The sequence below is a fragment of the Mastacembelus armatus genome, unplaced genomic scaffold (genome assembly GCF_900324485.2).
Source record: "Mastacembelus armatus unplaced genomic scaffold, fMasArm1.2, whole genome shotgun sequence".
Classification (NCBI taxonomy): domain Eukaryota; kingdom Metazoa; phylum Chordata; class Actinopteri; order Synbranchiformes; family Mastacembelidae; genus Mastacembelus; species Mastacembelus armatus.
Window position 1 is genome coordinate 1552372 of NW_022872941.1, and position 126986 is coordinate 1679357.

General features: G+C 42.5%; 1 protein-coding gene across 3 annotated transcripts; it reads right to left on the reverse strand.

Moving 5' to 3' along the window:
* Positions 1-33054: 33054 nt before the first annotated feature.
* On the reverse strand, positions 33055-113739 carry mamdc2a (MAM domain containing 2a). Of its 3 annotated transcripts, XM_026311915.1 has the most exons (14): positions 113484-113739; positions 113159-113284; positions 104338-104588; positions 100023-100107; positions 99750-99887; positions 92871-93127; positions 82482-82575; positions 80569-80715; positions 68667-68932; positions 68418-68514; positions 48034-48180; positions 47538-47797; positions 43922-44006; positions 33055-33459 (listed from the first exon to the last, which is right to left on the reverse strand). In XM_026311915.1, the coding sequence occupies exons 1-14, from the start codon at positions 113512-113514 to the stop codon at positions 33398-33400; spliced, it is 2046 nt and encodes a 681-aa protein (XP_026167700.1). In that variant the 5' UTR covers positions 113515-113739; the 3' UTR covers positions 33055-33397. The 3 variants fall into 3 exon arrangements, with proteins under 3 accessions (XP_026167700.1, XP_026167718.1, XP_026167709.1); XM_026311933.1 differs by lacking the exons at positions 68418-68514; positions 68667-68932; XM_026311924.1 differs by lacking the exons at positions 33055-33459; positions 43922-44006 and having other exon boundaries at positions 47591-47797; positions 48038-48180.
* Between the last annotated feature and the right edge of the window lie 13247 nt (positions 113740-126986).

Below are 126986 nucleotides of genomic sequence, written 5' to 3' on the forward strand. Positions count from 1 at the left end.
ATTTGGTAGCTTATCTGTGCCAAGAAATCTACCTCTGTTGATGTTTGCACTTATAGTTTATACAGCAGCAGATCCCAGTTATCTGTTGTACTGTGACGTTTATTGTGAAATAATTATGCTTGCTTAATTTTTGTTTACAAATAAGAGACTTGATCTCTTGGTTTTATGAAGTTTCTTTCTTTTTTTTTTCTTTTTTTTCAGTTTCATTTCCAGTGTGGCAACTATAAAGTCATTTTATTTCTTGGAAAGCAGGCCACAAATTAAACACTTTAAAACACCCGTTTTCCTGTTATCTTGTTGATGTACATTTTATGTTCTTTATATATATACCATAGTCCCATAGATGTTAAAAATGGCAAATTATTTATTTCCTGTTTCAAGAAATCAGGACACAAGTTTTAATATTAAGCACTTTAAGACACAGTTGTTTTGTTAATGTTAATTTTAGAATTTGACTAATAATTAAAAAATGTGAATGTGAATATGGTGTCTGTTTTTTGTTCATAAGGTAAAAGCAACTTAAATGAAAAACAAGCTTTGATTTTAGCACAAATATATTTTTGAGTCTTAATTTTTATTCAATTTAAGTACTGATCAATATAAATAATTATTAAGTAAATAAAAATGTTAAGTAGAAGTAAATATTTTAAATACAGTTTACTTAAATTTAAAAAAACATTAAATGTTAACTTTTAAAGTATTACTTACTTAAAAAAGATGGCTAGTTGACTTGAATATTTTGGGGTAATCAGTTTCCACATAAGTTATGAGTACTGTGAACTTGTTCGGGTTTACAGTGCAGAATATTACCATCCCATAAAAATAAATGGATTAAATAAATAAATCTTTTTCCATTATTAGAGTTTTGCCTTTAATTTAACATGCAATCTTGAGTATTTAATAGTTGTTAATGTTATTGTTGCTGTTCTTTTCTCTCTCCTCTATCCACTCACCCCAACCGCAACGGGTCGAGGCAGATGGCCACCCAAACTGAGCCTGGTTCTGCTGGAGGTTTTTCTTCCGTTAAAGGGAGTTTTTCCTCTCCACTGTCACCAAGTTCTTGCTTATAAGGGATTTGTTGGGTTTTTTGTTTTTGTAAAGTACCTTGAGATGATTTGTATTGTGATTTGGCACTATACAAATAAAATTGAATTGAATTAATGGTAAAACTGACAAACTATAAAAACCATAGATATATGATATATAAGGTTATATTAATAATAATTTCCAGACTACATATGAAATAATATCCTATTGTTTATTGTATTGTTTTCATTGTCACAATAGCTTTCAGACAGTGCACTTGAATCCCTAGCCTTGTTATTCTCCAAGGTCAGTCATGTTTTAATCCCTTCATAAAGTTGTGAACTATTGGTAATTTGAGAAGCAGTAGCGCTTGAGACAAATTCTCAGTGTTGCAGATGAAGGATCATCGACCAACCCTGTACACCTTGAGCCATGGAGTGGCTAACCCCCCTCCATCCTGTCACTGATTAACCTCCAGGGATTGTCGACCCAACAATCAATTGTTTCAGAACTGTCACATACTGACCACTCACTAATAATGACAAGCTAATTAGTTGCTTTTCACCGCTAGGACATCTGAATGTTTCCTATTGTTTACAAGACTTTATCTAGGATACTCTCTTTGTAATTGTCATACTGTTTCTGCCCCACTCTATTCCAGCAAACAGAACAGCTGAATCTGAATTCATCTCAGATTTACAAATCATCTTCAGTAAATCATCAGTAATAACAGATCAGTGTTTCAGTGTTTTGTTCTTGTCTATTAATTATTCACCTGTTAATCTCACAACTGCTCCTCTAAGACAAGAGTAACACAAAAAACAACAAAAACAAGTAAAACAACTGTATATAATAAGATACCATGGTCTGTGAGAATAACATGCACACACATTTTTAGCTACACAAGACCAATTTCATTTTTCACCTTGTTCAAAAAAATTCCAGTTTGATCTTTGTAGCTAGGATAAACATAACTGACTTATGATATAACTGCTGTTCTGACTGGCCTCAATTATTCCAAGGTCACACATTACATTTGTAATAAACCATGTAAACCTTACATGAATGACTTTTTCTTTCCATAAATGTAGTCTTCGACTGACTGTATGTTTGCTTACTGCTATTAATGTGGAAAGACTGAGCTTCTAACCTTCAATATGACCAAAATGTATCCAGTCCACTGGGACATAAGGGCACACGTTTTGCAGTCTATATTCACCAGCTTCATTTGATTTTGCCAGCTAGGCATGTATGTGTATCATGTATGTTCAGAGATGATGTTTGGGGCACAAACAATATGAACAGAACATGATTGCTTATGGATTTTAACATTTTCTGCTACTTCATACTATTTTATAACTTTAGCTACTAGTTACTTTTTGGAATCATATATATATAGAAAATACAGTATAATTTTAAACCTTTATTGATCCACAGTCAGAAATTCACAAGCTACCCTTCACTACTTTCGTTGACATTACTCTCCATCTTTACCAGCTGCACCATTAAATTGCGAAACACAATAATGCATCAATAAATATGATTCCATTTGAATGTGGTCTTTTCCTTCAAGAGTTTCATTGCACTGTAGTATTTATAATTTAACTTCTCAGTACTTCTTCCATCAGTGCATATGTTGACTCAAACATCCTTGGAAACTATGTTCTTTGCTCTAGCAAGCAAAATTAAAAATCTTTATTATGTTAGACATGACATGTTCTCGCTGTGCTTGCGTGGGTTTACTCCGGGTACTCCGGTTTCCTCCCAGAGTCCAAAAACATGCATGTTAGGTTGATTGGTGACTCTAAAAATTGCCCGTAGGAGTGAGTGTGAGTGTGTGAGGTTGTCTGTCTTTGTGTGTCTATATGTGGCCCTGTGATGGACTGGTGACCTGTCCAGGGTGTACCCCTGCCTTCCACCCGAGAGAGAGCTGGGATAGGCTCCAGCAGATCCCCGTGACCCTAAGCTAGGAAAAGCGGGTATAGAAAATGGATGGATGGATGGATGTTAGACATGAGGCTAATTTTTTAATTTGCAACTGTAGTGGTGAAATGTGAGATATATGAGTTATTCTCAAAATCATCTGCTAAATTTGAGTGTGCACATTACATAGGCCAAGATACCTAGGATATAACTTGCCCACTCATGGATGGCTTACTGAACAGGCCTTTACACAGGCTTAGAGACCCAAGGTATTGGGATCCTTGGAAAGTCTCTGTATGAAGTGATAAACAATTACAAATAGGCACAAAATGAGTATCTGCAAAATAAACATAAATATGTCATTATATGTCTGTGTCCAGGTGCCCATTGTCTCAAAATCTGTCCATGAGCCTAGTATAACTACTGCTTCTAACTACTGTATGTCAGTGGGACTGTAGTCATAGACTGCCCTCTAGTGGCCTTTGTTTTATATATACAAAATTTTCCCTTTTCACCCCTATGGGTGGTGTGTGTGTGTCTTCCTCAATCTCGGGTCCTCTACCAGAGGCCTGGGAGTTTGAGGGTTCTTCGCAGTATCTTAGCTGTTCCTAGCACTGCGCTTTTCTGGACTGAGATCTCTGATGTTGTTCCTGGGATCTGTTAGAGCCACTCTCCCAGTTTGGGGGTCACAGCCCCAAGGGTGCCGATTACCACGGGGATCACTGTTGCCTTCACCTTCCACATCTTTTCTAGCTCTTCTTTAAGCCCTTGGTATTTCTCCAGCTTCTCATGTTCCTTCTTTCTGATGTTGCTGTCACTTGGGATCGCTACATCTACCACTACGGCTATATATATATATATATATATATATATATAATTATAAATTTGAATAGCATGAAAAAGTTGATTTCAGTAATTCAATTCAAAAAGTGAAACTCATATATAGATTCATTACACACAGTCTGATATATTTCAAGTGTTTATTTATTTTAATTTTGATTATTATAATTTACAGCTAATGAAAACCCAAAATTCACTTTCTCAGAAAATTAGATTATTACTTTGGATTAATAAAAAAAGGATTTTTAACAGAGAAATGTTGGACTACTGAAAAGTATTAACATGTACTACTACTACTACTTGGTCGAGGCTCCTTTTGCATGAACTACTGCAGCAATGTGGCATGGAGGCTGTAATATCGTCAGAGCCTAAGAAAGATGCCGGGAAGGTTTATCTTCATTCAACTGCTTTATTTCAAAGGCATAGTCTCACCTCGTAACTCCGGAGTGTGACAACAACAGGGATGATTACCTCAACAGTTTTTCCAGGTGCTGGTGTCTTTCCTGGCATATCTGAGTACATACACTAGAGAGCCCTCTAGTGACTACAACCAGCAACAGCACGTAACCAATACACTATATAACAGAGGCGATCAGTCTGTGGCACTGATTGCATCTTCCTCTTCACAATACCTCATAGATTCTCTGTGGAGTTTAGTCAGGTGAGTTTGCACAGGGATACCATAGTCCTTAAACCAGGTACTTTTGGCAGTGTGGGCAGGTGCCAATTCCTGCAAGAAGTTATTCAGCTTGTTCAGCAGGGAGGTGGTGCTGTCACAGGTCTGCAGTGGGGCCTTGTAGTCTGTAATGGCCTGTATTCCCTGCCACAGGCTCTGGGTGTCTGATAACGCTGAAACGACGGGCTATCATCCTTGACTACTGCCTCTTAGCCTCTGTCTCTCTTTTTTTTTTTTTTTTTCAAAAAATGCACCATTGTGAATGGCAGCAAGTCCGAGTAGCTCCTGTGTTTTTTTGAAGTTTTTTCATATGTTTTTTTCTTACAATGTGTACTGGCTCAAGTAGTAAGGGACACTAGAAAGGAACTGTTGGCCCTGTCGAAGATTGGACAGGAAGTAACTCACCCAATCCTGACTATGTTGAGGAGACAGTTTCGTGGATGTAGAGCCAGGGCTAAGCTAAAGCCTAAGAGGAACAACAGAAGGTGGTGATACAAGCCTTTTCTGCCCTCTGTGCTCATGGGGAATGTTAACTCACTGCATAACAAGTGTGACGAGCTGGAGGCACTTGTGAAGAACCAGCGGCTGTACAAGGAGTGCAGTTTAATATGTATTTCTGAGTCCTGGCTGAATGACAACATACCGGACTCGTGTAGATATACCTGGCATCACAGCTGTACAAGAGACAGAGACAGAGACCTAAGGACGAAAGGTGGGGGAGTTATCCTATTTTTCAGTCAGAAATGGGTTAACCCCCGAAATGTGACTGTGAAAGAGAAGGTCTGCTGTCCGGACATTGAACTGGTCTCAGCTGGTTTCCGCCCATACTATGTGCCAAGGGAGTTTACATACATAATCACCATTGTTGTTTACATTCCACCGAAGGCGGCACCTGCAACTACGTGTGACGTCATACATGATGCCGTTGCTAGGATACAAGACCCAGCACTCTCATGCATTCATTGCAATTACAGGGGATTTCAATCGTGTCTCTCTGTCCTCCTGCCTGACTGACTTTGTACAGTATGTAGACTGTCCAACACGTGGAGAAAGGACGTTAGATCTGTTCTATGCTAACGTCAAAGAAGCCTACAGGGCTGTACCTCTTCCACCACTAGGTAGATCTGAACACAGCATGGTCTATCTTCAGCCTACATATAGACCTTGTGTGCAGAAGCTTCCTGTTACCAGGTCTTTCAAGAAATGATCAATAGAGGCAAGGGATTCATTGAGAGACTGTTTTGAGTGCACAAATTGGGATGTACTGATGAAGGAGCAGGAAATGGACAATGAATTGGACAGGAGAGTCATCATCACTGACTACATTAATTTCTGTAGAGACACAGTACTCCCAGTTAGTACAGTATGGTGCTATCCTAACAATAAACCATGAATCACCAGTGACATTAAAGACCTCCTGAACTAGAAAAAGAGGGCTTTCCTGGACAGGGATAAGGAGAAACTGAGAAGTATACAACGGGAGCTCAAAAAGACACTGAGGCGAGCTAAGGTGGAGTACAAGAAAAGGTTGGAAAAACAGCTGGAGAACAATAATATCAGGCAGGTGTGGAGAGGGGTAAGGACCATCACTGGCTACAAACTGAACAACTCCCAGCCTTTAGTTGTTAATGTGGATAGAGCGAATACCTTCAACCAGTATTACATCAGATTTGACAATGTGGCTATTTCCACCTACATCTCTACAGCTACTCGCTCCACCATCACCCCAGCGGTTGCTCTCTCCACCTCTGAAGACCCTCACTACACCTCATTGTCTATGTCTGCTCCCTCCAGCTCCACCTTCACCTCTGCTGCTGCTTCCTGTACCTCCATGTCTAAAGCTGTTCCCTACACCATTACCTCTACGGCTGTTCCTTCCACCATTTCCTCTGAGGCTGCCCTCTCCACATATTCAGCTGTCTCCTCCACCTCTGTGGCTGCTCCCTCCCCCTCCAATGTGGCAGATGCTCCTGCCACCTCCACCCCCACCTCTGCAGCTCCTTTACAATACCACATACTCTATGGCTGCTCCCTCTTCTTCCACCATCCCTCTGTTACAATCTGAACAGCTGCTTATATCTCTAACAACGGAAGAGATTGGAGCTGAGCTCAGGAGACTTCGGCCAGGGAAGGCAGCTGGACCAGATGGAGTATGTCCAAGGCTTTTGAAGGACTGTGCAGGACAACTAGCTGTTCCTCTTCAGAGGCTCTTTAATATGAGTCTTCGGCTGTGGAAGACTGTCTCATACCAATGCCCAAAATACGGCGGCCGGTGGAGCTAAACGACTATAGACTGGTGGCAAGTAGACCGGTGACTATAAACATCCCATATCATGAAGACCTTGGAGCGGCTCCTTGTCCGTCGCGTGAGGCTGCAGGTTGAGGAGGATCTTGATCCCCTTCAGTTTGCCTATCAGAAGCACTTGGGAGTGGAAGATGCAGTGCTTTACATGCTGCACCGTGCATATGCCTATCTGGATGTGCCTGGTTCATATGTGAGGATTATGTTCTTCGACTTCTCCAGTGCTTTCAATACTATCCGGCCTCCCATACTGAGAGACAAGCTCTATGTATGGGGGTGACGTCATGGATTATGGACTATTTGACAAGTTGAGATGTGTTTCTGGGACACTGGAATGCAGAACTGGGGCTGTTCTTGCTCCTTTGGTCTACACTTCGGACTTAAGTATAACTCAGAGTCTTGCCACATTCAGAAGTATTCTGATGACACGGCTGTTGAGGCATTTGTCCGTGATGGACGGGAGGGGGAGTACAGGGACCTAGTGGAGGCCTTCACTGACTGGAGCAAAAAGAACTATCTTCTCCTGAACACCACCAAGACTAAGGAACTGGTGGTGGATTTTAGGAGAACAAAAGTACCATGCCAGTCAGTTTTATTGATGGACAGGAGATAGAGACTGTACAGAAAAGGGCAGACCCGCCTCTTCTTCTTGAGACAGCTTGGTTCGTACAGTGTCTGCATTGACATGCTATGCATGTTCTACCACACTGTCATGGCAAGTACACCGTTCTATGCGGCTGTCTGTTGGGGGAGTGGCATTACAGACAGAGACTCTAGGCACCTGGACAAACTGGTGAAAAAGGCCAGTTCTGTGCTAGGCAGGGGGTTGGACCCTCTCAGAACTTTGATGGAGCAGCAGATGTGGCGGAAGCTGCTTTCTGTATTAAACAATACTAAACACCCCCTCCACCACATACTGACTAAACAGTGTAGCAGCTGCAGTAGGAGGCTCATCTCACTGTGCTGCAGAACTGATAGGTTGAGAAGCTCCTTTGTCCCCACAGCCATTAGACTGTTTAATAGTAATTGTTATTATTAGTAATTATTATTATTATTAGTAGTAGTAGTAGTAGTAAATGATATGTAATTGTAATTGTTGATAGTAATTGATCCCTTATTATTAGTAATTGATATGTTATTTTGTTATTTATGCTATATGCTATATGTTATTTATCCGTGCCTTTATCCGATAATTATATTTCATATTTTATTTTATATTTTATAGTGGAATCTCTGTTAAAGTTATTTTAAGAGCTACAGCACAATCTGAATTTCTCCTGTCTTCAGGATTACTTCGTCTCCAGCTCTGAAGGCAGCATTACTGGCCTTCAGGAGTCTGTAGACCTCCCCCATCAGCCATGGCTTTTGGTTGGCCTGAACACTGGTGGTCTTGGTGTCCGTTACATCATCAATGCAGTTGGAGATGTAGGCAGTGATGGTCTCTGTGTACTCCTGAAGGTCTGTGGTGTTGTAGGTGGCAGCCTGTTTAAACATGCTCCAGTCTGTGATGTTAAAACAGTCCTGAAGTGCTTCTGAAGACCCTTCCGGCCACACTCGTACCTGCCTCTGAACTAGTTTGATGACTCTAACCAGTGGTCTGTATGGTGGCATTAGCATAACAGTGGTGTGGTCCGAGGCGCTGGGGTGGAAGAGGTCGAGGGCCTTGTAAGCTCCTCACTGGGTGGTGTAAAGAAGGTCCAGTGTGTTGTTTTCCTGTGATGGAAAGTCTATGTTGATGTAACATAACATCAACATTAACACACTCTTCAGGTCTGCGTGGTTGAAATCCCCAGCCAAGATGAGAAAAGCATCTGGGTGGGCTGTCTGCTACTCACTGATGTGCTGGTACAGTTCATTCAGTGGCTCACTCCTGTTGTTGCTGTTGGAGCTGGGGGGATAGACAGCAATGAGCAGTATGGCTGTGTATTGCCTAGGCAGATAGAATCGCTGGCACTTGATAGCCATAAACTCCACCAGAGGTCAGCAGTGTTTGCAGACTACAACAGTGTCACAGCACCAGGCATCGTTGGCGTAAACACAGAGGTCGCCGCAGGTCTTTCCTCCCTCGAAGAGTGCTTGGTCCGGTCTGTAGCATGTTAGCTGAATAGCTCCAACTGGGACGTTGTCGCTGACCCTTGTTTTGGTGAACACGAAAACACAGCACTCTTTCACAGTCCTCTGAGTTGAGTATAGTCCAGTTTATTGTTCAAATAGCGTACGATGGCTAGTACGCCTGCTTATGTGAGATAGCTGCTATCCTAGCCTGGATACCTACGCTTTTACCTATTTTCTGCTTCCTCTCATGTCGCTTGTGGTGCCTCCACTGTGGATGAGATACAAGTGTGGGGGTCGGTGATGGTGTGGACTTCCGGAGCAGACCGCAGTCACATAGCTCTTCGGTGAGTGTGGAGTTTAACTCTGTGAATGTGGTTCTGCCACCAAGCAGAAACTCACATGTGCTTAGGGACATCTAGACGTGACAAAGATGTACAGAAAAACTATGGCTAACAGGACAAAAAATACTGTTGTGTCGGGAGAGAGAGAAGCAGCGGCCATCTTGAAAACACTGATAAAAAAGTCGACCAACACCAGCAGATGACATGGCTCCCCAAACCACCACTGACTGTGGAAACTTTACACTGGACCTCAAGCAACTTGGATTCTGTGCCTCTCCTCTCTTCCTCCATACTCTGGTACCTTGTTTTCCAAATGAAATGCAAAATTTACTTTCATCTGAAAAGAGGACATTGGACCACCACTCTTTCAGTCTTCCCCATGATTGTGTGGCCTACTGAACCACACTGAGAGTTCACTGTGTTTTACTGCCAGGTGTGTTGCTCTCCCGGTAAGTGAATCACTTTCTCTTGCAAGCCTGTCGTGTTGTATAGTTCGTCTACAGATTAGCAACAGACTAGCTATAGTCTAATACACCTAAAAAACAACTAAACTCTAAACAATTGATTAACAGCTACATTCCAGTACTAGTCAAGTACCTTTCTATTTTGACCGGTATTTATTGCTATTTCCTGACTTACCACTCGTTAGCCTACCGGTTAGCTTAGCTAGCTAGTTAGCTTAGCTAACATGGCCTCTCCCTCTCTCTCTCTTTCTTGCTCGGTGTGCCACATGTTTAGTTATTCCTCTGCCTCCTTTAGCGATAATGAAACCTGTAATAAGTGTAAGGTTCTGTTAGCCTTGGAGACGAGGATCACTGATCTGGAAGCGCGGCTCCGCACCATCGAACAAAAGCCAGCTAGCCTAGCCCCGTTAGCTGGTGTGGAGCCACCGAGCTCAGGGTCTGTTAGCGGTCCAAGAGCAGCTCCGGAGCAGCCCGGAGAATTAGCCTGGGTGACGGTCCAACAGAAACGTACTCCTAAGCAGAAGCCCACGGCTCATCACCTCCCTGTTCACGTTTCTAATAGATTTTCCCCGCTCAGCGACACACCACCTGAAAAACCGACTGATAATTGGCGATTCAATAGTCAGAAACGTGAAAATAGAGACGCCAGCGACCACAGTCAAATATATTCCTGGGGCCAGAGCGGGCGACATTGAGTCAAATCTGAAGCTGCTGGCTAAGGCTAATCGTAAATATGGAAAAATTGTTATTCACGTCGGCAGCAATGACACCCGATCACGCCAATCGGAGGTCACTAAAATTAATGTTGAGTCTGTTGAAAAGTCAGACCTTGACACCTTCACCCGAGTTCATTAATGGAGGGATAAAAGAGGACGGAGTGGAAGTTAGGAATCGGCACACCGGTTTATTATAAAAGTACAGAGACGTCTCCGGAGATCATCTCACACAAGCAGGCAGAGAGATCTGAATCTATAGGTGAAAACTATACACTATTATAGCAGTTGCCCACCCTACCATACCAGTAGTTTTCCACCAAAAGGAATTTATTGTATTACCATATATGGAGTTGTTATTCCCTTTTGTCTTTTATGTGTTCTGGGCGGTGGTCACTGAGCAAGCTAAGGCCAGTTACTTCCTTTATCTTATATGAAGTCCCCATGGGTGCATCTGCATTCCACAAGTCGGTGTGTAACTTTGCTAAATTAATGTCGGACTCCATAGTTTTCTCTAGACCCCTCCCCAATCTGACCAGCAATGACATGTTTAGCCGCATGTCGTCGTTCCGTTGCTGGCTGTCTAGGTGGTGTCCAGCAAACGATGTGGGCTTCATAGACACTTGGGCCACTTTCTGGGGAAAACCCGGTCTGGTAGCGAGAGACGGCATCCATCCCACTTTGAATGGTGCAGCTCTCATCTCTAGAAATTTGGCCAAGTTTATTAGCCAACCTAAAGCCTGACAATCCAGAGTGGGGACTGGGACGCAGAGACTCATTCTAAAACGCCTCCCTGCAGTTTCCTTAGAGCCGCCGCCCCCCTCAAACCACATAGAGATTGTGTCTGCCCCTCGAACATATAAATCAAATAAATCAGAAGTTAACAGAAGAGGAGTTATTCATAAAAACTTAATAAAAATTAAGACCACTCCTCTTATTGAACAGAAAAATAGAACTGTCAAATGTGGATTATTAAATATCAGGTCTCTTTCATCTAAATCTATCTGTTAGTAAATGACTTGATAACTGATCACCAAATTGACCTACTTTATCTTACTGAAACCTGGTTACAGCAGGATGAATATGTCAGTCTAAATGAATCAAACCCCCTCAGTCATAAAAATTATGTTCCTCGAAGCACAGGTCGAGGTGGAGGAGTAGCTGCAATCTTCAATCAACCTTCATCCTCAGAACAATTATAACTCATTTGAGAGCCTCACTCTTAGTCTCTCGCATCCAAACTGGAAAACACAAAAACCAGTTCTACTTGTCACTGTGTACCGTCCATCTGTCCCTTACTCAGAGTTTTTAACTGAATTCCCTGACTTCCTGTCTGATTTAGTGCTTAGTTCAGATAAAGTCATTATAGTGGGAGATTTTAACATTCATGTAGATGTTGAAAATAACAGCCTCAGCATTGCATTTAATTCTATATTAGATTCAATTGGTTTCACTCAAAATGTTAATAAACCCACCCACTGTTTCAATCACACCCTTGATCTTGTCCTGACCTATGGCATCGAAATTGAACATTTAATAGTTTTTCCCCAAAATCCTCTTTTGTCAGATCATTCTTTAATTACTTTTGAATTTAAGATGATGGATCATGCAGCGTTTGGAAGAAAATTCCACTACAGCAGATGTTTATCCGACAACGCTGTTAATAAATTTAAGAAAATGATTCCATCTTTATTTACATCTATGCCAAGTCTAAACATAGTGGAGGGGAGCGGCTTCAATTCCACTCCCTACCAAATTGATCATATTGTTGACAGTGCTGTAGCCTCACTGTGTGAAACGCTTGATTCTGTGGACCCTCTGAAAAAGAAGTTAGTGAATCAGAGAAGACTAGCCCCATGGTATAATTTACATATTCTTACCTTAAAGCAGGCATCACAAAGGCTGGAAAGGAAGTGGCGTTCCACAAATTTAGAGGAAATTTTTCTAGCCTGGAAAAACAGTCTACTAACATATAAAAAAGCTCTCCGTAAAGCCAGAACTGCATACTATTCATCATTAATAGAGGAAAATAAGAACAATCCCAGGTTTCTTTTCAGCACTGTAGCCAGGCTGACAAAAAGTCACAGCTCTGTTGAGCCCAGTGTTCCGTTAGCTCTCAGCAGTAATGAATTTATGAGTTTCTTTACAAACAAAATCACAAGTATTAGAGATAAAACCACAGGCCTTTAAGACTGCAGTAATCAAACCCTTACTCAAAAAGCCTAGTCTTGATCCAGGAGTCTTGGCTAATTATAGACCAATATCCAACCTGCCATTTATTTCTAAAATCCTAGAAAAAGCTGTTGCTAAGCAGCTATCAGACTACTTACACAGGAATTAACTATTTGAAGATTTTCAATCAGGATTTAGAGCACATCATAGTACAGAAACAGCACTGTTGGAAGTTACCAACGATCTTCTCTTAGCCTCAGATAATGGACTTGTTTCTATACTTGTCCTCCTACACTGCATTCGACACTATTGACCACATCTTATTACAGAGACTGGAGCATGTGACTGGTATCAGAGGAACAGCGTTAAGATGGTTCCAATCCTATTTATCTGACAGATTGTTCATGTCCATGATGAACCTTCCACACGACCGATTCAGTTCACCCTGTACATGCTTCCTTTAGGCTATGTCATTAGGAAGCACTCTATTAATTACCACAGCTATTCAGATGACACTCAGTTGTATCTATCTATTAAACCTGTTAAGCAGACTTCAAGCCTGTCTAACTGACATAAAGGCCTGGATGACCAGTAACTTTTTACTTTTAAACTCAGAGAAAACAAAAGTCATTGTATTTGGTCCAAAAAATCTCAGAAATAACTTTTCTAAATTTATAGCTACTTTAGATGGCATAGCCCTGGCCTCCAGCACTACTGTAAAAAACCTTGGAGTTATTTTTGACCAGGACATGTCCTTTAACTCACACATAAAACAAATCTCTAGAACTGCATTCTTTCACCTTTTCCAACATTGCCAAAATTAGGAACATCCTGTGTCAAAATGATGCAGAAAAACTAGTCCATGTATTTGTTACCTCAAGGCTAGATTACTGTAACTCATTACTATCTGGATGTCCCAGTATCTCCATAAAAAGCCTCCAGTTAATCCAGAATGCCGCAGCCAGAGTCCTGACAGGAACTAACAAGAGAGATCATATTTCTTCTATATTGGCTTCTCTTCATTGGCTCCCTGTAAAATATAGAATAGAATTTAAAATCCTTCTTCTCACATACAAATCCCTTCATAATCAAGCTCCTTCATACCTTAAAGACCTCATAGTACCATATTATCCCAATAGACCGCTTCGCTCTCAGAGTGCAGGTCTACTTGTGGTTCCCAGAGTTTCCAAAACCAGAATGGCAGGCAGAGCCTTTAGCTATCAAGCTCCTCTCTGCTGTGGAACCAGCTCCCAGCCTGGGTTCAGGAGGCAGACACTGTACTTTTAAGGCTAGACTTAAAACCTTCCTCTTTAACAAAGCTTATAGTCAGGGCAGGCTTCTGGTAACCCTGAACCATCCCTTAGTTATGCTGCTATAGGCCTAGACTGCCCGAGGACCATCGGTACACCGAGCTCCCCCCCCCCCCGTCCTTTCCCTTGTGGTAGAAATTTCTTTAAGTTTGAGAGTTGCTAATTCTCAGAAAACAACCACAAGTGTGATGAATCATCTCAGGTTTAATCACGGGCCCGGAGAGGACGTCCTTGCAGAAGTCCTCTGCCGTTTGGGTTAAAAGACCAGTTTATATACATTTTGACAAGAAAGGGGTGGACTAATCTTGAACAGACTCCACATGTTTGTTCAGGTACTATCTTCAGTCTTCTTACCATCAAAGAAACAAATTGTTGGCAGTTATTTACAACCTTCTACCCTAAAACACTAAAACAATAAAACAGACAGAACCACATACCATGAAAGGGTCAAGCAAACATTCAACCCCCACATTGGTTTAAGTCAGTGACCATTTGCTCTGTCGTAAAATCCCACATTCCCCCCTTTTGACACAAAGTGTCAACACATTCAAGACAAGACATTAACAAAATGTTACATCATTAGTCAGGGTTTTTCTATATCTAGATCACTGTCAGTGTATGGGTTTCCCGGGGCCCAATCATTTAACTGTATTTCAGCAGTATTTGTCGATTCAGTTGGTAAGCTAACATAAAGTGAAGTGTATTCTCCTCCAAGTACTCCTCCTAACCATTTATACATCAGGGCCCGCATGCAAGTGAGTGCACATGTACAAAAACACAGGAGCATACTAAACATAATAACTACAGGGATTAAAATTTGCACAATTCCAGCACCCCAAGGACCAAACTTATCTGATAACCAATTTCTAAAACTGAAACCCGAAGATTCGGATGGCCCAAAAGCATCCCGAATCCGTTGTAATGTTGCTATAACATTTGTCATATTATCAGAATTGTCAGGAATGAGAGTAATGCAAGCATCTCCTGTCAAATTTAAAGTTAAACACGGGCCTCCAGTTTTGGCTAAAAGATAGTCTAGAGCCATTTCATGTTTTAATAATGTTAGTCTATGAGATTTGTCATTTGCTTGAAGTAAATAAAACCCTTTTATAGTCTCATTGGCAAATGCAGACATTGAATAGGTAATATTGTCAATGTGATCGGCTAAGAATGTTAGAATACGGTCCGTAAAGGTTGTTTTTATGCCACTGAATGTAGGAATACCAACTATTAACATGAACAGCGGGTTGAGATAACACTTCCTCTGCGTCAAACCCCCAAGGTTTCCACTCGGACTGTTCGAACAACTGTCTTTTGCGTCTTATTAAGAGTTCTTTGTTTTCCTGTAAGATGTCATCTTCTGGGAGTCTGGATGACATGTCTTTGGTTCTTCCTTTCGTGGTTTCGTCTGTTCTGAATGCAGTCTGAATTATGGCTGCAGTGGTGATCACTCCAGTGATGACAACTGCTAACAGCACCCACAGTCCGTGCATCTTCTCAGCTCCTCGTCGTCGTCTCATCGGTGGCACCCTGTGGGAAGGGTTTACAGTGGGATGCATGAATCCACGTATCCTTCTCTGCAATCCGGATAGCCGTTGGGGTCGTCAGTAGCACCTGGTATGGTCCTGTCCAACGGGGCTGGTTCCAATGCTTCCTCCTAAGGTCTTTAACCACTATCCAGTCTCCTGGCTGGATGGCATGGAGTTGTCCTACCACAGGCTCAGGAAGGGCAGCTTTTACCTTAGGGAAAATGAGCTTGAGAGTCTGGTTAAGTGCACAACAGTATTGTAACATCTCATCATCCATTCCTGTTAAAGTTAACTTATTCTGGGGAAAAGGCGTATTTGTCATTCGCATGGGTCGTCCAGTGAGTATCTCATAAGGAGAGAGCCCAGTTGTTTTATGTGGGCGGCCTCTCATAAACATTAGCGCTAAAGGTAAGACTTTTACCCATGACAATTGTGTTTCAGCCATTAATTTTGTAAGTTTGGTTTTCAGTGTCTGATTAGCTCTCTCAACTGCACCACCACTAGATGGATGGTATGCACAGTGTGTCTTCAAATTAATCTGAAGACTTACTGACAGACTCTGTATCACATTATTTACAAAATGTGACCCATTATCACTACTTAGTTTGGAAGGGAGTCCCCATCGTGGAATGATTTCTTTCAGTAATGCCTTTGCCACTGAAACAGCAGTAGCATTTCTGCATGGAAAACACTCAATCCATTTTTGTTAGAATAAGGGCATTGTAAATTGCTAACTGTGTTATGAGAATTGTCATTTTGTAGACAGATTTATGTAAAGGGTGTAACCAGGCATGTCATAGTTGAGGAAACCCAGGTTTTCTGTGCAAATCACCAAGACATGTAAATGTATGGATGTGAACTCTGTATGAACTCTGAAGTTAACCTATGTTTCAACTTTCCCCTGTTGTGTAAAGTGAGACGGTGCCTGGAACCCATGTAACCACCTCCAGATATAAATTAAAGTGTTCTGAGCGGGCTCGGGGCTGCAGCCGGGGATAGCACCAAGTGTGCATCTCCTAAAAGTCACGAGCTCAACCTAGAAAAGAAAGTCTCTGTGTAGATGTTTGATTAGAACCAACATTTATTGGTGTTTCCGCCCGGTTTCCAATACAGCATCAACGGTGAAGAGGAGGACGAGGACGCTGGAAAACTGTGCACAGTCGGTCCCATAGGGGACCGAGGAAAATCCACCCTCGTGAATTCGACGGGAGGTCGGTGTCTACTCGCCTGAAAAGATCCTCTTCACTTCTGCTGCTTGACGGAGGCCGGACAAGAGACGTATCTGCAGAAATAGGTGAGCTGCGTTGACTTCTATGTCTGGGACATAGCAGTGTCAGGGACACTAGAAAGCAGCTGTAAGTTCGTCAGGGACGAAACCTATGTCAGGGACATAGCAGTGTCAGGGACACTAGAAAGCAGCTGTAAGTTCGTCAGGGACGAAACCTATGTCAGGGACATAGTAGTGTCAGGGACACTTGAAAAGTAAAAGCGCTATTCGTCAGGGACGAAAAGAAAGTATCAGGGATACTGAAACACGTGTGAGTGAATGAGAACGTGTGATTGATGGTAGTTGACGGACTATTGTCGGCTGAATAGAGCAGCGTCACTACCTATTAAAACTGTGTGTTATTTGTTGGGCACAAGTAAAAATTGAAAAGTTGAGTGTGGTGGACGGCTGTATCCGCAGGTAATTAGTACCTGTAGAAGCTTGATACAGTGGACGATCCCCATGCTGTTGTGACTGATCGTTTGCTTGTGCCAAAGTTGCAACTATGGGAAAGGGGAACAGTAAACCCCAATTAATGGGGGATCCTAAATTTATGAACACTTATTCTCCTGGATCAGCGAGATATTTAAGAGAATGGAGGGAAAAAGAATGAGTTTCCTGGAAAATTGGAAACCTGCGCATGCGATAAATTGGTAACTCAGTTAAAAGCAGAAATGGCCATAGTAGAACCTAGGAAAATTGATAAATTTAAACTTCAGCTCATTGAGGCAGTAAAGTGGCAAGAGCAAGCTGAGAAGAGAAGAGAAGAGATAAAAAGTCCCTCATAGCAGCCCTCCAAGAGGAGCCAGCTGATTTTGTAGGGCGCCCACAAGCGTTAATTCAACAAGAAGAAGCAGCGGCTGCTGCACCTGTGACGGGGGCAGCGAAGGCAGCCGCGACCCCGCCTCCTACGGCTGGACCTGCTCTAATCAGTCCTAGCCGCACTAGATCAGGAAATCTGTATGGTCCTTTAATTGATGAGGTCCAGGGACTGGCAGAGGCTATGTCAAAATTAAGTCCGTTTAGGGACTTCCAGGGCGATGGGTTAAGGATGGGGCCCCGTCCTGATCCGCCGCCCTGGCCACCATTGATTGACCCAGCCAGCATCTTTCCAGCCATAGAAGTGCCTAACCCTCATTTTGGAGTAGGGAATGACAACAGGCCCCTTCTCCTGGTAAGGAGCTGGAGGATGCAGTAAAAGGGCTAGGGGACCCCTTCGTTAATGTTCGTCAATGGATTGAAAATCTGCAACAACTTAGACAAACTTACAATTTGGACGGGCAGGAGATTGACTCAGTGTGCAGGAAAGCTTTAGGACACAGATATGGAGGAGTGAGGGGAGGATATACAGGGCGGACTCCGGCGGGGGAGGTTTTGGCCCCCGGAGACCCAGTCTTAGACAACCAAGTTACATTACTGACAGATAGAGTAAAAAATGCATTTGTTAAACCTCCTGATTACCAAGCTATTGCCCAATGTAAACAGAAAGAAGGTGAGGATGTGCAGGACTATAGAGGACGGCTAGAGGAAGTGTTTAAGACAAACAGTGGTTTGGATCCCTCTGACACTGTCGCTTCCCCCTATCAGCAACAACTGAAACAGGCCTTGCTGAGTGGGTTTCTTCCGTCCATCACCCACCACATCCGAAAGCTAAATATTAATACACCCACAGTGGAGTGACTCGAATAATGAATTATGCACAGCATGCCCAAGACTTACAGAAACATAAATCAGAACAACAATCAAAAGCTGCAGTGTTTGCACTACTGGATGTCATGAGTGGCAGAGGTAGAGGGAGCTCAGGAAGAGGCTTTGGAAATAGGAAATGGAAGGATGATGTATACTATAATTGTGGTAGACCAGGACACTTTGCCCGTGATTGTGATGAGCAGAACCAGAGCTCAGGGAGAGATGAAGGTAGATGATCAGAAGAGTATAGGAGACCTGGACCCTTTAACCCCCAAGCATGACTAGGCCCTACTGTAGATGAAATGCTGGACCTTGAAGAAATTGTAGACACTTATTATAGTGCAGAAGGGAATAAGGTAATGCCCATTAGAATGTTAAAAATTAATGGAGTGAAAATAGAGTTCTTGTGTGACACAGGAGCAGACAGAACAGTCCTGAGGGATAAAATTCCTGGAGTGACAAAAGGTGATAAAAATATTTTTGTAAAATCAGCGAATGGACAGGTCACCCCTTGCAGTTTCTCCCAAAGTTTTATGATTGAGGATGAGGCATCTGGCTTTCAGGTAAAGGTAATGGCAGTTTTGTGTCCTAACTGTCCTGTGAACTTATTGGGCAGAGATTTGTTGAGTAAGTTAAAAATATCTCTAGTACCTACTACTAACGGGATGGCAGCCATAGGCCCGGGGGAGGAGATCCCCTCTTATGTAGTGCTGAAACAAGGGGCACCACATTACTGGTGGTCCCTAGATCTGCCCATGCCTGACCCTGGACGCACAGGAGAGCAGCTCCTGCGCCTGCTGCCTGATCCTCAACCACCACACTCAGAAAGCCTCTCCCCAGAGCAGATGCATGTCACCCTCTATTATAAACACACCCCAGGTCCAGATTTTGACTATGTATGGAAGTTTGAGAAGTTAGGGCCACAGAGAATAACGCTTAAGACCCTTTATACTGATAGGAAAGGAAAGGCAGTCTGCTCTGTTAGTCTTCCTCCAGAAGCTAAGCGCCTCTTGATGGGATGGTCACCTAATCCTCATTTGTCAGTGTCTAAGACGAATGACATGCATTGGGAGGAGTTAAAGCAGTTTTTGAATAAAGCTGAGAATATTTGTGATTGGCATGAAGAAGAAGGAGGCTGGTTTAGTAATAGTGTGGGAAGCTGTTTTTACAAAAACTTAAATTGGGTTGTAACGGCCACTCCCCGTGCTCACATGGGGGAGGATGACCGAGAATGAGTGTTACTTCTGGAGGAGTTAGATCCGTGTTTGGCTGAGGTGCCTGACAGTTTCTGGTCTCGTAGCAAAACTGATGTAGGCCTAATGACTACAGCTCCAGAAGTTATTATTAAACCTAAATCTGACTATAGACCTAGGATAAAGCAGTATCCCCTTAAACCAGACGCGCTTCAGGGAATCAGGCCGGTAGTACAAGAGATGCTTGATGCAGGAATCCTGGTGAGAGCACCAGAGGCTCAGTGTAACACCCCTATATTTCCAGTGAAAAAGGCTGATGGGAGGAGTTGGAGGATGATTCAAGACTTAAGGGAAGTAAATAAAGCAGTTGAAAGTAGGGCCCCGTGTGTCCCAGATCCTCACACTTTGCTGAACCATATAAAACCTGAAATGAAGTGGTTCACGGTTGTGGATCTCAGTAATGCTTTTTTCTCTATCCCAGTACATCCAGACTCACAGGGATGGTTTGGGTTCACCTTTGAGGGAAAGAAACTCACCTACACCAGGTTGCCACAGGGTTATGTTGATAGCCCCACTATATTTGTATCAGAATTGGAAAATTGCCTATCTACATTCCATGTGCCTTCACATAGCCGAATTTTGACCTATGTGGATGATATCTTAATTACATCAGACACTCAGTAGCATAACAAAGACACGGCGATAGCACTGTTCAAACATTTAGAAAGAACAGGTAACAAAGCATCTCCAAAAAAGCTACAGTGGGCTACTTCTGAAGTTGTATTCCTGGGTCATAAATTAACACCAGAAGGCAGAGCCCTGACTGAATCCAGGAAAGCAGCGGCGCAGGGACAGTTTGGGAAATGTAACCTATACCTCATGGAAGAAGTGAAACAGCCTATAGATCATGAAGTACTTTCAGACATGCAGAAAAGAGCCCCACCGGCTGAACAGCAACTCTGGCTCAAAGAAGGAGCCATAATTGAGCAAGACCTTTTTAAGATTAAAGACAAACTTTGTCTGCCTAGAAGTCTCTATCATACGGCAGCTATTTTGACGCATGGGCCTTGCCATGTGTCAACAGGAGGGATGGTATATGCAGTGGAAAAGTATTTTCATGCACCAGGTTTTAATAACTACTCAAAAAATTTTTGTAAATCCTGTTTGACTTGCTGTAAGCATAACCCACAGGGAAATCTCAGACCAAAGAGAGGGAGATTCCCCAATCCGGACTATCCATTCCAAGTTATTCACATGGATTTCATAGAGTTGTCACAATGTCAGACATACAAGTATTGTCTTGTTCTGATAGATGCATACTCTAAGTGGGTTGAGATTGTGCCTAGCAAAAGTGCTGATGCGCTGACAGTAGCCAAAGCGCTATGCAAAAGTATAATCCCAGATCATGGGATCCCACAGCGAGTCTACAGTGATAATGGTCCACATTTTGTAAATGAAGTAGTTACGCAGATGTCTAAATATCTGTGGGTTTTGAGTTGAAGAACCACTGTTCATACCATCCCCAAAGTGCAGGCCTGGTAGAAAGAACTAATGGCACTATAAAGATGAGACTGAGGAAAACTATGGAGCAAACGGGAAGGACATGGGTGGAATGTCTCCCCCTGGTAAAAATGTATATGAGGGTCACGCCAACAGACAGAGGCCTGACCCCATTTGAAATCCTTTATGGAAGACCTTTTACACTTCCCATTTGTGAAAATGTGTGTGAAAAACCTCAAGGAGAAACTACTCTAGCTGAATGGATGAGCAAGATGTTGCAAACTAGAGAAGTCATGAGTGCAAATAATCTGCCAAGAGATGTTTTGTCTCCACAGGTGCAGAGAGTCAAGCCTGGTGACCAAGTCCTGATAAAGGTCATCAAGAGGAAGACCTGGTCCACTCCCAAGTGGGAGGGGCCCTATACAGTGATCCTGACCACTCCCACTGCAGTGAAGATTCAGGAGAGACCTACGTGGATTCATCAGAGCCACTGCAAGATACTACAGCCACTAGGAGCCGAGTAAGGTGGAAGTCGGCCGGTATCAAAACCCTTGGCTGCTGAAGAGACCATCTGATCCTTACTCCCAGCTATGGCTCTCCATCGGCTGATTCTGTGTCTAGGGACACTAAGTATTGTCTGTTATGCAAGCACAAACTGTAAATATTTACAAGACTGTAAATACCACTTGCTCCCAACAAAGGGGTTTCCAATTTGGCATACAGCTACAAAAACTACGGATCAGGACCTACCAAGTATCCTCTTGCAGACATGCTACAGTTTGTGTAAATACTGATTATGTGTAACTGATTGTGCTCTGACAGAGGACCAGAGGTGGTCGCCCAGGAGCCTGGGGGCCAGTTGGGAATTTTTCCTTTACAGAAGGTTTTCGCCCAACCCCTCACAGAGCCTTGCTTCTCCAAATCTTGTTTGGTCATAATGACGAGTTTCCAGAAAATCCTACAAGGAAGATGGAAAACTCTGATACTATGTTGAAAATGACAAACAGGAGGGAAATGTTAGAATAAGGGCATTGTAAATTGCTAACTGTGTTATGAGAATTGTCATTTTGTAGACAGATTTATGTAAAGGGTGTAACCAGGCATGTCATAGTTGAGGAAACCCAGGTTTTCTGTGCAAATCACCAAGACATGTAAATGTATGGATGTGAACTCTGTATGAACTCTGAAGTTAACCTATGTTTCAACTTTCCCCTGTTGTGTAAAGTGAGACGGTGCCTGGAACCCATGTAACCACCTCCAGATATAAATTAAAGTGTTCTGAGCGGGCTCGGGGCTGCAGCCGGGGATAGCACCAAGTGTGCATCTCCTAAAAGTCACGAGCTCAACCTAGAAAAGAAAGTCTCTGTGTAGATGTTTGATTAGAACCAACAATTTTGAAAACATATCCAATATTACTAAGCAATATTTATAGCCATTGCATGGAGTGAGTTCAATAAAATCCATCATTAAGTGTTCAAATGGGCCTTCTGGTTTTGGATGCGCAGACATAGTTACTTCTAAACTTTTACCTATATTGTTAGTAGCACAAATCACACATTTTTTACAAAAATTTTCAGCAAACACTGAAAATCCTGCTGCATACCAAAATCTATTTACAATATCCACCATCCCCCCTTTTGACGCATGGTCAGGCCCATGAGTCAATTTTGCCAAGAAGGGAAATATGGATCTAGGGAGCACCGGGAGCCCAGTAGGGCTAACCCAGATACCCGAGGGAAGTTGTGTGCACCCTTTTCTTTTCCAGGCAGTTTGCTCACCCACATCAGCTCCTGTCTGTAATAAGGAGACATCATCAAGGGAAAAAACATTTTCCTGAATAGACAGGGGCATCTGTAGAATTGGGGAGACAGGTGAATGTGCTGCTGCCTTAGCTGCTCCATCCGCAGTTGCATTCCCCTGCGAGATGTGATCAGTAGCACCAGTGTGGGCCTGGCATTTACACACTGCTACTGAAGTAGGGAGCAATAAGGCATTCAGAAGATTAATAATGAGAATTCTGTGAGCAATAGGTTTACCCGTTGAGGTGAGGAAACCTCTGTTCTTCCACAAAGCATGGAAGTTGTGACAAACATTAAATGCATATTGAGAGTCAGTGTAGACTGTGATGCGTTTTCCGGTACCCAAAATGAAAGCTCTGGTTAGGGCAAACAACTCTGCAGCCTGAGCTGATAGGTGAGAAGGCAATCTAGCACTTTCAATTATATCATATTCAGTACAGACTGCATAAGCCACACATGGTGCCCCATTTGATGGGTTCCTCATTGAAGACCCATCAACAAAGAATACAGCTTCAGCATTAACCAAAGGTGTGTCAAATAAATCATCACGTGGATTAGCTGTAGCTTCTACAAGCTCTAAGCATGAATGAGGCTCTCCGTCTTCAGCTGTAGGGAGCAAGGTTGAAGGGTTAAGAACAGTGCAGCGTTTGAGAGTAACATGTGACATTGTTAATAAAATATTCTGCCAGTGCATCTGTCTAGCTGGTGTAAGATGAGCTGTTTTCGCTTGCAGAATGAGAGAGTGGACTGCATGGGGGACATGTACTGTAAGAGGACTCATGGCAACAATATCAGTTGTAGCTAAGACAGCTTCAGTAGTAGCTGCTACTGCTCTCAAACATGGTACCATACCTCTCTCTGTTATAGAAAGATATTTTGAATAATAACCTATGGGTCGTTGTTTGTCACCATGTTGCTGGGTGAGGACAGCAGACATGAAGCCATTTCGTTCAGATACAAATAAATTAAATGGTTTAGTGTGGTCTGGAAGTCCTAGACAGGGTGTGCTTGACAGGGCCTGTTTTAGTTCTGTGAAAGCAGTCTCTGCAGTCAAAGTCCAAGTCAAATCGTCAGTCATGGCCAAATGTTTTCCCCCATGTGTGATGTCATTAAGGGGTTGGGAGATCTCCGCATAGTTACGAATCCATGGACGGCAATAGCCTGCTAATCCTAAAAATGACATCATTTGTTTTTTATTTCGCGGTTTTGGTACATCCAGAATTGCTTGGATGCGTTCAGGACCCAATTTGCGACCCTCCGGAGTTAAAATATGGCCAAGATAGCGCACAGATTGTGAGACAAGTTGTAATTTGTCTTTTGAAACCTTGTGGCCGTTTTCTGCCAGAAAACTTAGTAGAGACACTGTGTCTGTTTGGCATGCTAGCTTTGTTGGGGAACATATTAACAAATCATCAACATACTGAACTAGTGTGCTACCACATGGACTCTCCCAATGTGAGAGGTTTTCAGCCACTGCCACTGTGAACAGAGTAGGACTTGAAGAAAACCCTTGGGGCATGCGAGTCCATGTGTAACGTTTACCATTGAAAGTGAATGCGAACCAGAACTGTGAGTCAGGATGAACAGGAATGCTAAAATATGCATTTGCTAAATCAATAACAGAATACCAACGAGTATCCCCCGGAATTTGAGACACTAGTGTTATTACGTTTGGAACTGTAGGAGCCACTTGGTGAACAGCTGCATTCACGGCTCTGAGGTCCTGAACCGGCCTCCAACTACCATTTGGTTTCTTTACAGGCAAGATTGGGGTGTTGCAGGGTGACTGAGGACATTCCACAATAGCACCTTTATCTATCAGTGACTGAATGACAGGAGCAATGCCTTCAACAGCTTCAGGACTCAGTGTATACTGTTTTTTACAAGGCCTAAAATTAGACTTTGGCTGTACAACAACAGGAGTTGCACCTTTTATTTCCCCAAAATCAAACTTACTTGTAGCCCACAATTTGCTAGGTACTGTTGAAAGTAATGCTTCCTCATCAGCCGTCAGAGGCATAAGGAGTAACGGTTCTTTATGCTGTGAATACAACCTATGAATAGATCGTATAACTGGTACTAGGATATGTAAGGAGCAGGATGTAATGTTCAATGATTTGCAATGTAATCTACCATCACACTCTGGCTGCCAGTCTGTAGCCTCTAGGGCTGTTTTAACCCACAAACCTATATCTTCCCAGGACTGATATGGTTGCTTTGTCAATGCAATGTGTGGGACAAAACCCCTTTCTGTAAACACAGCTAATTGTGACTTAGAGAGGCTTACTACAGCTGCTGCACAGTTGTGTCCAATTAATACTGAGGTTATTTCCAGTGTGTCTTTGTCAGTTGTAGTCCAAGCTTCTTCATATGTGATATCTCTGTTTTCTGCCGAAACATGAGAAATACATTGTAGGATTGCAGGTGCCTGTGTTATCTGTGGCACCATTGAATATAATTCATCTATGTCAGGGAACTGTATGAGATCCCATGAGTAATAACAGGCAGGTTGTGACAAAGAGAAGGGATAGAGACCGGCTGTTGCACAAGTTATGTTAATGCCTGTGGGCTCACATTTAACATCAACCTTTAGTGCACACATGAGGTCTCTGCCCATTAAATTTACAGGACATACATCTGACAAAAGGAACACATGGTCGCCTCTGTAATCACCAAAACATACTGTAAGTGGCTCTGATAGTGGTTCAAGACCAGGAATGCCTGATGCTCCTATTGTCTTAAGGTATTGTGTTGTTTTCTGTGCATTTGGGAGCAATTTAGATTGAATGACAGAAATCTCTGCTCCTGAATCTACTAAGAATGTTACATTCACTCCTTGTATCTTAAGAGTTAATCTAGGTGGTGTTTTTGAGTCTGATGTTAGTTGTATGTATTGATGGTATGTAACAACTGGTCTATTAGTGTGTGGTTGTAGAACTGTATGTGTGTCTCCGTGTAGTGCGATGTTCTGACCTGCCTCCCCTGCCTCCTATGCTTGGGGAGCCTGGAACCCTGGTGAATGCACAGCAAGTCCCTGGGGCGGAGCATGTGGCCAGGGTTTCTCTTGCACTTGTGTGTCCTGTGAAGTCCTCCTCCTGTCTGTAGGACAGTTACGGGATATGTGTCCATATCCATCACAAGTGTAACACCGTACTTCTGTGTTAGGCTGTCCTCTTTGACGCTGATCCTGCAGAAATTTTCGGCCTTTTGGAGTGTAGTGTCGTGGCCTCAGGCCCCTTCTGAGGGTTTGCGTTCCCTGTTGGTAATACATCAACTGAGCAGTTTGGAGAGTCTTTACCTGGTTCATGTGAGCCTCCACTCGGTTCCTTTCTGCGTGTAAGACATGTGTCCATACATTTGGCAAAGTCTCTGTTTCCCAGCCTACACATGATGTCATCACGCAGCTCCTTAAGCCAGGATAAAGACCATTTACTAATGCAGTTTTCAACAGGTGGGTGTATGCCGCATTACCTGGGTCGATTCCTGAATGCGCAGCGAATACCGTTTCCATGCGGGTGCGATAATCAGCTGCTGACTCCCCCTCTTTTTGTCTGGTATTGTGAATCTCAGGCCAGCAGACTCTCAAAGGAAACGCAGTTCGTACAGCATCATACAGGGTGTCCATCATGGTGGTGAACTGTTGGGACCCCACTGTTGCCGTGGTTGACCATGTTGTGGGTCTGATGTTTGCCCACCGGAGTTTGAAAAACCTGCGACACACAGCTTCTACTTCCTGTAACGTAGGGTTATACATAGTGAGTAATTGCTGCATTGCTGTTACCCATTTCTCACCGCCAGTTTTTTGGGGGTCCGGTAGTTCATCCGCAACCTCCTTCAGTTCATCTGGCTGCCATGGTCTGTAGACGAGCACTTCTGGATTCCAGTTGGCCTGTGCCTGTGCGTCTTGTGGCATAGGCTGAGGGTTAGGGAACGTCATCATGGGCATCTGGTGTATTTCCCCTTTGTTGGTCTGGCTCCTCAGCCAGTAGTCAAACGTAGCTGCTAGGGGAGACTTTGTTCTGCTCAAAGGATCAGGTGAAATTTGAGTTTTTTTCTCAGTCTGGGTTTTCGCTGGTTGAGGGGTTATGTAAAGAGAAGACAGGTCAGGATAGAGTTGCTCAGATTCACTTTCTTGTCCTTCGTCTGAACTTCCCTGTGACTGGGCACTTGCTGCTGCAGCCACCTGGGCTCTGATAGGCTGTGCTGCTGCTGGACCCCCCACGGGCATAGCGACAGCATATGGAGGAGGCAGGTTACCCTTTCTTACTCTACGTTTCTGTTTTCCCTTTTTAACTTCCTCACCATCAGACTTTGCTAAGTTTACCATCAACCCTGCAGTGGATTTCTTTTCTTTCACCTCTGCCTCCCTTTCCCATTTCTGGAAAGAGTGCCAATTTATTTTCTTCCCTTTTCTTTTCTTTGTCACTTCCGCTTCTCTTTCTTCCAACAATATTCTACACCGCTTCAAACAGTCTGTGCTAAGTGTGCCTTGCAATGGAAACACCCCTTCAGTAATGGCATGCCATAGTGGAATCTCCTCAACTGCACATTTACCCCATTTCTCTGTCATTATTTTAGCAGGGCCTGTCAGAGGGTCAGGTAGGATTTCTAATTTCCCCGGATTATTCCCCATGTTCCTAGACTCACTGGGACTGGTGCTTACACTTTCATTGGGCTTATAACATACACACACAATAAATTCTCATTCACTCTGATCTTCCCATCTCATCGTATGGTCGGATCTTATCAGACAAACACTAACTTTGGGTAACTTTCTTCAGCCAGGTAGTTTGTATGACACTTTCGTTCCGAGCAACGTACCCTTACTGTACACACATTGTGCATACACGACACTGAAGGAGTCACCACAAAGCTTATAAAATTATCACCACATTCACACGCCCAATTTATTTTATGGGATGATTTCTAAGAATAATAGACAATAATACCCTCACTCCTCAGAAACAATAATAGCTTACTCCTCATTACTTACTTCTCAGTAACAACATTAACAATAACAGCTTACTTTTCATAAACAACAATATCGTTTTCCATTAACAATCATAGCTTACTTCGTCAGTACTGTCTTAATTTTTTCATGTTTGCCACGTACGGGTCGTTTTCCTTAATAAACCATATGGCTTCCCGAAGGAAGACTTCCGTTTGTAATCCTCAGCCAGTGGGGTTTTCTCGTTGTTTCTTGTTTTTTTATTCTTTTTTGGTTTTTGTTTTTTAGGATTATTTTTTCATCATCTGGCGTCTGTCCCGCAGACACACTGGTCTCATTACCAGGAGGGATTACAACGATCACGTGATTACCAAACACACACCTAGGGTTTTTCTTTAACGCAGACCAAAAACATACCAAAAAACATACAGAAGAAATGATTCATAACACTGTACTCACTCAGTAAATGAATGGAGCATCCACTGTCCGCCACCCGTTCTGACCTCAGGCGGGATCCAGTTCCTCCGTTTGTCGGAGCGGAATTTTCCCTGTGTTTTTAACTTTTACCACCGGTGGTTTCCTTCGGTCTAGAACAGGCAACAGTCAGTGGCATGTCCATCCCATCCTCGTCGCCAAATTGTGGTAGAAATTTCTTTAAGTTTGAGAGTTGCTAATTCTCAGAAAACAACCACAAGTGTGATGAATCATCTCAGGTTTAATCACGGGCCCGGGAGAGGACTTTCTGCAAGGACGTCCTCTCCGGGCCCGTGATTAAACCTGAGATGATTCATCACACTTGTGGTTGTTTTCTGAGAATTAGCAACTCTCAAACTTAAAGAAATTTCTACCACACCCTTCCCCTTCCCCTATCTTCCTCTCCTCACCCTTCACATGTATTTTCCACCATTGAATGTCACTAACCTTGTGCTCTCTCTCTCCCCTAGTTTGTGCTCTCTCCCTCTCTCTCTGTTCTCTCTCTGTACCTTCTGCAGGTGTCCCTGGTACTTGGAGCTGTATATCGCTGATGTGCAATTACTGGCCCGACGAACCTGCAGTGTCTATTTGTGTATTTGTTGTTTATTGTTGCTGTTCTTTTCTCTCTGCTCTATCCACTCACCTCAACCGGTCGAAGCAGATGGCCGCCCAAACTGAGCCCGGTTCTGCTGGAGGTTTTTTCTTCCGTTAAAGGGAGTTTTTCCTCTCCACTGTCGCCAAGTGCTTGCTCATAAGGGAATTGTTGGGTTTTTAGTTTTAGTTTTTGTAAAGTGCCTTGAGATGATTTGTATTGTGATTTGGCGCTATACAAATAAAATTGAATTGAATTGAATTGAATTGAGAGACCATTTAAAGGCTCAGGAAACCTTTGTGGGTGTTTTGAGTTAATTAACTGATTAGAGGGTGACACCATGAGTCGTGGGTTCGCCATGTTGAACTTTTTCACAATATTCAAATTTTCTGAGATACTGAATTTTTCGTTTTCATTAGCTGTAAGTTATATTTAAAATTAAAAGAAACACTTGTATAGTGCTATAGTGCTAGATGAAAATACAATCATCAGAAGGAACTTGTATGTATGTATGTATGTATGTATATATATATATATATATATATTTATAAAATACATGTAAATAAATAAACTAATGAACAGACTAGATGCAAATACAATCATCAGAAGGAAATTGTGTATATATATATATATATATATATATATATATATATATATAAAATACATGTAAATAAATTAACTAATTAATAATAATAAATACTAACTTGCAAATAAATACATACACAATATTTCAATATAAACTTGTATTTGTTTTTTTAAATACAAGTTGTTTCATCAAGACAAGATACTGAAATCATGTAGAAGTAGAATATGACATATAACATAACATAATGTAATGAACCTGGAGGTTTTGGGCTCCCTGTGGTCTGGTACCATGGCACAGATGCCTGGTCACTGATTGGTGAGTCAGCCTTTATTAACATCAATGGAGTTCCAAACCCTTTTCCACCTTAAATTTTTAAGACAGCAAAAACTTTGTGCACTAAGGTTGATTCTGTGCCTGTCAGGTTCAGGGCTGTTTAGACCATTAGAGGGTACTCTTACTGTACCTAACAGACAGGAGAGAGGACTAAATTCTATTACAGCTTTAATTGTGGACAGAATCACTGATCAAATAGAGTACAGATGATCATAGGTGCTATCTTGTCTACCTTTTGTATTTATATACTGTATATAACATGCATGTAACAAATGTCCTGATAAAAATAACAAGAAAGAAATATGAAAAGAGAATACACTTCAAAACAGAATCTGCTGAAACAATTCAATCATGTATTACAGGCACCATCTCCAATGTACTGGAACAGCAGTTGTGTTTCTGGAATATAACAACATAAAAAATAGACAGGATAAAGAGATCAGTGAGTTTGATAATTCCAATTTAAGTCTTTCATGATAGATTATCAAAAAGATGTTACAGACAGTGACAGTATTCTTCTCCTCAACCATTTCTCAGGCCAGACAAAATATATACAGTTATACAGTCAGTTGTTCAATAATGGCTAGGGTTTGTATTTGCCTCAGTGGCAGAGAACCAGGGTTTTATTTCAAATTGATCAGAAGTAAGGCAGAGACAAAACAACTAGAATTAATTAGACTATTAAAAAATAAAATTCGGTTACACAATATAAACTTTTACTGGGGTGTGTGTAACATGACTCATTTATTTGTTCTTGCTGGCCATGTGCTGCTATTATTTCACTCAATTGTTATAGACCAGCTTTTAGAAGAGAATTTGCAGTACTTCTTTCCAGCTAATTGTACAAACAGGGAGGTATACTGGTGGACCCTCTCAATGGGCTCCTGTCAGTGTGAAGGAGTCGTAGTTCTATTTCGAGCCAGTTCCAGAAGTCTGAGCTTGTCCAATTTACACTCCCTATTGTGAAATCTGGCTGCGACTATCACAAAATGAGAAGATGAGTAACAAGACACTCTCTGTTAAAACAGAAAGTTTGCAGCTCTTAGAAGCACTGTGGTGAAAACTCTTAATCAGTAGGACTTAAAAACTGATATGCAAATAGAGATGTTTCTTTAACAGAAAAAGATATGTTGATATGATCTGAAGATATGAATAATCAGCAATAGTTCAAAGTGATTTCTAAGAATTGAACTGAGCACAATCAATTTCCTGCAAGAAATCATGCAGGAGCTTGCAACATGAAGTATGATATACTGTGTTATCTAGATAAAACTATTTGTACCTTTTACTGTTTTTATCAGATGATTTGTTTTTACCTAAAATGGTTGGTCCAACATCTCAGAAACAGTAGTGATAGTCATTGTTAAAATAGCAACAGGAAATACAGAGCCTAAAAAACAGAAAAGAGCCTAATTACCAATCTCTGAATCACATTTTGTCACTAATGCAAACAGAGTTCTGGCAGGTTTGGCTGAATATTTTGCAGTAACACTGCAAAACAACTGATACTAATAAATCATCATGCATCAAACTTCTGGGGAAGGTTTCCAGCGCCTCACTGAATCCAAGCCATGAAAAGGGCTGATGTACAAATTAAAGAGTGTCAATATGACATTAGATTTTGACTTAAGACAAAAGCTAATCTCAAATCCTTTGTCACTGTGGAAGTGAAGTTTGAAGCAAAGAAATATCACAATCTTTGTTATATTCTGAGATAGATAAGTATTTGAACAGTGAGGCCAGTTCCTTCATTTTTGCTGTAGACTGAAAACATTTGGGTTTGACATCAAAAAATGAATATGAGACAAGAGATCAACATTTCAGCTTTTATTTCCAGGTATTTACATCTGGATCAGATACACAACTTATAAGATTGCATTATTTGTAACAGAACACCAAATATTTAGGTGAGCAGAAGTATTGGAACAGATGTAACATACATTAAAGTGAATAAGGCTTAAGAGGTTAGTGGCAAATCCTTTGCTTGCAATAACTGCATGAAGCCTGTGACCCACTGACATCACCAAACTTTTGTTTTTCTTTTGTGATGCCTTTCCAGGCTTTCACTGCAGTCTCTTTCAGTTGTTTGTTTTAGGGGGTATACATGCTCTATAGAGTTTAAATCTGGAGATTGACTTGGCCAGTCTAAAACCTTCCACTTCTTGCCCCTGATGAACTCCTTTCTTGTTTTGGCAACAACACAACAACTTGTTTTAGGTCATTGCTGCATGATGAAGGATCTCCCAATCAGTTTGGTTGCATCTTTCTTTTAAATTGGCAAACAAAATGTTTCTGTAGCCTTCTTAGTTCCTTTTGCTGCTGCCATCATGTGTTACATCATCAATGAAGATAATGAGCTCGTCCCAGAAGAAGCCATGACATTCCCTCCACTGTGTTTCACAGATGAGCAGATCCTTTCTTTCTTTAGCCTTTCCATCACTTTGGTAAAGGTTCATCTTTGTCTCATCAGTCCATAAAACTTCATCTCAGAATTTTTGAGGCTGGTCTGTACGTTTTGGCAAATTCCAGTCTGGCCTTTCTATTCTTCTTACTAATGAGTGGTTTGCATCTTCTGGTGTAGCCTCTGTACTTTTGTTCCTGATGTCTCCTGCAAGTACTTACAGTAGATTGTAATACCTTCACTCCTGCCCTTACCTGTCAGTCACATGTTCCAATACTTTTGCTCATATGAAAAAAAACTGCCTCTGAACATAATCCAGACAGCGATTATGTTCAGTTTCCACCACTTGTAATTAGGAAACCAGTTTATTAATTCTTGGAGACAGGGTTGTTTTTATGCAGGCATAATGCTAGGTTTCCTTTCAAAAATCTATCAAAACGGCATATATTTGTAACTTAGATGACTGTGATTACTCGCTGAAGCAGGGCAACAGAGCCACAGTGACTGAAATACCTATCTTTTATTACCTATTGCATACCTTAATCTAAAAGTGAATGACAAAACAGGTATTTATACATGCAGTGGGTACGGAAAGTATTCAGACCCCTTTAAATTTTTCACTCTTTGTGTCATTGCAGCCATTTGCCAAAATCAAAAAAGTTCATTTTATTTCTCATTAATGTACACTCAGCACCCCATCTTGACAGAAAAAAACAGAAATGTAGAAATTTTTGCAAATTTATTAAAAAAGAAAAACTGAAATGGTCACATGGTCATAAGTATTCAGACCCTTTGCAGTGACACTCATATTTTTGATTCACACTTTGATTTTGGCAAATGGCTGCAATGACACAAAGAGTGAAAAATTTAAAAGGGTCTGAATGCTTTCTGTACCCACTGAAAATGTCAACAGGCCTTGTGGTTGTGTAATTTAGTGTCAAAAGAATGTGTGACTGTTGTGAGACGTAATTGGATAATGTTAAATTAGGGTCATTGCCCTATGTCTAATACAATTCCATTACCTTGTACTCTGAACAGAGAAACATTCAGAATCATTGCAGAAGTGCTGAAATTACTGGACTAGGAAGACAGAGAGCAGTACAGTATGATTAAAGACATGGTTGTAATATAGGCATTGCTCAACAACTTTGTAAATTGTCTTGACAAAGAGCTCACATTTGCAATTTTGAAAGTCAGCCATCCAAACTCTGAAAAATAACAAGCAATACAGTATACAACGATACAGAAAGATTTCCCACCAGTCTCAGTTATCAATCTCATTGAAATACTCTGAGAAGCCTGAGTATGGAGCGATGTCACCAGGATCTGTAGGACAAGACAACATAAATATTATAGTCCCACTCATACAGTAAAACCGTGCATAAAGTGTTGCTTTAACACACAACAGACAAATATCAAAACTATTACAAAGTCTGGTTTTAAAAGGAAAAGAACTAGAATTCTGTTGTGTGTGGCCTGATGCGGACTGTAAATGCATTTCTATTCAGACTAAGATCAGGGATATGTGAATGCAAACACATTCCACATACAGTCTGCACACTAAAAAACATGATGGCAACAATAAGAACAGCAGTTTGTTGTATCTGGATAAAAAACATTTTAAAAATGTGTGCAACTGTTGTAATTGAAAAAACATTCAATTCAATTCAATTCAATTCAGTGTATAGCGCCAAATCACAATACAAATCATCTCAAGGCACTTTACAAAAACTAAAACTAAAAACCCAACAATTCCCTTATGAGCAAGCACTTGGCGACAGTGGAGAGGAAAAACTCCCTTTAACAGAAGAAAAAACCTCCAGCAGAACCTGGCAAACATGTTTTTGGAAGACGGTTTTCAAGGATGGGAAATACTCAGAAAGCTTAGTCTTAATCCTGGAGTCTTGGCTAATTATAGACCAATATCCAACCTACCATTTATTTCTAAAATCCTTAAAAAAGCTGTTGCTAAACAGCTATTTGGCGATATACAAATAAAACTGAATTAAGGCACATAAAGCACAGTGTTCATTTAAAATTGACAGCAATGTTCCTCTTCTCCTACTTCTTCTTCTGCTTTGCTGTTCAACAGCAGTTGGCATTCTCAAGTTGCCTGAGCGATAACTGAACAACACTATCTCCCCCCTTTCCCATGTCTGTGAGATTTCAGTGAATTGCTTCTGCATTTTCATTTTTTTTGGCAATAGGGCAAAAATAAATAAATGAATATGGAAAACAATAGCATAAAAGGTCAGATGAATTTGTATCATTAAGAATGTATTTAATAATTTAATCTAAAAAAACCTTGGTAACCCGGGAGGAGCTCTGAGTAGAGCCTCCACATTGAGAGGAGCCAGATTTGTTCCACGCTACTTTCCTCAGTTGGCCAAGGGCTTTGCTGAGGAGAGGTGAGTTACCTGGGCGCTCCCTTGGTGAAATGTTAAAATGTTAAACTGTGGAAGGGAAAAAAACTAAATATCTGTTCATGTTTTGTATTGTGAGAGTTTTTGTATTGTAGTGACGTGCATGGAAAAGCAGGGTTACCAGAAGTCTGTGTGTTTTTTGTTTTATTCGAACAGGTATGTGAGATCCTTCGCTCTTTGGTTTACATTTGCTTTGTAATAATTACATTATTTATGCTGTGGTTCATTGTATATGTGTTTAACATAACACTGCCACCAGTGGGTAAGTTTTTCTTTTTAATGTGGAATTGTATTTGTACAGACAATACTGATTTATTTTAATTTATCAAAATTTGATTATATGGCACTCAACATAGGAGTTGGCTGTGGGCTTTGCTGAGGAGAGTGACGTGCATGGAGAAGCAGGGTTACCAGAAGTCTGTGTGTTTTTTGTTTTATTCGAACAGAAATAAATCCCTCCTGTTTGGCAGAACAGCAGTGGTCCTCTCTTTATTCCCCTTTGACTGAAACACAACACAGAATTCCAGCTGGTTTGCCAGAAGTAGGACAGAGGCTACAGTGGTGCCGTGACCCAGATTCTACACTGCTTCAATGATCCGGCTCTGACGATGATCCATCGTGGTTCCTGGAGCTGTGGATCGACGCCAGCTTGGTCACCGGACGTTGCTGCATGTCACACAGTGCTCATGTTAGGATAGATACTGGTATTGAAAAAGAGAGACATCTGTTGCTGTTTTCTGGTAAATTACTCTGCATTTTCATTTTAAGCGTAATTAGTCACCCAGGTATTTTATTGTGTACGGTTCATTGTGTAAAAGGGGTTGAAAATGACACACGTTAGTAGTAAGACAGACAGAGATGATGTTTTATCTGAACGTTTTAGCTTTGCTATTGGTAGGGAGAGATTTATTGGTGAGCTACCACCTACACCAGTTTGAGGTGCAAGTAATATACATTCACCAGCCTTCTGTTCCACTCGCACACATGATCATGTAGCTTCTAGCCCCAGACAAAGTGATACACTTTCAGATATCCCAGCCACAACTGATCCGGCTCTGACTAGCCTGATAACACATATTTCTCAGCAAGTAGGGCAGACCATAAGAGATCACTTAAAGAGGGAATGTGAAGAACAAAGTGTGAGCCACCCACAAGTTCAGAGCAGTGTGGACCAGCCGCCAAGTGACACCACGTATCTCAATCTAACTGGTGCGAAGTTAGTTCTACAGTCAGATGTGAGAGAACCCCCGGTCTTCAGAGGAGATGGGTCGGACGAAAGTACTGTTTGTGAGTGGGAGGAGCTAATGGAGGTGTACTTCAGGAAATGAGCCACACCCATGAAGGAGCAGTACTCCAAAATTATGTCTAAACTAATGGGCAAAGCTAAGGATATTGTTAGGATAACCCTGAGAAGCAGTCCCTCTCTTAAGCCTCAAGAGAACCCAAGTATAGTTTATGACATTCTCAAACAACATTTTGGTGAGGTGGCTTATTCATGCATGCCCATGGCCGATTTCTATGGCACAGTTCCAGTAGCAGGTGAGATCCCTGTAGAGTACTGGGTTCGACTGAATAAGGCAGTTGATGCAGCAGAGGAGGGCCTGAAGAGGTTCGGACGGCGCATCGAGGATCCTTGCCAAGAAGCAGCAATGATGTTTATTAAATACTGCCCAGACCCCACCCTTGCTGCCATTTTTAAGCTTAAAGCGCCAGATAGATGGACAGCCAGTGAGATTCAGGAGCGCATTGATCGCCACCAAATTGAAATGAAAGAACTGCTGTTCAAATCAAAACACCCTAAACCAATTACAGTTCATGCTCAGTTCCCTTCTCTTGATGGCCCTGTAACTGCAGGTGAAACGGTTGAGTTACCTACACAAACCAAGAAAAATGTAATAACCAGACCAACCTGTGATGATCATTGCATGAAGATGTTGATCAGTCTCTTTGACCGTGCTCTATCACACAACAACCAGACTGTGGACAAAATTAACTTTGGTCAGTCTCAGCTTAGATCCTGCAGGGTCTGTGGATCCTTGGAGCACTCCACCCTCACACACTGCAGACAGAAACGCTTGTGCTTGGCATGCTTCGAGCCGAACCATATTAAAAGGAACTGTCCCAATCGGCAGCCATGTCAAAGTCAGCAGGCCACCCAGCCTTTAAACTAGCTGGCCCACATTGGGTGAGGGGATGTGTGGGCGCAGAAGAAAAGACCCTCAGCAGTGATAGCATTAAGCAGCATCATATAAGTGCATGTGCAATGGCACCAACTGGTGCTAAAGTAATAGTGCAAAACACACAGAGAGTAGGCCCATTTAATGAACTGTTTTACACACCTGTTACCCTGAACAACAAATTCCCGGCGCAGGGGATGTTTGACTCAGGCTCTTTGGCCTGCACACTTAGCGAGCAAGCAGAACAGAAGATGTTAAGTGACAGTGTACTCACAGAACCCATTCCCTTCACTCAGGAGATCGTAGTGCTAGGCTGTGGTGGAACACAGAGTAAAGCCAAGTGGATCTATGAAGTGGAGATGAAATTGTATGGAGAAACCTGTATTGTTCCTGTCCTTGTAGTGCCCAGCCAGCATGATGACTTGATTATAGGCACAAATGTCATCAGATATCTAATGCACCAGCTGAAAGTGACCAGTCTTGTCTCCAGTGGCAGTTTTCCTTCGGAGTGTGAACAATTTATTGATTTTATGGCGAACTCTACCCAGTGGAGGGGTGGGGAGCCTCCAGACAAGATTGGGACCATCAAGCTCCGCCAGTCAGTCACCCTGCTAGGAAGACAAGAGCATCTAATCTGGGGTAAGCTCCCAAATAATGTCCCCATGTCGGCAGGCAGCACAGTTATTGTTGAGCCAACTTCATCAAATTCTATGCCACGCAACATCATGGTTGGCCGAGTCATCACACCATTGTGGGGTGATAGATGGATTCCCATGAAAGTCTCTAACTTGTCAGATAAGCCCATTACTCTGAAAAGAAACAGTAAGCTAGCAGATGTGTCTCCTTGTCTGACTGTAGAGGATTTTGAGGTTTTCCAGGGTACTCAACAACATGAAAAACCTGAACTGGAGAAACAGTCTGGTAATACTGAGCCCATAGATCTCAGACAGCGACTACAACAGGCTGGGCTTGGTGATATTGATATTGATCACTGTTATGCTGGACGAATAGGGAAGGCAAGGTTGGTTAATCTGCTGGAAAAGTACCATGACATCTTCTCTAAGTACATGTTGGACTGTGGAGAGGCGAGGGGCTTCGTGCATCGCATCCGGCTCATTGACGAGAGACCGTTTCGCCTTCCTTATCGACGAGTACCCCCAGCCCATTACCAAAAACTGTGTCAGGTTTTGTCTGACATGGAAGAACAGGACATAATAAGAAAGTCAGTAAGTGAATATGCCTCCCCACTTGTATTAGTGTGGAAAAAGGATGGAAGCTTGAGGATCTGCACTGACTTCAGGTGGCTGAATGCAAGGACTCTCAAGGATGCACACCCACTGTCTCACCAATCAGATTGTCTGGCTGCCCTGGGTGGGAATACCTACATCAGCACAATGGATTTGACCGCAGGGTTTTATAATATCCCGATGGCAGAGAAAGACAAGAAATACACGGCATTTACAACCCCGATGGGGCTGTATGAGTATAACAGAATGCCACAGGGCCTATGTAATAGTCCAGCCTCGTTCATGCGAATGATGCTCAGTATATTTGGAGACCTGAACTTCAGCAGTTTATTGTGCTACCTCGATGATCTACTCGTGTTTGCTTCAACTGAAGAGGAAGCTTTGGAGAGGTTGGAGATGGTGTTCCAACGACTGCGGCTTCATAACCTCAAACTGAGCCCAAAGAAGTGTCACCTGATGCTATCCTCAGTCAAATTCCTGGGTCACATTGTGGATAGTAATGGAGTTGCTGCAGATCCAGCAAAAGTCGAGGTAATCTCCAAAATGTCAGAGGTTGATCTGATGAAGAACGATGGTTGTACACCATCAGTGAGGAGGATAAAATCCTTCCTTGGAATGGTATTCTACTACCAACACTTCATCCCACATTGCTCTTCCATAGCCAAGCCACTTTTTGCTCTTACTGCTGGGCAAAGGAGAAGGGGGAAGGCGAAAGAAAATTCAAACGCTGGTTCATACAGGAAACTCAAACCTTCTGATTGGACAAATGAATGTGCTGATGCTTTGTCTAACCTTAAAGAACAACTGTTGAACTGTGCTGTTCTCAAACACCCAGATTTCTCCCAGCCACTAATCCTGTCCATAGATGCCTCCCTGGATGGGCTTGGTGCAGTACTATCACAGATACCAGCTGGAGAAGAAAAGGCACGTCCCATTGCTTTTGCCAGTAAGACCTTGAGAAGTTCTCAGAGAAAGTACCCAGCCCATAGACTAGAATTCCTAGCCTTAAAATGGAGTGTGTGTGAGAAGTTCAGTCATTGGTTAAGAGGCCATCCTTTCACAGTATGGACAGACAACAACCCCCTTACCTATATCATGACAAAGCCAAAGCTTGATGCATGTGAGCAACGCTGGGTGTCCAAGCTTGCTCCTTACACATTTGACTTGAAACACATACCTGGCACGAAGAACATAGTGGCTGATGCACTCAGCAGAGACCCCTTTGCAAAGACAGTCGGTCATCGGCTCATCACAGAGCAGTATGGCCGCCTTCTTACCGAGGCTGAGGGTGTTAGCCATGATGGGATTCAAGATGCCTTTCGTTTGAAGGTCCAGTGTCACCAGGGGAGAAAGTCTCAGTGTAGTTCTTCCAGGTATCCGTGTGACTTTGTGGATGTTAAGGCTATTCTTGATGCTCATGACCAATGGGATGTAGCTGCTGAAACGAGAGCTGTGGAGCTGATTCAGTCTGTCCAGAATCTGTTACCACCAGGACAAGATTCATTACCTGTATTCACACTAGAAGAACTCCAGCGCAGCCAAGAGCTTGACCCAACTATTTCCAAAATCATGCCTTTTGTGATCAGAAAGAGACGGCCTTCTAGGCGTGAGAGAACAGGACTGGATGGCAGAGCTATGTTGCTAATTAAACAGTGGGATAGACTCAAGACCCAAAATGGAGTCCTCTATCGGATCACCAGAGATCCTCTCAGCAAACAAAAGAGACACCAGTTTGTCCTGCCAGAGATACTCAAGGAAAAGGCGTTGCATGGCATTCATGATATCGCTGGACATCAGGGACAGATGAGGACATTGCATCTGGCAAGACAGCGATTTTTCTGGCCAAAGATGGATTCTGATGTGAGAGACTATGTCAAGTGTTGTCGAAGGTGTATTCTAGCCAAAACGCCAGACCCCTCCACTCGAGCCCCACTTGAAAGCGTCGGAACCTCTGCCCCGATGCAGCTAGTATGCTTGGATTTCTGGAGTGCGGAGGATAGTAGGCAACGTTCAGTGGATTGTGCTAGTCGTGACAGACCACTTTACAAAGCTGGCTCATGCCTTACCGTGTACAAATCAGACTGCAAAACAGGTGGCAAAGAAGCTGTGGGATCATATCTTTTGTGTGTACGGGTTCCCTGAACGAATCCACTCTGATCAGGGAGCAAACTTTGAAAGTGAGCTCATAGCTGAACTACTTAAACTATCAGGAGTGTCAAAGTCACACACAACACCATATCATCCCATGGGGAATGGAGGAACTGAGAGGTTTAATAGAACACTTGGCAACATGCTTCGATTTCTACCTCTCAGAGAGAAGCACCAGTGGCCTCAGCAGATACAGACTCTAACCTTTGCATATAATACAACAGTACATGAAACCACAGGATATGCGCCGTTCCAGCTCATGTTTGGCCGAATTCCAAGGCTCCCTGTCGATGTAATGTTTAAACAGGTTTTGCATGATCCAGTGGTTGTTGATCATAGCAGCTATGTTAGAACACTCCTGTCACATCTTCACGAGGCAGCTGGAGTCGCCCAGAAACATGCTATCAAGGAACAAGACAAACAAGCACAGGGTTACAACAAAAAGACAAGAGGCACACACCTGAACTTAGGAAAAACTCAGCCTCTTTTGGTTCACCCAGAGTCAGTCACAGATACTCATGATGAAGAGCATGTGGTTAGGACCCGGGTGGGTAGGGTCAGGAAAAGGGTAGACCGACTTATTGAGTCTATGGTCCAAAAGCCTTTTGACTTCAGGCAGATAGTGAACTCAGTTACCAGAAGGTCTCAGTCGTTGCTCACACTGTTTTAAGGGGATAAGTCTGTCTTGAAATTTTTGTTTGTTTTGCATATGTAAGTTCGTATTTATGTAGGTGACAGCATTATGACAGGAAGGTTTTATATGCAGGATATTGTTTGAAGATGGCAGGGAGTATGTATGGTGTAAAAGGCATCATATCAATCTAGGAGGGAGTAAGGCTTGATCACCCTTATGTTCTCTCTGAACCTATGTGGTAGGTGGCTCATATAGCCGATAGTAATGTCTAGAGTCTATGGATTTCAGTAGTTCATGCCATGTGATTAACTGTTGTTCCTGTTGATTCATTCAACTGTACGGTCTGGATTTTTGTGTAATCTAGGCGGGGTGAATGTAACAGATATGTTGATTTGATTTATATTTCACCAAAACTCCAATCCCTTTTTGTTAGAAATGTACGTTTTTGTTTGTATAATGTAAATATGTATTTTATTTTCAAAGGAGCTTTTATTTTGACAAACTTTACTTGCGTTACTTTTGACCCCCGATGTCACTTCCGATTTGTTCCGCGCTACTTTCCTCAGTTGACCGAGGGCTTTGCTGAGGAGAGGTGAGTTACCTGGGCGCTCCCTTGGTGAAATGTTAAAATGTTAAACTACGGAAGGGAAAAAAACGAAATATCTGTTCATGTTTTGTATTGTGAGAGTTTTTGTATTGTAGTGACGTGCATGGAAAAGCAGGGTTACCAGAAGTCTGTGTGTTTTTTGTTTTATTCGAACAGGTATGTGAGCTCCGTCGCTCTTTGGTTTACATTTGTTTTGTAATAATTACATTATTTATGTTGTAGTTCATTGTATATGTGTTTAATATAACTGCCACCAGTGGGTAAGTTTTTCTTTTTAATGTGGAATTGTATTTGTACAGACAATACTGATTTATTTTAATTTATCAAAATTTGATTATATGGCACTCAACATAGGAGTTGGCCGAGGGCTTTGCTGAGGAGAGTGACATGCATGGAGAAGCAGGGTTACCAGAAGTCTGTGTGTTTTTTGTTTTATTCGAACAGAAATAAATCCCTCCTGGTTGGCAGAACAGCAGTGGTCCTCTCTTTATTCCCCTTTGACTGAAACACAACGCAGAATTCCAGCTGGTTTGCCAGAAGTAGGACAGACCGGCTACACGGGCATATCCCACCAAGAGGAGACCCCGGGGAAGACCCAAGACTAGGACCCAAGGGATTATGTTACTTGGCTGGCCTTGGCTGGCCTTGAAACGTCTCGGTGTTCCCCCAGATGAGCTGGAGGAAGTGTCCAGGGAAAAGAAAGTCTGGGTATCCCGGTCCCGGATAAGCGGAAGAAGATAATGTTCGTAAGGAATTTAGGCAGATCTTAAGAAGCCAATCATAACTAACGCCTAGTAAGGCCAAAACTAATAGAGTATTACAATTCACAAATAATACTGCTGGAGAAGTACATGCAGAGTAATGGGGGTAAGGGATGCTAGCATATATTTAGCCTGCATATGACACCATGGCCTAGACTTCCCTCGAAAAAATAAAAACTAATAGACTTATACTGTTGTCACTCCACCACTCTAGATCCAATATATGATTGTGGAATCATAGTTAAAGTGTGAAAATTCATTTTAACAGCACAAATTTTATTAACGCGCGATTAACTCACTGCACATTTCCTGTTTGACCTGTGAACTAGCCCGTAGTAGGAGAAATGGAAAATGCAGCCACAGACAGTAAAGAGTGCAGCAGCAAACAGAAATGGAGAAAGAAAAAGGTCTTTTGAACAGTAAATTAATTTACAAAATGATGTCTGCAAATATTTAGCAACACCTGCCACATCCATACCTTGTGAAAGATTGTTTTCACTGTCAGAGCATGTTGTTCAGAAAAAGCAAGCTGCCCTGTCATCTGAAAACCTAAACAGGCTTGTCTGTTTGAGCAACTGGCTCAGTGCAAAGAAAGAAATAATGGGAACTTGTGTTTTTTCTTTGTTCTTTTTTTCCATGTGTTTAATAGACATGAACAAGTTCTTTGAAAAACATATCTATGTTAGTATCATATATATATCAGTCTTTGAAACATGTCTATGTTCTTTATGCTGTATGTTTAGGGTGGTTTCACTAATAATAAACATACATTTACATAAAGCACCCATGTTTGTTCATGAATTGAGTATTACAAACTTGAACCATGTGACCACACGGCAGCGAGATAAGAGTGTCGCTACTCTGTTTTCTCTACAGCTCTGCTATATAGTAAGAAAGCATGCAATTTCAGACACACCCAATCACAACAGTAGGAGCCATCAGCCAATAATATCTGCTAACTGAAACAGCCATGAGCCCACCCCCAAACTTTGAACCAAAAGGTGTATGTTTTTCACCCTGCGCGTTTGTGCCCTCTAGTTTTGACATTGATATAACATTTTAGAGAACGTTCATGGACATTGGGAGATAACAGAATATACACCACATGGAATCAGGCAAACCCTTGAAGAAAGGTAGATGAGAAAAGTATGAACTGACCTAAACGGGAACAAAAATCCTTTGTGTTTCTGCCCGTGCCTTGTTTATTGTAACATATTAGATGCACTAAGCTATTCCGTGCCATCTTTGGTGTGCGGTAGTGAATGAAAATAATTGCTCATGATATGTTGCTAAAACTTAACTACGGTTGCTTGTCTTTCTTCTCTGTGCACTAAAGTCACCAGATGTTCATGTTAAAACCGTTTCAGTTAGTGGTTCACTATTGATCTCCAGTTTGTTGGAAGGCTGTTAATCCTTTAATTGGCATAGCAGCGCTTCCTTAAGTTTCAGTTGTAACTAGAGTTCTATGAAATCAGTATTTCAGTGAAACTATGCTGCATTTGTGCTATACATTGTTTTATTATAATTTGTTTTCTCTTTTCTTTAGTTTCAGACCACACACACACATGTTCACCTATGAATAATCATAAATGCAACAAATGCAATTAAATGTTCTCAAGAATAACTGACTCCAGTGTCCTTGTTCTCTAATCGGAATCAACCATTCATATTGGCCATTCCAGCCAACATAAATTATTATACTTAATGTGGTGATAACCTACAATGTGACTACGAGGTGACAGTGAGAAACAAGCTGTTCAGAGTGAAATAGATAGGATGATGATACTGTACCGTCACATGGTCCCCATTTAAAATGGATGTCATCTATAGCAATATCACTTCGTAGTGATGGGCCTCGGATGGCTTCAAATACAATCTGAGGAAAACACAAATTGTCATTTTTAAAAAATAAATTAACCATAATCTATGAAATTGAGTATGATGTTTATTCTGCATTGTTACATCCCATCGGGACAGACTGGGATTTGACAGACACAACAGATTAAACAGAAAAAATGATTTGATAACTGATCACAAAATTGACTTACTCTGTCTTACTGAAACCGGGCTATGTCAGTCTGAATGAATCAACCCCCCTCAGTCATAAAAATTGTCATGTGCCTCGAAGCACAGGTCGAAGTGGAGGAGTAGCTGTAAACTTCTACTCAAACTTATTATTAAACTTTCATCCTCACAACAATTATAACTCATTTGAGAGCCTCACTCTTAGCCTCTCACATCCAAACTGGAAAACACAAAAACTAGTTCTACTTGTCATTGTGAATCGTCCACCTGTCCCTTACTCAGAGTTTTTAACTGAATTTCCAGACTTCCTATATGATTTAGTGCTTAGTTCAGATCAAGTCATTATAGTGGGAGATTTTAACATTCATGTAGATGTTAAAAATAATAGTGTCAGCACTGCATTTAATTCTATATTAGATTCAATTGGATTCACTTAAAATGTTAATAAACCCACCCACTGTTTCAATCACACCCTTGATCTTGTTCTGACCTATGGCATTGAAATTGAACATTTAATAGTTTTTCCCCCAAATCCTGTTTTGTCAGATCATTCTTTAATAACTTTTGAATTTAAGATTGTTGCGCCCTCGTGGCGGTGGTGAAGGAAAAGAGTGAAAAGGACCCAAATGCCGGACACTGCAGGCTTTTATTCTCCCCGGATCGTCAGGGTTTAGGCAAAACACAAAGTATTCTCCGCTACTAGGCGGGCAGGCAGGCAGGCAGGGAAACAGAAACTAATATAACTCCTCGAGCGACTGTAACTATGAGTAACTAATGCAAGGGTAGCATGAGTTACTATCTACTCAGCTCAGGGGTAAGTCACTAATGTTCCGGCAGGGAACAAAGGAAAACCAGGGACATATATACACAACTCAAGACACAGGTGAACATAATCTAACTAATGAGCACGGACACAAAGCTAACTGGGATTAACACAAACAGAACTAGAACACCGGAAACTGACCAAAATAAAGTACAAAACAGGAAACCAAGACTCGGGGCCTAACAGTACCCCCCCCCCAAAAAGGCCGGCTCCCAGACGGCCTACACAGCTCCATCACAAAGTTCGGGGTGGGAGGGCGGGAAGCAAAGTTCATATTAAGCCCAAACAGGGCAGAGTCCAGTGTCACTCTGGGGATCGACCCCTGTCCAAAGCCATTCAGGCGGACGGCCCCGTAGGCAGACGTGGGTCCGAAGCCGTTCAGGAGGACGGCCTCGCAGGCAGGCGTGGGTCCGCCCTCCCGAGCAGTAGAGGGCAGTTGCCTCAATCCTACTCTCTATCAAATTGATCATAGCCTCAATGCAATTGATCATAGCCTCACTGCATGAAATGCTTGATACTGTGGCCCCTCTGAAAAAGAAATTAGTGAATCAGAGGAGATTAGCTCCATGGTACAGTGTACATATTCGTACCTTAAAGCAGCATCACGAAGGCTGGAAAGGAAGTGGCGTTCCACAAATTTAGAGGAATTTTATCTAGCCTGGAAAAAGTCTATTAATATACAAAAAAGCTCTCCGTAAAGCCAGAACTGCATACTATTCATCACTAATAGAGGAAAATAAGAACAATCCCAGGTTTCTTTTCAGCACTGTAGCCAGGCTGACAAAAAGTCACAGCTCTGTTGAGCCCAGTGTTCCCTTAGCTCTCAGCAGTGATGACTTTATGAGTTTCTTTACAAATAAAATCACAACTATTAGAGATAAAATTCAGCAGATGCTTCCTATAGCTGTCATAAATGAATCTTCTACTACAGTAGCTCTTGAATCATCTGTAAGACCTCACTTATGTTTAGACTGCTTCTCTCCCATAGATCTCTGAATTTACATCAGTAGTTGCTTCATCTAAATCATCGTGTCTCTTAGACCCCATTCCGACTAGACTGCTTAAAGACACCCTGCCATTAATGAACTCATCTTTATTGGACTTGGTAAATTTATCTCTAGTATCAGGCTACGTACCACAGGCCTACCAAAGACTGCAGTAATCAAACCCTTGCTCAAAAAGCCTAGTCTTGATCCAGGAGTCTTGGCTAATTATAGACCAATATCCAACCTACCATTAATTTCTAAAATCCTTGAAAAAGCTGTTGCTAAGCAGCTATCAGACCACTTACATAGGAATGAACTATTTGAAGATTTTCAATCAGGATTAAGAGCACATCATAGTACAGAAACAGCACTGTTAAAAGTCACCAACGATCTTCTCTTAGCCTCAGATAATGGACTTGTTTCTATACTTGTCCTCCTAGACCTTAGTGCTGCATTCGACACTATTGACCACAACACCTTATTACAGAGATTGGAGCATGTGACTGGTATCAGAGGAACAGCGTTAAAATGGTTCCAATCCTATTTATCTGACAGATTCCATTTTTTTCATGTCCATGATGAACCTTCCACACACAAAAGTTAGTTATGGAGTTCCACAAGGCTCTGTGCTAGGACCGATTCTGTTCACCCTTGCACATGCTTCCTTTAGGCAATGTCATTAGGAAGCACTCTATTAATTACCACTGCTATGCAGATGACATCTGTATCTGTATCTATCTATGAAACCTGTTAACACAAACCAGTTAACCAGACTTCAAGCGTGTCTAACTGACATAAAGGCCTGGATGACTAGTAACTTTCTACTTTTAATTTCAGAGAAAACAGAAGTTATTGTATTTGGGTCTAAAAACCTCAGAAATAACTTTTCTAAAATTATAGCTACTTTAGATGGCATAGCCCTGGCCTCCAGCACTTCTGTGAAAAACCTTGGAGTTATTTTTGACCAGGACATGTCCTTTAACTCACACATAAAACAAATCTCTAGAACTGCTTTCTTTCACTTGCGCAACATTGCCAAAATTAGGAACATCCTGTTTCAAAATGACACAGAAAAACTAGTCCATGCCTCAAGGCTAGATTACTGTAACTCATTACTATCTGGATGTCCCAGTATCACCATAAAAAGACTCCAGTTAATCCAGAATGCTGCAGCCAGAGTCCTGACAAGAACTAGCAAGAGATGTCATATTTCTCCTATATTAGCTTCTCTTCATGGCTATTCCATTCAGTGCAGCATTGAGTTAAGTTTGCCTCTTAAAATATCAAAATTAATTAAATTATATCTGCATGATAATACATTTTAGTGAGTGAAATTGCACCTGTTTACTAGACAATTTTTCTCCTGTATTTTGAAATATTTCCACACTGCAGACATTTTAGAAACATCATGCTGCAAATTATACTTTCTGTTTATGACACTGTTGACACTGTGTGACAGATAATGTGAAAAAAAAAGAAACATCCTTAGGTCCAGCTCCAAAAAAATGCCTTGAACCTTAATACCAATCTTTTACATTGGATTGAGACATCCCTGCTTTATACACTGATGTACCTGGTGTCGAACATCACAGTGGTAGTCCACTATTGCTCTCATCCAGCTGACACTTTGCTCACCACGCCGCCTCCACAGCAGTGTGTCCTGCTGTCTGTCTCCATGGCGCAAGAGCACACTCAAAATGCCCGTGCCAGTTCCATACATGTGGTAGTAGAAGATCAAACACTGGGAAGACGATGAGCCTCGTAGGTCAGACGTCAGCAGCCGGGCTTTGTCACCTGGATGCATGAGTGACGCCTCGATATACATGTAGTAACCTGGAAAGAGTATATGGTTCACAAAATACTCAGTATCACACTTAACATACAAAGAACAGAATACTGTCAGTGAAAGCATTTAACATTCACTAATCAACAATTTCAACACTCAAACATTTTATTCAAAAACAAATAAATGGTTGTCTAAGTCTGAATTCCTGTAATGCGAATCTTATATCCATCATGTGGGAGAATGTTCTCTGAACAAATTAATAAAGCAATGAAGAATGACTCACCCACCCCTGTGGTGTGGTCTCCTCTAGGCCCTGTATAGGAGGTGGGAGTGTGTCCTCTGACCTGCAGCCAGTCAGCCTCATCTCCTTTCTTATCCTGGATGTAGCCACAGACTCCACTTTCAAAGTTACACTGCCCTGGAAGGGGGCCTACAGAACAAACACCGTCATTGCGTGAGACATACAAGGACACTTAAGGATAGCCATGGCAGCTAACACTGCACTTTTCATGAAAACCTTTCAGCCTGTGATTTTTTTATACATCAATGGACAAACTTTAATACTAAAAGATACAAGTGTTTTTACAAATAAAAGCATAACTATTAGAGATAAAATTCATCAAATGCTTCCTATAGCTGCCACAGATGAATCTCCTACTACAGTAGTAGAATCACCTGTAAGACCTCAGTTACACATATGGACAAAATTGTTGGTACCCTTCCATTAAAGAAAGAAAAATCCACAATGGCCACTGAAATGCCTAAACTGCCTAGTCTTGATCCAGGAGTCTTGGCTAATTATAGACCAATATCCAACCTACCATTAATTTCTAAAATCCTTGAAAAAGCTGTTGCTAAGCAGCTATCAGACCACTTACACAGTAATTAACTATTTGAAGATTTTCAATCAGGATTAAGAGCACATCATAGTACAGAAACAGCACTGTCAAAAGTCACCAACGATCTTCTCTTAGCCTCAAATAATGGACTTGTTTCTATACTTGTCCTCCTAGACTGCATTCGACACTATTGACCACAACATCTTATTACAGAGACTGGAGCATGTGACTGGTATCAGAGGAACAGCGTTAAAATGGTTCCAATCCTATTTATCGGACAGATTCCAGTTTGTTCATGTCTACATACGAACTAAAGTTAGTTATGGAGTTCCACAAGGCTCTGTGCTAGGACCGATTCTGTTCACCCTGTACATGCTTCCTTTAGGCTATGTCATTAGGAAGAACTCTATTACAGCTATGCAGATGACACTCAGTTGTATCTATCTATTAAACCTGTTAACACAAACCAGTTAACCAGACTTCAAGCGTGTCTAACTGACATAAAGGCCTGGATGACCAGTAACTTTTTACTTTTAAACTCAGAGAAAACAGAAGTTATTGTATTTGGGTCTAAAAACGTCAGAAATAACTTTTCTAAATTTATAGCTACTTTAGATGGCATAGCCCTGGCCTCCAGCACTACTGTGAAAAACCTTGGAGTTATTTTTGACCAGGACATATCCTTTAACTCACACATAAAACAAATCTCTAGAACTGCATTCTTTCACCTGCGCAACATTGCCAAAATTAGGAATATCCTGTCTCAAAATGATGCAGAAAAAGTAGTCCATGCATTTGTTACCTCAAGGCTATATTACTGTCCTGACAGGAACTAGCAAGAGAGATCATATTTCTCCTATATTAGCTTCTCTTCATTGGCTCCCTGTAAAATACAGAATAGAATTTAAAATCCTTCTTCTCACAGACAAATCCCTTCATGATCAAGCTCTTTTATACCTTAAAGACCTCATAGTACCATATTATCCCAGAGCCTTTAGCTATCAAGCTCCTCTCCTGTGGAACCAGCTCCCAGTCTGGGTTCAGGAGGCAGACACTCTCTGTACTTTTAAGGCTAGACTTAAAACCTTCCTCTTTAACAAAGCGTAGAGTTACGGCTGGCTTCAGGCAACCCTGAACCAGTTATGGTTATGCTGCTATAGGCCTAGACTGCCCCAGGACCATCGGTGCACTGAGCTCCCCTACCCTAAACCCATGCAGGTGTCTCTGGTCCTGGAGCTGTACATCGTAGTTACTGCAATGTGCAGTTACTGGCCCCACCAATCTGCCGTGTGCATTTGTTGTTTGTTGTTGCTGTTCTTTTCTCTCTGCTCTATCCACTCATCCCAACCAGTCGAGGTTTTTTCTTCTGTTAAAGGGAGTTTTTCCTCTCCACTGTCGCCAAGTGCTTGCTCATAAGGGATTTGTTGGGTTTTTAGTTTTAGGTTTTGTAGTGCCTTGAGATGAATTGAATTGAATTGAACTGAAATAACTTGAGATTGACAAAATTACAAAATAAGAATTATGGTTTAAATTTTATTCATCAAACAGATTCCAGTTTGTTCATGTTCATGAGGAACTCTCCACACACACCAAAGTTAGTCATGGAGTTCCTCAAGGTTCTGTGCTAGGACCAATTTTCTTCACCTTATACATGCTCCCCTTAGGCAATGTTATTAGGAAGCACACTATTAACCCTTGTGTAGTCCTCCCGTTGACCTTGCAACTTTCGTCCTCCTGGGTCAAAAAAGACCTGATGACATTAGACTGTTTTTAGGACATGTAGAAAAAAATTAACTAGTTTTTAGGTCACTCAAGACCACCACATTGATATCTAGTTTTCTTTTACTTTTTTTTTCTTTTTTTTGTTAAATAATGGTCAGTTCTAGTCAAACATACAAAATGAGGCCTCATTTACAAGTGGAAAAAGGTAGAAAGTCCTAAATATATTTTTTTTATAGTTATAGTGAAAGTAAAAACCATTGATGGTATGCAGGTTATATGTCAAGCTTTGGTCAAACCTATATTTTGAAACATTGTACATTTTTGGATGGGAGCAAAAAATAATGATAAAATCATACCTGTGGTCTTCCTGGGTTAAAAATGACCTGGTACAAATGAACCATTTAGAGCTAATATAAACAAAACTTACTATTTTTTTATTTCTACTTCTTATTAAATTCCCACCACACTGAACAAAAACACATTTATTCAGTATTTTTAATCACAAGCTGTTGTATGTCAAATATTGTGTGTATCTGTTTGTATGAAAAGATATGTACCCGTGTGTGTCTGATTCTGTGCCTGTGTGTGTGACTGTGTCTGTGCCTTTATATGCATATTGGACAATGTGTGGTCATAGTTCTGTGACTTCTGCAACACATACATATTGCATTTGCTACATTTGATACTTGTTTTGTTGTCATTACTGCAGAATTTACACCATCTCTTTGTGTGTGAAGCATCAGGAGGTGCAGGGGGTATGGGCGAGAGACTGAGGAAGTTGATGCATCTTGCTGGACATCAGTTACCAAGCTGGCAGAGCCTGGTGTGTGGGGTAGAATCATGCATTGCTGATGAAATAATTGATAATGCCTTCAAAGTGCCATACACAATAATGAATTATGTTATAATAAAAGAAAAGGCAATGTAGGACACAAGCGCATGTGTCTCTCTAAAGGCAAACTTGGAGGAATATCTAGCTTTGTCACTGGATATCAGCAGTGCAGGATGTATCTCTGGCTTGTTCTTCCTCACTGTTCCCACCATGGTCAGCTTCTTTTTCAGAAGCTCCTGGCTGAGGCCATAAGATGTGAAAAATTTATTGCGTTATGTGCTCACCGAAGGCCTTCTGTCAGCTCCAGTACCATGCGCTTCCCTTGTTTTTTTCCCTGCTGTCCATCAGCTGGTTTGCCCGTATATATTTGCATGGTCCAGGCATAGCTGGTTTTGGAATCACACACTGCCAAAAATTTTATACCATACTTTCCTGGCTTACTTGGTATATATTATCTGAAGGAACAGCAACCTCTGAAGGCACTCATCTATGGTCACATTAGGCCTGAAATTGTATAGGCCTGGTAGTGACCACACCCACATATCCCACACCTTCCCAATGGAGACAAGTTTATCTCTCTCATGCTGGTCTTGTGTCACGATCATCGAAATGCAAAACACATGAGATGATGTTGAATCTTTTCAGTTGCATAGTGGCTCATAATATTGCCCTCCCTGTGTCAGCATTCCACAAACTTGCTGTAGTCTCTTTACTGGACTTGTACACTCCAATGAGAATAAGGAGACCCAAGTAGCACTGCAAATCTACTTGGTCAATGTTTTTCCACATTTTGCCAAAAATATGCCTGCCCTCCTTGTTTGATATGTCCAGTACTATTTTGAAAATCTGACTTGATAGAAACATATCAAATGAAGTCTTGATACCATCAATATTAGAGAGAACGTACCTTGTTGGTACCTCAGGGCTCCTCTCCTCTCCCATCATATTTCATCTGTCCACAGGTGGGATAAAAGACCCAGTATATTTCTATCCAACAGGTTCCTCCTCCTCCTCACTAGTTTCAGGATTTTCATAGATGCTACGATCCCCTTCCTCAAACATTTCATCCTCCTCATCTTCCTCTTGCTTGCTATCCTCAGCTGGATTGAAAATCAGATCAAGAGTCTGTTGCAGCGTAGTGCCTCTTTATTTTAGGTGCGTGTACATGTTGCTGTGCGTGTGCGCATGCACACTTGTTCAGGGACATGCCTGTGGGCCTGTGGTGTGCATGTGTGAGTTTATTGTGCCTGAAATTATTAATTGTGACCATTTTGTGTGCTGGGTCCATGTGTGTCCTGGAAGAGCAGGACACATGAGTGCTATAATATTCAGAAAACAAACATATATTTATGAAGAAAATGGAAATTTATTTTATCTGTCAAAGATGCAGACGGGCACAAATCCTGAAAATTTCAAGCAATTCTATTAAACTTAACCTTTAATAAACGTATGACGAAAATGATTACAGGTCCCAAAAAAACCTGTAGACCACAGGAGAGCTAATTATCATTGCTATGAAGATGACACTCAGCTGTATCTTGTCACCCAATAACCTAACTTTGTGCTGTTGTGTATAAAATCTGGGAAACTAAAAGCCATATATAGGCAAACTATGTATCTTGTGTACATTTATGGAAAGGCACATTTCACTTAAATGAAAACATTAGAGCACAGAAAGGCAGTACAATACTTTAGGAGGACAAGTGTGATGAAAATGTCCTGCAGTAAAGACCATGTATGGAAAAGAAGGGACTTTCTGGGTGTACCATAGGGACTGTCAGTGTATGCAATGATGAGAGTCTGATGTCACTGTATGTATTTGAGAATTAAATAAAGAATTGGGAATGGAAGATGAGGGGAATAATACCAAGCCCCAGAAGAAGAGTTCCCTCAGCATCTTTAAAAAAGGAAGTGAGGAGAAGCAATACACCAATATGACCAAAAATGGGAATTTAATAGTGGCAAATGGGTATAATTTTAAAATGAAAAGAGGTGGGTCAAGGGGTGTGGATCAAACCCCTGATCATAGGTATAAAGCAGGGAGCTTCAGAAGCATTGTCAGTCTGCCTAGGGTAACTCACCTTGTCTGTACTGTGTGTTGTGTGAATAAACACCTGTGCACTTGGATTCACTGGTCTCTCTCATGTTTGTGATCCTGGTGAAGAGGATTGCCAGCTACACTTAGTGAATTTAATTCTGTTATAGTTTAGTCAGATTGAAGACTTCCCAAAAGTGACAAGGACATCAGGACACGACATTTGGCGAGCCAGTGGCGGAGGTCTGGTGAAGTGGCCTGTGGCAGAGGACTGGGCAGGACGAGACGGTGACGCTCAGGGGCCCCAGATCCACCAAAAAAGGTGAGATAAATTTTATATTAAATTAATGAGCATAACTGTCCTCTCTGCTTCAGACCAACGTCCCAGGTACTTCTAAACCTTTCCAAAAGAACCGAGAATTTATAAGAGAATAAATTGAGTAGAGTTAAATGCATAATTAAAAATATTAGAAAGGAGATAGTTGAATCCAAAAGGTGACAGGTGTTCATAAATGTTTGTATTGTTTAAATGTGCAAGCTGATGTTGCTGAATGATTGCTTTGCTTAATGTGCATATTGCTGGTTGTGATTTATGAACACATCTCACAAACTGCTAACCCTAATATAGAGAGGGAAATAGATATGGTGTTGAGAGAGTGAGAAAGTATGGATGAAGGTGATGAAGGTGTTTGCTGAATGTGGTGACTTTTACATGAATAGGATTGTGCCTGATGTGTGCAGGAGGAATGATATGGTGCATTGTTAGGGATCAGGACGTAATTAGGGTAGCATTTAATGTGACAAAGTTTTGTGTCTTAAACAGGAGTACTCAAGTGTGAATGAAGTGATATATTTGTGGTTTGTGTAATTCAGAGATTGAGAAAATAGAGCTCAGTGCAACCCGTGACGGAACTGGGGGTCAAGAGGTTAAGTCCGAGTAATATCACTGTGCCCTCTCAGGAGTGATATGGGCTAGAGGATAACCTAAAGGCGAGGTCGAACTAATGTCACTGTGCCCTCTCAGGGGTGACATGACCTTCGGAGCCAGAGAAATAGTTACAGTGCCTAGAGAAGAGGACTGTGAGAGTAGCTACAAGAAATAGAGGAGAAGTAGTAGTTTTAAGGCCTTGTAAAATATACATGTAAAAAGCTGCTCATGTTAAACATAAAAGATTGCTAATAAGTAATGTGTAAATAGAAAGCTGCTGATAAAAAATGTATAAAGTTATTTAAAAAAGTATAAAAATCTTTAAAGTATAAATTATAAATGTGTGTAAAATAACTAAAAGGAATAATACAATGTGCTGAAAAAGTGTACACAGCTGAGGGACACCATAGATTGTGTACCATCTAAAATGTCAATTCCAAAATAATTAAATAATATAATAATTAAAGTATAAATACAGGGCCAGAATAAATTATTACAGGCTCACTGTATCCAGCCTTGCCATAAAGGACAATGGGAGCAAGATATAGTAAACAACAAGACACATTATCACCAGTAGAGATAATTATGCTGCGACACCCCACCCAACGTAGGAAAATCCAACAGTGCATGAGCAGATGGCACAGAATAACATCAGGAGGCACAAAATGGCCTATGGATGGGACCTTTGACCTGGTGTACTGTGACACAGTGAAGGCAGTATTAAGAAACAAAGATAAAAAGAATGACAACAGGCAGCAAAAGATAAGATTAGAAAATGAAGAACAAAGAAATATTAAGATATTTCACAATGGAAGGAACACAGAAGCAGATAGCAAAATGAAAAAATGGAGAAAGAAATCAAACCCACAGCACCAATGGTAGAAGATCAACCACCGGCTTATGAACCACAGGAGAGAATTGGACAATACCCTGTGATAGAGGAAAAACAATTGGGAGGGACAATTGAAGGAACATTCACTGTGGAATTGAGGGAAAAAGAGTCAGAACAAGGAGAGAAAATATGTTGGGGAGACAAGAAGGGAGTGCAGAGCCATACCACACCACTACACTCACACAGACCAACAGAGGCAGAGAGAGAAACCTGAGAGAAAGACCAATGAGCAGAAACTACACACTACAGTTGTATCCAAATCTAAAAGAAACAAACACTGAAGAAACAGGACCACTAGTGGATTTGAGTAAGCCTGGAGGAGTTGAAACAAGGAAATAGTAGAAGGCGACAGAAGAGTTATTGGAAACCAGATAATCCCTTCTCCAATGAATACCATAAATCTCCAATGGCAGAGGCACTGGTAGACTAGTTAACACTGCAGGAAGAAGATGTGAGAAGAGGAGAAATGGAGATAAACCCAGGAAGGGAAGACACACGTATTGTTGCTGTTCTTTTCTCTCTGCTCTATCCACTCACCCCAACCGGTCGAGGCAGATGGCCGCCCAAACTGAGCCGGTTCTGCTGGAGGTTTTTTCTTCCGTTAAAGGGAGTTTTTTCCTCTCCACTGTCGCCAAGTGCTTGCTCATAAGGGAATTGTTGGGTTTTTAGTTTTAGTTTTTGTAAAGTGCCTTGAGATGATTTGTATTGTGATTTGGCGCTATACAAATAAAATTTAATTGAATTGAATTGACACTATCTAGAGGGACTGGAAAACAGTCAACCCTGACGACTGCTGCGAGATGAGTGGAAAGAGAGAAAGCTGGTATGCAAAGAGCAGAATGGAGAAGGTGGCGCGGCAGAGAAGCATCACAGACAGACGGAGGAGTCCAGAGGAAATAGAAGAATGGGATGGTATAATAAAAAACACCCTACAAAGGAAAAAGACCAGCTCTGTTGATACAGAGGAAGCAACACAATTCATAGATGAATTAGAAGAATTAATACAGAAACAAACAAGAGAACTGGAACAGAGAGCTACAGATCAACAGAGGAAGCTTGGTACCAAGAAAGCTCCACAAAGCTTCAGTGTGCACATCAAAGAAGATATACAGCCAATAAAGGGAGAAACCAAAAAACCCATGCTACTGAGAAGTGGAAAAAGGGTGGAATACCGGGCAACAGAAAAAAACTCAGTACCAGAAGGTGAAGAGGATGAGGACCAAGAGTCAGAAGAGGAGGATGGAGCTGGATACATGCCACCACTATTACAAAAAGGGCCCAACCACGCAGCCAGATATGTACCATGGAGTTTCATGGACATGGTGGGACTGACAAACCACCTACCAGCCCTAACAGATGGAGCAGACAAATGAATGGCCTTTGAAGAAAACACAGGAGGAATAACACTGGCTATGGGAGACATCAAAGCCCTGCTGATGCAAATAGTGGGAACGTAAACCACAATGGAAATCCTGACTGAAGGCGACACTGGAGCAGTGGCCCACAATAATCATTATGATGGAGTTCCATTTGGACATTATAGATCAGACATATGGAAAGTATTGTGAAACAAGTACCCATCAAAGATGGACCCTTCAAAACTGGAAAAAGAAACATTGAAGGATGAAGAAAGTCCAACACTGAGCACATTGTGCATTATGTGGAAGCCTATAGAGCTGAAAAACAGAGCCAAGAAGAAATAACAAAAATGCTAACTGGCAAACTAACACAACTCCAGATAGGAGAACTGACAAAGCAGAGAAAAGAAAGAAAGAAAGAAAGAAAAAGTGAAGTCACAGGCAGCAGTGACTGTTGCAATACCAACACCAAAAGAAGAACAAAAACCTGAACTAAAGCCTGAGCTAACAGTGACACTGACCCCGGTGATCTCTGCTACTCCTACAAGCACCACCTGTTGCCCAACAGTCCTCAAATGGGCCTCCAATGTCCACCTGTCATCACAAAGTGAACCCACCATAGGAATAACCATCCAAAATCGACTATATCAATTTATGGTGGACACAGAAGCAACATACTCATGTATTGGAAAAGAAAAAGCCGAACGTCCCCTATCTACTTCGAAGATTCAAACTGTGGGAGAACTCTGGGAGAACTCAAGTGATACCTATGACTGAACCGGTTCCAATAAAGGTTGCAGGAAAAACTGTCTATGCTCCACTTCTCTATTCAGAAAGCACACCAGTAAATCTGTTGGGAAGAGATATCCTGTGCTCTCTAAAAGCAAAAATAATGTGTACACCAGATGGAATATCCTTTAAAATTCCAGAAGAAGGTCTAAATACCATGATGTCACTGATTGAACCCACAATGGACCAAGACCCTACAGAAAAGACAAAAGAAGCACAGGTATATTGGATGAAAATAACCTCTCAACACTTATTTTTGAAGGAAAAATGGGAAACTTGAAAACTGTTCATAACCCACTACTATAAAAAACGCACCAGAACCAACTCCATTCCATTGCACTTTGCTGTATGACGACAATCATATACAAGAGGACTATGAAAAATGTTGGGATGAACTGATGAATCACACGACCTCAGCCATTCAGTATGATGACATCATACTGGGACCTCAAGGAGCTGCAGCAATAGTCACACACCCAGATGACTTAAGGCATGGTTCCATGTCCCAGAATCAGCACCCCATGTCACATTGCTCATAGCAAAAGGCTATGAATCCAAAGACTTAGGGCCAATGATAGAGGAAGCCTCACAGGTCAGTGAATGGACATCCACGGACTGCTCATCTATCAAAACTTCCCCAGATAAACGTTTCATCAGAATCACCAGCAAGCAGGCAGATGAGGTAGTAGCAGAAAAAATATGATTGCCATGCAAAGCTAGCATGATAATGCCACTGACAGAAGAACATGAAGAATTGTTAAAACAGGTTCCACCGCAAGTTTGGTCAGCACACAAAACAGATGTAGGCTTAGTAAAGTCAGCAACTCCCCTCCAATTGCAAACAAAAGCAGGAATGAGATTACCACATCAAAAGCAATATCCACTCAAGCAGGATGCGATAGAAGGGATAAAACCAATTATTGACGGATTGTTTGAAGCAGGAGTGTTAATTAAAACAAAAAGTGCATGCAACACCGCAATCTTTCCAATAAGGAAACCAAATTCCAATGACTATAGGTTAGTGCATGACTTGAGAGCAATCAACACCATAGTTGCTGAAGAAAATCCTGTAGTGCCTGATCCACATACATTGTTGTCCAACATCCCTCCAGGGGCGAAGTGGTACACGGTGATTGATCTGTGCTCTGCATTTTTCAGTGTGCCTGTTCATCGAAATTCACACTATTTGTTTGCATTTACATATCAAGGACAACAATATACCTATCAAAGTTTGCCTCAAGGGTTTGTGCACTCCCCCTCGATATTTAATCAAGTATTGGCAGAAGACCTCCAGCATCTGGACATTCAGTCCACTACACTCATGTACGTTGATGATATTTTGATCTGCTCAGAAAACAAAGAGCAATGTGAGAAAGACTCAATTGCAGTTTTAAAAGCATTGGCAAATGGAGGGCACAAGGTCAGTAAGAGTAAACTACAATTCTACCAGCAAACAGCTGAATACCTAGGACGCCAACTAAGTGGTAAAAAAAGAAATATTGCGCCCACTCAAATGGAAGCAATAACCCAGGCCCCAAAACCACAAACAGTGGGCCAGATGTTGTCCTTTCTGGGGATGGCTGGCTACAGTAGACCCTGGATATATATGACTATGCAATCAAAGCAGCCCCACTACGAAATATGACTATGCCTGTGCTGTATTAATGCAGGACTCTCCTACAGGGAAGCAACCTCTAGCTTATTATGGCACCAAATTGGACAATATAGAAGAAGGACTGCCACCCTGCTATCAGGGACTGGCAGCTGTATTTGCATACAAAAAAGCGTCAGGTTTGACAATGGGGCACCCAGTGACTTTGTACACATCCCACCAATTGCATGCATTACTGACTAGCCCACAGTTTGTAGTCACTCAAGCTAGACGAACGGGCTATGAAGTATTGCTGTCAGGGAAAGAGTTAATGGTGCAGAGATGCACTACTATAAATCCAGCGACAAGAATGGTTCTGCCAAATGAGGGAGTTCCTCATGATTGTGTTCAAGAAAGTGACAAATTCATGCAGGTGCGTGAAAATCTACACAATCAACCCATCCCATGAGAGCTAACCTTATTTGTGGATGGTTATGCACCAAAGATGAAACAGGTATACGTGCAGATTATGGTGTTGTTCAGTTGAAACCAGATGGCACATTTGTTAAACTGCAATCAGTGAGCCTGGACCAACCATGCTCAGCTCAATTGGCAGAAATAAAGGCCCTTACTTCCGCCTGTCAGATGGCAGAAGGACAAACAGCCACTATCTATACAGATAGTGCATATGGGTATGGAGTGCCTGGACAAACGAGGCTTTGTCCAGGCAGATGGCACACCTGTCGTGCATGGCGAAGCAGTGGCACAATTGATTCAAGCTATGCAGCTACCTAAAGAGTTAGCCATAGTAAAATGTCCTGCACACCAAACAAATAACTCTTTGGTAGCACAAGGAAACAATTTAGCTGATGAAGCAGCAAAGGAAACAACCAAAGGTGTAATACAAGCTCCGATTTTGTATGAAGAAGATGCCGCACCCATAACCAGCCTGGCCTCACTGATAGAAGCACGCAACTCAGTGCCTGAGGCAGAAAAGAGATTGTGGATCCAAAGGGGGACCATTAGGACAACCACACCCCACGAGGGTTTGTGGAGAAGCAGCCATGGTCACTTTGTATTACCTTTAGCTTTGTTGCCATTTGCTCTCAAAAAGATGCATGAACCAGATCATTGTTCATGAGCATTGCAAGCAGTGTGGTGGTCACCCTACATGACTCCAATGGTTGATAGGGAGCTAGCTTTGTGTCAGCACTGTACCAAGTATAATGTAAGGAAAATGTTCACTCACCCCATAGCCCATATACCAGTGCCTGAAGGACCATTTAAGCATTTGATGATGGACTATGTTGACATGATAGATCGAGTTAGAAACAAGAGGTATCTCTTTGTGGTTGTGTGCAGATTCAGTAGGTGGATAGAAGCTTGGCCAACTACTAGGCCAGATCATAAAGCAGCAGCCAAGTTTTTGTGTACAGATGTTTTTCCTGTTTGATATACCATTTCATCAGATAATGATGCAAGAGATGTTTAAAATCCTAGGTGTCAAACAGAAGTTTGGATGTGTGTATCACCCACAGTTACAGGGCTCAGTGAAGCGTGCAAATGGTGCACTCAAAGCTAAGATATGTAAAATCATAGCTGACAGTGATAGGAGACTAACATGGGTGGATGCAGTGCCACTAGCATTGATGCATATGCGATCTCAAACTAACTAACTAACTCACCTAACCCCGCATGAAATGCTCACGGGACGTCCGATGCCACTCCCACAGTGTCATGGTCCTATAGAAGGACCCACACTTTCTAGTAACAGCTAGAAAGAGAATTGGGAGATTATCTGAGGGGTCTAACTCAAATCCACAGACGTGTCTTCCAACAGGTGAAAGAAGCCAACAGCAAAGGAGAAAATAAGATCCCATTGGATGCAAAAGAGATTCAAATGGGTGACCAGGTTTTCATACGAGTGTTCAGACGTCAGTGGAATGAACCTCACAGAGAGGGTCCATTTAAGGTTGTTTTAACCACTCCCACAGCTTTAAAAGTAGAAGGCAAGGATGTCTGGTTTCATCGTAATTGCTGCACTCGTCACAGACCGCCAAACCCACCTGGTCAACTTCCAGTACCTGAGCATGCTGAAGGGGATGCTAAGAGCACCCCACGGAGCACCATAGCTGATACTCCAACCTAACCTCAAGGAGAAAGATGCTCAGGTCAATTGTTGAAGCGTCGAAGCTAGTCTGTTTTCAGACTAGCTTCACAAGAGGGAGCACAAAGCACCTCACACAGTAGTAGTGACACTGATCCTGGCAGTGCAGTAATACTGCCCACAAGCCCTGAATCCTCTGATGAAGGGCCCTCAGCTAGAGAACAGTTCGAAGCACCTCCCACACCTGGGTGGGAAGGCCACTATTCTGAAGAGCATGACTCTGATTAGTCATGTCTCTGTTATCCTGTTTGTTGTTTTTGCTAACCCTTTCAGGTTTCGCAAGGGGGGAGATCCTGATGACTCATCCTCCTATGATTAGCACCACAACCAATCAATACTCACTATCTAATTGTGCAATGGCCATGATCACATTAGCAGTCAGCAAAGGCTTAGTGCAGTCAGGAAACTAACAACATTTCATGTATGCAAAATCTGATGCTTATCGCTACACACTGACAACTGACTTCACAGGCAACTATTGGTGGGGGTATCTGCGCAACAATGACTGCCAAGGAAAAGGGATGGTGACCATACGGGTAAAATGCACAAACCTCAGATGCCATGACGTTCACGCCAACCAGGCAATGAAGCTGCCAGAAGCCAACAAACTTATTCGACTTTTGAGTAAAATGGGAAAACGTGATTTTGGAAAACTTAAAACTGCACAATGGGAATCAAATCTATTTCAAAAATGGTTAAAATATTCGGCTGAGGCAGTATTTAGTGCAAGAAGAGAGAAGAAACAGGATTGTATTGCTTGTTATAATGCAAAAAAGATACCACAAATCAAACCACTACCAGGAAGTAAAATAGGAAGCTGTCTGGATCTATCTATATGTTTTGCTCACTGTGCACTGCATATGGCAGGGGAATTTGCAAGGATGGAGTGACAATTCAAAAGTATGTCCATATAGAGCCAATCAGATACATAAAGACTATGATGCAACTTCAATATTGCCACCACTAATAAGAAAACCAGACTCAATGATTTTCCCTATACAGTCCTGCTTGAAAGTTTGTGAACCCTCCAGACATGATCAGGTTTTGTGTAATAAAAAAAAAAAGAATAACCTAATCAAATGTACATCCAAATCCCAATTTGTGAAGTAGACTTCCAAATGATGGACACAAACAAAAAAAGGATATATTGTCATTATTTATTGAACAAAAGGGGTTAATCTCACAAAAACTGGAAATTTGACTTGTGCAGAAGTATGTGAACCCTTTTAATTAATAGCTTGTGGCACCTCCTTTTGCAGCCATTACTTCAACCAGACGTCTTCTGTAACCACTGACCAGTCTCTCACATCTGTCTTTGGGGATTTTTGCCCACTCCTCCTTGCAGAACTCAGCCAGTTGAGAGAGGTTGGAAGGACATTTGGCATGTACCGCCCGCTTCAGGTCTAGCCACAACATTTCAATTGGATTGAGATCCGGACTTTCACTAGGCCAATCAAGAGTGTTAACCTTTTTTCTTTTAAACCATTCCTTGGTGGATTTGCTTGAATGCTTGGGGTCGTTGCCTTGTTGCATCACCCATTTTTGGCCCAGCTTCAGCTCTCTGACTGATGGCAGGAGATTCTCTTCAAGAATTTGTTGATTGGACTGAGAATTCAAGTTTCCCTGAATAATATGGAGTCGCCCTGGCCCGGAGGCAGAAAAGCAACCCCAGACCTTCACATTTCCAGAAGTTAACAGAAGAGGAGTTATTCATAAAAACTTAATAAAAATTAAGACCACTCCTCTTATTGAACAGAAAAACAGAACTGTCAAATGTGGATTATTAAATATCAGGTCTCTTTCATCTGAATCTCTGTTAGTAAATTATTTGATAACTGATCACCAAATTGACCTACTTTATCTTACTGAGACCTGGTTACAGCAGGATGAATATGTCAGTCTGAATGAATCAACCCCCCTCAGTCATAAAAATTATCATGTTCCTCAAAGCACAGGTCGAGGTGGAGGAGTAGCTGCAATCTTCCACTCAAACATATTATTAAACTTTCATCCTCAGAACAGTTATAACTCATTTGAGAGCCTCACTCTTAGTCTCTCGCATCCAAACTGGAAAACACAAAAACCAGTTCTACTTGTCATTGTGTACCGTCCACCTGTCCCTTACTCAGAGTTTTTAACTGATTTCCCTGACTTCCTGTCTTATTTAGTGCTTAGATCAGATAAAGTCATTATAGTGGGAGATTTTAACATTCATGTAGATGTTGAAAATAACGGCCTCAGCATTGCATTTAATTCTATATTAGATTCAATTGGTTTCATTCAAAATGTTAATAAACCAATCACACCCTTGATCTTGTTCTGACCTATGGTGTCGAAATTGAACATCTAATAGTTTTTCCCCCAAATCCTGTTTTGTCAGATCATTCTTTAATAACTTTTGAATTTAAAATGATGGATCATGCAGCGTTTGGAAGAAAATTCCACTACAGCAGATGTTTATCCGACAACGCTGTTAATAAATTTAAGAAAATTATTCCATCTTTATTTACATCTATGCCAAGTATAAACTTAGTGGAGGGCAGCTGCTTCAATCCCACTCCCTACCAAATTGATCATATTGTTGACAGCGCTGTAACCTCACTGCGTGAAACACTTGATTCTGTGGCCCCTCTGAAAAAGAAGTTAGTGAATCAGAGAAGACTAGCCCCATGGTATAATTTACATATTCGTACCATAAAGCAGGCATCGCGAAGGCTGGAAAGGAAGTGGCATTCCACAAACTTAGAGGAAATTTTTCTAGCCTGGAAAAACAGTCTACTAACATATAAAAAAGCTCTCCGTAAAGCCAGAACTGCATACTATTCATCACTAATAGAGGAAAATAAGAACAATCCCAGGTTTCTTTTCAGCACTGTAGCCAGGCTGACAAAAAGTCACAGCTCTGTTAGCTCTCAGCAGTGATGAATTTATGAGTTTCTTTACAAATAAAATCACAACTATTAGAGATAAAATTCAGCAGATGCTTCCTATACCTGCAATAAATGAATCTTCTACTACAGTAGCTCTTGAATCATCTGTAGGACCTCAGTTATGTTTAGACTGCTTCTCTCCCATAGATCTCTCTGAATTTACATCAGTAGTTGCTTCATCGAAATCATCAACGTGTCTCTTAGACCCCATCCCGACTAGACTGCTTAAAGGCACCCTGCCATTAATGAACTCATCTTTATTGGACTTGGTAAATTTATCTCTAGTATCAGGCTACGTACCACAGGCCTTTAAGACTGCAGTAATCAAACCTTTACTCAAAAAGCCTAGTCTTGATCCAGGAGTCTTGACTAATTATAGACCAATATCCAACCTGCCATTTATTTCTAAAATCCTAGAAAAAGCTGTTGCTAAGCAGCTATCAGACCACTTACACAGGAATGAACTATATGAAGATTTTCAATCAGGATTTAGAGCACATAGTACAGAAACAGCACTGTTGAAAGTTACCAACGATCTTCTCTTAGCCTCAGATAATGGACTTGTTTCAATACTTGTCCTCCTAGACCTTAGTGCTGCATTCGACACCATTGACCACAACATCTTATTACAGAGACTGGAGCATGTGATTGGTATCAGAGGAACAGCGTTAAAGTGGTTCCAATCCTATTTATCGGACAGATTCCAGTTTGTTCATGTCCATGATGAACCTTCCACACGAACAAAAGTTAGTTATGGAGTTCCACAAGGCTCCGTGCTAGGACCGATTCTGTTCACCCTGTACATGCTTCCTTTAGGATATGTCATTAGGAAGCACTCTATTAATTACCACTGCTATGCAGATGACACTCAGTTATATCTATCTATTAAACCTGTTAACACAAACCAGTTAACCAGACTTCAAGCCTGTCTAACTGACATAAAGGCCTGGATGACCAGTAACTTTTTACTTTTAAACTCGGAGAAAACAGAAGTCATTATATTTGGGCCAAACATTTCCAAAATTAGGAACATCCTGTCTCAAAATGATGCAGAAAAACTAGTCCATGCATTTGTTACCTCAAGGCTAGATTACTGTAACTCATTACTATCTGGATGTCCCAATATCTCCATAAAAAGCCTCCAATTAATCCAAAATGCCGCAGCCAGAGTCCTGACAGGAACTAGCAAGAGAGATCATATTTCTCCTATACTGGCTTTTCTTCATTGGCTCCCTGTAAAATATAGAATAGAATTTAAAATCCTTCTTCTCACATACAAATCCCTTCATAATCAAGCTCCTTCATACCTTAAAGACTTCATAGTACCATATTATCCCAATAGACCACTTCGCTCTCAGAGTGCAGGTCTACTTGTGGTTCCCAGAGTTTCCAAAAGCAGAATGGGAGGCAGAGCCTTTAGTTATCAAGCTCTTCTTCTATGGAACCAGCTCCCAGCCTGGGTTCAGGAGGCAGACACTCTCTATACTTTTAAGGCTAGACTTAAAACCTTCCTCTTTGACAAAGCATATAGTTAGGGCTGGCTTCAGGCAACCCTGAACCATCCCTTAGTTATGCTCTGGAAACAGGAAAGCAGATAAGGAGACTTGGCGGTGGAATGAGGAAGTTCAGGAGTGTGTTAAGAGGAAAAGAGTAGCTAAGAAGAAGTGGGACACTGAAAGGACAGAAGAGAACAGACAGGATTACAGGGAGATGCAGTGTAAGGTGAAGGTAGAGGTGGCAAAGGCCAAACAAACTGCGTATGAGGATTTGATAGGTTGAACACTAAGGAGGGAGAGGTGGAAAGAGGTTGTAAAGGTTGGCGAGGCAGAGAGACAGAGATGTGAAGGATGTGCAGCAGGTTAGGATGATTAAGGACAGGGATGGAAATGTGTTGACAGGTGCCACAAGTGTGATGGAAAGATGGAAGGAATACTTTGAAGAGCTGATGAATGAGAAAAATGTCAAGAGAACAGAGTAGAAGAGGTGACTGTTGTGAAGTAGCAAAGAGTGGAAAGGCAGTTGGTCCTGACGACATACCTATGGAGGTATGGAAGTGTTTAACCCTCTGGGGTCGACGCACGCGAAGTATATCATTCAAATCTGTAAAGGGTCTAGTTTTAGTGGTATACCATTATAATAACAACAAATGTTGTGCTTTTTTTAAATAAAGAAAGCCGACAGGGTGCGCTCTCGGCCTTTTCTGTCTCTGCCATTTCTCTTCACAGACGCGTAAATAAAACAACCAGAATCTCAGCGAATACTTGGCTCATAAAAACAAGAATTATATGGCTAGAAAGCTTGAAATGTTTTCTTTTGAGTGAAACAATTCAAGTCGAAAACAAATCATCACTTTTTATTTAATCCGTATGAACGTAAGGAGAAGTCCGTTTTTTCCTGTCTCACCTCATTACAGGTAATGCAGTCCCGCCTTGTACACTGTTCACTGTTCACATGTAAATAATCTCAGGTGAACCAGGTAAATATGTGCACACCCCCGAGAAATGACACAAAATATCAAACTTCATCATAGAATTTACTCACTTTTTCTGTGCGTTTGGATGATGGCGCGTTACACACGTGAATCGGCGCTCCTTATATTCCACACAGAGACAAATAGTTTAGCTTGTCCTCAGAGTAAAATCACTGATTTTAACTCAAATGAGGATCGTTTAGCTCCTCATTGTTTTGTATTGTGCTGCACTAATCGGACGGATTAGTGCAGATGGGACGCATCTACATTGACTGAAAGACTCATTATTCGCGTCTTTGTCTGGTCGTTCAGTGCGTCTTTTGTGTTCTCAGGTAAATCACATGACTATTCATCCTCAGACACACCCTCTTGCATATGGCCTTTCTGGACAAAAAGTGTCTTAGAAAATTTAAATCAGTGTATTGTTTGCTGTGAATGTGTGAACAAGATGACATTCACAGCACTCTGAAGTAAACACTTTAGCCTACAACATGCAGGTCTCCAAAGTCTTGTGAACCAATGTTCTGTTTGTGTTTTATGGTCTTATTTCAGTGAGTAAAAAATTGTAGTTTTTCACTAACCATGCATAAACACTTTTTTCTCAAAAACACAATCATGTATAAACTTGCTGCTCACATATTATTGTAGCCAATTTTGTGCTGATTACAGTGTTATTAAACTTTGGACATTAATATGGTTAAAAGACACTGAAAAAAGCACAAATGTCAGGACATGTCAAAATTTGTCCAGGCCCCAAAAACCCCCTCAGACCCCAGAGGGTTAAGAGAGGTGGCAGTAGAGTTTTTGACTGGGCTACTTAACAAGACCTTGGAGAGTGAAAGGATGCCTGAGGAATGGAGAAGTGTACTCGTGCCCATTTTTAAGAACAAGGGAGACGTGCAGAGTTGTGGAAACTACAGAGAAATAAAGCTGATGAGTCACACAATGAAGCTACGGGAAAGAGTAGTGGGGGCAAGGCTGAGGTCAGAAGGGAGCATTAGTGAGCAGCAGTATGGTTTCATGCCAAGAAAGAGTACCACAGATGCAATATTTGCTTTGAGAATGCTGATCAAGAAGTACAGAAAAGGTCAGAAGGAGCTGCATTGAGTCTTTGTAGATTTGGAAAAAGCATATGACGGTGAAGAGAGCTGTGGTTTTGTATGAGGAAGTCTAGAGTCTGGCAGAGAGTATGCAGAGTATGTTCGAGTGGTGCAGGACAAGTATGAGAGCTGTAAAACAGTGGTGAGGTGTGCTATAGGTATGACAGAGAAGTTCAAGGTGGAGGTGTGGCCGTCAGAGGAGTGCACCAGATCGGATCAAGGACTCCCATTCCTGTGTCTCGAACGGGTGGAGGAAAGTATCAGGTGTGATGTGTGACAAAAGAGTGTCAGCAAGAATGAAAGAAAAGGTGTACAAGACAGTGGTGAGACCAGCATTGTTGTATGGTTTAGAGACAGTGGCAGTGAGAAAAAGACAGGAGGCAAAGCTAGAGGTAACAGAGCTGAAGATGTTGAGGTTCTCTTTAGGAGTGACAAGGATGGATAGGATCAGTATTACCCAGACAGTATTACCCAGTACCATTCTTCACTGTCTCACATCTCCTCCTGTAACAGCAGCCATTATGTGTCATTCACTCCACTCTCAGAGCCCACCCCTCCACCCCAACAGCGCCCCTCCCTTACCATGGAAACCAGGAGGAGGTGCAACCTACGCAGTAGACACTTCCTCAAAGACGTGGCAGCATGCAAATTGACACCAATAATGGTCGTTTTCAGTGGCACTAGTATCCAATATCCCAGAAAAGATGCTGTGACAATTTACAGTTATATTTAGGGGACTTTGTGGGCCTAATTTTTTCTCCTGAAAATGTGTATAATATGTCACCTTTAAATTACAGCTAGTGCTAACACAACCTTTCCCACTGCTACTGTTTCACATCAGTGCACTGCTATGTGAACAGGTACCAGCAACTGCTGTCTTCTGTATTTCTGACAAAGCAACTGCTGCCAAGGTGCTGTTGGCACCAGAAGGATGCCTAGTTAACACTAGACTCTTAGGCACCAACAGTAGTTATTAGTTTATGTCTGTCACAACGCCCTCAGTGAGTACTTTACCTGTTGTGCTTTGACAGTCCCCCAGGCTCACAGTGATGTCATCAATGGCTATCAGGCCACATTCCAAGAAGTTCTGACATATGCTGACAAACACTATCTGGGAAAATAGATAATATACTAAGTATTGCTATTCAACCATATCCAATGTTATTTCTAGCCCATTCATTCTGTTTTTTCATTCTTCCATTTAAGCCTTTTATCAGCCATTCAAAACCAACTGCCACATAAATCACAGAGCTAATGCTTCACCTTAGAAAGCATGGGCTTCATGTAGGTGATCTCCACCTCAGTCCATACAGCCCTGGAAGTGTCAGCCAGGCTCCACACCTTCTCTTGGGCCACATCATTTTCATCATAAATGTAAAGAACCAGACCATTGTCAATTTTTCTAAATCCATGAATCAGGTAGTAGAATCTCAGGCAGTATTTGTGGTTCCCTGGTAAAAACGGGCCGTGAAGCCGACCCACATAACCGGGCTTTGAAGTGAAATGAGTGTTTGCCAGGAGGAAACAGCCTGAGAAAGACAGGACAGAATATATTTAAGAATAAAGCTGGCAATGTCAGAGCACATACAGTGATACACAGTACAATGTAAAATAGTTTGTCTATCATGACCCAGCAAATGAAGGGTTGGCAACAGTACTGGGCAGATGGCTCATCATATCCCAACACAACAAAGAGACCATCCTATTACTGCATCAATATTGAAATGTTGTGAAGTAGAAGTATAGCTGATTTGCAGTATTTGCTATTTTCAGTGTTTATTGCAAATATATCACTATTTTTCATACTAGTTCAGGGAATTATCTGGTTGTATAGTGATCACACACTGTTCCAGCTGATACTTGTGTTTAGCAAAAAAGAAGCCTCAAGCATGTTCAAGCATCCTTTTAGACATATTTGTTCCCTTCCTGTTATGTGTTGGTAGAAGGAGAGGCCCAAATGCAGATCGGTGTTTAGCAAGTCTTTATTTAGAGTGTTCAAAACAGGAAACAACTGGACCGGGAATGAGATCTTTCTCAAGTTGAGCTCCGAGTCAGTGAAGAGCCCGATCTGACTGGAGTAGATTGCAGTTAGTAGGAAAACCGGCCGCCGGATGATGACCAACAGAAGCAGCGATCTTGAGACACTGGGAGTAGGACGGCAGGAGATGTAGAAGGGTTGTCAGGATATACCGGGAGATCAGTCACCTGCAGAGATGATCGAGGTCAGTTAATGCCATAGCTAATTTTACCAAAAACGAATGGTGCAGTACTACCAGGTTGGCAGACGACGAACTGGCGATGTGAGTGCAGGAAACTAGAGCCTTTATTGCAGAATTGGAATGCCCCTTCTCTCTGTCCCGACACACCTGAAATCCATTAACAAACAAGACGTAGAGACACAGAAGGAGAAAGGACTAGATATAGAAGGACAGGAACCAGAGAGAGAAATAACAGTCCCCCCCCTCGACCTCCCAAGTCACCGCTGCCATGACGCGGTGAGGAGGGATGATCGAGTCACGAGGAGTCTCTTGTGCCCTGTGCGAAGCCAGGCGAGATAACGCGTCCGGCTTAATGTTGTGGTACCCTGGACAATAGGTGACCGTGAAATCAAAACGACAGAAGAAAAGAGACCTAGTTCAGGGAATTATCTGGTTGTATAGTGATCACACACTGTTCCAGCTGATACTTGTGTTTAGCAAAAAAGAAGCCTCAAGCATGTTCAAGCATCCTTTTAGACATATTTGTTCCCTTCCTGTTATGTGTTGGTAGAAGGAGAGGCCCAAATGCAGATCGGTGTTTAGCAAGTCTTTATTTAGAGTGTTCAAAACAGGAAACAACTGGACCGGGAATGAGATCTTTCTCAAGTTGAGCTCCGAGTCAGTGAAGAGCCCGATCTGACTGGAGTAGATTGCAGTTAGTAGGAAAACCGGCCGCCGGATGATGACCAACAGAAGCAGCGATCTTGAGACACTGGGAGTAGGACGGCAGGAGATGTAGAAGGGTTGTCAGGATATACCGGGAGATCAGTCACCTGCAGAGATGATCGAGGTCAGTTAATGCCATAGCTAATTTTACCAAAAACGAATGGTGCAGTACTACCAGGTTGGCAGACGACGAACTGGCGATGTGAGTGCAGGAAACTAGAGCCTTTATTGCAGAATTGGAATGCCCCTTCTCTCTGTCCCGACACACCTGAAATCCATTAACAAACAAGACGTAGAGACACAGAAGGAGAAAGGACTAGATATAGAAGGACAGGAACCAGAGAGAGAAATAACAGTCCCCCCCCTCGACCTCCCAAGTCACCGCTGCCATGACGCGGTGAGGAGGGATGATCGAGTCACGAGGAGTCTCTTGTGCCCTGTGCGAAGCCAGGCGAGATAACGCGTCCGGCTTAATGTTGTGGTACCCTGGACAATAGGTGACCGTGAAATCAAAACGACAGAAGAAAAGAGACCACCTGGCCATACTATAAAGGGGTGAGTCACGCCTTCCAACCAGTGCTGCCACTCTTCTAATGCTAATTTGATAGCCAACAATTCTCGATCCCCAACGTCCTAATTTGCCTCCACTGGAGACAGCTGTCGGGAGAAGAAGGCGCAGGGATGCAATTTGTGGTCCTCGTTGGAACGTTGAGATAGGACAGCTCCCATGATCGGGTTGGACTAGAATAGGGGCCGAAGTGAATTGTTGTTTCAGTTTGTTGAAAGCCTCTTCGGTTTGGGAATTCCAATTGAATGGTAGGTTAACTGACATAAGCCTAGTCAGGGGTTGGGCTACACTACTGTAATTGCGGACAAAACAGCTATAAAAATTTGCGAAACCCAGAAAACACTGTAGATCTCGTCTGGTCTTAGGTGTTGGCCATTCGAGTACCGCCCGTATATTTTTGGGATCTGGGCGCACTCGGCCTGAACCCAAAAAGGAGGAAATAAAGCAACTCCTCATATCAAAGCTGACGGAAAGGGGGTTGTTTGGTGGGCCAACTCCCACAAATGGAGTCGGGCCGGGTGATCTGGCTGGTATTCCTACCCCACCTAAAGACCTCCCAGTCCAAGCTGGACAAACAACAGAGGAGCTAGAACTCACTCTGCGAATTCGGGAGGTGGAGCTGCAGAACAAAAGGTTGGAGGTGGAAGCCATGCACCTGAAGGTAAGGGTTCTGGAGTTGGAGCAGGGAGCTGCTATCGCTGCCAGTCCCTCCTTTCAGTCACCTATTTCCAGACCCCACGAAGGCTTTGATGTTAGTAGGCACATAGCTTTAGTACCACCTTTTAGAGAGTCTGAGGTAGACTCGTATTTCAGTGCATTCGAGCGTATAGCTGCCACCTTAAATTGGCCACGGAATGTGTGGTCTCTATTGCTTCAGTGCAAATTTGTTGGGAAAGCCCAAGAAGTGTGTGCGTCACTGTCTATTGAAGACAGTTTAGATTATGATACAGTTAAAACCACAGTCCTCCGTGCTTACGAGTTAGTGCCTGAGGCTTATAGACAGAAATTTAGAAATTGTGAAAAAACTGCTACACAGACATATGTAGAGTTTGCACGAGAGAAGGGCGTTCTCTTTGATAAGTGGTGTCAGGCTAGTAAAGTTAAAACATTAGACAATCTACGTGAGCTAATTCTAATGGAAGAATTTAAGAATCGTTTACCAGAGAAAATTGTACTTTATTTAAACGAACAGAAAGTCACATCTCTGGACAATGCTGCTGTTATGGCTGATGAGTTTGCGCTAACGCATAAAACCGTCTTCGTTCCACCCGTCAGGCATGACTTCAGTTTCGTTGAGAGGAAAAATCCCTCTCCAAAAGTTTTCCGACGTACATTCCCAGTCACCGCTGAAAAACGCGAGTGTTTCTACTGCCATGAGCAGGGTCACCTCATTGCTGTGTGTCCCGTTCTGAAAAAAAAAGAGCAGAATAAAAATCTTAAATCTGCTAAGTCATCATCTCCAGTGGCTCTTATACAAACCCCGCCACCTACCCTGCCACCTGTGGGCATGGTTGGAAATAACAAAGTGGACAAGGCATTTAACCCGTTTGTTACACAAGGGTTTGTTTCTTTGGAAAATGAGTCAGTCCAAATTCCAATTACTATCCTGAGAGATACTGGTGCAAAACAGTCTTTGTTACGTAATGACGTACTACATTTCTCGGCCCAGTCTTACTGCGGGTCCGACATTTTGATGTGGGGAGTTGAAATGAATGTTGTACGTGCCCCATTACACTTTGTGCAACTGTCATCCCAATTTCTGTCAGGCAAATGTAAAGTTGCCATTCGAGAAAAACTGCCAATAGAAGGGATAGATCTTATTCTTGGGAATGATTTAGCTGGCGGACAAGTGTTCCCGTCGCCGGAAGTGATCGAAAGTCCGATCGCTTCCGCATGTGTGTCAGATGACTCTGTGTTAAACTCATCTGTAGTATTTCCTATGTGTGCTGTAACCCGTGCTCAAGCACGAAAGTTTGGAAACTTGGTGGATCTCAGTGATACTTTTGTGAGCACTTCTGATCCGCCAAGTCTACCTACAAAATGTGAAAAAGAAGAATCTGTGTGTGTTGAACTACAACCTGATGACAAAACACTGTCTCTGTCGGAGAACAGAGAACAGCTAATTAAGGCACAACAAGCTGATGTTACGTTGTCTTCCTGTATGTCACTGTTACAAAGTCAACAATGTAATCGAGGTGTGTCTTACCTTGTGAATGATGGTGTGTTGATGCGACGTTGGACTCCGAGCTCTGGTAATGTACATGACTGTTTGTCAGGTAGTAATACCCCAACCCTTTCGTTTCCAAATTTTGACATTAGCACATGATCACAGTATGGCAGGACATTTGGGAATACGAAAGACATACAATCGTATTCTTCGTTACTTCTTCTGGCCAGGACTCAAGTCCGATGTGGTAAAATTCTGTCGTTCCTGTCATACGTGTCAAGTGTCAGGTAAGCCCAATCAGGTAATTCCTGTTGCCCCATTAAAACCAATTCCTGTAATTGGGGAACCGTTTGAGCACGTCATTATTGACTGTGTTGGTCCGTTGCCAAAAACTAAATCCGGAAATCAATACATCCTTACGATAATGTGTGCTGCCACTCGATACCCCGAGGCAGTGCCACTCCGAACATTAAAAGCTCGTGCCATAGTCAAGGCACTTGTGAGATTTTTCTCCACATTTGGTTTGCCAAAGCACATTCAGAGTGATCAAGGTTCTAACTTCATGTCGAAGGTTTTCGCTCAGGTCATGGCAGAGCTCAAAGTCACACACCGCACGTCTAGCGCATATCACCCCGAGAGTCAGGGTGCACTGGAAAGGTTTCATCAAACTCTGAAAAGTATGTTACGAAAGTTTTGCTCCGAGTCAAGTCGAGATTGGGACGAAGGCTTACCATTGTTGTTGTTCGCCGTGAGAGAAACATGTCAAGAGTCGCTAGGATTTAGTCCAGCTGACTTAGTTTTTGGTCACACTGTGCGTGGACCATTGCGTTTGCTCCGTGAAACATGGCTTTCAGAGAAGCCAAGCCCTGAAAAGAATATTTTGGACTATGTTAGTTCATTTAGAGAAAGACTACATCATGCTTGTGATGTAGCTCGTGAGTCCTTGTCAAAGGCACAGTCCAAAATGAAGGACCGTTATGACAAAAAGTCGGTTACACGGACTTTTCAGCCAGGTGACCGCGTGTTGGTTCTGTTGCCCGTTGTTGGTTCCGGTTTACAAACCAAATTTTCTGGCCCTTACGTAGTTGACCGAAAGCTTAGCGAGACTGACTATGTAATTCAGACCCCTGACCGTAAGAAAACCACTCGTGTCTGTCACGTCAACATGCTGAAGCAGTATGTTGGTCGAAAGGAAGAACTTTCGTCTCCTAAACCAGTTCCTGTTATCCCCGTGTCTGTCACCCGCCCATCATACAAACCCAGTGATGACGGGTTAAGCGACAAACATGATTCTGTCCCCTGTGTACGTTTTCAGAACTCGGAAATTTTGAACCATTTAGACAGTCACTTAGCGTATTAGCCAGAACCCGCCCGAGCTGACATTCATAAGCTCATTAACAGTAACCTAGCACTTTTTAATGACATTCCCACCCAAACTAACGTGTTAAGTCATGACATTGATGTTGAAACCCATAAGCCCATTAAGCAACATGCTTACCGTACTCACCCAGAAAAGCGTGCAATAATGCGTCAAGAAGTAAACTATCTTCTAGACCATGGTTTCGCTATTCCAAGCATTAGCCCTTGGAGTTCGCCATCTCTGTTAGTTCCCAAAGCTGATCAGACTTTCAGGTTTTGTAACGACTACCGAAAGGTAAACGCCGTTACAAAATCAGACTCGTTCCCGTTGCCACGTATGGATGACTGTATCGACCGTGTGGGTGCCGCTAAATATGTCACAAAATTGGACCTGCTAAAAGGTTATTGGCAAGTTCCTTTGACACCTCGTGCTTCAGAGATTTCAGCGTTTGTGACTCCGGACCACTTTCTGCAATACACAGTCATGCCATTTGGACTTCGAAACGCACCAGCCACTTTTCAGCGGCTAATGAGCATAATACTGTCAGGTGTGAACAATTGTGAGGTATATTTAGATGACACTGTAGCATATTCTGATACCTGGTCCGCACATTTAGACACGCTAACAAAAATTTTTGACAGGTTAAAACTCTAAAACTCAGGTTACACTCAACTTAGCTAAATGTGAATTCGGCAAAGGAACAGTTTCCTACCTTGGAAAACAGGTTGGCCAAGGCCACGTTGCTCCCATTGCTACCAAAGTGCAAGCAATACTTGATTTTCCAGCCCCTCTGACACGCCGTGAGCTCCGCCGATTCTTAGGAATGGCTGGATATTATCGTGCATTTTGCAAAAAATTTTCTGAAGTAGTAGCTCCTCTCACGAGCTTAGTAAGTCCGAAAACTCTGTTCCAGTGGTCAGAGAAATGTCAGTCTGCTTTTGAGGCCGCCAAGGCTTTACTTTGTAGTGCTCCTGTACTTGCTGCCCCAAACTTCGCCCGTCCATTTAAGTTGGAGGTGGACGCTAGTGCTCTAGGAGCAGGTGCTGTACTCCTACAGGAAGATGATGCGGGCATAGACCATCCAATCAGTTATTTTTCGAAGAAATTCAAGAAACATCAGCTGCATTATAGCACCATTGAGAAGGAGGCATTAGCCTTATTGTTAGCATTACAACACTTTGAGGTGTACGTTGGTTCCAATACACAGCAGACCCTCGTTTTCTCTGACCACAACCCGCTCGTATTCCTGACTCGAATGCAAAATAGTAATCACCGGCTTATGCGTTGGTCCTTGTTATTACAGGACTATAATATAGAGATTCGTCACAAAAAAGGTTTGGATAATGTTTTGGCTGATGCACTATCCCGGTGTTAAAAAGAGTAAAAAAAAAAAAAGAGAGACAAACATTTTCTTGGGAAAATGTTTGGTCTTAGGGGGGGTAGGTGTTATGACCCTAGGGGTCATTATTTGTGTTGTGGGCTCTCCCCTCCCCATTTCGAGTGTGTGTGTGTATCGGATGCTGGATTGGGCGTGGACTCGAGGACCGTGGATTGGACTTCCGGGATTGGTCCAACACTTCCCGGAAGGAAGATAAGAAGCCCACGGACTGCTGCTCAGGAGAGCTATTCTCCTACCTTTGCCATTCCCAACTACTTTGCTAGAGATTTCGACTTCGAGTTAGTTAGTTAGATATTAGGTTTTGTTTCGTTTTGTAGGTAGTGTTAATGATAGGATTTTCGTTATTTAGATTAGAAATATTTAGACACTTAGGTTACGTTTGTGTTTTGTTTTCTCCTGTTTGTTTTAGGAGTTTCCAGGCTAGCGACCTGTGATTTTGTGTTGTTTCTTTTGATTGAGATCGTAGGGCTATTGTAGCGTTTCTGTTATTGATTTTCGTTTGTTTGATATTGTAGGGCTCACGGAGCGTTTTGTTTTGAGTAGGGCTAAATTAGCGTTTTGTTTGTGTTGAACATTCTGTATTGTATTCTGTATTTAAACAGAATAAATATTCTTGTTAATTGTAGTTCGTCCAGTTCGTGTTTGTTGAGAGTGGAAGAGGTTTGGAGGAAAACTCCACAATCGTGTTACGCTCCGGCAACCCCTAGGCTGGGGCGTAACAGAGATCTGTTGGCAGTGAAAGGCACACTTTTCAATTTGTTGTCGAGCGACCTTTGAAGGACCTGATGGACATGGGTGGTATTGTTCATGTTGATGTTCACGAATACAAATTGATGTAGGAAATCTCTTAAGATGTGATTTATTAGTGCCTGAAAAACCGCTGGTGCATTAGATAATCCGAAAGGCATGACGAGGTACTCGAAATGGCCAAGGGGGTTTTTAACCCTCTGGGGTCTGAGGGGGTTTTTGGGGCCTGGACAAATTTTGACATGTCCTGACATTTGTGCTTTTTTCAGTGTTTTTTAAACATATTAATGTCTAAAGTCTAATAACACTGTAATCAGCACAAAATTGGCTACAATAATATGTGAGCAGCAAGTTTATACATTATTGTGTTTTTGAGAAAAAAGTGTTTATGCATGGCTAGTGAAAAACTACAATTTTTTACTCACTGAAATAAGACCATAAAACACAAACAGAACATTGGTTCACAAGACTTTGGAGACCAGCATGTTGTAGGCTAAAGTGTTTACTTCAGAGTGCTGTGAATGTCATCTTGTTCACACATTCACAGAAAACAATACACTGATTTAAATTTTCTAAGACACTTTTTGTCCAGAAAGGCCATATGCAAGAGGGTGTGTCTGAGGATGAATAGTCATGTGATTTACCTGAGAACACAAAAGACGCACTGAACGTCCAGACAAAGGCGCGCATAATGAGCCTTTCAGTCAATGTAGATGGGACGGATTAGTGCTGTACAATACAACACAATGAGGAGCAAACGATCCTCATTTGAGTTAAAATCAGTGTTTTTACTCTGAGGACAAGCTAAACTATTTGTCTCTGTGTGGAATGTAAGGAGCGCCGCTACACGTGCGTAACGCGCCATCATCCAAACACGTCGAAAAAGTGAGTAAATTCTATGATGAAGTTTGATATTTTGTGTCATTTCTCGGGGGCGTGCACATATTTACCTGGTTCACCTGAGATTATTTACATGTGAACAGTGGACAGTGTACAAGGCGGGACCGCATTACGTTCATACGGATTAAATAAAAAGTGATGATTTGTTTTTGACTTGAATTGTTTCACTCAAAAGAAAACATTTCAAGCTTTCTAGCCATATAATTCTTATTTTTATGAGCCAAGTATTCGCTGAGATTCTGGTTGTTTTATTTACGCGTCTGTGAAGAGAAATGGCAGAGACAGAAAAGTCCGAGAGCGCACCCTGTCGGCTTTCTTTATTTAAAAAAAGCACAACGTTTTGTTGTTATTATGATGGTATACCACTAAAACTAGACCCTTTACAGATTTGAATGATATACTTCTTTTATCTGTACGATCAGAATTGACGGAGTAATTTAAGTTTGTTTCGGCCTTATCAGAAAAAGATGCGTCAAAACGCGCCGGCGCGTGCGTCGACCCCAGAGGGTTAAACGCGGTTTTCCATTCGTTGCACTCCCTAATGCCAACAAAATGGTAGGCATTTCGTAGGTCGAGTTTAGTGAAAATCGTTGCCTCTGGAAGTGATTCAAAAGCCAAAGATAATAGAGGTAACGGATATCAGTTCTTGACCGAGATATCATTTATGCCCTGGTAGTTGATACACGGCCATAAGGTTTTATCTCTTTTGGCTACAAAAAACAAGCCAGAACCCACCGGATGAGGGTCGAATGATGCCAGAAGCTAAAGATTCCTCGATTCCATTGCCTCCTGCTCAGGGCGTGACAGATTGTACAATCGGCTAGACATTAATGACGCCCCGGGCAGGAGGTCAATGGCGCAATCATATGGCCTATGAGGGGGTAATGACACCACTCGTCCCTTATCGAAAACCCCAGCCATTATAGCATTTTGACATACGGCTCACCAGCATTCCCAGATTTACTGGTGAGCCCTGTCTTTTGGCAACTTGGGACGGATGGCACGGGTGGAAACGGTGTGGTTAGGATTTCCGCAATAGCGACAGCAACCATGGCGTTCTCGCCAGCGTCGTTCTTCCGGCATCAGCCGGGTGTGCCCCAGCTGCATAGGTTCTCCTGAATCATTTAGCCTTGGGGGTGTAGTAGGTGTCGGTAATCCAGGTAAACCCAGAATAGTCGAGCTGGCATTCCGGAAGTGATTGGAGGCATTCTCCTCCACTTGTTCCCTTTGTCGCTCTTGAAGGCGATTATCTAAACGAACTGATGAGACCAGTGCGTGCAGGGAGGGCTTCTCCTCCCTACCTGCTAATAAGTCCTTTAACTCGGAGTTTAACCCCTTAACAAAAAGTTCCCTAAGTTCTTTATCACCCCAAGCTGTCACTGCAGCGAGTATCTGGATTTCTGTTGCATAGTCCAGAACTCTTCTGTTTCCCTGGTGAAGTGCCAGGAGGCGGCTCACAGCAGATCCAGTATGATTGGGAAAATCAAAAATCTGCTTAAACAAAGTAATAAACTCGTTAAATGAAAATTCCTCTATTGGGCCCATGCCAAGGCCTTGTCCCTCAAAAGTCCAAACAAAAAAATCAGTTTATTTTCATCAGAGGAGAAAGCCACAGGTCGTGACTTGAAAATGTTCATGCACATTATTAGAAAACCTCGACACTTATCTGGTTCTCTGCCATAGGCCAGGGACTATGGGGGGGCTCTCCAGAATCCTGGAGAGTGACCTCAGCGGGGATGTCTATGTCGACGCACTGAGGTTCTGGCAACTGCCAGGACTAGAGAGTCTGACTAGAGAGTCTGGTGATGGGCTAGCCAAGGACTCTGGGGAGCTAACCAATGGTTTATGCAACAGGCTAGCTGGAGGCTCTGGCTGTGGCTCTGTGGCCTCTGGCTGTGAGACTGGAGACTCTGGCTGTGGCTCTGGAGACTGGAGTGAGAAGGCAGCTCTGGCAGGAAGGCAGCTCTGGGCTCCTGCAAGGCAGTGCTCGGGCTGGAGATCCAGAGAAGCAGTTAGCTCTTTATGGTGGTGGCGGCACCGGCTTTGAGGCTGCAGGACTGGGAGCTTAGGCTGGGAAACTAGGAGCTCAGGCTGAAGGGATTGGAACTTGGGCTGAGGGGATGGAAGCTCGAGCTGGCTGGCAGAAGACTCTGGACTTCTGGAGGTGGAGATGATTCTCTCCAACGTTGGTGCCAGGCCACTAACAAACAGCCAGCAGGAACCTTAAACTTCCGTCAGATGGCGCGAGCCTCTGCAGGTGTAAGTGGCAGGGAAGACTCGACGGGGCCCGGAGAGACAGCTGTGAGGAGTTGAGAGCCGGTGGGGAATTGTCCGCACCCTACACGTCAAGTTGGGAGGAGAAAAGGTTAATAAAAAGTTCAGACCTCTCCTTGGAAACACCGTTGGGGGTGCAGAAGAACCCGCAGCTGCTGGACACATGAAGCGAGTGCCTCCGGGTACTCATCACAGGCCTGGAGGACAAGTCGAAAGGTGTGGAGTGACCCTGAGAGGAATTCCTGCTCCCGCATCCGTGATCCACTGGGTCCATGTTGGCCAGTTCGTTCTGTTATGTTTTGGTAGAAGGAGAGGCCCAAATGCAGATCGGTGTTTGGCAAGTCTTTATTTAAAGTATTCAAAACAGGACACAACCGGGCCAGGAATGAGATCTACAGGAGCACTGTGGATCTCATCTCACTGTGGATGCCCCTTGTGGCAGGAGGGTGACGGCCTACTGCCGCCTCATGACACTTCCAAAGCACAGCCAAGGGCCAAAACCACTACCTCCATTAACAAACATACACAAACAAAGCAGCAGTGATGTATGTATCATTGTGATGGACATGTGCACTGATTAAGCCCCATCAGGTTTACTATTTTTACAACTTTTGAAAGGGATTTTAACTTAACACAAAGAATACATTTACTCTCCATCATAACAGTGTTAGTGCGCAAACATGAGTGTAAAAGAACACAGACAGCATTCAATTTGGAACACATAGCAGACTTTTAAATCATCCAGAAATCCATCTCAGTGTTGTGTCAGCAGTATTACTGTAGTCTGCTACTGAGTCTGTGGTAGTTATATGGTCATATGACTCACCTATTCCTGTAGTATGGTCTCCTATCATGTAGGTATTTGGCTTGACTGAAACTCTGCTCCACACCTTAGTTTCTGCTCTCTCCTGATAGTATAGACACAGTCCATTCTCAAAGTCACAGTTGGCAATAGAAGGATTAAAGGTTGGCTCTAGAACACAAAACACAGCATATCCAACATGAGCCTACAAAGCTCAACACACTGAAAATTAAGACCGAAATACAGGGTATCCATAGTCTCTTTACAATTTAAAAAATATATTACAAAGGCAATTGATGTGATATCTTAATCAGATTTGTTCTATCTACTCAGTGGTCATCAAAGTTTTAAATCACATTGTATTTGTGTATTTCAGGTACGCTGTTCAAAAAAACTTCAATATCTACTCCTCATTTTGTAATAATTTCCACATATTTGTCTGTTCATTTGCTTTTGTAATATTTTTTTTTAATTGTTAAGAGACCTTATGGACACCCTGTAGATTTAATGGTCTAATGATTAATGGCAGTCACAGCTCTTGTCTGCAGTCTGAGCACCCTCCAAATACATTTTAAAGAGACAGAATATAGATTCCTGCTATCTGAAGTCCACAAGTGCCCAAACAGTTAAAAATGTCTACCCTACTACTTATTTATTTGCTCACATTCTACATTATTCTTGATGGAGATTGACTGTAAGCAGTTGGCATAATTTAAAGCCTAATGATGATAGTTGTCTTTCAATTATTTATATATATATATATATGTATGTATCACATTGTGGTCACTGACAATCTATTCACTGGAGTAATTATTTTCTGCATGTGCTGAACCTTGTGCTGCTGTCATCTTAATGTGACTGAGGACTGAGCCACGTAGGAAATGGAACATGCTTGTGGCGTTTATTCATAGACAAGAGCAGCAAGATCATTTATTTTGCCGAGAGGATGGACTTAATGACCTCATAAACTCTCCCCTAGCACAAAGTACAAGGACTTTCATAATGCATCCCTAGTATTGATGCGATTGCAAAAAGTAAGTGAACCCTTTGAAATTATTTTCACTGATGTACAGATTTTTTAAACATATGATTACAACTATTCAAACTTATATACAGATTATACATATATATATATATATATATATATATATATATATATATATATAAACTTATATACTTATATTGCTCTATTCTTATAAATGCTAACTGGAGTCAGAAGTCCAATCAATGAAATGAGGCTGAAATTGTGTGTTTGAGCTATGTTGGCTTGCAATGAAGAATTGTTTATTTGAATAAACTGGGTTACAAAATAATCTTAGAAAATCTGGAAATTCAACAGTCTACACGCAGACAAAAACTGGAATAAATGGAAGTGGAGGAAGCTGTTGCTTTCCAACAAAACATTACGGCACCACTAAAATTTGCCAGTAGGGAGCTGCTGGTGGCGTAGCAGTAGCGTGCCCGCCCATGAATGCAGGGGACACCGGTTCGACTCCCAAGCTGCCTGTCATAAGATGACCTGCATTCTTCCCTCGTTCTCTCCCTGATTTCCTGTCTCTCTCTCCACTGTCCTATCAATAAAGGTAAAAATGCCCGAAAAAATAATCTTTAAAAAAAAAAAAAGTAGAGGTTGGGTGATGCACTGCCAAGAGAGGTTCAACAAGTTATTAAATCCAAAAGTTCCCTTACTGTTCCCATCAGCACTAATGCTCTGTTGGGTAAAGACACAGAAAGCTATAATTGTTTGTGTGCTCTTAGCCTACTCATGTTTGTCTATACTTGAGATGAAGATCACATTAAATGACTAGTGAATAAAGCAGAGCATTCCAAATGGTTGATACAGTTTTGCCATTTTAATTTCTGTAAACCTAAAGCCCTAATAGTTAGATTGTTGTGATCATCCTTTACTCTTGTAAAATCTAGCTGTCCCTTCTCACCTGTGTCAGTGTGACAGAATTCAGGGGAAAACGTGATGTCATCTATGGCCACGTATCCACCTCTGGCACTGTTAAAAGCCACCTCAAACACCACCTGGTAACACACACAAACAGTACCAATCCACAGATGCAGAATGAATAAGTATAATTTAGACATATTACTCAGAAGAACAGGGTCTAAATTCTTACAAATTTGTAAAGTATGAAGATATATATGCTGATAGATGAGCCAGCCATAGAAGGCAGACAATGACATCAGTGTACTGTGGGATAAATGCAGGAACATGGGTCAGTCAGGAAAGTGCTGCGCTATGGAAAAGCTCTGTATGAACGTTGGCTGAACTTGACAGACTCTGAGCCAGTTAGTAATGTTATGCAAGCTTCTTTTCCACAGTAACAGCAGAAGGGCTGCGGGAGTAAGAGTGGGAGGGGGAAAGGAAAGGAAAGGAACACAAAGCAGTGTATGTCCACTCAATTGCAAACATCACTGCACAAGCACAATAATGACAAAGATGAGAAATGAGTACCACGTGTTTATTTTTCATGCTCTTACTAAAAATGTGATTTTACTGAGATGAAAATGAGATCAAGGAAAACACACTGAAACATTGGAAATGATTACAAGGCATTAGCAGTAAGCATTTCAGTAATTTTCAGCATTTCAGGATTGCAGTAAGCAATCCATGTCATTCATTTTTGAAAGCTGGGAGTAAAAAACAGATTGTGCACATAATTTACAAGACTGTAGAGTGCTGTCAGAGTTACAGTACAATTGAAAGCTATCCAGAGAATTTCCAGCAAAGGGCTTAATGTACAACAAGGATTGAATCATCTTGTATAAAAACAACAAGGATTGAATCATCTTGTATAAAAACTGTTATTTGACTATTTCAAGCCATAACAATCACAATTTTAATAATAAACATGAGTCACTGATATGTCAAAAAAAACCTCAACCAAGTTATTATCTATAGCTATTTTGGATTCAGCAGTTTTGCATTTTCACTGAATCTAGGAGTGCGTGGCAACACAGGGAACACTGGGAAGCTGGACTGCAGGAATGAGGAACACAAGCACAGGCATGTGAACTCTCTCACGTGAAGAGTAGTCACGAAAATATGGACTCACACAACACCAGGGAACCAGGAAACACAGGAGAAGGAAAGCCCCACACACCAGGAACACGAGAAACTGACCACAAAGAGAGAAATAATCATCCAGCAACTAGGTGACACAAAGTGCAGGTCTATATACCCCTGCCACTAATGACTGATTAGGATCAGGTGAGGCCCATCACCTAGTTGCCAGGGACGGCACATACACACACAGGGAAAGAGAGAGGCACAGGGAGAACACGCAGGGAACCAGGTAGACACAGGTGATAATAATAACACTAATAAACATAAAGCTACCTGGGGTAAACCCCAGGTGACACAATAAGAGTCCCAACACAAGGAAGTCAAAAACCAGGGACCATGACAGAGAGGCCATGTAAAAATGCACACTTTTCAGTTTCTTTTTTGTACAGATCCGTGACCAAGTTGGTGTCATCTCATGTATTAAGAATGTCAACAAAAAAAAAATTCCATATCATACGAGATCAGAAATTTAAGATGATCATGGCAACCATTAATATAATCATGGAATTGGAGCAAATATTTACATTAGTAAAAAGGTTCTGTATGTCCATAGTGACCAAATAAGTACTATTTAAATTTGTCAGTTTTTAAAACCTTAATCATGTCTATTGAATCCTGTACATAAGATGGTAAAGCTGTGACAGAAGGTTTGATGAAATAATCAACATAACTGGAAATATTTTCAGTTAGTAAATCTATAGTACTAATTATTACTAAAACTTTTATATATCTTAGGTAGAACATACAAACCGGGATGAAAGGGTGAGATACTTTCATGAATACATATTGATTTTTTGTCAATTCACCTATGGAAAGTAATTATTCTAGTTTGGTGTCAATCTACTCTGGTGGACAACTGAAGCAATCTTTTTGGAAGCACATGCAATTGTGCATCAGTTTCACCTGTTTTGGTGCAATTGAAAGTGAAAATGGTACAATGGAGAGGCAAAAGCAAGACAAAATGAAGATTCTTCTTGTCATGGGATGGATTTTTGAGTTCCAGTTTTGGACTTTTATTTTGGTTAATTTCCTGTCTAGCGCCTATGTTGTGGTAGATAAATTTATGCTCATTATTACAATTTCTTTCACCTATGTTAGATTAATTTTAATTTTTGTTCTGAATGTATTTATATGCCCTCTGTTCCTTTGTTTGCTGGCAGAGCATGGAGGTATTTCTGCAGAGCAACCATCTAGGCATAGCCAGGCTGGGCAGGAGAACAAAGAGGAGTCAGGGCTGTCTCCACCAAGGCAGTATAGACAAATGGGCAGCCTAATAATACATCTTAAAGTTTGGAAAAGCAAACCTCCCAGCATCCTTCGGTTTACATAGGTTTTTTTTTTTTTTGAGATTCTGGTGGCTTTGTAGCTCCAAATAAAAGGTACAATGATGGCAGAATGATTGGCAGAGCAATCATTTTAATCACATCAATCTTTCCTACAAGAGAAACTGGGAGAGTCTTCCAATAATTTATACTCTGTTTGAGTTGCTCAATCTTTTTATGCCAATTCTTTTGTAGAAGGTCCTTTGTTACAACTACACCAAGACAAGAGAAAAATTCAAGTCTTTTTAAAAGGGGTAGAGTGTATATATGTCATATTAGGTTCCTTAGAAACAGACATAAGCTCACTTTTGTCCCAGTTAACAGAAAACCCAGAGAGTTTGCCAAATTAGTTAATTATTGTCAAAAAAGGAGGTATTGCGGCTTCAGGATGAGACATAAACAAAATGCATATTTTGCGTATTTTGCATACAAAATGTGGAAGAAGTTAAAATACATATGTCTAGGGCCAGAGCAGGCCCCATCGAGGCAAATCTGCAGCTGCTGGCTAAGACTACTTGTAAATATGGAAAAACTGTTATTCACGTCAGCAGCAATGACACCCAATTACGATTACGCCAATCAGAGGTCACTAAAATGTTAAGTCGATGTGTAACTTTGCCAAATTAATGTCGGACTCCATAGTTTTCTTTGGACCCCTCCCCAATCTGACCAGCGATGACATGTTTAGCCACATGTCATTGTTCCATCGCTGGCTGTCCAGCCAGGTGGTGTCCAGCAAACGATGTGGGCTTCATAGACAATTGGCAGGATCCTGCAATGGACTTCCTACGTTGGACTTTTAGCTTGAAGGATCAGACAGGACCCACTCTTTCTGTTCGCTTTACCTTGTTTTAATTTTGATTTATTTCACCTGTGTCTCATTTTCTTCCACCTAGTTTAAATACCCCTCCTGTTCCATCAGTTCCTTGCTAGGTTGTCTGTGTTGCTTGCCCTTGTTGTTGTCATCCCTGTATTCATGATCGCTAGACATTCCCAGCTTTTTGTTCCAGCCCTGCCTGTGTTTTCCCCTGTTATGGATTTTGTAGTGATGGGCAAGTGAAGCCTCATGAAGCACTGAGGCTTTCTTGTAGTGATGGGCAAGTGAAGCCTCATGAAGCACTGAGGCTTTCCTGACAATTGTGCCGAAAAAGATTCAAAGCTTCGAGACTTCAGTGACGGTGACATCTGGTGGACAACTGAAGCAATAGCAACCTCTAAAGAGCACGAATGAAGCACTGGCACTGTTTCAATCCCATGACAGCAATAAAAGTTCAGACCTCTTGAAATCAAAATGATCCCAAACTTTAGAACGTCGCTTATTGGTGGGACTCGCCGTGAAACTTGCCAAAATACTCATACTCTCACTCTCCAAATCCTGAAGCAGAATGATGCATCTTATATAGCTGGTATGGCACCAAACCACTCAAATCTGTCAAACCCGTCGAGCTGTCATTGCCTCAGAATGCATTGAAACGCCATGAGCCAATGACAAACACTGAAAGACTATGAGCCAATGAAAAGCTTTGAAACATTTTGAAGCAATGAAGCGCGAAGCGAAACAGTGATGACGTGAACGTAATCAGTCACGTGACACTGGTGTTTTGATACAAGCTCCGACACAGTGTTTCGAATCACTCCGCTTCAGGAAGAGTGACACAAGCTCCGAAGCCTCGGTATCATTTGCCCATCACTAGGATTTTGCCTTTGGACCTTCTGTGTGCTAAGTAACCTTGTTTATGTCTCTTTAAGTTTTCCTCTCTGTGTCTTGTGTTGTACTCTGTTCTTTCCAAGTCTGTGTCTGTATGTCGGTGTTAGCCTGATGTGTCCCCGTTTGTGTGCGTGACCCAGACTGCATTCTTAGTTCTGTGTCTGTATGTTCTGTCTGCCTGTGGTGTCCCCAGTGTGTGAGTGACCCAGGCAGTTCCAAGTTTTGTGTGTTGTTAAGCGTTCCCTGTTTGAGTCTGTGTCCCCGTGAGCGTGCGTGACCAGATCGTCTCTGTGTTCCCCGTCTGAGTCTGTGTCCCCGTAAGTGTGTGTGACCAGACCGTACTCTGAGTTCCGTTAGTTCTGTGTTCCTGAGTCTGTGTCCCCATAAATGTGAGTGATCAGACCAAATTCTTAGTTTCCCCGTGTTCTGTGTTCCTCCAAGTTCTGTGTTCATGTATCTGTTGTATCCCAAGTTCCGTGTTTCTCTTGTCTGGTGTTAACCCTTTGAACCCAAAGGCTCAGGTCAGGGGAGAACCCTGACCTGAGCCTTTGTTCCCGTGTTTTTTGATTTCTGTTAATAAAATCATACCTGCAACTAAGTACCAGTTCTGAGAGCACCTTTGGTCCTTTTAAACTAAAACCTCCGGGTTTGACACTGATAGCGAGAGACGGCATCCATCCCACTTTGAATGGTGCAGCTCTCATCTCTAGAAATCTGGCCGAGTTTATTAGCCAACCTAAAGCCTGACAATCCAGAGTGGGGACTGGGAGGCAGAGACTCAGTCTAAAACGCCTCTCTGCAGTTTCCTTAGAAACCATCGCCTCCCTCAAACCACATAGAGATTGTGTCTGGCCCTCGAACATATGAATCAAATAAATCAGATGTTAACAGAAGAGGAGTTATTCATAAAAACCTAATAAAAAATAAGTCCACTCCTCTTATGGAACAGAAAAACAGAACAGTCAGATGTGGATTATTAAATATCAGGTCTCTTTCATCTAAATTTCTGCTAGTAAATGATTTGATAACTGATCACCAAATTGACTTTCTCTCTCTCTGACTGAAACCTGGCTACAGCAGGATGATTATGTCAGTCTAAATGAATCAACCCCCCTCAGTCATAAAAACTGTCATGTTCCTCGAAGCACAGGTCGAGGTGGAGGAGTAGCTGCAATCTTCCACTCAAACTTATTATTAAACTTTCATCCTCAGAACAATTATAACTCATTTGAGAGCCTCACTCTTAGTCTCTCACATCCAAATTGGAAAACAACCAGTTCTACTTGTCATTGTGTACCGTCCACCTGTCCCTTACTCAGAGTTTTTAACAAACATTTAACTTCAAGGGCTCTCATCTAAACAAGTGTTGGGCATGGGCGAATGATTCTAGGCACAAATTAAAGCTTGTAGATTGTTGAATTAATGCAACGCAGTTGCACCAATCTAAATACAAGTCATAAGGAGAAGTAGGGGAATGAAGAAATTCCAAATTCTCATCTATTGGCTGTGTCATAGGTGGAAATTTGGAAATACTTCAAGGGCTCATATCTTTCCAGACTTCCTATCTGATTTAGTGCTTAGTTATTATAAAGTTATTATAGTGGGAGATTTTAACATTCATGTAGATGCTGCATTTAATTCTATATTAGATTCAACGGGTTTCACTCAGAATGTTAACCCTCTGGGGTCTGAGGGGGTTTTCGGGGCCTGGACAAATTTTGACATGTCCTGACATTTGTGATTTTTTCAGTGTCTTTTAAACATATTAATGTCTAAAGTATAATAACACTGTAATCAGCACAAAATTGGCTACAATAATATGTGAGCAGCAAGTTTATACATGATTGTGTTTTTGAGAAAAAAGTGTTTATGCATGGTTAGTGAAAAACTACAATTTTTTACTCACTGAAATAAGACCATAAAACACAAACAGAACATTGGTTCACAAGACTTTGGAGACCTGCATGTTGTAGGCTGAAGTGTTTACTTCAGAGTGCTGTGAATGTCATCTTTGTCTCTGTGTGGAATACAAGAAGCGCTTCTTCATGTCCGTGACGCCCCATCATCGAAACGCGCAGAAAAAGTGAGTAAATTCGTTTGACATTTTATGTAATTTCTCGGGGGTGTGCACATATTTTGTTTGGTGTTGGGGAACTGAGAGACCGAAACGCAGATCAGAAGCTGAGAATTCTTTATTGTGCAAAGTTAATTAAGAGCAGAGTCCGTGACGCAACTCGGGAGTCCTTCCAGAAGTGCGGGCCCAGGACTGGGTCGAGAATCGTAGGTGCGGTAGGAGCGGTGCGGAAAGGTGACCGGCATGCATGACCTGCAAAGAGACGCTGTTTTCTTATTCAGTCTCACTTAGTTGGAAGAGCTAGGAAAGAGACACTACCAGGTGAGTCAAATAGACGATCTGGCAACTGGCTGAGGAAAGCCAGCAGCATTATAGTGTCGTTGATCACTGGGACCCCCCTTGCTCCTGCTGCACCTGTGAACACTTAACAGACAGACACGGAAGGAGAGGGAATGAGAACACACAAGGAGGAGGAATGGGACCGGGGAAAGTCGCAGCGCCTCTCCCGAGAGGCGGTTGGTACTGCCGCCTCATGACAGTACCCCCCCCCCCGACGGGTCGGCTCCTGACGACCCCCAGCCTTGTCAGGATGGCGCCGGTGGAAATCCCGGAGCAAGATCCGATCCAGGATGGCCCTACGCGGCACCCAGGACCGTTCCTCTGGACCGTAGCCCTCCCAATCTACCAGGTATTGAAGCCCCCGACCTCGGCCGGCGGATGGTGTAGGCCGCAGCATCGTCAATGATGCGAGGTGGTGGAGGAGGCTTGGAGGCTGGATGCAGTGGCGAGCTGACCTCCGGCTTAATCTGGGAGACATGGAAGACTGGGTGGATCTTCATTGGTGGAGGCAGGGCGAGTCGCACCGCCACTGGGTTGATTATGCGAGTGATGGAAATGGGTCCGATGAAACGAGGCGACAGCTTCTTAGACTCTGTCTTCAAGTAGATATGTTTAGTCGACAACCACACCTTTTGACCTACCTTATAAGCAGGAGCCGGAGTCCGGCGGCGATCTGCCAGGCGCTTATTTTGGATCGAGGTGCGGGTAAGGGCTGCCTTGACCCGATTCCAAGTCCGACGGCACCGGTTCATATGGAGCTGGACCGAAGGTACCGCCACCTCCCGTTCTTGGGCCGGAAATAGCGGTGGCAGATAACCCAGCGAAGCCTCGAATGGTGTTACTCCTGTTGCTGCGCTGGCCTGGGAATTATGGGCATATTCCCCCCAAGGGAGTTGTGAGCTCCAGGATGTGGGGCTCGCCGCGGTGAGGCACCTCAGCATGGCCTGCAGATCTTGGTTAGTCCATTCGCACTGGCCATTGAACTGCGGGTGGAAGCCGGAGGACAGACTCACTGTTGCACCCAATTCCTTGCAGAAGGCACGCCAGACCCGCGACGTGAACTGGGGGCCGCGGTCGGACACCACATCCAGAGGGATTCCGTGAAGCCGGAAGACATGTTCCGTCATTAGCTGTCTCCATGGCTGTGGGGAGTCCTGCTAGCGCCACAAAGTGAGCCGCCTTGGAGAAGCGGTTGACAATGGTCAGTACCACAGTCCTCCCATCAGAAGGAAGGAGTCCCGTTATAAAGTCCAGGGCTATGTGTGACCATGGTCTTGAAGGGACAGGCAATGGGAGGAGTGATGATTTGTTTTCGACTTGAATTGTTTCACTCAAAAGAAAACATTTCAAGCTTTCTAGCCATATAATTCTTATTTTTATGAGCCAAGTATTCGCTGAGATTCTGGTTGTTTTATTTACACGTCTGTGAAGAGAAATGGCAGAGACAGAAAAGGCAGAGAGCGCACCCTGTCGGCTTTCTTTATTTAAAAAAAGCACAACGTTTTGTTGTTATGATGGTATACCACTGAAACTAGACCCTTTACAGATTTGAATGATATACTTCTTTTATCTGTACGATCAGAATTGACGGAGTAATTTAAGTTTGTTTCGGCCTTATCAGGAAAAGATGCGTCAAAATGATTCCATCTTTATTTACATCTATGCCATGTGCCAACACAGTGGTGGGCAGTTGCTTCAATCCTACTCTCTACCAAATTGATCATAGCCTCACTGCATGAAATGCTTGATACTGTGGACCCTCTGAAAAAGAAGTCAGTGAATCAGAGGAGATTAGCCCCATGGTATAATTTACATATTCGTACCTTAAAGCAGGCATCACGAAGGCTGGAAAGGAAGTGGCGTTCCACAAATTTAGAGGAATTTTTTCTAGCGTGGGAAAACAGTCTATTAACATAAAAAACCTCTCTGTAAAGCCAGAACTGCATAGTATTCATCACTAATATAGGAAAATAAGAACAATCCCAGGTTTCTTTTCAGCACTGTAGCCAGGCTGACAAAAAGTCACAGATCTGTTGAGCCCAGTGTTCCCTTAGCTCTCATCAGTGATGAATTTATGAGTTTCTTTACAAATAAAATCACACCTATTAGAGATAAAATTCAGCAGATACTTTTTTTAGCTGCCATAAATGAATCTTCTACTACAGTAGCTCTTGAATCATCTGTAAAACCTCAGTTATGTTTAGACCGCTTCTCTCCCATAGATTTCTCTGAATACACATCAGTAGTTGTTTCATCGAAATCATCAACGTGTCTCTTAGACCCCATCCCGACTAGACTGCTTAAAGACACCCTGCCATTAATGAACTCATCTTTATTGGACTTGGTAAATTTATCTCTAGTATCAGGCTACGTACCACAGGCCTTTAAGACTGCAGTAATCAAACCCTTGCTCAAAAAGCCTAGTCTGGATCCAGGAGTCTTGGCTAATTATAGACCAATATCCAACCTACCATTTATTTCTAAAATCCTAGAAAAAGCTGTTGCTAAGCAGCTATCAGACCACTTACACAGGAATGAACTATATGAAGATTTTCAATCAGGATTTAGAGCACATCATAGTACAGAAACAGCACTGTTAAAAGTCACCAACGATCTTCTCTTAGCCTCATTGACCACCACATGTTATTACAGAGGAACAGCATTAAAATGGTTCCAATCCTATTTTAACACAAACACAATCCTATTTTAACACAAACCAGTTTACCAGACTTCAAGCATGTCTAACTGACATAAAGGCCTGGATGACCAGAAAAACTAGTCCATGCATTTGTTACCTCAAGGCTAGATTATTGTAACTCATTACTATCTGGATGTCGTGTAGTTAGGGTTGGCTTCAGGTAACCCTGAACTATCCCTTAGTTATACTGCTATAGGCCTAGACTGCCCGAGGACCATCGTTGCAGTGAGCTCCCCTACCCTAACCCTAACACTCCCTTCCCTTCCCCTCTCTTCTTCTCCTCCCCCCTCACATGTATATTCCTAGTTTGTGCTCTCTCCCTCTCTCTCTCTCTACTTTCTGCAGGTGTCCTCAGTCCTGGAGCTATATATTGCTGATGTGCAGTTACTGGCCCCACCAACCTGCAGTGTCTATTTGTTGTTTATTGTTGCTGTTCTTTTCTCTCTCCTCTATCGACTCACCCCAACCGGTCGAGGCAGGTTCTGCTGGAGGTTTTTTCTTCCATTAAAAGGAGTTTTTCCTCTCCACTGTTGCCAAGTGCTTGCTAATAAGGAATTTGTTGGGTTTTTAGTTTTTGTAAAGTGAAGATTTGATTCAGCATACGTAGTATGAAAGGGGCCAGTTTATCATTAAATACCTTGAAAAATTTTATACAGAACCCATTGGGCCTCCCAGCTTTATTATTAGGAAGAGAGGAAATCACTTTTGTATCTCACCCAAATTGATATCCATATCTAACAAAGAGGAAGATCCACTTCATAATTTACCATTATCATTAGTGTTTATGTAAAGATCTATTTTGCTTGACAAGTAGGAGCAAAATTCCCTATCCTTCAACAGGGATTTATTTAGTCGCCAGTTAAGGTTTTGCTGTTTTTGGTTCAGTTTTAACATTAAAGACACTGGGGAATGATCTGATATAAGAATGTTATGGTGTGTACAATCTACAATTTGTGACAGTAATTTAGAAGCCAATATAAAATAATCCTTGAGTATGTCTTAAGTACTGCTGAAAAATAAGAAAAATCTTTCACTGAAGGGTAAAGAAGCCAGTCAGTTTGTCATCAAAGCTGAGATACTATAATACTATAATTGTGTATGGTACTAACCTGCAAGGGGTGTGGGGCTTTGATGTCAACATTAACCAGAGTCCAGCCAACTGTAACATACACCTCAGGCCTCCAGATCTCTTCATAGAGACCCAGATGGTCTCTGGTGAAAACTGAGAAGATGTTTCCCCTCTCCTGGTCTCGGTTGTAGTAGAAAGACAGGCAACCAACCATGGGCACTGTGGTCATAGGTGAGGTTAGTTTGGCCACCTCTAGGAAGTGCTTGGCGTACACAGAGTCCACATACATGTAATGGCCTAGAATAATAAAAGATGTACTGAAGATGAGCTGAAGATACATGGTTAAAGTATGTCACAGTTATTGTCACAGTTGCCATAAGCAGGGGTGGAAATAAGGCATTACAACTACTTACGTTATAATAATTAAGTAATTTCTTTTTGGGGTACTTGAGTATATTTTGAAGTCTGTAATTTTACGTGTAAGTACAAATTAAGCTAAGAAATCAACTTTGCTACTTTTAAAATCACACTTTGTTACTAAAGTAAATTTACAGTTTGAATTAATAAACAGTCAAACTCTTGACTGGTATTTCAGTAACCAACACACAGTGTTGGAACTCAGAGTAATTTATGGGTTCAGTGTTTGGAGAAACAAACCACATTGAGACTAAGGACAGCAACACTGAAAAAAACTGGGAATGGCCATTGCGGCATCTGGAGGAGTTCACATACAGAGGAAGGAAAGGAGAAAGTGTGCTAATGAAATGCAAACTTTGTTTTGATTTACAAGTTACTACTACATATTAATATTAATACTATTAATAAATCCAAGACTCTGGTTGCCCTGAAGTATATAAATATCATGTACAACTCACAAACTATTTGTTAAAAAAAATGTTGGACTGATTATTTTGAGCCAGAGTGCAAAAGATGATAGAAGATATAAGAAGATTCAAAATCAATCGGTCAGAACAAAACCCTAATCAGAGGGTTGAGGAGGTGAGAATGAGGAAAAATAGATGTTTCTGCAGAATTGCTTCCTGATGCTAACTGAGAGAGACAGAGAGTATTTGCTGAAAGCAGAGGAAATTTCTCACTGTTCAGTGTAAGTTACAGATAAACCTCCTGTGGGATGACACATAAAAATCGCTGTTATGTGTGCAAAAATCGCATGTTATGTATGTATCATGTATAAACATGGATCATACATCATACATGATGTTTGTATATACTGTGGAGGGTGTCAGAAGCAGTGGGCACCAGACAAATTTGTTTTTGTTAAAAAGGAGGCAGCCTCTAAAAAGGAGGCTGCCAGGATTTTCTTTTAGAACTTTTGTTTACTAGAACTAGTAATTAGAATAGGAGACAGGCCATGTTTTGTTATATTCTTTTCATTTTATTTTGGCACAACTGCCTGTACTCATCCTCTTCCTCCTCTAGTTAGGCCCGAGCAAGGACCAAAGGTCCCAGCGCAGGGACTATTGTTATTGCTCAACGTGCAAGGGACGACTTCACTGGGGCTTCAGGCATCATCTAGCATCTACCCACACCCCACCATGACGTTACTGGGCGTTAGACCTTTCCAAAAATGTATAATATGTGGGTTTAGGTTGGGCGTGGGCCCGGAAATTGTTAGGGTTATTTTTCTTCCCTATTCTTCTTATTATTTTTCCCCAAAACAACCTCAAATTTGAACCCCTGAACGTGTGTGAAAACTCACCAAAATTTGCATGCCACTCAGAATTGCGTGAAAATTTGATATTTTATAGGTTTCATAAACGACCTCAAAAGAATGGCTCTTCAGTGCCCCCGACAAAAGTCAAAATACATTGCGCCAATGGGAGCCCCGCTGACATTTTTGTCATCGCACAGTCACCAACTTTAGCAAGTGTCTTCTTCATGTCAGGCCAAGCAAAAAAGCTTATTGTGTCGAGGTCGTGCGACCAACAGGAAGTCCACCAGCTGGGAGTTTATCTTGAGGTCATTGAGTTCGTTGATTTTGCTCACCTCGAACTTGAACAAATTCCTCCTTGGGCTTTTGACCGATTGAGCTCATTTTTGGCCAGCATCACCTAGCCAATTTTTGGGGGGTAGTCAATTCGGGGGGGTGCTCGGGTAGGCTGTCCCATTCAGGGGGGCGCACGGGGGGGCACTCGGGGGGAGGTGGTCTCCTCGGAGGGGTGGTCCATTCAGGGGGAGGTGCTTAGGGAGGCGGGTTGTTCGGGGAGGCGGTTCGCTGGGGGACGCCGTTTGCTCAAGGCGAGGGCCATTCATCGCCACTTGCGGCTATATTTACATTTCCTTTTGTTTGGATGAATACATTTGTTTGGCTTCAGACCATTCCAAATTAAGCATGCACTAACACCATTCTGCATGTCTTTGGACTGTTGGAGAAAACCAGAGAACCTGGAGAAAGCCCATGCAGACACATCCGGAGCGCGGTTACACTGTCCTTCAGACACCGCTCTGGGAACAAACTCTCGGCCGGTCCTGCTGGGTCCGTTTCTGGCCGAAGCATTCTGTCACGGCGTGTGGGTGGTGTGGTGTGAAGGAAGAGAGGGTAGGACCCAAATGCAGGACAAACCAAGGCTTTATTCCTCCTGGGAACTCCAGGGCACAAAACATAAACTCGGGAAAACCGGATAAGACGGTTACCTCTAAGACCGGGTGAGACGATCGCTACAAAAACACACTTCCTAATAGTGAACACCAACTCAATGCAACTATGTGCAACCAGTAGCTCACTCAGTGCAACTAATGCTTCGGCTCCGAACAAAGGGACAAGGGAGGTATGAATAGGGGGAAACACAAAAAGGTAATCAAACCCAGGTGAGCATAACGGGGACAGGTGAAACTCATGAACACAAATGAACACAAAGCTGCCAGGGACCAGTGCGAGGAGAAAACGGAAGTCACTATACAATAAAGGTCCTCAGGCAGGAAGTCCCCAGAGGGACTCATGACAGGACCCCCCCCTCAAGGCCGGATTCCAGACGGCCCACGAGTTCCACCAAAAGTCCAGGGTGGGGGGGGGGGAACACAGTTTATGACCCCTAACAGGGCAGAGTTCTGGGTCGATCCGCTGATCGGCTTCTGGGGTACACAAAGTCTGAGGCCGTACCGGCGGACGGCCTCTCTGACAGGCGAAGGTTCGGGTCCGTTCTAGAGGGCGGCCCCACAGGCGGGTGTGGGTCCGAAGCCATTCGGGAGCACGGCGGCCTTGCAGGCAGGCGTGGGTCCGAGGCCGTTCGGGAGGACGGCCTCTGAGACGGGCGAAGGTCCGGGGGCGTTCAGGAGGACGGCCTCTGAGACGGGCGAAGGTCCAGTGCAGTTCGGGTGGACGGCCACGCAGGCAAGCGTGGGTCCGGGTCCGAAGCCGTTCGGGAAACTTAGGTAGCCGCCGCATTGGCGGCGACGGCTCCGGGGACTCTGGAGACGGCGGCCGACGAGGTGGCGCTGGGGACTCTGGAGACACTGGCGGCAGAGGAGATGCAGGGGACGCTGACGGCCGGGGAGGCCTCTGCGGAGACGGCCGGGGAGGCCGCTGCGGAGACGGCCGGGGAGGCCGCTGCGGAGACGGCCGGGGAGGCCGCTGCTGAGACGGCTGGGGAAGCAGCGGGCACGGTTGCTCGCGACACTCAGAAGGAGACTGCTGAAGCAGCTGGTCGGGGAAGTCTGCTGGCTGCCACGTCTGGTTGAGGAACTCAGGGGCTGGCTGCTGTGGCTCTTGCTGCTGAGACGGCTGGGGAAGCTGCTGCAGAGGCGGCTGAGACGGCCGGGGAAGCTGCTGAGGCGGCTGAGACGGCCGGGGAAGCTGCTGCAGAGGCGGCTGAGACGGCCGGGGAGTCGGCTGCTCGGGAGTCGGCTGCTCGGGAGTCGGCTGCTCGGGAAACGGCACCTCGGAAAACGGCAGCTCGGAAAACGGCAGCTCGGGAAACGGCAGCTGTTGCGGAGGCTCTGGCTCAGGTGGTGGTCCGGACGGTCCAGGGGATTCCTGCCCCGGGGACTCCGGCTCAGGTGGTGGTCCGGACGGTCCAGGGGATTCCTGCCTCGGGGACTCCGGTGGCGCTGGTAGCTGGGCCTCAACGCGGGCGCCAACATCGTGACGGAACTGGCAGGGCTGGAACTGGCAGGGCTGGAGCTGGCAGGGCTGGAGCTGAGAGGGCTGGAGCTGAGAGGGCTGGAGCTGAGAGGGCTGGAGCTGGGGCTTGAGCCTCGGCGTGGGCGATTTCACCACACCGAGGGACGAGAACAGGCTGGGCCGGGACCTCCGTGGGGACGTTGTCGTCGGTGCGCGGAGGCTCGGGGATCCGGACCGGGACCTCAGCGGGGACGATGATGTTGCCGCACTGAGGGTCCGGAGCTTGGGACAAGCCCTCAGTGGGGGCGCCGTCGACGGCACGCTGAGACTTGGGAGACTTGGGAGACTTGGCTGGGCAGGGCTCCAGCGTTAACGGCCGAATCGGCACGCTGGAGGTCGGGCAGACAGGGCAGGGCTCCGGTGGGGACGGCCACGTCGGCACACCGGAACTCACGGGACCTGGCTGGGAAGGTGCCTCAGCGGGGACGTCGTCGTCGGCACACTGAGGTTCGGGTTGCGGCTGCAGCTGCGAGGTGGTGGCTGGGAGCTCCAGCGACGAGCGGCGGCTGGGCTCGGACTGCCGAGCTGATGATTCCGCCGCCCTGCTCGGACGCCGTCGCTGCCGGCGATCCTGTCGAGCGGCGAGGAGGGACTCGGGCTTGGCAGCAGCGAGTGTGCCGCCGGCGGAGGCGGGGACCAGATCCCAGGGAGCCAAGGACTCGGCCTTCAGCTCCTGCCAGATGGCGCGTGCCTCTGCTGGGGACAGCCGCTGAGGCTCAGGAGCTGGTGGCGGGAGAACCAGTGTCTGAGGCTGGGACTCTGGCGACTGGAACGCCGGGGCGAGGGAAGGAGCCAAGGTAGTGGGAGGCCGGAACTCCGGTGGAGGCGACTGAAGAACCGCGAGGCACCTGCTCTTGACGCCTTGGAAAGGAGCCTGCTGTTCTCTGCCTTCCTCCAGAAGAGCGTGGAGGGAGGAGAAGAGCTGGAACGCCGTTCTCACACTCTTCTTGGAGGTGTCGGGCGGCGTATGCTGCAGTCCCCGCAGCTGTTGGCCACACACCATCAGTCCTAGCGTGTAATCTGGGGCGAAACCCAGACACATCCGGAGCGCGGTTACACTGTCCTTCAGACACCGCTCTGGGAACAAACTCTCGGCCGGTCCTGCTGGGTCCATTTCTGGCCGAAGCATTCTGTCACGGCGTGTGGGTGGTGTGGTGTGAAGGAAGAGAGGGTAGGACCCAAATGCAGGACAAACCAAGGCTTTATTCCTCCTGGGAACTCCAGGGCACAAAACATAAACTCGGGAAAACCGGATAAGACGGTTACCTCTAAGACCGGGTGAGACGGTCGCTACAAAAACACCCTCCCTAAGCTTGCTACTGGAGCCCCAAGGCCACACTGGAGCCTCAGCCCACTCTAGAGCCCTATTCCATGCCTACGCCACAGTCCAGTCTTTTCTTTTCATCTGGTTGCTGACCATTGGCTCTGCTGGATTAACCCATGGAGCTTTGTTGCACTGTGGGTGTCAGCTTAAGGTGAACTATTTACTAGGACACGACACTTGGAGGATTACTGGATTCCATCATCCACGTGGGAAATAGAAGTAAGTCTTTTCTCCGATCTTCTCTGATTATCTGTGTTTCTGTGTTCTGTCGTAGTGTGTGTGTCTTCTCTGTGTTGTCTCTTCTGTTCTGTTCTTGGGTTACATATGTTACATATTTAGCAATAGAAGCAGAAATATAACAGGAACAATCAAGTCATTGCATAGCTTCAGGTCATGTCTGGGAACACATGTTTAGCTGCTAAAGGAATGGTTTAATGGCTGGCTGTGACCAATTGGGAGTCTATCTGTTACAAAGGACTCTCTTGGTTAGAGCCGATGTGGTAATTCTGCAAAGTCTGTTCATGATCAAAAGGGAGTCTGGCAATGCAGCATCACCTCCTGTTGTTTGGTGCAGTGCCATCTGTAGGTCACTAGTCCTTGGGTTATCAGTTTCTGAACAATAGATTCCTTAAGCGTAAGTCTCAGATCACTCCTGTGTTTTTAATCAGTCTTGGAATGTAAAAATATACTTATGGAGGTCATTTGATCCTGCCATGGGTGCCCTACACTGTCCTTGTCTGTGTCGAAATCTGACTTCTTGATCATTACGGAAAGCGGCCTCATGCCGCCAGTCTTCGAAGGAAGCAAGGGCATCAGTGCATGGCAGCTCCAGAGCCCCAACACAGAGTCCCCTTCTGAAGCCTATCAGGGGCGTGTTGATGTGTTTTCTGCGGCCAATAGGTGTCCACCTCCAGTGTATGCTGATTTTTCCTGTGACCCCAAAGGGCCTGCCTAAGTCAATGCTTCCCACAGCCCAGAGGGGGCTAGTTGTTGTCTGTGGCTCAGCCATCCTATCCAAGATCACTCCTGTTCCTGTCTCAGCTGGATGGTTGGACTTAATTCCAGTTCCAGTTTCCTCCAGTTTATCAAGGAAAGCCAACTTTTGGGGTGGGTTCCTACCTGTGGACTCTTATTTTATTTTGTTTGATTATTCCCTTCAAATGCTTTGGACTCTGTGTTGGACTCTCATCTTGTTCATATCTGGTTAGTGTTTGATTCTTGTCACTTTGGGTTGTGTTCTTGTTGCTGTTACAACTGCTAAATAAACCCCTTCGCCAAACTGTCACGCCTTGACTCCCTGTGTTTTGACTGCATTGAACAGCCTGACAATAATTCCCTTTGATAGACAGAGTGTAAAGTACCATTCCAACAAACATACCTACAGTATATACTGTTTGTAAACAACTCTATCCAAATGGCACTGCATGTGTCACTGCATGTGTTTGTGTGTGTACCTCTCTGGGTATTGTTGGTGTGGTTTTCAAGCAGGTTAGACTCAGACTCTCTTGCCATACTCCCCCCAACATACCAGTTGACATTTGGGTTCCAGCTGTTACTGTAGCCACACAGGTGATTCTCCTCAAACTTACACTCTAGTAACAGAAACAAAAAGATGAACATTATCTCTGGCTTAGTGTTACATACAGTATTTTGTATGAATAAGTGCAGTTTAATATAAGACTACACATCAGAGGTGAAACTTTCATTAATATAATGATGGCACTGACCTATGCAGTAACCAGGAACAATGTGAATTTCAAAGATGGCAATGCTGTTCCCTGAGCCACGTTCAGGTCGACCTTCCAACAAAATCTGTGGAGGTAAAAGAAGACTTACCAGCAAGCTGTGCCAGTAGGCCACCACTATTCCATTATATCATAAATTATCATGTTTTTAAATATAATGACAAGAAAGTGAACCTCATGGAATTAACCAAATATATTTTTAAATATGTCTTAATTGTATTCTTCATCTTTGTTAAAATAATGAACAAACAATGTATTGAACTAATAAATACTCAAAGCAATATTCAAACATTCACAGTGTAGGTTAGAAAAAGTATGTGAACCTCTAGGCCAGGGGTGTCCAATCCTGGTCCTCGAAGGCCAGTGGGTAGTGAAGGTATAGTTGGAAAACACTTTTTCTAACCTACACTGTGAATGTTTGAATATTGCTTTGAGTATTTATTAGTTCAATACATTGAATACATTGACACCCCTGCTCTAGGCTACGGGCCACAATAAACGCTAACTGAAGTCAGGAGTTAGCAAACCTGGGGCCCGATCTTCATCTGTAGATTAACTGCTAGCTGGATAAGTTTGTTGACAATTTAACACGATCCTGGATCTGTTCTTTCAAAGTCACATTGACACTGTTGTCCTGGCAACATAACCACACTTCTCAAACCTGCATGGGAGCAGGTTTATTCTCAGGCTTAGACTGAAATCCCCACCAGAGTTTGAATGTGTGCTCAATTATTTGTGATATTTCTTTTTCTCCACATAGATGTAAAAATGCGATTTTTAAAGTGTTTTTATGTTGTTCAACATTTATAATTATAATTAATGTTAATTTTTATGTGTCCCAATCCAGGGGCTGCATCCTTTGATGGATGTATTTGAAGGCTGATTATGTCACAGTGGTGTGACAAGGCTGTCCTATTTGGAAGGATACATCAGATCCAAACTTCTTTAAGCAGGAAACAAAGGCTGCATCTGATGTATCCTTCTCAGCCCAACATATACCAAGATTCTTTGTGAAAGGTGACTAAAACAAACATAACAGATATGAGCAGCAAGGCGGTCACTGTGAAGATACAATTACCCACATTAAAAATGCTAGTAAACTGACATTAGCTAAAGTTTACACTGTTGGTCAAAGTAACATCACACAATGACATACATCGCTCACCAACGCATCTACCAAAATAATATAAATTAAGAAAAATAAAATCTCTGGCTCCATCATTAGCGAGTAATTTAACATAGCTGTGAAGGTTGCTAGGTGACAGAAAGAACTGACATAACCAGATGTTCTCGTCCATGATTAGAACATTCAATATTACCTATTTAATCTTGGATCTGTTAAGCCCTTACAAAGCATGGGCGCGTGGAGTCCAAGCAATGAAACCAAATTAGAGCTAGAGCTATTTTGACTTAAATGACTTATACAAAACATTCAAACATTGAGTTCACTCTCCACAGAAAGCATCTGCCGATGTGAACCATGTCTCACAAAAAAAAAAAAAAGATCTCAAAAGACTTAGGATCAAGAATTGCTGATTTATATTAGACTGGAATGGAATACACTATAAACTGAGAGTCTAGATATTCATCACACCACAGTTGAACAAACTGTCCGCAAATGGAGACAATTAAGTGATTTGATTACTCCCCATAGAAGTGGGCACATAACTAAGATGACTCCAAAAAGACAAAACAAAATCCTCAATGAGGTAAAAGAAAAAAAAGCCCAGAGTACCGGCCAAAGGCTGGTGAGAATCATTGGAGCTGGAAAACATCTCTATTCATGAGTTTATCATATGCAAATCATGGTGCATGGCTACATTGAAGAGCAGGGTGTTTATGGCACAAAGCAGCTGCTGAAAAACATCACTGTAGGCCTAAAGAATTGTTCCTTCCAGACTGTCATGGAAGAGGATAGTGCTCTGTTAAACAAAGAGGAGGTGTGAGTTAAATTTAGAAAAAGGCCTAGACGATGTCACTATTTCTTTTAAAGTGTTTGTAGGCCTTGGCAACTAAAACTTTATTTATATAACATAATCCACTCTGAAGGAAACAGTCTGCTTCATGGAAATGCAGAGAACAATAAAAGCATGATGAAATTACAAATAGTACATACCTGATACTCAAATGTGCAAGACAAAATGTTTTTACTCTAATCTGTTGTTTTTATTTACTGTAATGTAAAAATGTAATAATGCAATTTTGTGTAGTATTGCATTCAAACTAATTACAGTTTCACTACCATTTTAACTTATTCCAATTCAAGCTCTTATTCGTGTGAGGTGATGTAATCAAATTGTCTCCTCCTAGTTATGAATTTGCAACATTTTAAATAAGCTCTGATTTTCCCCGAGTTTACTTTGGTAGACGAGGGCCCTGCAGTCTTCTAACTATCTGGAGATAAAGGCCCTTTTTATGCCTCCCACTGTGAGAAGAAATCTTTATTTTCAGTATATCTTTTAAGGTGATAAAAGGTTGAATTACAAACGCTGTTCAGACAGAAAAAATCTGGAGTCAGTAAGGTCTACCTACTTCATTTCTTTGAATTACTGCACTGAAGGTGTACTGAAGTACACCAATGCTGCACAAGGCTCTTTCACCTCTATGGTTAGGCAAAAACGCAAGTGGAAAATGTCTGTGGTGAGTTAATCAAGGAATGGAATATTACGAACTAGCTGTGTCACTGGTGTCCAGGTGGAACTCCACAGTATAGAGCTATAATTGGTGAAAAGCATTCCCTAACCCCCCCTAACCCTAATCCTGGTGTACAGACCTCTGTAGATTTAAAATATGGTCTGTCACCCAAACCAAACATCAAGACTAGTTGTGGTCCTTTGCACTGATGTCAGAATAAGTGAAAAATATAATGATATAAGCAATTAAAAAACATGAAGTGAATCTGTAACACTTTTCAAGACTTTAAGAACTAATGAAAGAAACACTGACACCATATTTTTGTCAGGAGGGAATGAAAAGTACAATGACATTCTGAATTTTTTACTCAAATATTTTCCACCTGTGTTGCTCTTAAAAGATGCAATAACTCCACAAAAAACCTCACTGATAGCCCCTAAACCATGTCCTCCAACCTCTAACAGCCTATGATAGAAGTCTTTTATGAACTGGCAGCTACCAACAGCAGGAGTACATGCCTACCAGGAAAAAAACAGTTCACTTCAATTCAATTCAATTCAATTCAATTTTGTTTGTCTAGGAGCTGGTTCCACAGTAGAGGAGCTTGATAGTTAAAGGCTCTGCCTCCCATTCTGCTTTTGGAAACTCTGGGAACCACAAGTAGACCTGCACTCTGAGAGCGAAGTGCTCTATTCGGATAATATGGTACTATGAGGTCTTTAAGGTATGAAGGAGCTTTATCATGAAGGGATTTGTATGTGAGGAGAAGGATTTTAAATTCTATTCTGTATTTTACAGGGAGCCAATAAAGAGAAGCTAATATAGGAGAAATATGATCTCTCTTGCTAGTTCCTGTCAGGACTCTGGCCGCGGCATTCTGGATTAATTGGAGGCTTTTTATGGAGATATTGGGACATCCAGATAGTAATGAGTTACAGTAATCTAGCCTTGAGGTAACAAATGCATAGACTAGTTTTTCTGCATCATTTTGAGATAGGATGTTCCTAATTTTGGAAATGTTGCGCAGGTGAAAGAAGGCAGTTCTAGAGATTTGTTTTATGTGTGAGTTAAAGGACATGTCCTGGTCAAAAAAAACTCCAAGGTTTTTCACAGTAGTGCTGGAGGCCAGGGCTATGCCATCTAAAGTAGCTATAATTTTAGAAAAGTTATTTCTGAGATTTAACAATACAATGACTTCTGTTTTCTGGTTTGTGTTAACAGGTTTAATAGATAGATACAACTGAGTGTCATCTGCATAGCTGTGGTAATTAATAGAGTGTTTCCTAATGACATAGCCTAAAGGAAGCATGTACAGGGTGAACAGAATCGGTCCTAGCACAGAGCCTTGTGGAACTCCATAACTAACTTTTGTTCGTGTGGAAGGTTCATCATGGACATGAACAAACTGGAATCTGTCCGATAAATAGGATTGGAATCATTTTAATGCTGTTCCTCTGATAACAGTTACATGCTCTTTTAGGTGTTTTTAGAGGAGGACAGTCCCCTTTACATAGCTTGTAAAATGCAAAGTCATGGGGAAGTGAGTTAGGGTCAGGGAGCTGGTCCCACAACAGTTTAATTTGAACAAACTTCACTTTGTAACATACTAAGTCAGACTGAACACAGGTATTACTATGATTATGTTCTTTACAGCGCTTCCTACCTGGTAGGGGATGGTGATGTTGGGTAGGTCCATACTAGCGATGAGCCAGCTGTCAGAGGTTGTGTTGGCATTCCAAAGCTGGTAGTCAAAGTTATTACTGTCTGGTCTAAGCTTGAGATGCAAGGAGCCTTGTCCAGTGATCTGATACACCAGCCTCACACAGCCCCAGTCCTGCTGGTCAAGAAGTGGACTGACAAGAACTGCCTGTTCGTGGTCATCTAAAAAGGCTGAATCCACTGTTATCAAATGTCCTGTGACAACAAAATGAAGATATATCATATTCATGTATAGTACATATGAAGAGGCTGAGAGATATTTAGACCGACAAGTAAAGTTTTTTACATTATCTTATCATTAAAGGTCATCAGAGTTATATTCAGATTTTATTTGTACCAGGAGAAATCAAATGTTATTTTCTGGTTAACCGGTCTTATCTACTGTTTCTGTACTTAAAAAAACAGCAACATTTCTCATGGTCCGCTTCTGTAGGATGAAACATAACATGCTATTATACACTGTTTTGTTTCAGGGATGGACTAGATGGAGTAATAAAAAAAGTTTTATCTGCATTCAGCCCTCTCATTACAACCCTTTCACACACAAGGAAACTACTCCACCTAGCAAGGGATTCAAAACCATTTGTGGTGGCACCAAACCTTTGTGCTTTGAGATGACTAGGGTTGGGTACTAACTATCTCAATAGTTATTACAAGACCAATGTGCAAGATAACAATGATAAACTATTGAGAATCTTTTGATTAGTTATGATAAAATTAGAAAGGAAAGTGTTTGAGAAAGTGTTTCTAGCATCCCTTTATGGCGCAGCCAAGCGTCTTTTTATCCATTTACCCAAGTCTGAGGGATGTCTTCAGTGGATATAATGTGTTTATGGACAGCAGGTTTAAATGCCCTCAGTTCAAAATCAGGCTGGGGAAAGGAGGCAGGCTGATTTACAGTTGTATCTATGATCCATTAATACACTATAATAGAGTGTACAGTAACACAGTGTCACATATACTGTCAGACACAGTTTCTCAACCAATAGTCGACTGCGAGGACATCCGAGGGCTCCCCAGACCAGGGAAACAAGGAGGGCTGGAAACCGAGCACACACTAGAAGGGAGTGAGTCCAGTAGAGCTGTGACGGAGGGAGTTTTGGGCATACTCGGCCCAACCCAGGAAAGACTCCTGGTCGTCATGACAGAAGGTTCTCAGGAAGCGTCCCACTTCCTGGATCTTTCACTCGGTCTGCCCATTTGACTGTAGATGGTAACCAGAGGAGAGGTTTACGGCCACACCTAGGAGTGAGAAGAACGCTTTCTAAACTCTTGAGATGAATTGAGGTCCTCTGTCCGACACAATATCTTCGGGGAGACCAAAATTCCGGAAGACCTGATTGAATATGAGCTCCACTGTTTGGAGAGCCGTGGAAAGGCCTGTGAGAGGTAGAAGGTGACAGAATTTAGAGAATCGATCTATGATAACGAAAATGCAGGTATTACCATCCGAGACTGGGGGGTCTGTTATGAAATCCTACCCCCAGGTGAGACCAAGGCCGGTTGGGTATGGGCAATGGGCAGAGTTTCCCAGCAGGGAGTTGACGGGAGCTCTTGGAGGTGGCACAGTCGGGGCAGCCTTGCACGAACCGTCTTACATCCCTAGCCATGTTCGGCCACCAGAAGCGATCTCGCATTAATGAGAGGGTAGCGTTGACCCCTGGGTGGCCAGTGCCTAAGGAGGTATGAATGGTATGAATGAGAGAAGTGCGTTTCGTTGTAGGAACGTATCGATGATCAGGAGGACAGCCCGGCAGGGAGACTGATGGTGTGGAAGAGGCTACCGTGGGAGAAGTCCACTGAATGGGGCTGATGAAGATTTTGGACGGCAGTATCTCTTCGTGTTCCTCCGTCCTCTCTTCGGGGTTATGGAGGTCGTGACTAGGCATTGGCCTTAACATTTCTAGAGCCAGGGCGGTAGGAAATCTTGAACTGGAACCAGATAAAAAACAGGGCCCACCTGGCTTGGCAAGGGTTCAATCGTTTGGCTTCACGGAGATATTGTAGGTTCTTGTGATCTGTTAAAACCAGGAAGGGAAGTGCTGCTCTTTCCAGCCAGTGTCTCCACTCCTCCAGCGCTAGCTTGATGGCTAGAAGTTCACGATTTCCGATATCGTAGTTTCTCTCCATCAAGCTGAATTTCCAGGAGAAGTAGGCGCAGGGATGAAGTTTGGGAGGTGTCTTGTGCTGTTGTGACAGTACCACTCCGACCCCTGTTGTGGACGCATCTACTTCTACGACAAACGGCAACTTAGGATAGGGACGAACTAGTAGCGGAGCATGAGTGAATGCGTGTTTCAACCTTTTGAATGCGTTCTCCGCCTCAGGGTTCCAGGATAGGACCTTGGTTTTACCTTTGAGTAAGTCCAGACCAGACTGGTGATAGTGCTGTAATTGGAGATGAACCGGTGATAGAAATTAGAGAAACCCAAGAACCTTTGAAGCTCTTTAACTGTAGTTGGAAGGGGCCAGGAAGTGACTGCCTTTACCTTCTCCTTATCCGTGAGTATGCCCCCATTACTAATGATATAGCCGAGGAAATGAATTGTCCATTGATGGAAGAGGCACTTTCGGCCTTGAGGTATAAATGGAATTCTCTTAACCGTTGGAGAACCTCCATAACGTGTTGACGATGTTCGGCCAAGCCACGGGAATAGATGAGGATGTCGTCAATGTAAACAATGACGAATCGATTAAGGAACTCCTGGAGTACTTCGTGCATCAAACCCTGAAAGATGGATGGGGCACTGACTAGTCCATAGGGCATAACCCGGTACTCATAATGGCCAGTAGGGGTCACAAAAGCCGTCTTCCATTCATCTCCCTCACGTATGCGGATGAGATTGTAATCGCTGCCGCACCCCAGGGCTATGCCATCTAAAGCAGGTATAATTTTAGAAAAGTTATTTCTGAGGTTTTTAGGCCCAAATACAATAACTTGTTTTCTCTGAATTTAAAGGTAGAAAATTACTGGTCATCCAGGCCTTTATGTCAGTTAGACACACTTGAAGTCTGGTTAACTGGTTTGTGTTAACAGGTACTTAATCTAATAGATAGATACAACTGAGTGTCATCTGCATAGCTGTTGTAATTAATAGAGTGCTTCCTAATGACATAGCATAAAGGAAGCATGTACAGGGTGAACAGAATCGGTCCTAGCACAGAGCCTTGTGGAACTCCATAACTAACTTTTGTGCGTGTGGAAGGTTCATCATGGACATGAACAAACTGGAATCTGTCCGATAAATAGGATTGGAATCATTTTAACGCTGTTCCTCTGATACCAGTCACATGCTCCAGTCTCTGTAATAAGATGTTGTGGTCAATAGTGTCAAATGCAGTACTATGGTCTAAGACAAGTATAGAAACAAATCCATTATCTGAGGCTAAGAGAAGATCATTGGTGACTTTTGACAGTGCTGTTTCTGTACTATGATGTGCTCTAAATCCTGATTGAAAATCTTCAAAAAGTACATTCCTGTGTAAGTGGTCTGATAGCGGCTTAGCAACAGCTTTTTCAAGGATTTTAGAAATAAAGAGCAGGTTGGATATTGGTCTATAATTAGTCAAGACTCCTGGATCAAGACTAAGCTTTTTGAGTAAGGGTTTGATTTGTGCTGTCTTAAAGGCCTGTGGTACATAGCCTGATACTAGAGATACATTTTTAAGTCTTTAAGCAATATAGTCGGAATGGGGTCTAAGAGACACGTTTATGATTTAGATGAAGCAACAACTGATGTAAATTCAGAGAGATCTATGGGAGAGAAGCAGTCTAAACATAACTGAGGTCTTTCCCAGAGCTACTGTAGTAGAAGATTCATTTATTGCAGGTATTTCCTATTCTGCTGAATTTTATCTCTAATAGTTGTGATTTTATTTGTAAAGAAATAAATTCATCACTGATGAGAGCTAAGGGAACACTGGGCTCAACAGAGCTGTGACTTTTTGTCAGCCTGGCTACAATGCTGAAAAGAAACCTGGGATTGTTCTTATTTTCCTCTATTAGTGATGAATAGTATGCAGTTCTGGCTTTACGGAGAGCTTTTTTATATGTCAATAGACTGTTTTTCCAGGCTAGAAAAAATTGCTCTAAATTTGTGGAACGCCACTTCCTTTCCAGCCTTTGTGATGCCTGTTTTAAGGTACGAATATGTAAATTGTACCATGGGGCTAATCTCCTCTGATTCACTAATTTCTTTTTCAGAGGGGCCCCAGTATCAAGCATTTCACGCAGCAAGGCTACAGCACTGTCAACAACATGATAAATTTGGTAGGGAGTGGGATTGAGGCAGCTACCCTCCACTGTGTTGGCAGATAGGAAGTCTGGAAATTCAGTTAAAAACTGAGTAAGGGACAAAAGACTGGTGGGTCCTGATCATAATTCACTAATAAAATGTTAGTGTACAACAAAACCTCTGCTGTCTGTGGCTGCTGACATTGCTGCTTGACAAAACACAAGCACATAAAACAAAAGTTGAGGAAGATATGCCAGAGTCTGAATGGTTTATGATTTCATCAGCACCAAAGGGGGTGACTGGAACTGATGTGATGAAACATGAAAAAGTGTAATTTTTCAGCATGCTCTAGAGAACATTTTATGTCATTAACTACAATGAGTCTGGCTTGAACATAGATCCAAACAGAGCCAATATCCTGTGATCCTTTGCACTATCAATATTATTGACTCGTGTCAATAATATCTGAGGTCTCTCTTTTTCAGCCTGTTTTCCCTTTCTCCCAGGTTGAGTGCTTTCCTCCTCAGCCTGTGGTTTCCTCTCCTCAGTCTGAGGTCTCTCTCCCTCAGCCTGGGCTCCCTTTCTCCCTGACGGAGTATTCCTCTCCTCTGTCTGAGGTCTCCCCTCAGCTGGGGCTCCCGTCCTCCCAGCCTGAACACTTTGCTCCTCAGCTTGAGGTTCCTTCCCCTCACGCTGAGTCCTCTCCTCCTCTGTCTGAGACTTCTTTTCCTCAGTCTGAGGCTATCCACCCTCTGTCTAAGGTTTCCTCCCCTCAGTCTGAGGCCTATCTCCCTCAGCGCGAGGTTTCATTCCCTCAGTCTGGGGTATCTCCTCCTCAGGCTGAGGAAGTAATAGCTCAGGTCTCAGTGTTTTCCTCACTCTGAGCCTTCTCACCCTCAGTCAGAGGCCCTTCCACCTCAGCCTGAGTTTTTGCTTTCTCGGTCTGAGGCTCCTCTCCCTCAGTCTGGGTTTTTCCTCCCTCAGTCTGGGGTTTCTCTTCCAACCTGAGGCCTCACTCGCTCAACCTGAGTCTTCACTTTCCCAGCCTGAGTCCTTTATTGTTCCTCAGCCTGAGTTGCCTCACATCCCTCAGCCTGAGTCCCATTTCTCCCACTCTGGGTTCCCTGACACACTCTTTCTTCCCCCAACTGAGTCCAGTGCCCTCTCGCCGCTGGAGTCCAGAGCTGCCTCCTCACTGCTGGAATCCAGAGCTGCCTCCTCGCGGCCAGAGTCCCCAGCACTGCAGCAGCCCAAGTACCCAGTACTACAGCAGACAGGACCTCCGAACCGGCAGCCTTGACGACAACGCCGTCTGAAGAGGCCACCAACCAGTTTCTCACCTCAGGCTACAGTCGCTGCCCGGTCAGAGTTTCGCCTCGCTGCCCGGTCAGAGTTTCGCCTCGCTGCCCAGCCAGAGTTTCGCCTCGCTGCCCAGCCAGAGTTTCGCCTCGCTGCCCAGCCCGAGTCTCGCCTTCCAGCGCCGCAGCCACCAGAGTCTCGCCCTCCAGCGCCGCAGCCGCCAGAGTCTCGCCCTCCATCGCCGCAGACCCAAGCCAGATCCTCCAGCGCCGCACAAGCCTCTGCCCTTCGGGCCACAGCCAGACGAGTCTCTGCCGGACGAGCACGCATTGCTCCCCGGCAGCTTTACATTCATTATGTTAATCTGTTTCACCTGTGTGTAGTTATCTTTTGGGTTCTAGCATATAAATATGCTTTAGTTACCTTTGTTGTCGTTTTCCACTTTGTGTTTTTCCTGAGCCCTGGGATTTCCAGGAGGAAAATAAAGTCTTGTTAGTCCTGCATTTGGGTCCTACCTCTCCTTCTTCTCTCCAGCACCTCAAACACGTAACAAGTCAGCTTTTCAGTTATACAGTACAGGCACAGTACGAGTTTTTGCTGCTAGTGTTTTTCTTAATTACCCATTATGATGGATTCTGGAGTCATTAGGAGAAGGAGCAGTGGTTATGGTAAATTCTACTGCCTTGAGTGTCTCTAATATTATAATGTTATAATGATATTATAATGTATTTGAAGTCAAAAACTCTATGCCTCATCCTATCCATTCCTATCTTTGTGTTTATTCTACTACAGCACAGCTTGAAGTCTTTGTTTCTGATATCTCTGTTTACTGAAATAATGACATAGAACATCCATTCTGGTTTAAACTACAGATGTTTTCATTTTTGCTGCAGCCTCTTTAGCTCAAGCCTCAGCTCATTGCCATGGCAGCCAAACAGAAAACACTGCTGTGGTCACATCTTCTTTTTTATAAGCCTATTTATTGCCACAATGGGTGTAGTTTGTCACCATCTCCTAGGCTGGGCTGATGGCTGGAGCTTATTCATCTCAGCTTGGTCAGTGGTTTTCATGCACACTACACCGAGTCTCTACTGAAGCTTTAATCAGTCCTGGTAGAGCTGTGATTTCACTGTCACAAGGGATATGCAGTGCACTGGCTGCAGTTAGTATACACATAGAGCTGAAGGCTTGGCTGGAAGAGAGATGGTACACGTAATTTACAGTGCCACAACTTATCTCAACAGAGAACATAAACTGTGCTGACAGATGATCATAAACAAAGGGAGCTGCATAAGACACTCTGTGGCCTCAGGCACAAAGTTGGAGCAGTCAGTGGAGAACAGGATGATGGGATGGGGTGGGGGGTGGGGGGGCAATTGGAATTTCTAACTTCTGTTATGCAGGAGATCAAAATTAAACTGTATGAATGTTATAGAAACATGTATCAATGTGTAGATGTTGGGTTTCAGAATTTTCATAGGTCCCATACCCTCTGCATATAACCTCACTCACTGGGGTTACTTGTGTTGTAGCCATTCAACAGTTTCCTATTCTCAGTTCTCGTCTGAGAATGTCCCAATCTTGTTCCAGTAGCCCACTTTCACCAGATTCTCCTGGTTCCCCAAAAGCTGTTGCAAACCTTGATGATCCAGGCAACATCTGAGCTGGCATGACTCTGTTTGTTCATATCTCTCTCATATCGGAGGTAGGCAGGGTCAAGCATAAGGAGGTCTTGCCTAAGGACCCCTTACTGGAAGGCCAGTACCAGTGTCCCAGGTCTACCCCCTCCACCACCTCTGTAAAAATGCTGTTTGCCTATTGTACCTTTATTGGGTAATTGGAATTCACTGTGCAGATTGGTGTATGTACACAGTTTGACACATACCTCTTTTGAATTTGGAAATTTGCTCTGTGGTCATCATATTTCTGATCTTAACATATGTATTTTTGTGAAAATATGTATAGAATGGATCTTTAAGGGCTATAGTTTTCAACAAACAAACAGAAGCTATTATCTCGCAATTTACTGCCACTCATATTTAAACTCATTACACTAATACATGAAGAGTAGTTACACTGCTTCTGTGATGAAGAGTGACAGAATGAAAAGAAAAATGAAAATGAAGACGAGAGTTGCATTGTCCAGTGCAGGACTTGATGTGATGTTTGACATTGATAGTAATGTCAACAGCTCTCACTGTGTCTAAAGATAGGAATTCCTCAAAGACCTGCTTCATAACAGGGCACACTCTGGCCATTTTTATTACTCATCTTAGTATTACATGACCCAAACACACTCACATAGACATTACAATGACTTACTAACATTTCCTGGAGACTTACCCTAACCATAACCACCATAACCACATGTCCTATTTATTTCCCGACAGCATGAGTAATAGCCCCCCTCTGCCCCTCTGTTTTTGATGACACTGCTTATGACACTGGGTTATAATTGAAGTAAGTGGATTATTAATATGTTAGAAATTGATCTGAAAAAATCTACCTATGCAAAACGATCAAATACACAACTATTGCTGAATTTTTTTCTTATTTTTGCTGTTTCTTTAGATGATGCACCAGAACACATAAGATTCATCTGCAAACGGACATACTGTGTTTACATACAGCTTCAACAGAGGATGTACCTTCAGACATTATTTTTTTGACTTTGACATGGTCTAGCTGTGTTTAGTACACACTTGTGAGATGTTTCTTATTTTGTTCCTTTTGTAGTCATTTGTTTAGCTTTCCAAAAGAAAGGTTAACATTCCCTCCATTGGTGTAGAGGCCCCCTGATCCCTTTGGCCCGTAGGCCTGTGTCCAGTAGGCCAGCTCTGTAATTCACCCATGTATGCCTTTCAGAGAGCAAGATCATCCAGCCACAAAAAAAAATTAAATAAAATAAAAAAAGCTTGTGTGTCCTCTATAAGTCAGCTATAGCACAAATGAAAGATGACAGGTCACAAATCAGCTGAACCAGTTCAGAGGTCTTGTATGCTGGTTTGTGGCCTTGTCATCATTTTCACCATTAAGAGTAATAATTCACTTTAAATCTGCGGTGAGCTGCTCTGCCTGGCCTAGCCTAGTGGTAAGTATATGTTTTTTGGATCTACACAGGCCATACATATTTGTACAAATAACTGGATTTCCTGATGTAGAGCAGTCTGAGTAATAGTGGAGTAGTCCAAGCATGTGTATTTCTATGCAGAGCTCATGATGAAACTGTACCTTCTTCATTCATTCTCCAGCTGCCATATTCTGGGTCTGACGTGTAGCCACAGGTGCCCAGTTCAAAGTTGCAGGACCCAGGTAACAGCTGCTGCTGCGCCGAAAGGAATCCGCAAAGTAGCAGCACTGCAAGAAGAGACAAGCATCTATGCTGGGGAGCCGATCCTAGTACAGTTTATCTGTGCTTCCGTACGCATTTGTCAGGTTTGTGTAATTGCACAAACAAACAATTTGAAAAAAAGTTACAAAAAGTAATCTGTGGCACATATAGACTTCTGGTGCATCCGACCGCATTTTGCTGTCAAACAGAAATTACTTGATTTACCCCGCAGAGTTAGACAGACGTTGCTCATCATATCCGCCGTTGCAGCTTAGTTTGGAAGCTTTCACAGTAGTTTTTTGATCGTCTACCCTTAAAATCTTCAGTAAACTACAGCGCCAAGAGCTCATCGAAACCCTCACTGGTTGTCTTTCACATGCTGCAGCACTGTTAACAGCAGAGCAGAGTGTTTATCCGGCTGGATAAACGAGGCGGGAGCGAGAATTGTCTGTCCAGGTCGCCGATGTTATGCCGAGTTCTGCCTGCCTGCAACGATTTGCCTGCACCTCGCGGGAGCGCGCTTGACCAAAGCGAAAACTCCCAACCAGTAAATTCAGAGGCAAAGGGCTGTTTGAAGGCATAAGTTGCTTTTTTTTCGGCTTTATCAGCAATGGTAACAGATCGCAGCCTAATTGTAGTTTCTGAATGTTTAATTTCATCTGTGTTTTATTAGGCTAAACTCTGTTTTAAGTGGTGTTTTCCGCGTTAAGAACTCGATTAAGGAACTTGCCTGAAAACTGCTCCCTTTCCAACGGCTGCTTGTTGTTAAGAAAAGCTTTATAGACTGTTCGTTATGGTAGAACGAGGTTTTTAGGGATGACCACTGAATGTTTTGTGTCAAATTCGCATGTAAATATCTTCTCATAAAACAACACGTGACCTGTTCAGTTTAAGTGCGAGGAGTGGATGAAGAATTGTTGCATATTGTTGCTATGAGACTGGATATCATCAAATGTATGGAATTAAGTCATGACCAAATAGCCCCAATTATAATTAAAACTATAAGATTCATTAGTGTGGGTGTATTTATTTATTTAGATATTTAGCTTAATCTGAAGAAAAAACTAAGAAATAACTAATTTCTAAACTAACAAAGCTAAAATAAATAAAAAATAAATAACTACACGTTAACGTGACGTTTGGTCGCACTGTGTCATGTAGCTAACTTACCAGGGGCATGCATTATGTGACAGACCTACTCTGTTGCCCAAAGTTGTTGCTCAAGTTGCCCAAACACTGTTCAAACACAGCATGTGAAATCTAAATCAAATAGGCTGATACGTACGTGTGATTCCTTGCTTAAACTGTAGCTTAAACTGTGTATAGTTCCATAGTTCCAAATTGTGAAAGTTAGAATATGAACTCCACAGTGCCAGTTTTCCTTTGCATAGATTTGTTAGCGAAAGTGTGTTGATATGTCAGCACTGTTCCTTTTGTTTTCACAGATCCACTTGAGAATCTTTGGCTTCACTGTGGATTGGAAGAGGTGGAATGTGATGGTAATTGGTATATTTGACTTTCCATTACAAACTTTCAAGCAATCTAATTATATGGTACAGTAATGCACTCTCAACAATTCTTTCATATTATAAGAAATTATGATATGAAACTTTAACATGCTTTGAAATTTGTAGATTGGCTGTGATGCGTGTCATTGGTGATACTACCATGGCTATGTGAGTTGGATAAGGACTACCTCTGCCTTTTATGTATCTAGAAATTCAGTTTTGGCAGCTGCCGGTTGTATACATGTATAGCAGTTGGGCATCTGGTTCCTTGCTCAAGGGTCTAACCTCAGTCATGGTATTGAAGGTGGACAGGGTGATGTATCCTCACGGACCTGAGACTCGAACCTGCATTATTCATTAGGCCACGACTGCCCAGAAACTACAATTAGGCTGGGATTTATTATGATTGCTGATAAACCCAAAAAAAGCAACTTATGCCTATAAACAGTCGTTTGCCTCAGAATTTATTGGTTGGGAGTTTTCGCTTTGGTCAAGCGCGCTCCCACGCACCCAGGCAAATTGCGGCAGGCAGACAGAACTCGGCATAACACCTGTCCGCCTCTCTCTACTGCTGAAGCTGCTACACATATGAGCCAGGGCCGGACCCACATGGGTTCAGGGCCTCTGTGGGGCTCCCCAACAGCCACAATGCCACCATGAACATACCATGTGTATGAGATTTAATAAGAGTCTAAAAAAACAAGCAAGATGTTTTGTCAGCTGACACCAGAGGTGGGAAGTAACAAAGTACAAATACTTTGCTACTGTACAAGGGAGTTTTTCCTCTCCACTGTCACCAAGTGCTGCTCATAAGGGATTTGTTGGGGGGGGTGTCTTTTACTTAATTAGAGAATGTGAGTACTTTTGTGCCACCTTTGACTGACACACATGTTGAATGGTTGACTGTAGGACCACAATGTGCATGGTGATTTGTAGGCTAAATACACTGACTTGGTAAAAGTTTCATTAACCATGGAATAACAGATGATGCCATTTGTGTTTTTACAGCAGACAGAAGGGCATGCACAGTCTGACCAGATTAACATTCAGAAGATTTTAGAACATTTATAACTAAATATCTGTTTTCTTTGCAGTATAGTAAATGCAAAATACATGTTAGTAATGTAGGTCAAATTGTAAAACAGCAGGGGAATAAGTATGTATTTACAGTCACCAGTCCATCGTAGGGCATAGTAGTTTGTATAAACCAGCCAATGTATTACTTCGGCAGAATTTGCAGCATACACTGTCATTGTTAAAAGTATTCACCTTTTTTTCACGTTCTGTACATTTTCAAATGCAAGTACTACATCTATGCATGTGGAACAATTGAGTATATTTTAACTGCATTAAAATAATGATTAAGTGATAATAGTAACAATCAAGTAATACTTTTGGGACATAAGAGTGTTTAATTTAGGAGAAATCTATTTTTTCAGAACAGTTGCTACATAATCCAGCATTACTCATTTAATCTCAGATCTGTGTAGTGCTGTACAAACAAGGTTGATTCAATTCAATTCAATTCAGTTTTATTTGTATAGCGCCAAATCACAATACAAATCATCTCAAGGCACTTTACAAAAACAAAAAACCCAACAAACCCCTTATGAGCAAGCACTTGGTGACAGTGGAGAGGAAAAACTCCCTTTAAGGGAAGAAAAAACCTCCAGCAGAACTGGGCTCAGTTTGAGCAGCCATCTACCTCGACCGGTTGGGGTGAGTGGATAGAGCAGAGAGAAAAGATCAGCAGAGAGAAAAGATCAGCAACAATAAACAACAAATAGACACTGCAGGTTGGTGGGGCCAGTAACTGCACATCAGCGATATACCGGGCGGCCATCTGGACCAGGGACACCTGGAAGGTACAGAAGGTACAGAGAGAGAGGGAGAGAGCACAAACTAGAGCACAAGGTTAGTGACATTCAATGGTGGAATATACCTGGGGGGGGGGGGTGGCTCGTTGCACCAATGGTCCTCGGGCAGTCTAGACCTATAGCAGCAATAACTAAGGGATGGTTCAGGGTTACCTGAAGCCAGCCCTAACTATATGCTTTGTCAAAGAGGAAGGTTTTAAGTCTAGCCTTAAAAGTACAGAGAGTGTCTGCCTCCTGAACCCAGACTGGGAGCTGGTTCCACAGAAGAGGAGCTTGATAGTTAAAGGCTCTGCCTCCCATTCTGCTTTTGGAAACTCTGGGAACCACAAGTAGACCTGCACTCTGAGAGCGAAGTGGTCTATTGGGATAATATGGTACTATGAGGTCTTTAAGGTATGAAGGAGCTTGATCATGAAGGGATTTGTATGTGAGGAAAAGGATTTTAAATTCTATTCTGTATTTTACAGGGAGCCAATGAAGACAAGCTAAAATAGGAGAAATATGATCTCTCTTGCTAGTTCCTGTCAGGACTCTGGTTGCAGCATTCTGGATTAACTGGAGGCTTTTTATGGAGGTACTGGAACATCCAGATAATAATGAGTTACAGTAATCTAGCCTTGAGGTAACAAATGCATGGACTATTTTTTCTGCATCATTTTGACACAGGATGTTCCTAATTTTGGCAATGTTGCACAGGTGAAAGAATGCAGTTCTAGAGATTTGTTAAAGGACATGTCCTGGTCAAAAATAACTCCAAGGTTTTTCACAGTAGTGCTGGAGGCCAGGGCTATGCCATCTAAAGTAGCTATAATTTTAGGAAAGTTATTTCTGAAGTTATTAGGCCCAAATACAATAACTTCTGTTTTCACTGAATTTAAAAGTAGAAAGTTACTGGTCATCCAGGCCTTGATGTCAGTTAGACACGCTTGAAGTCTGGTTAACTGGTTTGTGTTAACAGGTTTAATAGATAGATATAACTGAGTGTCATCTGCATAGCAGTGGTAATTAATAGAGTGCTTCCTAATGACATATCCTAAAGGAAGCGTGTACAGGGTGAACAGAATCGGTCCTAGCACAGAACTTGTGGAACTCCATAACTAACTTTTGTGCGTGTGGAAGGTTCATCATGGACATGAACAAACTGGAATCTGTCCGATAAATAAGATTGGAACCACTTTAACGCTGTTCCTCTGATACCAATCACATGCTCCAGTCTCTGTAATAAGATGTTGTGGTCAATGGTGTCGAATGCAGCACTAAGATCTAGGAGGACAAGTATAGAAACAAGTCCATTATCTGAGGCTAAGAGAAGATCTTTGGTGACTTTTAACAGTGCTGTTTCTGTACTATGATGTGCTCTAAATCCTGATTGAAAATTTTGAAATAGTTCATTAATGATGATGGAATTAAATTCCATTCAGAGACTTTCAACAACAAATTTTTACATTTTTGATTTTTTTATTCATCAACCAGCCCTATTTTTCAAAGACCAAGGAGGTTGTGAGTAGGATGATAGTTATGGGTATGGATGACTGGATGTCACTGGATGATGTAAGTGGTCTGATAGCTGCTTAGCAACAGTTTGTTGGATATTGCTAAAAATAATAATAATAATAATAATAAATTCCTCTAAATTGGAAAAGATGGAATCATTTTCTTAAATTTATTAACAGTTGTCAGATAAACATCTGCTGTGTGGAATTTTCTTCCAAATGCTGCATGATCCACCATCTTAAATTCAAATTAATTAAAGAATGATCTGACAAAATAGGATTATGGGGAAAAACTATTAAATGTTCAATTTCGATGCCATGGGTTAAAATCTCCCACTATAATGACTTTATCTGAACTAAGCACTAAATGAGATGGGAATTCTGGGAATTTAGTTAAAAACTCTGAGTAAAATCAATAACTTCATAGTTGCATAAATTAACTACAAGCATGAATAACAGAGAAACAATAGTACAGCTTCTATATCACACCATAGTCTGACAGTAATGCTCTGTATAAATCTGGTCACACATGTTTTAGCAGGAATGAAAGGACAGGATATGAACACCAGTTCATAAGTCATTGTATAGGTTTCAGGTCTTGCCTGAAAAGGGAATAGTTTCAAAGTATTTACAGCAGGATCTAAATCACCAAATAAAGGGAGTTTTCTTTGTGAGCCAGTGATCTGCTCTTTATCAAATGGAGTCTTGACAGTGCAGTACTTGCTGGAGAGCCTGTACCATCTCCTGTTGTTTATCTTAGTGGGTCACAAAGAGTTTCATAGTCATAGTCAGTCCTTTGCCTGTGCTCCAGGCCAGCTCTTTGCCTGAGTTTCCGGCCAGCCCTTCTCCTCAGTTCTAGGCCAGCTCTTCACCAGTGCTACTGATTAGCCAGCCAGAGGCCCTGGTCCTCAGTGCGCTGATGGGAACGTCACCACTGAGGCTTCCCTCCAGAGGCTTAACCCTCTGTGGTCGACGCACGCGCCGGCACGTTTTGACGCATCTTTTCCTGATAAGGCCGAAGCAAATTTAAATTACTCTGTCAATTCTGATCATACCGATAAAAGAAATATATCATTCAAATCTGTAAAGGGTCTAGTTTTAGTGGTATACCATCATAATAACAACAAAACGTTGTGCTTTTTTTAAATAAAGAAAGCCGACAGGGTGCGCTCTCGGCCTTTTCTGTCTCTGCCATTTCTCTTCACAGACGCGTAAATAAAACAACCAGAATCTCAGCGAATACTTGGCTCATAAAAATAAGAATTATATGGCTAGAAAGCTTGAAATGTTTTCTTTTGAGTGAAACAATTCAAGTCGAAAACAAATCATCACTTTTTATTTTAATCCGTATGAACGTAAGGAGAAGTCAGTTTTTTCCTGTCTCACCTCATTACAGGTAATGCGGACCGCATTGTACTCTGTTCACTGTTCACATTTAAATAATCTCAGGTGAACCAGGTAAATATGTGCGCACCCCCGAGAAATGACATAAAACGTCAAACTTCATCATAGAATTTACTCACTTTTTCTGCACGTTTGGATGATGGCGCGTCACGGACATGAAGAAGCGCTTCTTGTATTCCACACAGAGACAAATAGTTTAGCTTGTCCTCAGAGTAAAAACACTGATTTTAACTCAAATGAAGATTGTTTGGCTCCTCATTGTTTTGTATTGTGCTGCACTAATCCCTTCCCATCTACATTGACTGATAGGCTCATTATGCGTGTATTTGTCTTGTCGTTCAGTGCGTCTTTTGTGTTCTCAGGTAAATCACATGACTATTCATCCTCAGACACACCCTCTTGCATAAGGCCTTTCTGGACAAAAAGTGTCTTAGAAAATTTAAATCAGTGTATTGTTTGCTGTGAATGTGTGAACAAGATGACATTCACAAAACTCTGAAGTAAACACTTTAGCTGACAACATGCAGGTCTCCAAAGTCTTGTGAACCAATGTCCTGTTTGTGTTTTATGGTCTTATTTCCATGACTTCATAGACAATTGGGACACTTTCTGGGAAAAACCCAGTCTGGTAGCGAGAGATGGCATCCATCCCACTTTGAATGGTGCAGCTCTCATCTCTAGAAATTTGGCCAAGTTAATTAGCCAACCTAAAGCCTGACAATCCAGAGTGGGGACTGGGAGGCAGAGATTCAGTCTAAAATGCCTCTCTGCAGTTTCCTTAGAGCCATCGCCCCCCTCATACCACATAAAGATTGTGTCTGGCCCTCGAACATATAAATCAAATAAATCAGAAGTTAACACAAGAGGAGTTATAAATAAAAACCTAATAAAAATTAAGACCACTCCTTTTATTGAACAGAAAAAAAGAACAGTCAGATGTGAATTATTAAATATCAGGTCTCTTTCATCAAAATTTCTGCTAGTAAATGATTTGATAACTGATCACCAAATTGACTTTCTCTCTCTTACTGAAACCTGGCTAGAGCAAGATGATTATGTCAGTCTAAATGAATCAACCCCCCTCAGTCATAAAAACTGTCATGTTCCTCGACGCACAGGTCGAGGTGGAGGAGTAGCTGCAATCTTCCACTCAAACTTATTATTAAACTTTCATCCTCAGAACAATTATAACTCATTTGAGAGCCTCACTCTGAGCCTCTCACATCCAAACTGGAAAACACAAAAACCAGTTCTACTTGTCATTGTGTACAGTCCACCTGTCCCTTACTCAGTTTTTAACTGAATTTCCATACTTCCTATCTGATTTAGTGCTTAGTTCAGATAAAGTCATTATAGTGGGAGATTGTAACGTTCATGTAGATGTTGAAAATAACAGTCTCAGCACTGCATTTAATTCTATGTTAGATACAACTGGTTTCACTCAAAATGTTAATAAACCCACCCACTGTTTCAATCACACCCTTGATCTTGTTCTGACCTATGGCATCAAACTTGAACATTTAATAGTTTTTCCCACAAATCCTATTTTGTCAGATCATTCTTTAATAACTTTTGAATTTAAGATGATGGATCATGCAGCGTTTGGAAGAAAATTCCACTAGATCAGATGTTTATCTGACGACGCTGTTAATAAATTTAAGAAAATGATTCCATCTTTATTTACATCTATGCCAAGTATAAACATAGTGGAGGGCAGCTGCCTCAATCCCACTCCATACCAAATTGAACATATTGTTGACAGTACTGTAGCCTCACTGCGTGAAACGTTCGATACTGTGGCCCCTCTGAAAAAGAAGTTAGTGAATCAGAGGAGATTAGCCCCATGGTATAATTTACATATTCGTACCTTAAAGCAGGCATCATGAAGGCTAGAAAGGAAGTGGCGTTCCACAAATTTAGAGGAAGTTTTTGTAGCCTGGAAAAACAGTCTATTAACATATAAAAAAGCTTTCCGTAAGGTCAGAGCTGCATACTATTCATCACTAATAGAGGAAAATAAGAACAATCCCAGGTTTCTTTTCAGCACTGTAGCCAGGCTGACAAAAAGTCACAGCTCTGTTGAGCCCAGTGTTCCCTTAGCTCTCATCAATGATGAATTTATGAGTTTTCCCTGTAAAATACAGAATAGAATTTATAATTCTTTTCCTCACATACAAATACCTTCATGATCAATCTCCTTCATACCTTAAAGACCTCAGGGTACCATATTATCCCAATAGACCACTTCGCTCTCAGAGTGCAGGTCTAATTGTGGTTCCCAGAGTTTCCAAAAGCAGAATGGGAAGCAGAGCATTTAGCTATCAAGCCCCTCTCCTGTGGAACCAGCTCCCAGTCTGGGTTCAGGAGGCAGACACTCTCTGTACTTAGGCTAGACTTAGACCGTCTTCTTTGACAAAGCATATAGTTAGGGCTGGCTTCAGGCAACCCTGAACCATCCCTTAGTTATGCTGCTATAGGCCTAGACTGCCTGAGGATCATCAGTGCACTGAGCTCCCCTACCCTAACTCTAACACTTTCTTCCCTTCCCCTCTCTTTCTCTCCTCCCCCCTCACATGTATATTCCACCATTGAATGTCACTAACCTTGTGTTCTCTCTCTCCCCTAGTTTGTGCTCTCTCCCTCTTTCTCTGTTCTCTCTCTCTGTACCTTCTGCAGGTGTCCCTGGTCCTGGAGCTGTATATCGCTGATGTGCAGTTACTGGCCCCACCAACCTGCAGTGTCTATTTGTTGTTTATTGTTGCTGTTCTTTACTCTCTCCTCTATCCACTCACCCCAACCGGTCGAGGCAGATGTTCGGTTGATCTTATGGTGTTTTTTTTTTGTCGCTTCATCCACATGGAGCCTCTTCACCCCAGTCATTCGCCGCTCTCCATGGCTGGACTCGTCTTGGTCGCAACCCTGATCTCATCTGTTGGAGGAAAATCGCTACCCAATTATCCTTCGGCTCAGGAAGAGTCCATCACCCCAGTGCCGTTCGACTCTGGTAGAGCTTGGAGCAACCCCGACTCAACCAAGATCACGTCTCCCACTCTCGGAGGTGACCGGTCGGCGACCGGGTTCGTCGTCACGCCATCTGCTCTGCGTGTGGATGTGGACCCGGCGAGATCACCAACACCCACCCCAAACTGCAAATTGTGCTACTCGTTTTGTTGCACTGTCATAACTACATGACGCGGTACAGTGGATACGTTAAGTTGATATTCACTTTGGGTATGGATTATCATGCCCATGCCCAAAAATCATCGTGATAGCACTATAATGCATTTTCTAAAATCAATAAGGTGCTGCCAAAATATTCACAGAGGCTTCATTTCAACTCATTTACACTCAAAACATGTGAAATGAACACATTGATTTAAACAGCAGACGCGTCTCTCCTCCTATATGGATTCAGTCTCGTTCAATGAACCATGACAACTACTGCTCTGAAACAGCTGCTATTTTATTCGTTACACAGTCATAACTACATGAAGCGGTACAGTGGATACGTTAAGTTGATATTCACTTTGGATATGGATTATCATTTGTTGGGCACGGCATTCTAGCAATGCAGTCATCCTGGTCAGACGGAGAAACTTTCTGCTGTGGCTCCAGCGAAAGCTTCTGGGGGATAACCAACAACCCGTGCACAGTCCTACACCACTATGCTTGGTTTACACAGGTGCCAATCCCCGCGCTGATCACACTGGCATTTTTGAATTTTCTGCAAACATGCTGCAAAGCTATTGTTTTGAATTCAAAAATCATCGTGATAACAGTATAATGCATTTTCTAAAATCAGTAAGGTGCTGCCAAAACTATTCACAGAGGCTTCATTTCAACTAATCTACACTCAAAACATGTGAAATGAACACATTGATTTAAAGAGCAGACGCGTCTCTCGTTGTCCTATATGCCTTCAGTCACGTTCAATGAACGATGACAACTACCTGCGCAGAAGGAGCTGCGACGTTTTTCGTTGCACAGTCATAAATACATGAAGCGGTACAGTGGATACTTTAAGTTGATATAAATTTTGAATATGGATTATCATTTGTCGGGCACGGCATACAAGCAATACAGTCAGTCATACTGGTCAGGAGGAAAAGGTCGCACATTTCTAACATCTTTTTCTTTAACTGTTACAAGTGTACTGTTTAAGACTATTGACACACGTCTTAATGCTCCTCAGACTGCCCGTTTTGACGCCTTACTTGAAAGCTGTGAAAACTTCGCTTTTTTATTGATAAAGTCACCTTCATGAAAGCCCAACTCTCACCTTTTGTGTTTGACCCATCAGTGCCTGTCCCTTGCTCTGCTGCTTTTCACCAGTTTGAACCTGTTAAATATGTCTCAGTTGCAGGAGATTGTTGGTCTGTTGAAACCCTCAACCCTCTGTGTGATGCTGTCTCTCCCCTCCGACTTATTAAAGAGGTTTTTATTACGTTAGGTCTGTCTGTTCTTATCATTGTTATTGACTTTCAGGGGTCTTTTCTAGCTATTTTAAACATGCAGCCACATGTCAGTGTCAGTACAGCCACTGATCAAAAAGCCTGTGCTAGATCCATATGTTCTTGCCAATTTCAGACCAATCTCCGATTACTGCTTTTATCAAAGATTTTAGACAAATGAGATAATGAGATTTTAGGTTTTTAGGTTTACCTGTACCGCTTTTCCTGTAGTTAGAGTTGCAACGAAAAAGTAGTAGCTTTATTTTTTGAGTCGCATTCCTCTTTTTGCAGCGTTCTGTTTTGCAGCTTTCTTTGCAGCGTTTTTGTTTTGCAGCGTTTCTCTTTTGCAGCGTTTTTGTTTTGCAGCGTTTCTCTTTTGCAGCGCGTTTGCCCTTGTCGGCCACCGTAGTAACTTGCTACCCAAAGTTAAGACGGAAAAAGGTTTATCGAGACGGCGCAATAGTAAAACATTAATTTCGCGCTGGCAGCCCCTCTAAAGAGACACAGAGTGGATTGGTTAAGTCAAGTGATGTGTATGACAATTTATGTCGATGTATATTGTACAGTGATGTAGCCTAAAGATATGTATGTGTTTCGTCGTATGTTAACGATGTAAGCTAAGCTAAAGAGTTACACAAGTTTTATGTATTTTCAGCTCTTACGATCGATTAAGTTGAAATCAGGGTTAATTAACTAAGGAATAAAACACCAAAATCACCAGTAAAAGTTTCATCCTTGTTTTGGGGGAATGATATAGTAAGAGCTTACGGCCAGACAGCCGCCGGAGAAGTCGGAGCTAACACCACGTGTTGCATCGAGCTGCCTTTGAACTCAGGAGACGGCAAAGCAACGGCTAAAAGTTAAGGTAAAAGTCAGTGACACTCAAAATGTAGGATGTAGAAGAACACATACAATTGAGAAAAAAGGAAATGAAGCTTTAAGCAAGTAAATACCGAAAGCGAGCCAATGCAGCAATTAGAATGTGACGAAAAGCAGCGAGCTGAATTGCAAAATACAGCTGAACCCATACCTCGCAGGTCAGAGCGGCCCAGTGTAGCCACGGAAACCCACCATCGGTCCCCTCTGAACTTACGCTTAGGTTTCGTTACCATCAGTTAACACCTGAGTGGCCAAGTAGGAACGTAAGCGTGCAGAAGCTCAGAGAGGTACAGCTGGGAAGCATCATTTAGAAGAAGTACTTTATTAATCCCAATTGTTACAGCAGTTATTCAAACTTATTAAATTTGAGATTATTGAAATTATACTAATTAGTAAAGTAATTAACTTGTATGTAGAAAAATAAAGTAATTATTTATTTGGGCGGTTTGTGTGTGTGTGCGGTTTGTGTATTGTTTATAATACACACACACATATATATATGTGAACTGTGTGTGTGTATATGTTAGTTAGTTAAACATAGTTTAAACATTTAAAAACAAAAAGAGTTTAAAATGGACCCTAAAGTGCACCGACAGCAAGTGAAGTGAGTATAAAACCGGGGAGATATGTTAATATTTGAATGTGCCAGTTAAAAGACATGCGGCAGTGTTATGACCCTAGGTCAGTATGTGTGTGTGTGTGTGTGTTGTTGCCCCCCCCCCCCGCATTTCGTGTGTGTGTGTGTGTGGGTGTGACGGAGGATGGAGTGGGCGTGGATGTAGGAAGCACGTGGATTGGACTTCCGGGATTGGTCCAACACTTCCAGGAAGGACCATAAGAAGCCCACGGACTGCTGCTCAGGAGAGCTAGTCTCCCACCTTTGCCACTTCCAACCCAGCTATTTGATAAAGACTTCGTTTTCGTGATTAGTTAGTTAGAGATTAGATTTTGTTTCGATTTTGCAGGTTTTTGTATTGATAGTATTTTTCGTTGTTTAGATTAGAGATAATTAGGATCTTAGGCTACGTTTGTGTTTTCTCCTGTTTTGTTTTACGAGTTCCAGGCTAGAGACCTGTGATTTTGTTTAATTATCTATTGTAGGGCTGTTTAGCGTTTTTGTTATTTGATCTTTGTTTGTTTGATATCGTAGGGCTATTATAGCATTTATGTTACTGATTTTCATTTGTTCGACACCGTAGGGCTAAAGCTAGCGTTTTTGTTCGAGTAGGGCTAATATAGCATTTGTGTTTGTTTTGAACTTCCTGTGTTGTATTCTGTATTTTGACAGAATAAATATTTCGTTAAGTATAATTAGTATTTTCGTGATTGTTGAGAGTGGGAGAGGTTTGGAGGAAAACTCAACATCGTTTTACGCTCTGGTAACCCCTAGGCCGGGGCGTAACAGACAGCGTTTTGTTTCTCTGCAGTCGAGAAATAGAGGATTGACTGACAGAAATAGAGTGCATTACAGCAATCCCGCCTGGTGGTAACAAAGGCTTGGATTACTGTTTCAAAATGCTCCCAGATGAGAAACGGTTTAACTTTGGCTAATTGCCTCAGATGAAAGAAACTGGATTTAACCACCGATCTGGCTGTCGAAGTCCATTTTGAACCGTAGATTTAAAACTTTGGGTTTGGCGTATTCTGCTAAAGGTTCCAGGTCTACCAGGGTGACCCCACTTGTAGAACTGGGGCCAGGTACCAACACCTCAGTCTTTGACTCATTAAAATGTAAAATATTCAAGGCTATCTAGGCTTTAATGTCATTCAAGCACTTGAGTAGTGAGGTAATGGAGAAACCATCTTTGTTTTTAATATGGACATAAATTTGGGAATCGTCTGCATAACAGTGGAAGGTAATGCTGTGTTTTCTAAGGATGGAGCCCAGAGGCAAAAATCTAAGGAAAAGAGGATAAGTCGTAAAACTGACCTCTGTGGGCCCCCATAAGAAAGAGTGGCAGAGGAGGCCTCAGAGAGTGTGGACACAGAAAGTTCTATCTGTCAAGTAGGACCGAAACCCTTTATACCCCACCAAAATCTAGGAAAATATTAAAAACTCTTAAATGCCGTGCTTTAAAACCAGACTGAAATACCTCCAACATATAATGTTGGAGGT

Excerpts from the sequence above, each read along its gene's own strand:
- mamdc2a (XM_026311915.1), bottom strand. The coding sequence starts at position 113,514 with ATGATGAGCAACGTCTGTCTAACTCTGCGGG. Across the intron at positions 82,576-92,870 it reads AAGCCCCACACCCCTTGCAG|GTGGTGTTTGAGGTGGCTTT; the intron begins GTTAGTACCATA and ends GTGTGTTACCAG. Across the intron at positions 80,716-82,481 it reads ATTCTGTCACACTGACACAG|AGCCAACCTTTAATCCTTCT; the intron begins GTGAGAAGGGAC and ends TTTGTGTTCTAG.